We start from the raw sequence: 144,179 nt of genomic DNA, 5'->3' as shown, positions 1-144,179 counted from the left end.
TTTGAAACCACACAATATATTTCATCCCAATAGCCAGGAGGGGGAGCCATGTGAAGCACTGAACTACAGAAATTCAGCACGTGGTAATATATTCATTTTGACAATAGATATTCTGCCGTTCAAAACAACTGGTATATTATTCCATCTAGTGAGGTCATACTACATTTATTTGAGCATTCTGTTTCTGGCAATGGTTTTATCTACGGAAGGAAATATATTTACTCCCAAATATATAAAATGGGAAACGATTGGGATTCCATAAATCGAGATGTCCTTCATTGGGGTTTTGAGAGGCAGTAGGGCTGATTTGGTTGGTTTAATTCTATAGCTTGAGATTATGCTGAATTTATCTATGATCTTCAATGCATTTGAGAGCAATTGAGATACATTGTCTAGATATATAAAATATTGTCTGTGTATACTGAGATGAAGTGATCTGTAGATTTTAGGGAAATTGGTGTTATTTCCTTTGACTGACGAATTACGGGTTCCATAGATAATAAGAATAGCAAAGGCAAAATTGGATCACCTTGTCTGCTGCTTCTAGCGATTCTGAGCGGAGCAGAGAAGATATTCGCTGTAATAACTATGGCTGAGGTATTGGGATATAGTATTTTAATCATATTAATGAAATTGGACCAATTCCCCTATGTTCCAAGACTGACCAAGGATATGACCATTCTAGTCTATCAAAAGTTTTTTCTGCATCGAGAGATAATACAACCTAAGAAGATGCTGTTTCTGATGAAGCATCTAAGATATGTAATAGTCGACTGACGTTGTCTGAGTATAAATGCTTTATAACAAACCCAAATGGATGAATTTGTAAGTCTCGACGTGGGACGACAAGATTTCAGAAAACAGTTTCATACCTGTGTTTATCAAAGTTAGTGATAGGGCTGGCTCTACGGGGTGGCAAAGCTGGACGTGGACCCCCCAGATTAAATGTGTGCCCCTCCCCCTTCCCAGTTTTGTTTCCCCATAGACATAACAAATGGTATAAGAATTGCAATGCCCGGTTTTCACAATGTAGCACCACTGGGCCTGCCAGTAATGTAGACTTGGGCAGAGGCCATGTGTCGGGTGTGCACTCATGATCTGAGGAGGGGGGAGGGAGGGGGGGATGTTGACATTATTAGTAATGTTATTTTTAGCAGTTAACAAAAAATGCTTTCTGATTGGGCAGCTTGCCATGCAATGTCACAAGGTACCACCTTCATTACCTTGTTTAGGAAGCTCATTGGATCCCAGGGTGGGGTCAAAGAGAGAAAGAAGTAGTTAACTTTTCTAGACAGCTAATAATAGGCTAGCTAGTAGCTACTAACTTCGTTAAGTTTTGGTATGCTGAATAATAGTAGCTAGTTAGCTAAGCTTTGATCAGCATGGATATCCAAAAATGGCTGGCCATTGCCAAGAGCAAAAAACTGAGGACCACCATGTCGAGACTGAGCGATGCAAAGCTCACCGAGCAGCCTGCTGGTCCGACCACCGAGGTTGAGTGGCTTCCTTTGTTGAGAGAAGAGCAGTCCTTAGTTCTTTTAGAAGGACTTAGTCTGGCTTTGTGTGGATTTACAATCAGAGGTGTGCAGTTCTTTATTGAAGCGAGAGAATATTTGATTGATTAATTTGGGTTCTGATAGTAATTCCCTTGTTTCAGATTCAATAGTTGCTATATCAGCTAATTGACCATTACTGTGTAGCTTTTTGGCCAATAAATGACTGGGACGATTACCATGGAAGATGGAAAAAGGAAACCGCACACTGCTCTTGATAGTATCACTGATCTTTAATAAGCTTACCTATCGGCCTCACAGCCTTCGTCAGCGCTTTTGTGTTCAACTGTTGCCATGCACCTGCAAAAAAGATTGCTCAGATGTGTGAGTGCCTTTTGAATTACGATTACCATGGAAGTAATGGTTGAATCTTACACGATTGATGGCAAATTCTGCTCTCTGTCTTATCAATAAATTAAGTTCTGTCTTGACTTTGGAAAAAGTAATAGCTACCTGGTCTGAAAACGTTTGTTGAGAACGCCCTAAGACAGTTGACAACATTTCCAAATCTGATATCTTCTTGAATTGTCACACCCTGATCTGTCTTTGTGATTGTCTCCACCTCCCTCCAGGTGTTGCCCATCTTCCCCATTATCCCCTGTTTATTTATACCTGTCTTCTCTGTTTGTTTGTTCATCAAACCTACCAGCGTTTTCCCGCTTGCTCCTGTCTTGTCTATAGTTCCTTTTTTTCTAGTTTGCCTTTCTGCCTGCCCTGATCCTGAGCCTGTCTTCCGTCCTGTACCTTTGCCCCAATACTCTGGATTACCGACCTCTGCCTGACCTGAGCCTGTGCCTGGCCTGCCGTCCTGTACCTTTGCCTGCCCGTGTTCGATTTAATCAACTTTTGTTACTTCGATACTGTCTGCACCTGGGTCTTACCTTCAAATCTGATATTAATTGTGATTTATTCAACCCAGATGCAAATGCAGTTGCATTATTTTTAATAAAACATTTGGTAGAATCCCATATAATCCGGGGGTCACCGACTGAACTTTTATAGATCTTTATGAATGTAGGATTTTGTAGTAATGAAACTTTAAAACACCATATTGTGCGTCTTTTAGGAGTTGGCAGTAATAAGCTCATATGTCGAATTTCTATTTTCATAATGAAAGAAAATATAGGTGTAGATAATAGTATGAAATCAATTAGTGATAATGATTTATGCTTGTTTGAGTAGAAAGTATACTATTTTGCTTTAGGCTTACGTGCTCACCAGGCATAAATTAAGTTGTAGTCAGAGAGTATATGTTGGAGAGTATATGCTTGGTTGCATGTGGATTGGTCCCGTGTGGCTCCCGTGTGGCTCAGTTGGTAGAGCATGGCGCTTGCAACGCCAGGGTTGTGGGTTCAATTCCCACGGGGGGACCAGGATGAATATGTATGAACTTTCCAATTTGTAAGTCGCTCTGGATAAGAGCGTCTGCTAAATGACTTAAATGTAAATGATTGTAGTTAGTCTTATTAGATTTGTACCGCATGTCCAAAATGGCATTCGTCTTTCCCAATAACCAGATGGAATTCAGTTCATTCTAACAATATGCTGTTCAGAGAATACAAACATTTCAGATCATATAAATTTGGAGTGTCCACATTAACCTGTTTGGCGTGCAAGCCCGACGTCGGTACATTTATGACAACAGCCACTTCAAGTGCAGGGCGCGAAATTCAAAAGATATATTTTTTAAATATTTAACTTTCACACATTAACAAGTCCAATACAGCATATGAAAGGTACACATCTCGTGAATCCAGCCAACATGTCCGATTTTTTTAAATGTTTTACAGGGAAGACAAAATATGTAAATCTATTAGCTAACCACGTTAGCAAAAGACTCCACTTTTATTACTCCATCAGTTTTTGACTCCATCAGTAGCTATCACAAATTCGGCCAAATAAAGATATAAATAGCCACTAACCAAGAAACAACCTCATCAGATGACAGTCTGATAACATATTTATTGTATAGCATATGTTTTTTTCGAAAAATGTGCATATTTCAGGTATAAATCATAGTTTACATTGCAGCTACAGTCAGACATTGCACCGAAAGCAGACAGAAAAATTACAGACACCAACGCCAAATAACTAAATACTCATCATAACATTTCTGAAAAATACATAGTGTACAGCAATTGAAAGACAGGCATCTTGTGATTCCAGACAATATTTCAGATTTATCAAGTGTTTTACAGCGAAAACACAATATAGCGCTATATTAGCGTAGCCACAATAGCCAGAAACACTTGGGCGCCGACGACCAGTTCACATGCACGACAGATATTAGAAATAGCATCATAAAATGTTTCTTACTTTTGGTGATCTTCCGTCAGAATGTTGGACAAGGTGTCCTTTGTCCAGAACAGTCGTTGTTTGGATCTGGAACGGCAAATTTCCCTCTTGATTTAGCATGGGCACTTGCCAAGTGGCACGGATCTCTCCAACGTCAACAAAGTCAGAGAACGGAACACGGCAAAACTCCCGAAAAAATTTCAATAATCTGATTAAACTATATTGAAAAAACATACTTTACGATGATATGGTGACATGTATCAAATCAAATCTAAACCGGAGATGTTAGTCGTCCATAACGACAGCTAAACAGAAGGCAAATCCATGTCCTCTTTCGCGCGCTCCAGAAACAGGAAATGGACGGTCACGTCATACAAAGAGCTTTAATTCCACCTCAGACCAAGATAGACACGAAATTTCTTTTCTCACCGCCTCTTGACAACCAGGGGAAGGTGTATGAAGTGTACGTAGACTCTTACGTTCATTGCCCATGTATAGGCATGAAGTTGAACAGAGCATCGATTTCTGACATTCCACTTCCTGGTCAGGAAATGTGCTGCAGAAGGAGTTCTGTTTCACTCAGAGAAATAATTCAAACGGTTTTGGAAACTAGAGAGTGTTTTCTATCCAATAGTAATAATAATATGCATATTGTACGAGCAAGAATTGAGTACGAGGCCGTTTGAAATGGGCACGATTTAACTGGCTACTCAGTACTGCCCCTTGCAGCCATAAGAAGTTTTAATAAAGGCAATTTTCTTTCCGTTATGGATACATTTAACACTAGAACCGCTAAAGTAGTCATGATTATTTTATTTGTATTACTCTACCATTTTTTTAAATCATGCCTCCCTCTGTCCTTGACTTTTCCTAAATTCTATACTATACACTGTCGTTGTTAGAATCTTAACATGACAAACAGAACTGGAGTTATAATCAGTTTCAGGAGGGCATGTCATTTTTTGGTTTCCCCCCATTGCCCTTGACAGCTCCTTCTCCCGACATTTGAAAGAGCCGTACCCAGTTGATAATCACCCTGATAAATGCCTCAAAACTGAACCTAAACTATAACAAAACTACCTTCACACATATAACAACAGATTAAATAAATGAAGTAGTATGATTGGTGAGTTGATGAGCAAGGGGAAGCGAATGTTAATAATTATGTAATCACCAATTGTGAATGAGGAACAGCAGTCCAAGTAGTCTCATCAGTCTTCTCTGGCCTACTTGGAGTACACAGTGAGAGCGTGCGTAATTGACAAAATCTGAATAAAAACGACTCCGATGGTGGCGAAGAAATTGATGATTATTCTTCGGATTCTGAGCCTCAGCCTACACCTCTGAGGCCTATTGCACAAGAAAGCCGACCGGGCTACCACCAAATGACATGGTGAGACAGGAGCGAGGAAGAGACAGCACCATTTGGATAGAACAAGCCGGTGACAATGCTACGGGCCGATTATCAGCACAAAATGTATGGGACACCTTTCTTTGGAGAAACCATGTCACTGGATCGCTTCAGAGAGATCATGTGTTACCTCCATTTTGATGACAAAGAAACTAGAAGGTGACGCTTGGAAACAGACAAATTTGCCATGGTTCTGACATTTGGAACAAGTTTTTATAGATTAGCAAGCACTGACAATGATGGACTATGTTTGACTGCTGTCATATTGACACTTATATTCACTATAATGCCATTATTGCTTTTGTGCTGATTTTCATTATTTATCAAGCACAATTGGCGCTTATAATGATGTTTAGGCTACTGATGTTTTCATAATTTGACACACATATGCTTTCTGTTACATAGTTGTAAAGAATGTTTACATTCTGAATGTTGGTGTTTTTGTTTTTACATATAGATTACAGTAACATAAACTAATGGAAAGGCTATTGTGTTATAAAAAAAATACCTTCATAAACACAACCAAAATATTTTTTTTGCAATAGCATATATGAAATTACTGAATTACACCGTTAAGAATAGCTGCAGTCAGAATGAATGCTCATTAACTTGAACAGGGGGGTGGGGGTAGGGGGGGAAGGGGTCCCTTAAGGCCCAGCAGTTCTAGTGTTAAGGGAAGTGATTCTGCCTTCTTCGTCTTTGCCTTTACCCAAGATGGTAATTTTGAGTTTCTTATGTATCATTATGATTACACCTTTAGGTTTGTTTGGGGTTGATGAATCATCAGCCAGTTTGTACAAATGGTTCTATATTCTATGTGAGTTCTTTTGGAGCAGGTGTGTTTCTTGGAGCAGTGCTATATCAATATGGTTTCTTGCTAGGATATCAAGACAGCAGGAACTTTTAATAGGACAGTTAGGCCTTTCAATTCCAGAAGAGAATAGCTAGCATTGCCATTGTTTAAAAAAATTATGTACTATTAATAATGTAATTGTTATCTTTTGTGTCAATAAGCCCATGGATGTGAAACAAAAAGTAGGAACCACAGGGAAACCCACCCTTTTCTCGCCAGAAACCCACCCGTGACGCATTCCCCCTTCCCATTCCTCCTTCCGTCACCCCCTTCCCTAGCTCCCCCCTCCCTAGCTACCAACCCCCTTTTCTAAACCCTGCCCTCTCCCTAGCCCCCAGCCCTCCCTCCCTGGTCCCCCCCCCCCCCCCCCCCCCCCCGCCCCGCACCAACTTTACAGGGTATCAGACCTTTAAATGTACGTTTGCAGACTTGATGAATTAGGGTAGGAAATGAAGGAAAAAACAGTAGGCTAAATATAACAACAGAAATGCAAGCCTAAACAGTCAAACAGGATGTCTGTAGGAGCAAGAGCTCCTGGTCCATTATCATTAGCAAAATGGTATAAATGATCCTAAACATAATGTACCCTCAAGTTGTATTAGGCATGTATGTGCTCTATACTATGTACAAAAAAACTGAAAAAAATAAGAGGGTATGTGCAAGAAATGCAGTCTATAATCTAGATCTTCACAATAATCAATCATGACCTATAGGCCAAGTCTTCACTGGGATATAAATTCGGCAGCATAAACGAACGGGGACAGCCATCAACTGGAAGAAAAAACTAAAAGGAATTTGTGGTAGCCTATATGGGACTGGCCATCTATCCTAAACAGTTTAGCCAATACGGGTGCAATGTGCTGTAGCCCCACAAGGAAGCAACCCCAGTCTGTATGAGACTTCAATATATTGTCCATTGTCATTGAAGTCGTTGTCTAAATGTCCTGGACCATAGGCAATATAATATTCACGAAGTCCAATGGTCAGAAATAATAATAATAGTGTTCTTTTTACCCAATTGAGGGGGTGTCCTCATCATTGACTTATGCTGAGGGCGGCATCACAGCCATGACTGCGTTATTGTGCGTGGATAGCATACCTGAATATTAGGCTAGTCAAATTGGTGTTGGAGCCTAGATCTGTCGGCTCTTGCCTTGTCTGTTGGGCTTGAGGTGCTTCTCCAAGAAGTCTTGCGCCTCCTTGGCAGTGGAAAACGTGTGTGTTGTATTCTGGAAGCTCAAGATGAGTTTTGCCAAGTACATGAAGCCGCATCTCAGGTTTAGCTTGCGTAGCTGGGACCTCATCTCATTATATGACACCCTCTGTTTCAACAGTCCAGCACTCAGATCTGGGTAGATGTTGAACATCTTCTCTACGAGGCGAACAATTTGCTGTTTGACTTCAAAACTGTACACCAAGATTCATTCCGAAGAGGACCTGTGCTGTGTGCAATGTTTATCCCCGGCATGGGACGCAGCTTTTTCTGCTTAAAGAGTTCATAGAAAAGATTCCTCATGAAGGAAGCTGGGTTGCCCGCTTCCACACCAGTTTCAAGTCCTGTGATCCACACATTCAATTTACAGGAATGATTTTAGAGTGATTCTGTTTTCTTTTTTAGGAGATTGATTTCCTCTTCTAGTTTAGTTAACGCTGTTTCGAAGTCATGGAGTTGCCCCTCTGTCACATTAGCTGCTGTCTCCAAACTTTCCACTTTAGTTGAGTAGGTATTCACTTTAGAAGTGAGCAGTGCAAGAGATTCAGTTATTGGTTTTCATTTCAAGTCGAAGGTCCATTCCTCACGAACAATCACTTGGATAGTAGTGGCCGACTCTTTCTGTTGTCGGGTGTTGAGACACGCCATGTTCCCACAGGTGAATTGCGAACCAATTGAATATGCCAGCTGCTGGAGCAAAATAGACCTGCTATTGTTCCTTTTAATACAGTGGACGCCCCACACCTTAATGTGATGTTATCCTGTATGTTGACAATTATTTGAAATTAAGTTATTTTGCTAAAGAAAGCCATGAAAAAGCCACGTATCTCAATGTATGCCACCGGAACCGGAACACAATTAGCTGGGTTTCTAAAATAAATCTAAGACTTGATATGGTACAAATTGAATGGAATGCTAGGCTGGCAGAGAAATGACCTCAGTGTGGTGGTAGTGATGGTAAGGGTCACAGAGGTGGAGGTGCGGTTAGCTGTTTTTGCTTGGCTTTTTGTGGTGTCTGTGAGTTGATGAATGGCGATGGGTAGTGCCAGTAGCGTTATCTGTAGAAGTAGCTTATTCTGTGCTGCCATGCATGATTGATGATGAGGGGGTACTCTCTGACTTCACCATTTGCCATGGCCTCCCACTCCTTTCCATAGTGTCTAAGAAGGGTTGGGGGGAAAACCATTTGACAAAGCAACTGCACACATCTGGCTAGATGTAGATCTACCTACAGGAGTCTACCATCTAGACCATGGATGGGCAACTGGCAGCCCCCCTTTTATTTTAGGAACTCAGTTGGGATCTCAACTTACTGTTCAGAGTTAGAATAGTATAACACATAACATGCAATTTTGAAATTTGTATGTGCATCAGCAGTTTTTCTGTTATGTCAGTCACTGACAATTATTTCATAAATAGAAAATGAACAAAAAAAAAATTAACAACATTTTAAAACTTTAGTTTTAAATACATCACTGATACTAACTTGTGTTGTCCTCATTTGCTTGTCAAAAATCAAATCAAATCAAATCTTATTTTATTTGTCACATACACATGGTTAGCAGATGTTAATGCGAGTGTAGCGAAATGCTTGTGCTTCTAGTTCCGACAATGCAGTAATAACCAACAAGTAATCTAACCTAACAATTCCACAACTACTACCTTATACACACAAGTGTAAAGGGATAAAGAATATGTACATAAAGATATATGAATGAGTGATGGTACAGAACAGCATAGGCAAGATGCAGTAGATGGTATCGAGTACAGTATATACACATGAGATGAGAAATGTAGGGTATGTAAACATGAAAGTGGCATAGTTTAAAGTGGCTAGTGATACATGTATTACATAAAGATGGCAAGATGCAGTAGATGATATAGAGTACAGTATATACATATACATTATATTAAGTGGCATTGTTTAAAGTGGCTAGTGATACATTTTTGATCAATTTCCATCAATTTCCATTATTGAAGTGAGCTGGAGTTGAGTCAGTATGTTGGCAGCAGCCACTCAATGTTAGTGGTGGCTGTTTAACAGTCTGATGGCCTTGAGATAGAAGCTGTTTTTCAGTCTCTCGGTCCCTGCTTTGATACACCTGTACTGACCTCGCCTTCTGGATGATAGCGGGGTGAACAGGCAGTGGCTCGGGTGGTTGTTGTCCTTGGTGATCTTTATGGCCTTCCTGTGACATCGGGTGGTGTAGGTGTCCTGGAGGGCAGGTAGTTTGCCCCCAGTGATGCGTTGTGCAGACCTCACTACCCTCTGGAGAGCCTTACAGTTGTGGGCGGAGCAGTTGCCGTACCAGGCGGTGATACAGCCCGACAGGATGCTCTCGATTGTGCATCTGTAGAAGTTTGTGAGTGCTTTTGGTGACAAGCCGAATTTCTTCAGCCTCCTGAGGTTGAAGAGGCGCTGCTGCGCCTTCTTCACAACGCTGTCTTTGTGGGTGGACCAATTCAGTTTGTCCGTGATGTGTACGCCGAGGAACTTAAAACTTACTACCCTCTCCACTACTGTCCCGTCGATGTGGATAGGGGGGTGCTCCCTCTGCTGTTTCCTGAAGGCCACAATCATCTCCTTTGTTTTGTTGACACATAATATAAGTGTGATTTTCTCCACAACTTCTGAACTCTGTTAAAAAAAGGCCAGCCTGAGCCATCTCAACAGAAATTGCTTCTCACCTAAACCACCTGTAAATCACCTTCCACACCTTTGCCCTATTCCTAACCAATCAGGGTGCTTGGATGCATGGTAGTACCCCTCCTCCTTCCACTTCATGCAAAAATTACAGAAAGTGGGCGGGCGCAGCAAGCAGAGCGAAGCAGACAGAGAGAACGGGACTGGGAGCGGGGTGCAACCAACAGACATCATTGCAGATTCTATCTTGGCTGGATGTGTGCTTAGTAGCTAGCAATATTTTATAGGTCTCTGTAACTTCATATTAATTAATCCCGTCAGTTATATTTAGTATTTACATTCGTAATACCATCAATAGCAAGCTAGAGTGGTGTACTACGACACGAGATAGAGGACTTAGTGAGCTAACTTTGGTCAACTTTTGAGTTCCATCCGGGATAATCTTTGACAGGAAAGGTGCTTCCCTTTTGGCCAGGTACATTTCTATGGCAACAAATCCTTCAGAATTCCACTTTATCCTGTTTGAACTGCGAGTTGAGGACCAATCAAATCAGCTTCCCTCCGTCTCGTAAAGTGCGTCATCATCCCCTTATTTCTCTGGACCATATTTGAGGAAGATGAATGATTAAATATATATTTTTTAAATGTAATTTTCAAATACATATCACACCACACATTTAGTAAAGACAGAATGCATTTGAAACTTTACACGCAGTAAGCTTCTGTATGACTCAATACAAATATTTTCGTGGGAGGAAAAGGTGCTCATACATTGATAAGCACAACAAACCACACCAGAGACGGAATTAACGACACACATAATAAAAGAAAGATGGAGCACTTCTAGACTATTTTCCAACGTAGCCTGCTGAAATTGCAGGATAACTTTTCAAGAATGTCGATTTCGTCAACATTTTTATGTGGTGCCTACTCACCCATGGATGACGGTTTCAGCGTTGTCTCAATGAAGAATTTGGCGTTGGACTAGCCATGTGCAACATGCAAGCACAGTTAGAAACCTGCTTGAATTAGCGGAAGCTGCAGGATCAATTTCCACCTTTTGCAACATGGATGAAGCCTGAGCTGGAATGTTATGCTAACTGAAGCTGGCTAGCTTTAGAAAAATCCTGAGTAGATCTTGGTAGTGTCATAGTATAACACTCAGGTTTGCTGGCAACTTGGAAAACAACAATAACAGTTGAAGTTGGAAGTTTACATACACTTAGGTTGGAGTCATTAAAACTTGTTTTTCAACCACTCCACAAATTTCTTACTAACAAACTATAGTTTTGTCAAGTTTATATAAGTGTACTTTGTGCATGACAAAAGTAAATTTTCCAACAATTGTTTACAGACAGATTATTTCACTTATAATTCACTGTATCACAATTCCAGTTGGTCGGAAGTTTACATACACTAAGTTGACTGTGCCTTTAAACAGCTTGGAAAATTCCAGAAAATTATGTTATGGCTTTAGAAGCTTCTGATGGGCTAATTAACATCATTTGAGTCAGTTGGAGGTGTACCTGTGGATGTATTTCAAGGCCTACCTTCAAACTCAGTGCCTCTTTGCTTGACATCATGGGAAAATCAAAAGAAATCAGCCAAGACCTCAGAATAAAAATTGTAGACCTCCACAAGTGTGGTTCATCCTTGGGAGCAATTTCCAAACACCTGAAGGTTCCACGTTCATTTGTTCAAACAATAGTATGCAAGTATAAACACAATGGACCCACGCAGCCGTCACACTGCTCAGGAAGGAGACGCGTTCTGTCTCCTAGAGATGAACGTACTTTGGTGTGAAAAGTGCTAATCAATCCCAGAACAACAGCAAAGGACCTTGTGAAGATGCTGGAGGAAACAGGTACAAAAGTATCTATATCCACAGTGAAACGAGTCCTATATCGACATAACCTGAAAGGCCGCTCAGCAAGGAAGAAGCCACTGCTCCAAAACCGCCATAAAAAAAAGCCAGACTATGGTTTGCAACTGCACATGGAGATAAAGATCATACTTTTTGGAGAAATATCCTCTGGTCTGATGAAACAAAAATAGAACTGTTTGGCCATAATGACCATTATGGTTGCAGGAAAAAGGGGGAGGCTTGCAAGCCGAAGAACCCCATCCCAACCATGAAGCATGTGGGTGGCAGCATCATGTTGTGGGGGTGCTTTGCTACAGGAGGGACTGGTGCACTTCACAAAATAGATAGCATCATGAGGAGGAAATGATGTGGATATATTTAAGCAACATCTCAAGACATCTGTCACGCCCTGACCTTAGAGATCCTTTTTATGTCTCTATTTGGTTTGGTCAGGGTGTGATTTGGGGTGGGTATTCTATGTTCTATTATTTGTATTTCTATGTTTTGGCCGGGTAGGGTTCTCAATCAGGGACAGCTGTCTATCGTTGTCTCTGATTGAGAACCATACTTAAGTAGCCCTTTTTCCCACCTGTCTTTGTGGGAAGTTGAGGCTGTGGGAAGTTGAAGTGTTTATGGCACTTAGCCTTTAGCTTCACGGTTTGTTTTGTAGTGTTTATTGTTTTGTTCGGCGTCTTTTCAAATAAAAAGAAAATGTACGCTCACCACACTGCGCCTTGGTCCAGTTCATTCAACAGCCGTGACAACATCAGTCAGGAAGTTAAAGCTTGGTTGCAAATGGGTCTTCCAAATGGACAATGACCACAAGCATACTTCCAAAGTTGTGGCAAAATGGCTTAAGGACAACAAAGTCAAGGTATTGGAGTGGCCATCACAAAGCCCGGACCTCAATCCCATAGAACATTTGAGAGAAGAACTGAAAAGGCGTGTGCAAGCAAGGAGGCCTACAAACCTGACTCAGTTACACCAGCTCTGTCTGGAGGAATGGGCCAAAATTCACCCAACTTATTGTGGGAAGCTTGTGGAAGGCAACCCAAAACGTTTGACCCAAGTTAAAAATTTAAAGGCAAAGCTACTGTAAACTTCTGACCCACTGGGAATGTGATGAAATAAATAAAAGCTGAAATAAATAATTCTCTCTACTATTATTCTGACATTTCACATTCTTAAAATAAAGTGGTGATCCTTACTGACCTAGACAGGGATTTTAACTTGGACTAAATGTCAGGAATTGTGAAAAACTGAGTTTAAATCTATTTGGCTACATGTATGTAAACTTCCGACTTCAACTGTAAATGCACTTTTGTGCAACCTTGAATTTTTTTTTCTTCTACAACTTAGGCCATACAAATTGTATTAAATGTTTAAGGGATTTCATTTTTTTAAGTGAGAAAGTGAGGCGAGAGAGCTAATAAAATGTATTGATTAAATAAGTAGACCCTCTTGTTAAAATATCAAGAGATTATAATGGAAGCCCGTTCCCGCCATCATTATGTTTAAAATGTCGATCCCATCTGGAAATTTCGAGAGACATAAATATACATTTTAAAATACTATCTACAAATACGCAATTAGAGAGATGCAATTAATTGAGAAACGCAATTAAAAATGTTGACACACTAACTCGATAATTTGGAGACACAGAAAACAATCAGACAACAACTGTGATTGGACAATATAACTAACTGGGCTGAGCTTGCTTTATGCAGGGTTGCATCTTGTAGGCCTATACATCTGTAATTAAAAAGTTACTCACACAGTATGTCAACACTATTCTGTTGATTGATTTATTCCAGTCAATCATTTTGGATTGAAATGGTCTAGATAGCTTAGCCACCCAAAGTTTGAATATAAGGACTTACCTTGAAGTAAAACACACATTTTAATCTCCCTCTCCTTCAACATCGGCAACAACACCTCCAATGACAGTTGTGGCTTTTGCTTTGATTGTTTGCTAGCAGGATAATGCATATCGCCAATCATCTTTGCTGACAGTGTTGTTGTGTTTCCATAAGTAATACATTGGTCTAATTTAGCATGTATGGTAAAGCCTCACCCCTTTGCCACCTCTTTCAATTTATATGAATTCGGGAAAAAAACAGAGTGAGGACATTTTAATTATTTTGTGTGACTGCAATCTAATTGAGCTGAGTGTCAAAGCGGACTGTGCGTTCACTGCTGGCCTGCCCGGCTTCAGTTGGGTCGTTATCATTCAAAATGAGGCATTCTAAAATACACCGAACAAAAATATAAATGGAAAGTGTTGGTTCCATGTTTCATGAGCTGAAATATAAGCTCCCAGAAATGTTTCGTATGCGCAAAAAGCTTATTTCTCTCAATTATGTGCACAAATTTGTTTACATCCCTGTTGGTGAGCATTTCTCTTTTACTAAAGGTATTGTGACCAACAGATGCATATCTGTATTCCGAGTCATGTGAAATCCATAGATTAGTGCCTAATGAATTTATTTCAATTGACTGATTTCCTTATATGAACTGTAACTCAGTAAAATCTTAGAAATTGTTGCATGTTGTGTTTATATTTTTGTTCAGTGTAAATTACACGGGCGCCTTACATGCAAGCCCTTAGTGTGCCTTTCTCCATGTTTCGAGAAGACAAGTTGGGGTTGTCACTGGATAGGTATTAAATATATCAGCTAACCACATCATGATATGATATAGCAATCTGATGTTGATGCAATGCAACACCTGCACATCTAGTTGGGCAGGAACTCGAACCACTAACCACTATAATTCTATAATTTCTCTTCTTAAAATCTGTTTCCAAACCTAACCCTAACCTTAACCACACTGCCCAGTGAACAAATGAAAAAAATGTTGATTTTCAGTTTTATTTGAGATTTGAAAAGACGTCTTTTTGAGGTCGTTGTTTCAACGGTTCCATTTCAACCTAATTTCAACATGCGATTTTGACTGTATTCATGTCCTGTATCAGCCCCCACCCCCATCCCAACCAACTACATGTAGGTAACTGGTTCAACAATTATTTGATCTATACTGAACAAAAATAGAAACAGAACATATAAAGTGTTGGTCCTGTGTTTCATGAGCTATCCCAGAAATTGTCCAAACAGCACAAAAAACTTATTATGTCCATCACCCATTTCATATGATTTGTTACGAATTTCACTGTTGTTGATTCTACTATATGTGAGTGTGATATTATTCCATCCACTACTGTGTAAGAAATGTAATGTGATTGCAATGCATTCATTAGCATGCTTATGCCAGGTGTTAACACATCTATGGAGGTGACATTCATGTTTTCACTGAAGTAACTTGACCAGTGTTTTAGTACAAGTTTATAACAGAATGAAAGGTATGCATAGTGTCGTGACGTTGTATTAGTTAATGTGGCGACTGTTGCTCATCGACTGATTACAAGTTTCTAATTACGTGATTAACTAAATCAAGCAAGTATTAACTCATTAACCTGGGGCACCTTGGGAAAACAAGTTTTTATTGAGTTTCTATCTCCCAAATTAACTCAAAGAATATCAGAATATCGATTTTACCACAGCCGCTAATTAACCAGTTGCCTCTAACAGTCTAGTTCTGACCGTCGTATAGCCCGTGATTCTGCACGGACCCGGGTCTCACTAATGAATTCGCACCACACCAGTCTTAGTTGAATGTTTATTTACTAAAAAGCTAAAATGATGATAAAAGATACACATACACAAAAACACATTCTAGGCTATTGATTAGAACTTAGTATAACGGGCCAACACTAGGGCGCGTGTTACCCAAAATGGGGATTTAAAAGAGAGAGAAAGAGAGAAAGTACACAAGAGGAATATACATTTGGGTGAAATTGTCAGCTATGCTCATTCTAACCCTAGCCTTGCCCCAAACTGCCGCTGTTATGAGTCAGAATATAATGATGTAATTACTTGTGGAGGTTCTCCGTGGATTTTCCCGCGTGGACCGTTCAAGCTGCTCAATGACGCACTTCTCCTGCGCACCTCTCTAGGTGTCCTCACTACACGATGTCCGTGTCCTTTGGCTTTACTGGCCTGTTCCTTTGTCCTCGCTCTGGAAGGGGTCTTCGGAGGACAGATAGCTCTGTAGCTCAGAGCTCACAGCGTAAAGATGAAAGAGTGTAGACACAACGATTCGATGGGGAGTGGAGGCTAGGTGGTTCGGCTTGAATACACCCGCTTAGACATGCTACTCATCCGTAGCTTGGGTAGAAAAATATTTCTTTGTCTTCAACTTGTTGCGTTTTGGATTCGTTGACCTTTTAGACCTTTGGCTGCAGCTCGGGTCACCTGGTCTACTCTGTTAATTCTGCACTCACAGGTTTTATACCCTCGGGTCAGAAGTGGGCGTAACCACCTTCAGGGCAATTCTCTGGACGTACCAAGTTTGAGGGGCAAGGTATAGATTTTACTCAAATCCAATTTTAGACAACTAACTTCACATTTCATCTCTACCGAAACATTCTCTTTGATTTGGACATTTTCCACACAACGTACAATGTATAAACATCAAGCATATACGAGGAAAACAAATAAACGTAACGTTACAATGTTTTCATAATTACGTAATCTATTAACCTTTAATCACAAAACAAAAATGACATACATTTTCATATTCCATTTATCGTCATGACCACCATTGTAGTTGACGGAAACCATTGTTCCAAAGTCCCTTTATTGCATGTTTAAAGTTCTGAGGCTGGTTCTCCATAGTGAGAGGGAATGTTTTCTGTGGCCTCAGAATTACCATGGGTGTGAGGGGTCATAAACCCCCCACATCTTCAGACCCCTAGATCTCTCCTCATCTGTTGGGGTTGAGAGATAATCTGTAGGGTTGTGGTCTCCTGTAACCTGACCTGATCAGGACAGTCATGACAATAGGGATCTAAAGGGTTAACCCTATACACTATAGGGGTCTAAAAGGTTAATCCTATACGCTATAGGGGTCTAAAGGGTTAACCCTACACGCTAGGCACTTACATAAGTCTGACTTTGTAGTATCATACTCAAAATTAAAGAATCAAACTCTAAATACAAAGATGCATTTGCCGCCACAAGTGATCAACTTGGCAAGACTTGGTTTAAAGGTCATCACATCATGTCAAAAATAATATTATTTGAATTACTTGAAGCTGAATTGCAAAACCTCCTACTTCACATAATTGCCACGCGTCAGAGGTGTTGTCAGATCAATTGTTTCTTCTGCAAAAAAAATATCTAATAACGCTCAAAATATTGTCTTAGAGATAATACAAAAAACATGACTTCTGTGGTAATTATCAGGTTGGTGCTGTCAGAGAGTTGATTATCCCCCCCCCCCCCCCTTTAAGAAAACATGACCCAAAGCCCAACAAACATGGCCAGTCGTATTTAGAGCAAAACATTTTCATTTGTGGCTAATCTGTATTTTTGAAACATACAATAGTTGTTCAATATTTGCACCTTGCTCATTGACATAAAGGTCCCATTTATTGTGATCTTTAGGTAATACTAATTTAATATTTTACATTTTTTAATTTAACCTTTATTTAACTAGGCAAGTCAGTTTAAGAACAAATTCCTATTTACAATGATGGCCTAGTGGGTTAACTGCTTTGTTCAAGGGCAGAACAACAGATTTTTACCTTGTCAGCTTGGGGATTCAATCCAGCAACCTTTCGGTTACTGGCCCAACGCTCTAACCACTAGGCCACCTGTCGCCCCAGGTAGCCTAGTGGCCACAAATGATTATTTATTCAGTGCTGATAACCCATAACCCCAGGTTGTCCATGATCTGTGATGGCTTTAAGTGAGATGTTCTTATCTGTACAATGTTCTGACCCATCTGGAGATTGAAAGAAAATGGACATACAAAACTTGAACTGTATTTAATCGAAGCAGACAAGGTGTAGCTTGGAGTAAGTGGTTGCTGTCTGTGCTAATTCTGACAGGTAAGATGTTGTTTCCCTAATGAAGGAGAGTTGCTCATTAAGAGCAGCACACAGAGTTGTGGCATTGATGGCTGGCAGACACACGCCTGTATCAGGACAGACCTGGCAGGAAGCAGCTGCACACAGCCCAAATAACAAACAAAATAAATAAATCAACCAATAAGGCTCTCAGAGTGAAATCAAAAGTGTGTACTTCATTTGAAGATGTCACCTGTCCTTTCGGTGCCATAGGGTAATCTGCTTAATATAATGAGATTGAATGGCCTTTGTGGGACAGTTTTGTGCCTTTTGACCCCTGGCACAAAAAAAGAGTGACAAATAAAAAGGAGTGACACACTTACTGTAGTTTCTTTTTAACTCACACATGAAGTCCAGGCATCAAAAGCCCATTGAGTTCATAAATAATTCACTCCACAAGGTGATCTATAATGGTAATGCCAAATTCTATAGTAATGATACAGCATCAGTGCCAAATGAGCATTTTATTGTTCAGATGCACTTTCTCCTTAAATCGTATTCGTACAATAAAATCAATGTGGTTAACACATTTCAGGAACATTTCAACACCATAAGGATGAATTAAACATGCTGAAACTCTATTAATTTCAGCGGTACATGGTGTCATATTTAGATTTAATAGAACATTTTTAATGAAGCGGATTGGAAAAGGGATGCTCTCCTCCATTACCGGATGATGGATAACTGGGAAAGCTTAGCAGACACTCATTAACACTTTCTGAAAATACAAAAGTACTTCCAGCTTTTTTCTTTTCTTCCTTAAATAAGATAAAATAGTATTGAGAGGAGGGGTGTTGAATCTAGTCCAGGCATAATTAAATACACTGATGGGGTGAAAGTGTTCTCTAACAATGCTGGTCGGGAAGTGTTGCCGTGAATCAAAATTGGGTAGAACACTTATTATCTATCAAGCCATGTCAAAACCATGGAAAGATCAACACTATAGGAGAATATGTTTTGGAATTTTTTAGCTATGAACAGCATTAAAACATTTTTTTTCCTTTTTCATTCTTATTCAATATTTGATCAGACCAAGGATATTCTAACTGTATAAAATGGTTGGAGTTTAAAAACCACAAGAGTCTATTTATGCACCGAATCGAAGAAATTCCCATCAAAATCCGTCAGTTTAAGCTAGAGATATGTTTCTTTGCATGAGCTGCATCTCAATCCACCACATCCGCCGATGTCGCCCTTCCGCAACTGCGGTGGAAAGTGGTAGAGCTACAGCGCTGTTTGTCAGACCAAGAGACATCCTGAAAATCGGTCTTCTCACGAAGACGTCTATAGCATGCGAATGCTTTGACCTACCACTTTATATAAAGGGGAGACTCTCACGAACACAATGGTGTTCTTTGTTTTGCTCTATCCCCCCCCCCCCCCCCCCAAATATCACGGGGCTCGTCTAAAGGTAACACATACAAATGAATGGAAGTATGAAGGTTTTGTGCCAACAAAAATAAGGGGTTAAATATGTGTCCAAAAAATATATATATTTCCTGAGCTTTCTCATTTCTTATATCTCCTAGATATAGAAGAGACACTTTGTCTGGGAAGAATGAAAATGGCAGGGGGCCCTTTCCAAGTTAGCATGCATGCTAATCAAGACATTAGGATGTAGTAATGCACACTGTATGCATGCAAATACAGTCTATTTGCGGCCTTGTGTGTATATTTTTACAGGGGTGTTAAGAACTCAAAAAAGAAAAGGGAGACAGGAGGTAACAGAGCATCTGATAAAAATAGAGGTCATGGTAAGGTATTCTTCATTTTGCTGAGTGCTACAGAAATGTTCCCACTTGGGATGATTCTATATAGGACACATGCTGGTAAAACACTGCCATACAACCCAATGATTCTTCCTAAGTTGAAGGCTCATGCTTGTGGAAATCAACTTCCTGAGGCTAATACGCTCTACCTTAGGCTTAAAAGGTAATGGCATAAAATATAGATAGAGAGGAGCCAGATGTTTACGTAGTTAGCCAGCATTAAGACAACATGGTGCCCCCCTCCACTGCAGAGGAGCCCGATTAGTAGGGTTGGGTGGAGCGAGGGTGAAATAGGAGGGCCTCTGGCTGTGTCTGTGAATAGATCATTAGGACACCTCTTTAGCTTCCCCGCGTGACAATCTATTGCTCTCCTCTCCTGTCAGAGAATCATTATGGCTTGATCATTAGTGACATCGCCACATGCCCATCACTCAAAGTGGTGCCATATTGGCAGATGAACAGCCCCTGCCCCTGGACCACAAATCTGGAGGCTCCAGACTGAGAGTATGAAGGAATGTTCACGTGGAATCACAATGACAAAGGAGTGATGCTGCCTGCCTGCCTAGACCAGATCAGATGCACAGACTGCAGGTCTTATTTGACATGATTGGGGTGTGCTGCTCCCCACACTCAGCCAAAGGACATGTGGATTTATATCTTCTCAGAGATCAGGTTTAATTAAATATGAAGTGTGGAGGTAAATCTATGGAGAAACCATTCAACACATTAGTAGCTAGCACCTAATTGCTTGTTTTATGACCAGGAAGTGTAAGACAATAATGCTGCTACTGTACAGTCAAATCATGTTTTTATTTAAATTGTACAATTTAACCTTTATTTAACTAGGCAAGTCAGTTAAGAACAAATTCCTATGTATAATGACGGCCTAGGAACAGTGGGTTAACTGCCTTGTTCAGGGACAGAACGACAGATTTTTACCTTGTCAGCTCAGGGATTCGATCCAGCAACCTGGCCCAACGCTCTAACCACTAGGCCACCTGCCGCCCCCAGATCATGCATGCAAACTGTAGGTGTAGAACATTGACCTCAATGTAGAGGCAAATGACTTGTAGTAATTTGCATACCTCAAAGCGAAATACAAATCCTATACAGAATGTAATCCGTTTTGAAATTGCTGAACCAAACTACATACTGTAAGTTCCACTACCTTCCTCGCGATACAACTATTGTTGGAGTTTTGAGCATTATCTATAAGTACTGTTTTATTCTTTAGTGACTGGGAACAAAATTGTTGCCCCTTTTCAAGTGACCCATAAACAATGATAAACCAATTGTCTCATGTGACTGACACACCACATAATGAAGTAATGCAATTTTCTCAATTACATTTTGGTCTTAATTGTTGACTTCAATTAGTAGAAGTACCAGCACGGCAGAAAACCATGCCATTTTTCAATTAAAAGGTCCAGATGTTTTTGGAGGCTTCAGCAGACACAGGCAGTTATGAGAAATGCTTTATCTGCATTGTAATAATCACTACAACATCAGCTCCAGGCTGCATTTACATACTCATGTTTTATTCCAGCCCTCTTTCTAATATACCACTTAATTATACTGAGAGCATCACAATGCCAGACCCCCATAGACCAAAATGTATTACTTTACTGCTGTGTGGAGAGGCTACAATCAAGTCTACTGTTGAATCCACATGAAAACATAACACTCACCTACCACATGTGTTTGTACACTGAGTGCACAAAACATTAGGAAAACCTGTCCATGACATAGACTGACCAGGTGAATCCAGGTGAAAGCTATGATCCCTTATTGATGTCACTTGTTAAATCCACTTTAATCAGTGTAGATGAAGGGGAGGAGAGAGGTTATAGAAGGTTTTTAATCATTGAGGCAATTGAGACATGGATTGTGTATGTGTGCAATTCAGAGGGTGAATGAGCAAGACTAAATATTTAAGTGTCTTTGAATTGGGTATGGTAGTAGGGTGCCGGTTTAAGTGTGTGAAGAACTGCAAAGCTGCTGGGTTTTTCCACGCTTAACAGTTTCCTATGTGTATCAAGAATGGTCCATCACCCAAAGGACATCTAGCCAATTTGACACAACTGTGGGAAGCATTGGAGTCAACATGGACCAGCATCCCTATGGAATTTTTTCGACACCTTGTAGAGCCCATGCCCTGACGAATTGAGTCTGTTCTGAGGACAAAAGGAGGTGCAACTCAATATTAGGACGGTGTTCATAATGTTTTGTACACTCAGTGTATATTGCATGCATATAATATATTTATACACGCACAGTTGAAGTCGGAAGTTTACATACACTTAGGTTGGAGTCATTAAAACTCGTTTTTCAACCATTCCACAAATTACTTGTTAGTAAACTATAGTTTTGGCATCTACTTTGTGCATGACACAAGTAATTTATCCAACAATTGTTTACAGACAGATTATTTAACTTACAATTCACTTTGTCACAATTCCAGTGGGTCAGAAGTTTACATACACTAAGTTGACTGTGCCTTTAAACAGCTTGGAAAATTTCAGAAAATTATGTCATGGATTTATAAGCTTCTGATAGGCTAATTCAAATCAAATCAAATCAAATGTTATTTGTCACATACACATGGTTAGCAGATGTTAATGCGAGTGTAGCGAAATGCTTGTGCTTCTAGTTCCGACAATGCAGTAATAACCAACGAGTAATCTAACCTAACAATTCCACAACTACTACCTTATACACACAAGTGTAAAGGGATAAAGAATATGTACATAAAATATGAATGAGTGATGGTACAGAACAGCATAGGCAAGATGTAGTAGATGGTATAGAGTACAGTATATATATATGAGATGAGTAATGTAGGGTATATAAACATAAAGTGGCATAGTTTAAAGTGGCTAGTGATACATGTATTACATAAAGATGGCAAGATGTAGTAGATGATATAGAGTACAGTATATATATATGAGATGAGTAATGTAGGGTATGTAAACATTATATTAAGTGGCATTGTTTAAAGTGGCTAGTGATACATTTTTACATAAATTTCCATCAATTCCCATTATTAAAGTGGCTGGAGTTGAGTCAGTATGTTGGCAGCAGCCACTCAATGTTAGTGGTGGCTGTTTAACAGTCTGATGGCCTTGAGATAGAAGCTGTTTTTCAGTCTCTCGGTCCCTGCTTTGAGGCACCTGTACTGACCTCGCCTTCTGGATGATAGCTGGTTGTGGTTGTTGTCCTTGATGATCTTTATGGCCTTCCTGTGACATCAGGTGGTGTAGGTGTCCTGGAGGGCAGGTAGTTTGCCCCCGGTGATGCGTTGTGCAGACCTCACTACCCTCTGGAGAGCCTTACGGTTGTGGGCGGAGCAGTTGCCGTACCAGGCGGTGATACAGCCCGACAGGATGCTCTCGGTTGTGCATCTGTAGAAGTTTGTGAGTGCTTTTGGTGACAAGCCGAATTTCTTCAGCCTCCTGAAGTTGAAGAGGCGCTGCTGCGCCTTCTTCACAACGCTGTCTGTGTGGGTGGACCAATTCAGTTTGTGCATGATGTGTACACCGAGGAACTTAAAACTTACTACCCTCTCCACTACTGTCCCGTCGATGTGGATAGGGGGGTGCTCCCTCTGCTGTTTCCTGAAGTCCACAATCATCTCCTTTGTTTTGTTGACGTTGAGTGTGAGGTTATTTTCCTGACACCACACTCCGAGGGCCCTCACCTCCTCCCTGTAGGCCGTCTCGTCGTTGTTGTTCATTAAGTCTACTACTGTAGTGTCGTCCGCAAACTTGATGATTGAGTTGGAGGCGTGCATGGCCACGCAGTCGTGGTTGAACAGGGAGTACAGCTCAGAACGCACGCCTGTGGGGCCCCAGTGTTGAGGTTCAGCGGGGTGGAAATGTTGTTACCTACCCTCACCACCTGGGGGCGGCCCGTCAGAAAGTCCAGTACCCAGTTGTCCAGATGGGTTAGGGCAGTGTGGTTGCGATTGCGTTGTCTGTGGACCTTTTGGGTCGGTAAGCAAATTGGAGTGGGTCTAGGGTGTCAGGTAGGGTGGAGGTGATATGGTCCTTGACTAGTCTCTCAAAGCACTTCATGATGACGGAAGTGAGTGCTACGGGGCGGTAGTAATTGGCATCATTTGAGTCAATTGGAGGTGTACCTGTGGATGTATTTCAAGCCCTACCTTCAAACTCAGTGCCTCTTTGCTTGACATCATGGGAAAAAAAATAATCAGCCAAGTCCTCAGGAAAAAATTGTAGACCTCCACAAGTCTGGTTCATCCTTGGGAGCAATTTCCAAATGCCTGAAGGTACCACGTTCATCTGTACAAACAATAGTATGTAAGTATAAACACCATGAGACCACGCAGCCGTCATACCGCTCAGGAAGGAGACGCGTTCTGTCTCCTAGAGGTGAACGTACTTTGGTGCGAAAAGTGCAAAACAATCCTAGAACAACAGCAAAGGACCTTGTGAAGATAATGGAGGAAACAGGTACAAAAGTACCTATATCCACAGTAAAACTAGTCCTATATCGACATAACCTGAAAGGCAGCTCAGCAAGGATGAAGCCACTGCTCCAAAACCTCCATAAAAAAGCCAACCTATGTTTTGCAATTGCACATCGGGACAAAGATGATACTTTTTGGAGAAACGTCTTCTGGTCTGATGAAACAAAATAGAACTGTTTGGCCATTATGAACATCGTTCTGTTTGGAGGAAAAAGGGGGAGTCTTGCAAGCCGAAGAACACCATCCCAAACATGAAGCACGCGGGTGGCAGCATCATGTTGTGGGGGTGCTCTGCTGCAGGAAGGACTGGTGCACTTCACAAAAAAGATGGCATCACGAGGATGGAAAATTATGTGGATATATTGAAGCAACATCTCAAGACATCAGTCAGGAAGTTAAAGCTTGGTCACAAATGCGTCTTCCAAATGGACAATGACCCCAAGCATAATTCCAAAATTGTAGCAAAATGGCTTAAGGACAACAAAGTCAAGGTATTGGAGTGGCCATCACAAAGCCCTGATCTCAATCCTTCTGTGTGGGCAGAACTGAAAAAGTGTGTGCGAGCAAGGAGGCCTACAAACCTGACTCAGTTACACCAGCTCTGTCAGGTGGAATGGGCCAAAATTCACCCAACTTATTGTGGGAAGCTTGTGGAAGGCAACCCGAAATGTCTGACCCAAGCTAAACAATTTAAAGGCAATGCTACCAAATACTAATTGAGTGTATGTAAACTTCTGACCCACTGGGAATGTGATGAAAGAAATAATAGCTGATATAAATCATTCTCTCTATTATTATTCTGACATTTCACATTCTTAAAATAAAGTGGTGATCCTAACTGACCTTAGACAGGGGATTTTTACTAGGATTAAATGTCAGGAATTGTTAAAAACTGAGGTTAAATATATTTGGCTAAGGTGTATGTAAACTTCCGTCTTCAACTGTACATACATCAATATACACTATGCATGACTATAGTAATAGTGGCAGCCAGCTATAAGTTTTGCAACTAGCTATACTATCTGATATTACGGTGGCTACCCCATTTACTGTATATTAAGTTCAAAGAACACTGCCATTAAGAGTGCACAATGAATACACGGACAAACACTTTGCATACAAATAAGCAGACTATCTATCGTTTTGTAAAGGTCACAAGTTCTGTTACGATGAGCAGGCAAGAGTGAATACCTCTGTGCAAGGCAAACAACCGGAACCAATCCAGTGTGCGTTCTGTTTCGTCCTCCGAAACAGCCAAGCATGAAAGAACCATCCCCATTCAGACGGAGGGTCTGTTAGAGGTATATACTATATAGATACAGTGAGTGGTGTGGCATGCATTGAGGTCTAATCCAAACACACTCTTCTCTACAGAAGCCAATCAAATCTGGAACTCATGTGTAAACACTTATCTGCTTGGGGAGTATTTCAACATCATATTTTCCAAGGGAAGTGAGTACCTGTACTGACAGCAGTTAGCCACCGTTTTATTTTTGATTTTATTTAACTAGACAAGTCAGTTAAGAACAAAATTCTTATTTACAATGACGGCCTGCAAAAAGGCAAAAGGACTCCTGCGAGGACTTGGGATGGTATTAAAAATAAAATGTAAATAAAGGACAAAACACACATCACAAGAAGAGAGACACCACAACACTACATAAATTGAGACCGAAGACAACAACACAGCATGGCAGTAACACATGACAACACAGCATGGTAGCAACACATGGCAACAACACGGTAGCAACACAACATGGCGGCAGCACAACATGGTAACAGCACAAAACATGGCACAAACATTATTGGGCACAGACAACAGCACAAAGGGCAAGAAGGTAGAGACAACCGTGACACATTCATCTCTATAGAAATACCACCTAGGAAAGAAGAAAAAACGGTGACATTTTCTGAATGAGAGGTCAACCCTGCAATCACAAATAAAACTAACATTTGCTTCTTAGTATTCAATTGATCGATTTATTGACGTCACGGTGGAAGAGATTTTAGGGAGATAAAGATACAGATTTTAATCAGTAAATCTCATCTCGCAGGCACGCTGTTACCCTACTTTCCATGTTCGCTGCAGGCATGTTTTATCATTTGTTTGAAAACAATTTTGCTCTATCATCGCCAGGCAAGTAATATATGGCACATTACACTGCTTGAAGGAAGCTAGACTTAATGCGTTTCTAAATTCAAAAAACAAATAGCTCACTTTTGATATTGTTGTTCAGATGGGTTATATTTCTGTTAGCTCATGCCATGCACCCCAAACGTACCTATTTAGTCAACTTCAATAAATCCTCTAATGTAGCTTTCATTGCAGCATGACAACACTCCTGCTAAAGACAGAGACTGATGTTAACAAAATAACTATAATATCACAGATACCTGCAAGTGTGGAATGACTTTCCCAACCACAAGTGAAATGAGTTCCTGTTTTTGAGAGGGGTGAAAATCACATTTTCCCACTCTTACTTTATAGCATTAGTTCATTGTCATGGCTAATGGAAACTCCCCCATAGATTGTCGCTCCTCTGTAAATTAGTGCACAAGTCTTCTTCCAAAACAATGACTAATACTGCACTTAATCATAAAATGCTCAACTCCCATGAAAAATCTTATAGAAGGGGCTAGAGTGACAATGATGCATCGGGGCATTGCCTGCTATTGCATTCATCATGTTCCTGACTTAAGTAATCTTGAAAGGCTAGAGACCAAATTACTTTAGTTCACACACATTGTTCCCCAAAAGTGCTGAACAAATGTTTATTGTTAATTTCTGGTACCTAGTGTAATTATAGATATGTGATAAGACATGTTACATAAAAATGAAATGACAGTTGAGAGTCGCTAATAGTTTTTACATTTCACACAGACACAGCAGAGACCATTGCTGTGCATTGTACACAATGAGTTCAAGCTCCTTATTCCATTGACTGGTAGCTCGGTAGACACATCACAGTAATGAACATCAATAACAGTAATTCTCTTTCTCTCTACATACTCCCTGATTGTAGACACTCCCCATGTGTCGTCTCCATATTCAAATACAGCATGTGCATGTTTTATTTCAATTCTTAACTGTCAGATGGTAGACAGTAGTTCACTATGAGGAAACCAATCAGTTAACCATATTAATAAACGTTTTACAGTCCTGTGTCAGCTGATATTTTCCTGGTATTTACGAAGGAAGTGTGTGGTAACGATGGGTAACTTACTTGGTACCAAATGGTAGGTAATGGTGGTTGTTTGAATTAAGTTTTAGGTCATTACTAAATTATTACATTTGTAAATACTAGGTAAATAACAGACTGTAAAATAAAGCGTAAATGAAACTTCATGAGGTATATGCAAATCATTTTATCAATAATTTTCCTGAAAGAGCCCATGCTGAGATGTACATATCTTTAGCTTTGCCATCTAAAAAACAAACATGCAGAGCTCCTGTTACTTATCTTCCAAATGAACTCATTTTTTTATGACTAATTAATATGTTGAGGGGAAGAAGAACATTGAAGGAGGAAAGCATTGTTTGTAAATTGCAAATTCATACATTTTTCTGTAACTTATAGAGAAACAAAAAGTGATGTAACGCAGAGGACGCTGTCGTCACCAGTAGGAAGAGCAAAGCATTTGTATTATGTCGCTAAATGCTGACACACCAAACGGCTTGACAGGGCCTTCAAATATTGGGAAGTTTGCCAGTCTTTTCAGGTGCCCACATTTTAAAATACATCATCATGTCACTTCTTTAATGTACCATGATCTATTAGGCACATGGCAAACTAACAAGTATATTTTTAAATGATGGGTTTTATGGCTTTGTGTTGGTGATTAATTAAATAAAAGGTTGGCGTTTCACAAATCATCCCTTTAATAAGTCTGTGAACGTCACAGTGGCAATGCTACCTATGTCTAAGGCTGGTAGGCGGGGGGTGCCAGCCAGAGCTCCAGCAGGCATAGGGGAGCTGTAGGGGGGCTGTGGAGTGTGAGGGAGGCCAGCCCCAGGCAGCCTGATCTGCACACCCAGGTGCTGGTGTCAGCTGGAATCCAGCTCCAGCTGCTCACACAATAATTATTTCCCTTCTTTCTGTTGGTAATTCTTTGTCTACTTTCTTTCGGTCTATTGTTTGTCTACCTACATATTTCCCCGGGTCTTCAAAACACCTATATCAAAAGCATTGCAATGTTTGCATAGCTACGGAATGTTGTGCATGTTGTAGAACTGTAGTAATTACAGTGTTATAGCACAGGTATAGAGAAACTTAATGTACATCTTAAACAAACAGTCAGCATGTCAGTCCATACTGCATGTCTTTTCTTTATCATAATGTACTTAAAGTGTGTATGCCTATACCGTTACACACTTTACATTCGCTAAGTAGGCAGTATTACAATAATGTTGTGCAATTTTCTTCATTGTTCAATCCACATTTCTATAAATGGTTTATAGAATTAACCATGCACATTGTCTGTATAGATTTTGTGTAGAAGAAATCATAGCAGCAAATGGCATATGTATGATAGCCAATATCCAATTCACCTTCCTTTAAACTATAATGTTAAACCCTTTGACCAACTATCTTAATCCACTTCCCTTTATCTAGAACCTATTTAAAATAATGAACAAGGTTCATTTTATAATGATACCATTTACATAAGTACTGTATTGTGACAGTCCATATAACTGCTGAAAGAGATTTTTGTTACACTCTACTAGTTCTAGGTCATGTGAGTTGTGTTATCAGTCCTCGGCAATTGAAATTACCAGGGTTATTTTTTATTTTATCTGATTCTCTAAAGAGCATAGAAAAATCCCCTCTTTTCACGGAGATCCATCCTCAATCACGGTTAATGTTAACTTCATGTACGCATGAGAGAGCTGATAAAGAATCATTAGTCTATTTAATGCAATCATGGGTCCTATCCCTCCATCCTTTTCTATTGAAAACTGCTGTTCATTTCAAAGTTGTTCTGCTTTATTAAAGCTCATTACCATTTGTCTTTTAATAAGCATTTTTTAAAGTCATTACCTGCAGTGGAGTTAAAGGCTCAGCTATTAAAAGGTTACTTTGATGTGAATAATGGCCTCCTGATATACTCAAGTTAATTACTATTGGAAACTGGTTCTACTTTAATTTAATGCTGAACGCCTAATGAAGGATATGCCAGAGTAACAAAATTTACAAAAATTATTCATGGTCAACAGACCTATTTATGCTATCTCTTTTCACAATGATAATGTCCTCCTCTAACACTAAAGAAACCCATCTTGAAGGAATTCAGGACCTTACATTAACCCCCCGCTTCCTCAATACAAAAAAATGGGATACGAGGAACGTTATTTTTAAACAATTGAATTGAGTCTCAGATGTTCTGTCTGAATCAGTCACAGCCTACTGATGACACTCCCCATTAAATGAGTAAGAGAAAACATTTAAATAATTTCACAAATTTTCTTGCTTCCTATTCAACTTCTCTTTGAAAACCTCAATGTCAAATACATAGACAACATTTGAATTCAATAGCATTCATTGTTCTATCTTTCAACAAAGTTGGGGGGCAACTTTAAATAGAAAATAGCTAAATTGATTTCCTAAAGTTAAGTTAGATGTTATAGTAAGTCTTCCACAACCCTTCTCCTACAGAGCTACAATCATTCCTAAAGTACAGTTATGGCCTGTGCCCCAGTTCACCTATCCACATATGCAGCACATGATTTAGTACACTATATATACAAAGGTATGTGGACACCCCTTCAAATGAATGGATTTGGCTATTTCAGCCACACCCGTTGCTGTCCAGGTGTATAAAATTGTGCACAAAGCCATGCAATCGTCATAGACAAACATTGGCAATAAAACAGCCTTACTGAAGAGCTCAGGGCCTTTTTTTAATTTTTTTTTATCCCCTTTTCTCCCCAATTTTCGTGGTATCCAATCGCTAGTAATTACTATCTTGTCTCATCGCTACAACTCCCGTACGGGCTCGGGAGAGACGAAGGTCGAAAGCCATGCGTCCTCCGAAGCACAACCCAACCAAGCCGCACTGCTTCTTTAACACAGCGCGCCTCCAACCCGAAAGCCAGCCGCACCAATGTGTCGGAGGAAACACCGTGCACCTGGCCCCCCTTGGTTAGCGCGCACTGCGCCCAGCCCGCCACAGGAGTCGCTGGAGCGCGATGAGACAAGGAAATCCCTACCGGCCAAACCCTCCCTAACCCGGACGACGCTAGCCCAATTGTGCGTCGCCCCACGGACCTCCCGGTCGCGGCCGGCTGCGACAGAGCCTGGGGGCGAACCCAGAGACTCTGGTGGCGCAGTTAGCACTGCGATGCAGTGCCCTAGACCACTGCGCCACCTGGGAGGCCCAGCTCAGGGACTTTTAAAGTGGCACCATCATAGGATGCCACCTTTCCAACAAGTCAGTTCGTCAAATTTCTGCTCTGCCAGAGCTGCCCCGGTCAACTGTAAGTGCTGTTATTGTGAAGTGGAAACGTCTCGGAGCAACAACGGCTCAGCCGCGAAGTGGTAGGCCACACAAGCTAACAGAATGAGAACGGTGAGTGCTGAAGCGAGTAGTGGGTAAAAAAACGACTGTCCTCGGTTGCAACACTCACTACCGAGTTCCAAACTGCCTCTGAAAGCAACGTCAGCACAATAACTGTTCGTCGGGAGCTTCATGAAATGGGTTTCCATGGCCGAGCAACCGCACAAGCCTTAGATCACTATGCGCAATGCCAAGCGTCGGCTGGAGTGGGGTAGAGCTCGCCGCCATTGGACTCTGGAGCAGTGGAAACGCATTCTCTGGAGTGATGAATCACGCTTCACCATTTGGCAGTCTGACGGACTAATCTGTGTTTGACGGATGCCAGGAGAACACTACCTGCCACAATGCATGGTGCCAACTGTAAAGTTTGGAGGAGGAGGAATAATGGTCTGTGGCTGTTTTTCATGGTTCTGGCTAGGCCCCTTAGTTCAAGTGAAAGGAAATCTTAACGTTACAGTATACAATGACATTCTAGATGATTTTGTGCTTCCAACTTTGTGGCAACAGTTTGGGGAAGGCCCTTTTCTGTTTCAGCATGACAGTGTCCCTGTGCACAAAGCGAGATCCATACAGAAATGGTTTGTCGAGATCGATGTGGAAGAACTTGACTGGCCTGCACATAGCCCTTACCTCAACTTCCGTCGAACAGCTATCGGATGAATTGGAACACCGACTGCGAGCCAGGCCTAATGGCCCAACATCAGTGCCTGACCTCACTAATGCTCTTGTGGCTGAATGGAAGCAAGTCCCAGCAGCAATGTTCCAACATCTAGTGGAAAGCCTTCCACCAGAGTGGAGGCTGTTATAGCAGCAAAGGGGCGACCAACTCCATATTAATGCCCATGATTTTAGAATAAGATGTTCAACGAACAGATGTCCACATACCTTTGGTCATGTAGTGTATGTGGAGCAGTCAAATTACAGGGGGGACCCATCCAATTGTTATCAGCCTTCTTGATTCAACTCTCCAATGACCATTATTGTAATCATCATACGTATTATATTTCTGTTGAACTCTATGTTATCTGCTTCTCACAGACTTTAAGAGCTCATGTTTAAAGCTGTCCCTTTAATCTCAGCACTACCATTTAAATTGTTAAAAAATGCCTAATTACAAGAATTGCTGCAGAAAGGGCTAGTGCAAGGGCTCCTACATCACATTAATATTCATGGGTTTCTTGACAAAATATTTTTGGGTGTTTTTGTGATTTTTAACACCAAGCTGCAGAACACTACATTTTCTTATATAATGTGTTATGGATTACTCTGACTTTAGGGACAGAGAGGCTACAAACGCCCACTAGAATGGATAGTGAAACTAGGAGGTGACCAAGAGTCACTTCCGGGTTTGAGAGAAATGGGGTTGAAACCCAAATCACCCACTTCCCTCGCCCCTTGGTCATCCATTTGAGCATTCAAGCGCTCCTCCACCATTTGCACAAGTGTCACAAAGCTGAGGGAGTGAAAATGATCTAGGGTTTAAGGGCTAATTCCACCGAGCTGAAGCGCTATCCTGACACGCACTGCAATGTTTACACAATTTTATACCAAAGAATAGATAATTATGCCATAAAGGGATTTGTTCATTTGAATTTCATGCTAATTTTATTATTTAAAAGTGGAACATGAATTGCATCAGTCAAGTCAGAAGTGTGTCCCGAAGTTGATGAGTTATTGATCTCATCACCACTCTCTGATAGTCACCCTCTGAGTTTCTTCAGCAGCATGTGACAACGGAGGGCCCTCTGAGTGAGTTGTTAGAGGTGAGGGGATGGTTTGGGATTCACAGAAAGAGTGAGTGTGACAGAAAGGGGAGAAGCTTTTTGGGGACTTCGATTAAGCTGGTCCGGGCACCTGGGCGGACGTACTTTGAACCGGGTTAAAAGTGATTGAATTCGTTATGGAACAGGACTGCCTCCCGGGCGTAAGCCTGGTGTCGACAAAAGAAAAAGTGATTCAGGTTAATCACAGCAAGTAATGAGTAGGATTTTGTGTTTTTCCATGCAAAAGTGTTTGCTTTTGATAAAAATGCTTTATTTGAATTCTCAATGGACAACTGGATTACACAATATTTGCCCATTATAACTTTTTTTATCCAAGTTGATTGTTGATCATTGCTAGACAGCTATCGTCAAGTCTTTCCATAGAGTTTGAAGACAATTTAAGTCAAAACTCCAACAAGGCCACTCAGGATCATTCAATGTTGTCATGGTAAGCAACTCCAGTGTAGATTTGGCTATGTGTTTTTGGTTATTGTCCTGCTGAAAGGTGAATTCGTCTCCCAGTGTCTGTTGGAAAGCCGTTTGAACCATGTTTTCCTCTAGGATTTTGCCTGTGCGTATAGCTGTATTCCGTTTCTTTTTATCCTAAGAAACTCCCTAGTCCTTGTCGATGACAAGGAAACCCATACATATGGCAGCCACCATCTGCCAGGTCGCAGTTGGAAATGAGAACTTGTTCTCAACCGGCATACCTGGTTAAATAAAGGTGAAATAAATAAAAATAAATGCTTGACAATATCAAGAGCGGTACTCAGTGATGTGATGTGTTGGATTTGCCCCAAACATAACGCTTTGTATTCAGGACAAAAAGTTATTTGCTTTACCCCCCAAAAAATCTGTATTACTTAAATGCCTTGTTGCAAACAGGATGAGTGTTTTGGAATATTTTTATTCTGTACAGGCTTCCTTCTTTTCACTCAGTCATTTAAGTTAGTATTGTGGGGTAACTACAATGTTGGTGATCCAACCTCAGTTTTCTCATATCACAACCATTAAACTCTGTAGCTATTTTAAAATCACCATTGGCGTCATGGTGAAATCCCTGAGCAGTTTCCTTCCTCCCCGGCAGCTGAGTTAGGAAGAACACTTGTATCTTTGTGGTGACGGGGTGTATTGATACACCTTTCAAGCCTAATTAATAACTTCACTATGTTCAAAGGGATATTCAGCGTCTGCTTTTTTAAATTTCATCTACTAATCAGTGGTCTTTGTGGTTGAATCTGTGTTTGATATTCACTACTCGACTGAGGGACCTTAAAGGTACTTGTATGTGTGGCGTACAAAGAATGGGGTAGTTATTCAAAAATTATGTTAACCACTATTATTGAACACGGAATGAGTCCATGCAACTTATTATGTGAATTTGTTAAGCATATTTTTACTGCTTGAACATATTTAGCCTTGCCATAACAAAGGGGTTGAATACTTGCATTCAAAAACTTTCGACAAACAAAATTCCACTTTGACATTATTGTTTAGATGCTTTGCATGAAGAACGATTTGCCTAATAAATCCTGTTTCTATCGACACATCTGAAAACAGGCTGACTGATTGGTAGAAAATCGGCAATCAAAATAAACATTCTACCGTGGTAAGCATATTTGATTCTGAGTTCTGAAATATAACGTTTGTGTGTGATAACAACTTCTAAGACAGATACATTCAGTTATTCCGAACTAAAGTCACTCGCGCTGAACAGGGAGGCTCGCTCGGCTAGTGTGAGCACATGCGCATATCAAATACAAACCTGTAACGCTGAATAAGGTGTTTACATGACGTAAAAATGTGAAAGATTGCTCAGAAAACCAGGTGTTTTTAATCGGTGTATGCTTACTTCAATTTTGATTCAACACCAATTAAGATAAGCAGAGTAAGGTGTTTACATGATTATTGCCTAATCTACCTACAGTTTAATATCCAATTATTATTGTGCATGTAAAGATACTAAATGACCATGGGGTTAAAGTGCACACTGATAGCTTTAATTTGAGGTGCTTCAGTACCCCCTGAAAAATCTAAATCTATATTTTTACAAAGTTTCACAAATGTAGTGCACTGGGCCTTGACAAGTCCTGTATTAGCTGACCGATGTAGCCGTCTACAGAGCGGGCACATTTATTTTTTCTATTTATGCCTCTGTAACTTTATCACTCATCATTATTCACAATTAAATTCATGTAGAAGTGTTTAGAAACATATTCTATTTCTATTTACAATGAAGGTGGCTCCAAAATGCCACATTACATTATTTACCATTTATTTCTATTGGGCACAAACTAATCTGTAACACAACCAAAACAAACAACAAATGCATCCAACAGTCACAAACTTGACACAATCATTGCGTGCTAGGAATGTGGGACCAAATTCTAAACTTTTGACTCCTTTAATACACTGCTCAAAAAAATAAAGGGAACACTTAAACAACACAATGTAACTCCAAGTCAATCACACTTCTGTGAAATCAAACTGTCCACTTAGGAAGCAACACTGATTGACAATAAATTTCGCATGCTGTTGTGCAAATGGAATAGACAAAAGGTGGAAATTATAGGCAATTAGCAAGACACCCCCCAAAACAGGAGTGATTCTGCAGGTGGTGACCACAGACCACTTCTCAGTTCCCATGCTTCCTGGCTGATGTTTTGGTCACTTTTGAATGCTGGCGGTGCTCTCACTCTAGTGGTAGCATGAGACGGAGTCTACAACCCACACAAGTGGCTCAGGTAGTGCAGTTCATCCAGGATGGCACATCAATGCGAGCTGTGGCAAAAAGGTTTGCTGTGTCTGTCAGCGTAGTGTCCAGAGCATGCAGGCGCTACCAGGAGACAGGCCAGTACATCAGGAGACGTGGAGGAGGCCGTAGGAGGGCAACAACCCAGCAGCAGGACCGCTACCTCCGCCTTAGTGCAAGGAGGTGCACTGCCAGAGCCCTGCAAAATGACCTCCAGCAGGCCACAAATGTGCATGTGTCAGCATATGGTCTCACAAGGGGTCTGAGGATCTCATCTCGGTACCTAATGGCAGTCAGGCTACCTCTGGCGAGCACATGGAGGGCTGTGCGGCCCCACAAAGAAATGCCACCCCACACCATGACTGACCCATCGCCAAACCGGTCATGCTGGAGGATGTTGCAGGCAGCAGAACGTTCTCCACGGCGTCTCCAGACTCTGTCACATTTGCTCATGTGCTCAGTGTGAACCTGCTTTCATCTGTGAAGAGCACAGGGCGCCAGTGGCGAATTTGCCAATCTTGGTGTTCTCTGGCAAATGCCAAACGTCCTGCACGGTGTTGGGCTGTAAGCACAACCCCCACCTGTGGACGCCGGGCCCTCATACCACCCTCATGGAGTCTGTTTCTGACCGTTTGAGCAGACACATGCACATTTGTGGCCTGCTGGAGGTCATTTTGCAGGGCGCTGGCAGTGCACCTCCTTGCACAAAGGCGGAGGTAGCGGTCCTGCTGCTGGGTTGTTGCCCTCCTACGGCCTCCTCCATGTCTCCTGATGTACTGGCCTGTCTCCTGGTAGCGCCTGCATGCTCTGGACACTACGCTGACAGACACAGCAAACCTTTTTGCCACAGTTCGCATTGATGTGCCATCCTGGATGAAATGCACTACCTGAGCCACTTGTGTGGGTTGTAGACTCCGTCTCATGCTACCACTAGAGTGAGAGCACCGCCAGCATTCAAAAGTGACCAAAACATCAGCCAGGAAGCATAGGAACTGAGAAGTGGTCTGTGGTCACCACCTGCAGAATCACTCCTGTTTTGGGGGGTGTCTTGCTAAATGTCTATAATTTCCACCTTTTGTCTATTCCATTTGCACAACAGTATGTGAAATTTATTGTCAATCAGTGTTGCTTCCTAAGTGGACAGTTTGATTTCACAGAAGTGTGATTGACTTGGAGTTACATTGTGTTGTTTAAGTGTTCCCTTTATTTTTTTGAGCAGTGTACATATAAGTGAATTTGGCCCAATGCTTTTGGTCCCGAAAATGGGGGGACTATGTACAAAAAGTGCTGTAATCTATAAACAGTTCACCTGATGTGGATGAAAATACCCTCAAATTAAATCTGACAGTCTGCACTTTAACCTCATAGTCATTGTGTCATTTCATATCCAAAGTGCTGGAGTACAGAGCCAAATCAACAACAAAATTGTGACTGTCCCAATACTTTGGGAGTTCACTTTATTTTATGGAAAAGAGTATGTTTGTTTCGGAACCATGCATCATACTGCCTTGTTGAGAACATGACCAAGGGGAACAGATTACTTCTAAATTTGAGCAGAGCGTGCCTCCCTCACCAGCTTTGCCCGGTCGCACGAGGGGCCATAGCCCGGTTCAACCCAGGCCACTTAGTCAAATCCCCTAATTTTGACTGCCATGTTGTTGTCAGAAATGTTTTGTAACTAGGAAACTGGGGTGCATTCTCTAGAAACCAAACGTAATCAAACGAAGCGGAACGTGGAGGGACCTATTGTTCAATATGAACTCTTATTTTCATTGCAAAACAAAACACTTTGCAACTGTTTGGACTAATGATTACACCCCTGTTTTTGGTTTAAAAGACTAGTTTTCTCAGTACAAGTGAGACCTTTCTAAATTACTTGTAAGGGATATTTTATCGATCAAGATAAGTCACCACAAGTAGATGCCTACCTGGCTCCTCATTGGGAAGGAAGAACATTGATGTCCCAGCTTCCAACCACACCCTCTCCAATCTCATCCCTCCCTCCCTCCACCACTCCGCCTCCGCCTCCCCCAGAGACTGACAGCTGGGCTTAATTGCAGCATTTAAAGATGCTCTCACTGGCAGACCACAAAGCTTTCAAATCAGCATGTTTCACTCATTTTACAGTAAGAAAAATAATAATAGCCATGATGATATCACCACCTAACAAATTACACATATTCCTCATAGCTGAAGTGAAGATGTTCTTAATGTTGAAGATATAGTGAAAGAACACATCATTCTTAAACATCCATTTTTATTTGTCTACTTAAAAAATGTATTGTAATTGCCTTTTTAATTAATCTAGGCTGAATGCACCACATTAACGTTTTTCGGGCAATCTGTTTCCCTCGCTCTCAAGGTTGTGTGACTTTACTCGAGGCCTAAGTAAGACTTATGAGTGTCAGTGTGAACCCTTTCATAAATCCCCTGGCCCTTTTTGCTGGATACTAATTAGTACAGGTCAGGATGTCATCTGATCACTTTTTCAAACAAGATTGCATTAAGACAATGGCAAAGAATAAAACAAGTTATGCTAGAACATGCAGGAGGAATAGGGAGAGGCCAGTCTAAAATGTAGTCATGATGAAAAAAGTTTTGCCAACATACTTTGAGTATTCATTAAAGGCATCATTGAGATGCTGTGGATAAATCGTGATCATTGACAGACTCCATGATAGACAGGTTATTTGCAGAACTTCAATGTCTCTTTGAAGTCCACAGGTCAGCCACTGTCAGCCGAGCAGATACTGAACATTATAAATGAGAGGGTGGACAGCCGACTTCCAGCAAAGACATGATGAAGAGACGTTATGTAGACATTGTTTCTTGATCAAGAAGATGCAACTGCTATTGAGCAATGGCATTATTTTAAGATGAAATATTTCATTGTTTAAAACTGACTATTGCGTGGGCTGAATGGCTTTAGAGTAGTACAGATATTGCTCACATTTTACTTAATGAGTAGCCAACAAAGAAGTGAGTCACAGTGATGATACTGACAGACATGCTCAACAAAAGGAGTTTGAAGTATTCTGTTGATAGGAACACAAAATACGGGGATTGCTTTTAACATGTATGATACTGTAAGTGTACCTGAATGCACAGACACTTCATTTGGACAAGGATTTTATTTTTCAGTCACTGTTACTTTCTCCATTGTAGCGTTCTGTTGCCTGCTTTTTTGCTTTTTATGTCTTTGAGCTTAAGACGAGGACACATGAAAGGAGGAATAGAGATGATGGAAATGATCACACACTGCTGTCCAATAATAATCAACTATTTTTCTCAGTTGTGAAATATAAAGTGTCCTTTTGTATCTCTGGCATTTGTCATGAAAGATGACTGCAGATACGGATCAAATGAAGTGAATCTGTCTACTGCTTAACAGTGCGAGTTCAGAGAGAGAAGCAGTCTTACAATAACAGCCAAGTCCAGGTCCTACTGTATAGTAAGAGTCCCGAAGAGTACTTTAAAAGTCATGATTCTCAACATAGCAGAATAAAAACAACAAAAGGGAAAAATAAGTCATAAAATATCTTGTGATACGCAGAAGTGGAGAGAGAGAGAGAAAAATTACACAAATATTCTCTGAACATTTTGCTGATCTCTCCAAGCAGATCGATATGTCCACTGGACAGGAAAGTTGTCTCTATCCCGCCCAAACGAGAGCTGACATTATACTGATGAATGGAGCGCCCTGCCAGATTACTTGATTTGATAAGCAGTCGGTAACATAATACATCACAAATTGTTTTGTCAACAATTTATGGCACTATTTATCAAATGACCATCGCAGTAGGCTGAGTTATGGTGTCATATCTGGCATGATGTCAACACCCAAGTTGAGTTGAGGGCAGCCTGGTTACAGTGATTTAGACACACTGTGCTATGACCTTTGCACAATGTTTAATTAATGTAGCAGGGAAAAGTGCTGTACCATTTAAAAATCATACGGAAGGATACCAAGAAACTGATGTGAATTGTGGGTGTGTCATTTAGGTAACACAATTGCTTTATTTATCATAGTCATTCTAATTTTCTAACCTTTACAATATCTGTCTGGGAGCATTTGAATAAGACGGTATACTGTATATTCAAAGTCTACGTTTCAAGTTGTTTACAGGGTATAATCAAATCAAATCAAATTTTATTGGTCACATACACATGTTTAGCAGATATTATTGCGGGTGTAGCGAAATGCTTATGTTTCTAGCTCTGACAGTACAGTAATATCTAACAAGTAATATCGAACAATTTCACAACATATACCCAATACACACAAATCTGAAGAAAGGAATGGAATTAAGAATAAATATATGGATGTCACGGTTTACTAGGAGTGGTGGGTAGGAGTCAGGCGCAGAGAGCAGAGGGTTCAGTGATTTGTCGATTTATTTCTCCGGCACAAAACGGTCACGCCAAATACAGGGAGCATAAAGACTGACCAGCCCAAACACAGGGAGCATAAACACTGACCAGCCCTAACACAGGGAGCATAAACACTGACCAGCCCAAACACAGGGAGCATAAACACTGACCAGCCCAAACACAGGGAGCATAAACACTGACCAGCCCAAACACAGGGAGCATAAACACTGACCAGCTCAAACACAGGGAGCATAAACACTGACCAGCCCAAACACAGGGAGCATAAACACTGACCAGCCCAAACACAGGGAGCATAAACACTGACCAGCCCAAACACAGGGAGCATAAAGACTGACCAGCCCAAACACAGGGAGCATAAACACTGACCAGCCCAAACACAGGGAGCATAAACACTGACCAGCCCTAACACAGGGAGCATAAACACTGACCAGCCCAAACACAGGGAGCATAAACACTGACCAGCCCAAACACAGGGAGCATAAACACTGACCAGCCCAAACACAGGGAGCATAAACACTGACCAGCCCAAACACAGGGCAAACGATCCGGAGAACACAAATAATCCCGCACAAACCTAAGCGGGCATAACAGGCTTAAATAGACCAAAAATCAAGAAACAAACAGGAACAGGTGCAACTAATAAGACTAAACTAACAGAAAAGGAAAAAGGAAGTGGTGGCAGCTAGTAGACCTGCTACGACGACCGCCGAGCACCGCCCGAACAGGCAGGGGTGCCACCTTCGGTGGGAGTCGTGACAATGGACAAGCAATGTCAGAGCGATATATTGAATGATACACTGTTATCAGGATGTTTCACATCATTATAGGCTACAGCACATCAATGATTACACAAACAACTTTTATCCTTGATGAGAACATACTCTAGGCTTAATCCAAATCTAACATATTTAATCCTAACATATTTTCCCAAAAATGTTAACAACTGAATAACTAGAACTCATGATTAGCGTTATTGCTAGTTAGCATCCTCAGTAGTTACAGCTTCTTCTATGATAAATGGATAACAATGATCTCACAGTACTTCGCTTTGCTTGTGTAACATATCTGGCATATTGATGACTCATTGATTTATAATGCATTGTTTGATGTGGCAAATACTATCATGTTGGGCTAATTCAATGCATAATTACTTAATCAACAACACAATTCAATTTCCGCCAATGTTTCATGATCTGTTTTACAATTCCAGATTTTTTTTGTTTGCTCTTCAGTGCAGCCTTGAAATGAAGGCCTGAGTCCAACGTAGTCATAAAATAATCAATGGAACTGCAGCAAACAGTCAGTGAGTGGCAATTAAAAGGGAAAGGCCTTAAATGCTTCCTCAAGTCAAACCTCGATCCTGTATTGGACGGGATATATGGCCCGTGTCCAACCCACCACTGGCCAATCTTAAAGGTTATTGCGACCACTACATGGACCCACATTAACAGGTCTTCTCACTCTCAGGGTTTATAGCCTGTGTAATCATTTTAAGCAAAGAGAACAGTGCATTCAGTGGAGACAGTGTAACAGCTGGAGTCTAGGAAGGACAAGTAGAGTATGATTGATCATGGGGAGCAGTATAGCTGTGTAGCTCTCACCTTCCCCTTGTGCTTACTGCCTGCTCCTGATCTCTCACATCTGTCTTGACTTCCCTAAGAAACAGTCCCCCAGAATACCTCTCACAGTTACATTTCTGACTCTCTTTTGACGGGTACTTTGGAGGAACTTTGGGATTAGGGACAAGACTTTCAAACCATAGTGTTGGGATTTCCAGTATTTTTAATTGTACATATTGTATTGATTTACATTTACATTTAAGTCATTTAGCAGACGCTCTTATCCAGAGCGACTTCCTTAAAGAGGTGGGGTTTCAGGTGTCTCCGGAAGGTGGTGATTGACTCCGCTGACCTGGCGTCGTGAGGGAGTTTGTTCCACCATTGGGGTGCCAGAGCAGCGAACAGTTTTGACTGGGCTGAGCAGGAACTGTACTTCCTCAGAGGTAGGGAGGCGAGCAGGCCAGAGGTGGATGAACGCAGTGCCCTTGTTTGGGTGTAGGGCCTGATCAGAGCCTGAAGGTACGGAGGTGCCGTTCCCCTCACAGCTCCGTAGGCAAGCACCATGGTCTTGTAGCGGATGCGAGCTTCAACTGGAAGCCAGTGGAGAGAGCGGAGGAGCGGGGAGACGTGAGAGAACTTGGGAAAGTTGAACACCAGACGGGCTGCGGCGTTCTGGATGAGTTGTAGGGGTTTGATGAGGGTTAGTTGTAGGATGACCGTAGGTTAAAGTTAAGGCAAGGGTAAGGAGTAAGGTCAGGGTTAGGTTTATGGTAAAGGGTTGGCAAACGTTTACCCAAAAATGTAAAACGTCAAATCGTGAGATCAGGCTGTGTTGAAACAATTGGGCAAAAGGTTCACTGTGCCGATTGTCATTGACCCTGCCAATGAGGGTCATATTCTCAAGCTTAATTTAGACTGAGTACATTTATCTTTCTGGCTTCATTTATTCAACCTCATAAACCACATATCACATCACAAACACCCTGGCACCCTCATCTTATTCTTTTCAAATTACAGTGGTGAGCTGCCAATGTACAGTATCATGGACTTTAGAGTTTATTCATCTACGGTGGAGCAATGTAAACAGCCATGGTCTACAAAGCAGAAACGGCCAAAGATAAAGAAGTGTGGGGTGAGAGGCACATGCTCTAACCCAGATATAGTGGTGGTTACTCATTTCTAATGACCCATTAAATCAGGGCCCATCTTGAGACCTCTTTTTCAGACAGACTTTAGACTATATTGTGTTAAAAAGGGTCTGCAAATTCCCTATAAAAATGACTGTTCATGAATATGTCATAGAAATGACAGCATGCTAATTGTGCATTTAAAACGTTCTTAATGGTTTGTTAATTTCCCTCCTACACTAAAATTGCACTTGAAATTAGTTGATGACGACAGTGGGAGTTAACAACATGCAATGGCAGATGCAGTATTTTAAACATATGTATTTACCTTTGCAAAGAGCACACACATGGACTTCTAAAGAATCAACATTAAAACTGAAATTAGTAATAGTGAAACTGCCACGTCTGTTTGCAATATTACAACAATAAAGAAATTACTTCAAACAACGAACAATGTTTTTTTCCCTCTGACAAAATAGCACATCATAGCACATCATTGCACATCATTTTACATCATTTTACATCATAGCACATCATTGCACATCATATCAAATAATTTGACATCATAACACATCATTGCACATCATTTTACATCATTTTACATCATAGCACATCATTGCACATCATTGCACATCATATCAAATAATTTGACATCATAACACATCATTGCACATCATAGAACATCATTTTACATCATAGCACATCATAGCACATCATTGCATATCATAGCACATCATTTTACATCATAGCACATCATAGCACACCATTTTACATCATTGCACATCATTGCACATCATAGCACATCATAGGACATCATTGCACATCATAGCACATAGCACATCATAGCATATCATTGCACATCATTGCACATCATAACACATCATTGCACATCATAGCACATAGCACATCATTGCACATCATTGCACATCATAGCAAATCATAACACATCATAGCACATTGTTGCACATCATTGCACATCATTTTACATCATAGCTCATCATGTTACGTCATAGCACATCATTTGACATCATAGCACATCATGGCATATCATAGCACATCATTGTACATCATTGCACATCATTGCACATCATTTTACATCATTTTATATCATAACACATCATTGCACATCATAGCACATAGCATAGCACATCATAGCACATAATTGCACATCATAGCAGATCAGTGCACATCATTGCATATCATTGCACATCATAGCACATCATTGCACATCATACACATCATTGAACATCATAGCACATCATTGCATATCATAGCACATCATAGCACATCATAGCACGCGCAATAGAACCACAGAGTACGTATTGCATTTTTACCACCATACTCAATGCTCCTCTCCGCCATTTCATAAACAGAACAAAATTAACAAATACGCTGGGGGCGAACAGTGGTGCTGTTTCCCCTAATGCAGATTCCAGCTTTAAAGTAGGCAGCATTGAAGATTTTTTGGACCAGTTATCCCTTTCCATGAATAAGACCATTTCATAGATTCATTTTGGAACAGTCGGTGCAGGCAATACACAATCACAAAACATCTATTGCATGTTGTATTTCATACAAATTTAGCATGGATTTAGAGCCTGAAGCAAATCATATATTTACCTCACATTGTCAATAAAAATGTCCATAGCTTGATATTTCTGAAACAGTATCATGCAAAATTATCGCAAACATGAGCAAAGATCCTAAAAGTCAAGCCAAAAGCAGGCAGCATGTATGTTTCTTCACCCCTCTACAGCCATAAACAGATGCAACAAACAGTCACAGTACCTCTCATCTTTCACATGTGCAGCAATAATGAAGACAAAGTACAAGCATGGAACAAATGCCGGGAAATAAATAAACAAAGTACACAAACCAAATGAAAGACTGTTCATAATTTGGTTAGTAATGTCTCTGGCACCGTCTGCTTGGTCATTTCCTCGAATCTCACTCAACAGAGGCGACACTCAGACCAGGATCCATCTCACCGCTCCTTTGTACCATTGGTCAGAGGTAGACCCTTTACCAGCAGCTCTAGTTCTATTGAACATACAAAATATGAGTCATAACAATAAGATACACATTGTTAATTCATATAATTTTGATATGTTAAAGCTGCAATCCTTAATGGTGAAATGGCCACGTCCGTTTGCAATGTTACAACAACAAAGAAGTTACAGCAAACAACAAACACCGCTTTTTTCCCTCTGACATCATAGCACGTGCGATAGAAGAGCACAATATGTACTGCAATTTTTTTTTCTTCCATGCTGGACGATGCTCCTCAGCTCGGCAACAAAAACAATAACAATGGTGGTGGGTCGGCCAGGGGGGCTGTTTTGGGGATCTCAGCTTTCAAGCACAAACATTTGGATTTTCAGTTAATTTGGAAATGTTGTTGATTTATTTGTTTTGTGTTCAACAGCACTGGGTGGTTTACAGAATTTTCGTGTTTATTTTTTTAATACTCTTTAGTATTCCGTTAACCCCTTGCAGACAACAGTTTTCTAAAATCACACACCCATAACTTCCTCACTTAAACTGTATCCCTCCCATCACAACAGAGCAAGCCACTCTCAGTAAATGCTAATCTCCTAATTAACAAGCTAATTAGGCAATTACAGCTTTGCAGAAGGATGCCTAAATGAAATATGACAACACAGTCACTGCTTTCTATGGCACCTGTGGGTCTTTTCAGATGTCACATTGAAAAGCATAATATACATTTGAACAGATGACAAAGTGTTGTCTCTGCACACTCATGTGTAGCTCAAACAGACGAGCATGCTCTGCTTTAAAAGTCCTCATTTCATTAGTAATGATGAGTTGATGAGGCTCAGTAATAAGTCCTCATGCATTAAACATATAATGTTATCCCATGCATCCTTTCCTCCAATACCATGTCCATTCTTGACAAAGTCCACAGAAGGTCAATCCTAAATGATCAGATTATCTCATATGCAATGTAATGTAATGTGATGCTTATGTTTTTTTCCCTTGATTCAAGTGGTGTTGCCATAACAGCAATAATTCATTTCAAGTGTTCAACTTTTCTTCATCGAAGTGGTGTTTGTTTCAATTAACCCAAATCAACTAAAATAAATACCAGGTATACAGTAAAATTGACTTTCGGTTATGTCTTACTCCTTTTTAGATCAACTGCAGTCGCAATATAAATGCAATAGAAGAGGCTTTTATTATGTATTTATTTTTGCAATTGTTTTCTAATGAAAATGATTAGGTAAATTAATAAAAGTAGAATAAATAATATATTTTAGATTAATAATATGGTTTCACAATTGAAAACATTGTTGTATGACAATAGTGCACGACTGGTTATGTAAACATAGGGTGGTGAATTTGCAATGGTACTGTGTCTTTTTGCAGGGGGCTGTCATAGGACGGAAATAAATTATGTTGACATATGACTGAAAACAATGGTGAAAAGGTATGGTATGCAATGCAATGAAGAATCATGCACTGCAACAGAGGAGAGGAGCTCGAGCTGTACCTTTGAGCCCTCCTTGACAGGTATGCAGTGTGACTTGACAGCTCCGGTATTTCAATGATAAATGCAGTAGTCCTGGGACTCCCATTCACTAAACTCAAGAGTGTGTTGAGCTGATACTTCAAGGTCAAGTGAATAAGAAAGGAGCGGAACCACACAGTTCACTTGTTAGAAGCTGCTTGCCGTGATCTCAACCATCAGACCTTTGAGGTTCTTGATTCAATCCAGAACCAAATCTCTCTTGAATGTATTTCATTCATTTTGTGAAGGTACACAGTACACAGGGTGGTGTATAGTATAGTGTAGTTCACTCAGTGGTATGACTTTTCCCAAAGGCTAGATTGTAATCTTGATTTTATTTTGTAACGCAAAACCTCTTGGTCTTCCTTTCTGATAAACAACACTAAACCACTTTTGTTGTTATATTTTATGATGACTGTATAATCCAATAACAGTTTTACATTTTTGTTGCAATTTATCTCAAGAGTTTTGACAGAATTAGAGAGGCTATATGGAACTTCATGCTCTGGGAATGCTGTTGAGCCAAAAGGGGTTCCCTTCAGTTTTCATTAGAGGCTGTACAGTACCTAAGTATATTTTGTAACTAATGAAACCACATAATCTTTTCTTTTAGGCTAACAGGGCTTTTGCTCATGGGCATGGATGAGCCCCTTTTTGTCTGATGAGTTAATTTCTGGAGAATATCTGTTCATTTAGGGGACCCCCGTTGGCTCAAAAGCACCCCCAGAGGCAAAGATTCTGTATAGCCTTTTTAATTTTGTCAATGTTATACTTACAATGAATGAAGATAACATTTAGTTATTATGTCGTGGTTCATATTGCACCACCAGTTTGTGTGACCTACCAACATGTGGAGCTCTCCGACAAGTTAGCACAGAGATACTCTTCACACACTTGCTATTCTGGGGTACTTGCATGATGGTGACATTTCATTAAAACCTGTCTTATATGAATGGTGGGTATGTAGATGATGATTAAATGTTGTTGCTCAAGATTTAGGAATTAGACTACTGGAATACTATTTAATAGGATCTCTATGGTTGCAGCCTTGCATCCAGCTCAACAACTTGTCTGCTGCCATAGCAACTGCAGGGGAGCGCTGAGCAGTGCTGCCTGCTTGTGCAATGGATGTCACCCGTAGCAACGACCAATCAGAAGTTTATATACTTTCAGAGATCTGTGTATAATGAAGAGATGCTCATGTCTCTGCCCTAACAATTGGAGTAATTGTCCCAAAGGCGACAAGCTTAGGTCCAAAATAAGCCCATAGAAACGCATAAGGCTTATTTTGGACAGATTTTGGGGAGAGTGAAACCTCTCGCTTCGCCTCTTCCTCTATGTCCTTTGTAGAAGTACATGAAGGGATGTGGTGGGTGGGCTTTCAGGACCATGCATCGGCTAGCAATAGGTCACCCTGGTCGTCAGTCGCATTCAAACACAGCGTTGATTGGTCGATGAGGTTTACTTCCAATATTATAAACATGTCTTCTGCTTGCCTACCCTATGAGGCAAGGCTTGGTAGGGACGACCATACATAGCATAGCCCTGAGAAGCGAAGAGTCAGTGCAATTCATTATCAGTTCTGTATCAAACTATATAAAACTCTGCTAAGCATTTTATTTTGTGTGTTACACTCCAATTTTTTATTATGTGTGGAGAATGACGGCATTTTGGTGCACGTGCACGGGTAAGGCATACGACAAGTGGGACTCCATCGTTATTTCATCATTATAATAACAATCTCAAGCACTGCTCTAGCATTTTATTTTCGGGGTTCCAGAGAGAAGTGACAAGAATATAGACCCCTCCTCTGAAGGGCGGAGCGTGCATTTTTATTCCGATTTAGTATTTTTTTGCTCTGACACGTCTGCACTGAGTGAGTGGCATTGGCACACTGTCAATCGCTCACTACCGCTGCCATCAAACAACATAAAGCACACAGGCAGAGGCTCGGGCTCATAAATTTCAGCAGGCAGATATTTTTGCGCATCGCTTTAAAGCGTGTAGCCTAATTAATTTCTCGCTGTTATTTTTTCTATAATTTTTCCACTAACGCTATTAACTTTTTTCTACATTTCATATTTTGTATTATTGCATTTGGCTACCAATGCCGCTCATGATTTATTTAATTGGCAGTTATCTTGGAAATAATTGCTATACATTTATTTGCAGGTAGAAGGTACTCATTTACTACCTAAGTGTTGTATTTTGTTTTTAATTGTTGTTGTATTTTCATTCACTTGCTCATTGCTTAATTTCACTTTGGATATTTTTCGCGCTCACAATAATGGGGATTTGAACATTTACAAGAGGAATTGCAAGAGGAAACATAATCAAAAGAAGACCGCTAATAAATGAGAGATCAGCAAGGATCAGCAATACCCAACACGTCAAATCTAAAGAGAAAGACGAATTGACAAGAGGACTCGTGCAGGATACGAGGGACAGCGGCTGTCATTTTGACAAAGAAGTTTTGAAGAATTATAGCTTATGCATTTTCAGACATAAACATTCATAACTACACACACTTCGGACCGTAAATAAACAAGATAGTAAGAAAGTGATTACATGGACACGCGATATTGATACCATCACTGGTACTCACCTATTTATTTTTTCTTATACGCGTAAGCGCAATATCACCAATATTCAGCTCCTTAACGCAACACATGTACTAGTAGTTTTTGTATGTGAGTTTTTCAAGCTAAATTTCCGTTTGTGTGGCTTAGTGCATTGATTCTGTTGCGGCTGACTATGGACGAACAAGCCCGGATCATGCAGGCTCTCGGCGGTGTCAGCTTGGCTGGCCACTCCGTACAAGGAGGCATGGGACTGCAGCCTCCACATGGACACGATGGGACAGATGATGGGCGAAAACAAGATATCGGTGACATTCTGCATCAAATAATGACCATTACTGACCAAAGTCTGGACGAGGCGCAAGCAAAGTTGGTTCATTTATATGTTTTCACTACAAAACAATTTACGCACCATTACGCACTATAGCTAATTAATGCCCATGTAATAACAGGTAGCTAGGCTATACAATGCTGCTCCATACCTGAAACCCACGGACAATTAGTTGCAGGGACCAATATATATAAAAAAGTTAACACCTGTCATCCAGTAATTCTAACAGTTTTGACACTTGCATCTTTGCCTAGTGTGGAGTCTACATAAACTTTTAGGGGAAAGTGCAGGCTATATATTTCATTTACATATAATGTTGCGTATTGGTAGGCTGGGCTACTGTAAACATTGATTGATGCGTATTTGTAGAATAATGTGTTTCACAGTAACTCATGATATTTTAAAATAACGTTGGGTAATGTCCTAATTTAATTCCATAGCAAGTTATTTTCCATTAGTAACACTTTTGAATGTACACTCTTGAGTAGTTTCAATTGTGAATTTTCAACAAATAAACTTTTTTTAAACTAACTTTGAAGTCATACAGAATAGTTAGTATTTCAACAAACAATACATCCATTGTCATTCGTGTTGACAAATAAGTCTTTATGTTAGAACTTTGAGATGCATTTCAACATTACCTACAGATCCTCCATGTGCAAAGTGAGCAAGACCTCGACGTTATTGTTAAGAGCAAGGACATTATTCAGTAATATCTTAAAAGTTTTAACAACTGTGGTGTTATAGTGACTATATTTCAATGTTGGTTCTTGTCTCAAACTGAAACAGGAAACATGGACTGAACTGCCACAGAATGAAACCTGCACTCTTCAGCGTCCTCTGCGAGATCAAAGAGAAAACTGGTAAGATTTCACATGCATTAAAGTGTAGGATTAAACAACACGAGGACTGTAATAATAGGAAACGTTGCGGAGCCTCAACGCATTTGCACACCGCCATCTTTATTTTCCTCTAGGCAGCCTTATCCGATGTTATCAAGCGGGAGACAGAATCAGCTCCGCAACGGAGGAAATTTGTAACGGGGAAATGTAGGCTATGGTTTCACCCGTTGAGAAGCATCCATACCCCACAAAAATGTATTATGTGCTCTCACGTACAAATTGATAGAGGGTTGTTATTCGATGGTTCCATTGCCGTGGCATGGACAAGCCGGCAACCTGCACATGTTTACGCTGTGCGTCACATTCTTTCTCCCGTTTCCCACAAATAAAGGACATTCACCGGCTTTGGTGTTTTTAGGCAACACCACACAGCGCCCATTATGTGAGCTGCATCTCAACTATGCGTCGTTGTGTTTTATTAACATTGAAAGTATAGCCTACAGTGATTATCCCTGTTTTCACTATTTAAATTAATCCCAAAATGTGTCAGTTACACTGTAATCTCCTGCATAATGAGGGTTTCTGACCACAGGATCACTATTGACATTATTAGCGCCAGTCTATCTGACCGTTGTTGCCATCTGTAACGCACATACAGCATTCATTGGATCAATAAAGTCAGACGTTTCTAACGTGACAAGCTAAGTGCAATGAAACGGTGTAAAGTGTATATATAACAGCATTGTGTAGCCTAATAGAAAACAACACAACAAAAATATTTGCCAGGCATTCGTGGACAGTCTTTAGAACCCGTCTCTGCACATCATTTAACTTTCCTAATACAAATGGGTAGCATACAAATTAGTAATTGTATTAGGGTTAACACATTGTTAGAAAGTAGGACATGATTTAAGATTTTAATTATTATGTATAATTAATTTTAAGTATATATTTTTTTATATTACATTTGTTTGGTCATCTTAGTAGCCTTCTGTAAGATGATGTGTAAAACACGAAAGGGGAAACAAGCTCCCCTAAACAACAACATAGTGTGTGTGTCCACTGTGTGAGTGCATGTGCAAGCGAGTGAGTGACAATTGTGGCACCATGCGACTTTAGGATCACCTTTTTCAAATTCTAACCATAATAAATCCACAAACTAATAGGTTGCTAATAGTGGGTTAACCTGTCTTGTGCACCTTTCTTGTGCGTTGCGATGCCATGCAATGCTGACGTCACAGCAAATGCAGCAAATGAAATATGATACACTGATAGCACAGTATTTTATCATAATGCGCCTTTTAATTTCTGTTGTTTACCCAAGGTTGAGTGGGCCTGTAGGTTTTGGTGAAAGGAGAATGCTCATAAGAAGCCACAAACACCACAGCCAATGATGTGATGCTTTTGTTAGGACAGGTAGCCAGTCATTCCAAGACCAGACGGATATCGTATGGACCTAATACACATAATATAACATTTGGATATGACAAAAAATACTAAGGATTTTATGCCCACATTATTGGAGAAGGTCTTTTTCATGGATAGGATTCCTCTCACAATTTTTATGAGCCAAAAGGAGGTTACTGCTAGTCAACTTCTCACATATAAACCTATTACAAAAATGTGTTTGCACTGCAATGTAAAACACAAATACAAGTTTTCAGTATTGACGGTGTATATGAAACATGTACAAAATATTGCAATTCATTATTATTGTTAAAGTGTTTGTGGCTTATTTTTTTGGCCAATACCCTATACAGTCTAATAGGCAGAGGTTCTTATTATTGCCCAAAATATTTAACTTTATTAAATACATTTAAAATAAAATGTCCTTTTAATTTTAAAGATTTCAAGTTGTGGAAAGTTTTTTTTCAATCTGTTGCCAGGAGCATTATACTTACTCTTGCTAGTGAATATTTGGTATATTTGATACCAATGGCAAAGTTGCATCAGTTAATGACTACAAGAGACAATACATCAGATTACAAGAGTGATGTAAGCATTTGGTATTTTCCCCTACATGCCGGTCAGGTCTAGGTTTTGTATATTGGTGTCTGTAGAGAGAGAGAGAGGGATGACAGCTGTCAAATACCGGTACACTCTTAAACCCATTTTAAAACATAGGAAAGTGGCCTATCATACAAAAAAACTTAAATGACATTCACTTGCTACTGCTTCAAAATAGTGATGGCTTGCCAGATTTGTGACCTTTGTGGGGCTAATAATAAGCAGAAGTGACTTGGGGAAGACCATAAAACTTAATGAACTTCTTGGCCACAGGAGGTGTCCACAGGGGCAGGAGAAGGGCCCGCTTGGCTGCCTTGCCTACTTGAGGCATTCTTTATGCCTGTCGAAAAGGAAGAGGGAAAGCGAGCATGCGATCGTGTAAGAAAAAGGGACAATGTGATCAATGGATGGTTTAGCTCGATGTAATAGTGTGTGAGCGACTGTGCATACAGTATTGTGTATGCTTCTGCGTGTGCATCATAGATGAATCCATGCATCAATATAAACACACTCAGGATATGTATGTTTCCCTATACGCTTTCAGATCTAAACCCCACCTGTAGAACTCAAATCTCCATGGGCACATATTGGATTACTTTTTACATATTTATATTTCATATTACATTAAAGATCTAATTAAATATGCATGAGGAATAGAGTTTCCAAGTATGCAAATTATTTAAATGAGCTTGTTTACCAGCTCAGTTGTTGTAATCTTCTTTAATCCCTTTGATGGCCTTTGTTTCAATGTATTTTTCCACTAAACAATATTATTCTGTACTACATTGTTTGAGCACTCAATTTAGAAATGGCTGTGTAATAATGCTTCTTCTGGTTGTACATTTTCTCTATCCCAGTCCCTCTGATCAGTGTCTGTTTTGTGTGCCGTTTGGCATTTGGAAATAGCTGTAAAGTTATTGTTTTTACTTTTATGAATTTAAATCCACTTTCTGTTTTGAATTGAGACGTGCCTCAAAATTCAGCGGTGTGTGTGTGTGTGTGTGTGTGTGTGTGTGTGTGTGTGTTTTGCTTGTTTGCAGTTTTGTCTACATCTTATATGTATGAAAACATTTGACAGGTGGACATTATTGATCTGATTGTAACCAGATACTCCAGTGCCTTCATGTGATTATACTTTATCAATAGATACATAATGCAATTCAATGCAATTAGTTTGATAAGATATTTTGTCGTAAATCAAAGGAGAGAGCAATGTTCGGAAATATAAAATGCTCATTATTATTCTTGGTTCACACTGTATCAAGCATAAATAAAAACAGGCTAAATCAAACCAGAAGTGTTTGTATTGTAGCCATGTAAACAATGACAGCAAACATACGTATTTACATCTGTTTAAAGAGTGAATGGATGATGTGTGTATGTGTCTTGAGTGTGTGTGTATCTGTGTGTCTGTGTGTGTGTGTGTGTGTGTGTGTGTGTGTGTGTGTGTGTGTGTGTGTGTGTGTGTGTGTGTATCTGTGTCTGTGAGTGTGCGTGTATCTGTGTGAGTGTGCGTGTGGTTAACATGTGGTTTGGAGTCACAGCCTCCCCCCTCTTAGCCATTGACAGAGCTCAGCTGGTCTGGTGGCCTTCTTGACCGGGCTGTTTTTCTTTCCCACTGTGGGCCATTCACATGCCCCTGTGAATCTTTGCCCCTTTCATGTCTGTTCAAGTGGCACACAATCCCAATGTCATTTAACCATGCAATGATCCCATCCGGTGAAAATCATTTCCAACCATGAATTTGACAGCAGTGCAACAAACAAACACAGCTTTAATTATTTTATGTTTAAAGTATGTGCTTCAAAACTGCGCAGAAAATGTATTTTTGGGAGAAGAGTAGAGTAGTTGTATCAAGGCTCTCTTAAACTGCTCCAGGGGAACAATGTGGAACAATACCTGATATATATCTAGAATCTTTACATTAATATGCATGTTAGAAATACGACGGACATTTCAACCTGTGTGGAGAATTAATGTATGTATGCCTCCCACTTAGAATCTCAGAAACTCACCAGGGACCTCGGTGCATGGCGTCAAGGGCGGGGGGTTAAGTTAAATCTATTTTTCCGCTTGGGTCAGTAGCCCGTGTTGTGTGGTTGGGAAAGAGAGAGGGATGCACTTGACTGGTAAACAGACAGATGGGTTTTGCAATGCAAGGCTGTTTGTAGTGTTCGGAGGATTTTTGGCACTCTTATTGTAGACCTAGAGCAGATTTCCTCATTGCTAAGACCCTAGAAGTATTAATTCACTTTGATATGCTAATTAGAGGGCATTATGGAAGAAATGAGATTAAGTGGCAGCATGAAGTCATTTGCTTGTCAGTAAATTGAGTGTTTTTAGCAGGAGGGGTTTGTTTTTTCACTTTCTCTTGGTTTTTGCATTTCAATGAGCTGAATGTGAGATATTGCTAAAACTGCTAGAATTCTGTGCCCTTTTTGTTTTTTCTCTCTCATCATGTTTGACACTAGCAATCTGCAAAAGATCACACAGGTTTGTTCTTCGACATTACCATTTTTCCACACCTCTTCTGAATTGTGCCCAGCATGTCAGGGGCAGATAAAGAAAAGTAAACTCTAAAAAGATAAGTATGCTGTCATTTCTTTCTGCCATAGCTTGAGGAAGAACTACAGTGCATTGTGGAGGGAGATCTCAGTGCTAATCAGATGTGCTGGGTTTGTTTTCTCTTGCTCTTCTTTCCCCTCTCTCTCACCCTGGAAGAGAGGCTTTCAGCAGCAGCGGGAGCAGCAAGAATAACAATGGTGAAAGATTACCTCCATATGGTATTTCTGACCAGGAAAAGAGAGGTTCTGCTGCAGGACTCCTCTTTGATGTGAGGTTTAATCAATAGAAAGAGATTACAGAAAACTATTACAATCTAAATCACAGCGCGCCACTGAGAGGCTTAGTCCTCTTCACAGCTCTCTCAGCTGCACTGCACTCCTCCTGGCTGCTTATTGACCTGTTGTTTTCTTGACCTTTGACTCATCAAGTTCAGAAACGGGAGGTCTGCAGAGGTAAGAGAGTGCAGGAGACTCAGGCTGATCAATGCCCACATCCAGTGTGTAGAGCAAAGGATTAGAGAGACTAGCTACACTAACAGACTAGGGGAATGTCAGCATTGTGTTGGACAGCATTATGTTAGCCTCCTCACACTACTGAACACACTGCTGAACATGCTACAAAATGTGTCTGTTTGTTCATCTATGTGCACGCTGTGGTTATGAACACTGGACTGGCTGAATTAATTTCAGAGTGAGGTTGTAATTAACCACATGCAAGGCTGAGTAAAAACATTACCTTGCGTAAATATTGTTAGGTTTTAGGGGTAAGCATTTCTCAAACCTTTCGGGAACATTAATTTCAAGGCTCTCTGACAGAGTTAATGAGCCACCTTAATCTAGTTTGTTGTTAATTTGACATCCCATTATTATTATTATTATTATTATTATTATTATTATTATTATTATTATTATTATTATCATAGTAGTAGTAGTAGTAGTATTTTTATTAGTATTATTAGTATTTGTGTTAGTTTTCTCATTGTAATAATAATACTATCTAAGTTAATGATATCAGTATCCTTACCATGGCCCAAGATCACAAGTCAGTATTTGTGAAGTCTGCCTTGTTCTTTACCATTTGTTTTTTTTATAGTGTTGATTTGTGCACAATACCAGAGTCAATGTATGCCGGGGAACAGAAAGCTATTCAGCAGACAGACAATTGACTTTGGCTGCTTTTTGTTTGAGGGTGCCTCAGTGATGTGGCTGCAGTGACTAGATAGCGCTCGGCAGAATGGTTCTCTCACAGCTGGGTTCCTGGCCGTCTCAATGGCAGGGCCACTTGTGCTTCCTCTGCATCGGGCAGCGGGCAGGGGATTGGGAAGATGGGGCTGTTATCTAAGCAGCTCCCAAATTCACTCCTTTCACCTAACAACAGAGAAAAAAGAGCAAGCATATGACAAAGAGAGAATAGAGAAAAAGTAGGGTGCATATCAGTATCAATAGGGAGGGAAAATCTGTAATCTCATGCTTTCACATGCCCTGAGTATTTGTTGTATTTTGTTATCCTGACTCCTACAGTATATAGCAGCACCGGAATCTAATTCTGATCTGAACGAGGTGCTTTTGAACGATAATCCGCTGGTGCTGATGTCCCTCCATCTGTACTCATGCAGAACCTTGCACTTGCCTCTCTCTCTCCCATTTCTATAGCTGGAAGCGTTTTCTGTGGGCTCCTATGCGAACAACAGCCCATAATTGTTTTTTCCACATACGTTATGCAAATGAGTCTTTATGGCAACTGGCATAAGAATTAGCATCCTCCAACAATATTTTAGTAGGTTAATTGCGAAATTTCTAAATTGTACATCTGCGTTGTTAATTAGGCATGACAGAGGTGGTGAAATAGCTATCTTCAGGCGGTGGCAGCCAGGAGAGGCTGCTTGGGATGCAAAAGGGAAGGATTGATTGAAATTGAGGGGTTACAGCTGTAGGAGTGTGGCTGTCAAGGAATACTTCTTCGTGTCTGCCACACGTTTATTTCACATGTTTGACATCGGTAAAGCTTGGAGCAGCAAGGCCCTTGCTTGCTTTCTGTGCACTCGCCATTATCCTCAATGTTCTGGTGCCTCTCTCTGCTAACCAAACAGAGTATCCCACCTGAACCAACATGCTGCTGAAGCGTGATGAATAATAGAAAAGAAAATTAGAATAAATCTCTCAGATCCTCCTCAGCATTGTTCATCCTCCATCAGGAAGAAAGGCTCCTCCCACATTGACCCAGTCTGGGTATCAATGACATTGTCTTATATTTGCTAATCTCATTTAATAAATGTGGTCCCTGCTCCCCACACCCAACTCTGGAGATGAGCTCATGTTTCATTTAAATACCTTCTATCTCAGATCCCTCGGTTTGCTCCAATCTTTGTTATTCAAGAAAACACAGTGAATATGAACATATAGAATATTAACTCATAGCCAGAATTCTGGTATTGTAATTTCATTGGAGTTGATCAATTCAGTTGGCTTAATTATTCTTTTTTAAATCAATGGGAATATGTTTGTCTTACGTGTGAGTTACTCGAGATGTTCAATCCCTGCAGAATATATCATTTATTTTTCTACACTATATCCCTTGTGATCGTTGCGTAGCTAAGCCTTCCTCTCCAGGGGTCAGAGGTCATAATGTTTCCCCCTGTGGGCTACATGATGCCCTTATGTTGATGGAGGAACTGAAATGTTGTAGATGTTTTAGGGGTACAGCAACATGGAGGGGGTAGCTTGTTCTCTATCAGGGCCCCGGCATCTGTTAGCATGGCATCTCCTCTAATATATTGCCACGGCTGCGCGCTCTACAGACCAGAAAGAGACCGGCTGATGAATTCGATATCACCTTTGACTCGGCAGCTATTCTTTGCAGGTTAACCAAATTGTGCTCAGTATTGAAACATTACATTTTCATTTAAAGTGAATGTTCCACCAGCCACGCTGTTTTCAATATTTTATACTTTTCCCCTGACATGTGTATATGAAATAAGTACAATTTGTGATGTGTTGTCATCAATAATTTTGTCAGCAGGCGTAAAAGCTTAAAAAGCCATCCACCCACCACGGTGTTTATGTCTACAGCAAAATGTAAAATGACCATTTACCCATGCAGACCTCGCTGGATGGTTCCTTTCAGATATAGATTTGACAGCGAGTATGTCTGTTAAATCAATTCGTTTCATGTTTACTTAATGACATTTTCTCAATTATACATTGCTAGATTTGTGTCGGTAATATTCAGTTCAAGCCTATAAGGGACTAGTCTGAAAGTGTCTTATGGTGCGATAAGTGATATTGATTCAGTAAGAGCTGATCACAGATCAGGTCAGGTAACAGAGACACTGGACCATGGGGAAGACACAGTTATAACAATGATACAACTAAAGGTTTGGTTACCAGATGTTTCCTATAGAGTTTCTTTATCTGAGCCCAATCTTGGTCTTAATGTTTTAACGCAGCATCGTTAGATGGTGGAGCTATATTGCCATATAGCAGTTATTAGTGTAAAGAGGGTCAGATAGAGAGACTGGTCTGCTGTCAGTAATGATACTGCTATTTATAGGTCCCCATTTCATTAGCTCCAGTGTTTCAGGGAAGAGATTTTCTCATGGGGCAATAGATGCCTGATGTTAATTTACTCTCCATACACATTACATGTGGACAACCAACATGCCATAATGGTTTTTAGTACAGAGGTGCACCGCTGCTGTTCACAGGAAATATATTTTGATGATGTTATTTGTTTTGGGGTTTATCTATTTTATGATTGGTCGTTTGTTTTCTAGGTTATATGATTCATATAATATTATCCATCTAATAGAGTAACATGTATAGTGAATGGAACTCTTACAGGCGATCCGTTTTTCTCTCAGAGAAGTGTTGGCATTTTCAGATGTAGGCGATTAGATTTACAGATTTTATTTGAGCATTTATAACAGTACAACATTGCAAGGCTGCTACCGTGTTCAAATCATTATCAATGTCATCACACACATGCTATACCATGTCGAATAACAACGTGTGATTGTAGTCCGTTTTCTCCCTTGCTGTACCACATGTATCTTCACTAAAGGTGTTTTCTAAAGTTCTATCCTTATTTGTTTGGCTGAAATGAAGACTCTTTTCCATTGTTCCACATGTTTCACACATTAGAATGATATATTGAAGGCCGAAATGGGAAAAAGACTGCAATGCAATGAAAATTTAATCAGCGTCTTCTGCTGCTGCTTTAATAAGGCAAATAATTCTTATTGGCTGCTGTGTTAAGATTTCTAATATTTAATTCATAACAAACCTTGCATTATTCTGCTGCTGCCCTGACAAGCCCCACTCTGTTGCCTGCCAAACGGCAACCATAAAAACGTAAAAGCAGATGTAATGTCTAACGACAACTGGATGACCAGCTTCGAAGTCATCAATAAATACTGTACTGCCTTACATGATACTATTAAAATGGGACAGAGATTGTCTATTTTTACTCAACATTAAGATAATGATTAAAAAAAGTGAAAATATATATTGAAGGTCAGATGAAAACAATTCCATGATGGGGCTGTATTTGTTTTAAAGTCAACATATTGGTTCCTGGTGTTGAACACACAGAGAAACCTTCTATTATTGAGTGATCCAGATTTACTATCTCTACTCCTAGAACAATACACAAGGGACTGAAATCCCCTTCCTCTTCTCGCGTCATATTTACTCAAGCATGGGTTGGTGAATGTATAAGTCTACTCTAAATGTATCTTTCTTTTTCTTCACCTAAGCCCTTGAAGTTCATTTTTTGTGGGCTGAAGCAATGGAAAGATGGCAAGTGGCCAAAGACTAGGTTCTGGCTCATGTTACAGTGAAACGGCGGGTCCTGTTTTCGTCTCTTGGTGAAATGGCTTAATTGGTGTCAGAGCCCCAGGGATAAAGGCCTCTTGCTCTGAAACATAGCCACACCGGGCCTGTATTCCCTCAGCCAGGACGAACGGGTAACGCCTGGTGGTGAATGAGGACTGAGCCGTGCCATAACAATACGCAATGATGTTTGGGATGACAGAAATTAATACGCTCTTGCTCCCAGAAAGCCATGATTAATGACGGCGAGCAGGGGAACGCTGTCCCTCCTTTTACTCCACATTGACGGGCATTGAAAAGCGAAAAAGGCTGGCTTCTCTTCCCTTTAGAAAGTGGAGGTCACCCAGAGTACATTACTGCTATTTTTCTCTCCCTTTTTTCCGGTGGGAGATTGGATGGTTCCTCCTAATGAATTTAGGATGGGTCCGCTCCCCAGATTTGTGAGCTGGTATCCTGTCCACTAGCATGCTGTTGGGAGTACTCAGTCTTTCCTGGAGTTATGGCTGTTAGGAAGTACATGGGAAAGGAAAAGCACCTACTGATATATGGAATTACTGATATTACAACATAACAGGTATTGACTGATGTTTGCTTGATATGTTTAACAGATGTCCCTAATATCTCCACTACATGTCTATAGATATTATAACACAGTTAATGACATGTTGGCAACCTAGATGCCTATATCAATATGATTGATCATGTCTGTACACTTGGAAAAGGAACAGCAAACAAAAATAAGATATATTCGATGTTGTGAAGAAAGGATGATGACAATGTGCTTTTTCATAGTATGTGTGTTTTGGGATATTAGCAACAGTAATTTAATTTAACATCTTAAACATTGAGGATTTTCTGAAAGTGAAAGATTCAGGAGCCCATGTGTGAACACACTGAGCTGATGTGCAGTAGCCATGATATGAGTGTCTGTTGTGTCCTAGCAGCAGACACATTAATATTTAATCCTGTGTGCCACAGACATCCCCAGAGCATTCTGTTCAGGCCTTACTTTCACTAATGTCTTTTCCACCTTACCAGGTATTTCATTTCTACGTAATGGAGAATTAAAGCATGCATTAGGATGATACCAGGCACCTTCTAAGGTCATTTCTCTCTGCACATTGCAGTGAACATTCTAAAAGCAAGTTTTGCCAATGGACATTCTGCTGACACGGTGTATTTCCCTCACTTCTGCTTCTCAAATAAGCCCTAGCTTTGTCAGAATGATTGATACATATTTAGGTAGCACTTTCTTTCTCGTAGCACTGTGGAAGGTAGGAGTATATGCGAGCAGCAGAGAAGTCAAAGTTTTAAACAGTGAATCAGTAAGCCTCATAAGGGTTTCTCTCTGCTCTCAGACGGGTGCGTAGGAAGAGAATGTCAGCTTTGATTTGGCTTGTCAGTGATTTGAATAGTTACTATCTCACCATTCGTCATTTCAATTGTTTCCTGTGTGTGAAGGCTCAAAGCTCCCATCAACAAAATCTCACAAAGTCACTGAATCAGCATAGTTGCAAGGGTTCATTTACTATTTAAACCTCTACAGTTTTACTACATATAGTAAGTTGTGTTAGTCTGTACTGTATATGTAATGCCCTCAATTTGCTTTCGGTCTTTTAATACAATTATGCAAAGTGATAGGCCTCCCATGCAAATGTGCACATAGCTGGGTTAGAACAGAAGGCGTGGTTCCCCACATTCTCTAAATAATGAAAAATATCCCCTAATGTAGTGTGTGTGTGTGTGTGTGTGTTTTTGTGTGGGTCGGCCGACCCGTCAGGTCCTGGAGTGAAGGCTGGGTGCGAGGGCGCCTGGTACCTCTGTCTGTAAGTATGCCGAGCACGGCCTGGCCTCTCCCGGGTGCTGATGGAGAGCATGGAGTGGAAGAGTTAATTTATTTAATGACTGAGTGTCTTTTATCTCCAGAGCCCTGATTAGAATCCATGCTTGATGAGGGAAGGGATAGAGTGGTGTGCACCAGCCTCACGCACGTAGACCCACGGACTCCGATTCCTCCATCCTTTCTCCTCCCCACCCCCACTCTATCCGTCTCCTCCGCTTTCTCCAGTAAAGATCAGAAACTAGGGTTAAGGAAAAATCATGCTATAGAGTCAGATATTTTACAATTATTATCTGTACACCTTTGATAATTGTGTAGCCTACCTTGTATATGATTTAGCATGGTGAGCTAAAGGGAGCGATCCTGGGAAATCCAAGTGAGGAGTAACGTTACATTGTAATTGTGATTAGTTGTGTGTGGCGTGGGGCGTGATAAAGATGTGGCTGTGGAGCTAGCTGTATGAACGTGGGAAAGCCAAACAGTGTGTGTCACTTTGGCAGCAGTGGCTGTCAGCAGTGGGGAGCTGCTGTTGTAAAAACCATGACCTCGCTCTCTGCCAGCATGCCTCTTGTGGAGCCAAAGCACTGCCCTACAGATCTGGGCCAGTTGTGGGACGGAATGCAAAAAACACAGAGGACAGTGGAAATAAGTTCTAAAACCCTAATTGTGAACGGGTGGAAGTAATGACACACTTCTCTGAGCTATCATGACCAGAGAGGTGAGAGAGAGGGGGAGAGAGGTGAGAGAGAGGGGGGAGAGAAGTGGCGCAGAGGGAGAAAATACTCCCTGCTTCTAACATTTCCATAAGCCATCATCAGTAATGCAACAGCAACCTCACAAACCAGAAATGATTTCTTCAGGCATTTCTGTCAAGTCTTATTCAAATAACACCAGCCTCACATTTGAATAACAGGCGACATTTTGAATTAATTAATCAGACAAGATAGTCTAGGCCTCTTCTCATTAGTCTACGGGTCAGGCTGGGGAAGATATATGCGCTGGAGATGATATACTTCTCTTTAATAGTGATTTATGGAGATTTTGGATTGCGCTCGATTTGTCAAAGGGCCTGGTAGCAGAAGAAAATAGGACAGTACATATTTCATTACCTAATCTTTGATTGATTCCATGATGCTAAAAGATATAATGCTTTTGTTTAGATGCATGGAAATCTCTTGTTGAGGCTGCAACCCAACATCGAGAGCAGAAACACAAACACACGCGCACACACACGCACACACACACACACACACACACACACACACACACACACACACACACACACACACACACACACACACACACACACACACACACACACACACACACACACACACACACACACACACACACACACACACACACGCACACACACACACACACACACAGCATTTTAATCTCCTCATAGACCTTTCCCATTTTACTTTTCCTATGCAATTAAGCGAGGGCTGTAAATTATAACTGTGCAGTACTTTAATTATCACAGTGTAAAAATAGAGTTCCTATCTTTGAGAGGATTTCATTAACTTACTGATTATCCTGTGTGTGCTAAATTTGTTCTTCCAGAATAATGCGAGGAATTGTATTTACATTATGTAGTAGGTATGTAGTAGGTATGTACTGACGCAGCCAGCCTTGGGCTATTCTGGCTAGTGAAATATAAGTACCTCTTCTAAAATAGAGACAACATATTCATGTCAGTTCCCAAGTCAATAAGATTCTTGACATTTCCTGACAGCTTGGTGTTAAACTATTTTGGCTTTGAAGTTGTTTCCGTACTGTACTGTAATGTAATGTAAGTTTAATATTTAGTATAGGTGTGAATCCAATACATAAGAGTTTTATGACATGCTCTCTTTCTTGTTATTTCTTGGCCACAACAACTTGATGTATTTCTTTCATTCATGAAAATTATTGTTATCCACTGTGCAGCCAATTATAGTCAACCTACTCTGTTTATTGCTCTTAGAAACTAGTGTTTGTGGTTGCAGATTGAAGTACAGCAATGTTTTAGCTGTATGTATATGTCTGTGAGTGTGCGTGTGTGTTCCTGTTAGTTTGCTTTGGGCCGGTGGTATTAACACTGTGTGAGAGGATGAGGCTGTGGTAGGATCTATTCATAATTCTCTACTTGGGCATGACTTTGCAAGCGTGTAATTGGGCATGGGCCTAAACTTATCAGGGTAAAGGCTGTTTGTACAACCCGGAGGTGCAGAAAGACTGCTGATCTTCACCTGCTAGAACTCCCTAATAATACTGACTATTCAACAACGACTGAGGTTATAACACACAAGCATTGTTATTGATTATTGTCTGATTGCCTTACATTGGTGGAACGTTTCAGTGTGTCTTTGACTCAGTTCATTTTGCACAAATCTGTCATTTTGGTGGTTTCGATGGTTGAATATAAGACATATCCCGGGATCTGGGTTGTGGATAAGGAATTAAAAACGTGTCACCTCCTCACTGGCCATTTGGCTAATATGGCAGGACTTGTGACAGCACTATGTGTGTGTCAGAATGGTATGAGCTGTTGCCATTCTGGTGTGCGGGCAGCCAACACAATATGCACCACCGTTGTGACGAAACATTCAAATAAATTGCTGTCAGCCTGCTGAAACACCAAGTGCAGAGATTTCCATCTGACGTGTGGAAGACCCAGACATGCAGTCGTGACAAGTAACGCTGGAGCACCTGTGAGAGACTGACGATAAAAATCAGGATATGCCTGATCCTCGGCATAACAATACCTACCATTACTTGATATTATTACTCTTCCTTAAGAGAGAGCTCAAGATGGAGAGATATTTGAAACGTGGCAGCGTTTTTAAAGCCTGGGTAATGAATACACGCCTGCTTTTTTATTTTTTATTTTACTGCACAATTCATTATACAGTAAAATGCAGGACTGCTGATATTGAACTGTAATTTTTCTTTGCATTATAAATACATTTAATACATTTCAAATCCCCTTTCTGAAAGAAGAGTATTTTCTTTGAATTGCAAAATTGGGAACTATAGGTTTACTTTTTGCACAATTCTGATTGTGATTTCTAAACATGATGATGTTTCACCCATAGGCCTCCAGTGCTTTAACATTTACACTGCAACATTTGAGTCAACTTTAGAATGAGAAAACGCTCTGCAGAAAACCAGAGGACACGTTGTAAAATCTGCCATCCATTCTCCACTGCATTGTTATATTCTACCTTATAGATTGTTAATGAGGAATAGGCCCTCATTATGAGTTTAAGGATGAGAGAGGAAAGCTTTTAATTAATGATATGTAAATGGTTCTGAATTGATTATGTTACAATATCAAGAGAGATGGGTAGAAGCTGTGGTGTAATATATTTTAATTAAGAATTAATTAAAAATGATGGCAATTTTATAGAGCCTCACAGAAAATAGTGGAATTTACTCTCTGTCAGAAGTAAATTAGCCTTTGATTAAATAAACGAGCACATACTGTATTTATAGAAGGGTTATTTTTAAACTTTGCCAGGAAGAATTACACAGTTTTTCACAAATAATTAGCACCATGTCAGTGGTCGACCAATAACTGAGTTTGCCATGGGTTAATTGTGATTTATCCCAATTATAATGTATTAGATTTCCTTGATTTGTGTCAGCTGAAGTTTATGGATCAATAAAGCTGTATTTCATTTAATGTATTTAGTGTCTGAAATTAGATTGGACATAATGAAAGCAATTGAAGTGCATAGAACTGCATCACACAAAACATTGTATATTTATTACATACTGTATATGTATATACTTATCATATATGACAAGTCAATTATAAACCACAAAGATATCAATACATTTTTTTAAGTATCATACAATTTCTCAAAAAATATTAGTTGTGACTAGTGTGAGACCCTAGTTAACCTGTATAATAGTGATCTATTCTTTGGAGAAAATAAAAAAATATTGGAGACATTAGGTGCACTAATCGTGTGCAGTAGTTTATCAAGGCAGCACAGGCCTTTGTTCTCTGCAAATACTAGCATGCGTGCTCTTTGCAAAACTCTGCGATCAATGGCAGAGATGCTGGTATCACAGCACTCAGAGAAGGCATAGCTCGGGGGAGGGGAGGGGGATCCCTGGTGGTTCATTTTGATTGGAGCACAGAGTTTTGTGTTGAAAGGCCAGGGAGAGACAGGCTGTTGGAACCAAATCCCCCTGGATCAGTTAGAGCTTTGCAACAAAAACACCTTGATATTCCGAGGGAACATTTTGCTCTGGAAAATAATGAATTTAAATGAATGAGCTATTTAAAAACGGAAAAAATAAAGAATGAAATGGCTATAAACGACGCGTATGTTTGTGTGTTTACATTGTATGAATGTGTATTCTGTGTAGTCTATTGGGTGGATTCGTTAAATATACAATACTTATGTAGAACTGTACGTCAAAATGTTATAGTGTATAGTCTAGTATAAAGTATTGATTTGTTATTATCAGTTTTCTATTGAACGTATGTCAACAGTACTGTATTCAAAAGTCACATACATTATGGATGTTCAGATGAACCAGGCTGTTAGCTGAGTAGTGCTGTTAAGAAGCAGAGAGACAGAGAGAGAGCAGAGGAGAGAGGGGTTTGTGAGAAGAGAAGATGAGGGCTTTGATGGGGTAATGAACCAGTTGTGGGAGGCAGTGTGGACATGGTGGCTGAGAGGAGATGGGGTATCAGTCCTACTCCCCCCCCCAAACACACACACACACCAATGGCTGGCCAAGCCTCTCTCTTCTCTGACACCTGCAACCAGTTGCAATATATCACTGTCAGGATTGCTTTCCCCACCCATCTGCATTTGCACGTTAGTTACCCATGGAGGCCCTCATCAAAAAAGTTGAGCAGTCCTGACACAAGCTCCCTGGTGGGAACACGGAAGGTGAGGCGATGTTGGGAGGTGCCATGGCGGGTGTCACTGCTGGCTGCACTCTCTCCCAACACAAACCTGATTAATACTGAAGGCAAAAATGGATTGTTAGCTCATTGGCTGTAAATGCTCAGATATCACACCAATCACTTCCTAAGTTAAATATTGAACACATCACATGAAAATCTTGGCTTTGGTTCTTGATAGCTGATATAGGCACACATTAAGAAAAATATATTACATCACACTTCCATAGCATATTTCCATTGGAGGTTATCGTAAATGGAGTGTAACACTGAAATAGTCTGAGTCGGAGGTAATCTAGGTTGAAGTTCAGAGTCATTGATCGTCAATTAATGGCTCCTGTATCATCTGCAAGGTTGTCAATCAAATTGGTTGTGAGTCTGGTCATTGAGGAGGAAGTGAATGCATGGTGCCTCCAATGTGTGTGAGCTCACTGTGGCGTGGTGGGGGGGGGGGGGGGGGGCAGTAGTCATCTGACAGTGCCACTGTTAGCTAGCGGTCAGTGAGTGGAGCGGTGGCTCCGGCCACGATGGCGGGGGGTCAGCATCTGAACTCGCTGATGGGAGCCAGAACATGAAACAATGCCTGGGGAACGTCTGGTGGGCGAGCTGCACAGAATTACAAGCGAGGGAGCGGGCCTGCTGAGGCAATTACGGCTTAATGGGGTCATTTGGAAGGCAATTGCCAGGGGTTAATGTAGTATGGAGAGATGAGGTGAGATTGAAGTGAAATTTGGGGCTAGTAAATGTGTTCAAATGAAAAGGGAGCGAGCAGACATGTTGTGCATCGACGAGTTGGGAGGTTGGATGGGGGAACGAGAGCACAGGCACTCCCAGCAACACATATGGACACATGGCTCTATCTTTCACACTCATGCACACACACACACCATATGCCCTGGAAGCACTACCTCTCTCCCTACTGGAGGTCTTCTTCTCTTTCTCCTCTCTGTCTCTTCTGTCTGCCCCTCTGTTCTTTCCATGGCCTCTCCTTGTTGGCTGCTCTCTGAACAAGGGCTGCAGTGTTTCACCCCTGCTGATGACAAGGACGTCTACAAGAAAGTGTTATTTTACAGACGCTTACGTGTCAGCACTTGTGATATTATTTCCTGTGTCATAAGCAGGGATGTGAAGGGATGGTATATTACTGTAAACTTTTGAAGTTTACCAGTAATCTACCAGAATTTTGGTATCTTTCAAGGATTTTATGTAATCTATCACAAGACATCTAGTGGTCATTTTGGGTACTTCAGATTATCACAGGTGTCTGTAATAATCTCTGACCCTCTGTGTGTCTTTATCACATGTAAAATATATTAAATAATTAAATAAGATGATTTTAAAATTAAAATGAATATGAAAAATCTGTCAAAAATTATCCTAAATATAAACCATCAACCTAGTGAATAGCACTGGTGTTTAATGTGAGGGTTTCAGCATGAAATATGCTTTATATTTTTTTGTACACATTTGTATTTATTTTACTATGTCAGTATATATTTGTTGTCAATGTTTTGGCGTCGAACTGGTGCCAGTTAGAAGAGTCGCGGAGTTAATTGAAAATATTGCCATTGTTGATTAGATGCTTTTTTCATTAATGAGGCTATTTTCTCTTGAACCATTTCTACTAGAAACTCAGGGAAAATATGGAGACCAATATTTATATTGAAGTATAAATTACCCAAGTTACAATAGATTGCCATAGATTTTCTGTTAATTACCAAAATTACTGAAGATTCCGGTAACTTTGGTAAACTACCGGTAGCTTAGCAACCCTAGTCATAAGTGAGAATACTAACGGTTAGGATGACCATAACATATCAGTTTGATGAATTCTGGGTGATGTAGGATAGGGAAGTCCTCAGTTAGAGACAGGTCAAGCCCTCCTATCAGTTATGAAAGAGTGGTAAACATGTTAGAAAATGTAGGAGAGGCACCTCAATGGATGGGGATAAAGAAGGTAATTATGCGTTTTTACGTTGTCCAGTTCGTTACGTTAATTGCCAAACAGAATCCTTGTTTGGAAAGGTGCACTGGAGCTTTGGGAACAGATCTTTGCCAGGGCCCCTAGCCCAGGCTTTAGCCCCTGATCCCCTAGGCTGATCTGCAGCAGGCAGCCCAATCCTGCTAACGCTAAACTTTGATCAAAGCCAAACTTCCTTAAGGTCAGCCATGTGAATTCCCCTGGAGCCACTGTGTGCGCTGAAGCGGACTGCAGTATAGGAGGTTGTAGAGCACTGGGTGCCTTGCTGCTGCTGCCTGGGACCGTGCTGGATCACTGGCCAGCAATAGCATTATCATCAGCCCTTTCAAGTCTTCAGCGTTTTTACACGATTATGCTCAACACTGGAACTTAACATCATCCATGGGTGAAGATTCCTAGGGCAGTCTCTCTCCCTCTCTCTCTCTGCCTCCCCCTTTCTCTCTTGCTCTCGCTCTCCGTTCGCCCTTTCTCTCTCACACACTGTCCTGCCATCTCTGTGAAGTCAGCGCCTCCCCTCCCTTCCCCTTCCCCTCTACACATAGTTTTGGCCAGGAGCCGGCCACTTCACTGAGGCACATTTTCCCAGGCTCCCAGAAGGCTATTTTACTAGGATTCCCATTAGGTCTTAACCCAATACCAATGTTCCAAATAATTTACAGAATAATTTACTTTATATGCTAATAAATGTATTTCACATGGCTTGCTCAATGCTCATGAACATCAGAATTTCACATCCCATGTCTTACTCATTTCTTTTGTATAAACTTCATGATTTTCTGTTAAAGTTTTGTGACATTTGAAATACAGTACCAGTCAAAAGTTTGGACACACCTACTCATTCAAGGGTTTTTCTTTATTTTTACTATTTTCTACATTGTAGAATATTAGTGAAGACATCAATACTATGAAATAACACATGGAATCATGTAGTAACCAAAAAAGTGTTAAACAAATCTAAATATATTTTAGATTCTTCAAAGTAGCCACCTTTTGCCTTGATGACAGATTTGCACACTCTTGGCATTCTCTCAACTAACTTCACTTGGAATGCTTTTCCAACAGTCTTGAAGGAGTTCCCACATATGCTGAGCACTTGTTGGCTGCTTTTCCTTCACTCTGCGGTCCAACTCATCCCAAACCATCTCAATTGGGTTGAGGTCGGGTGATTGTGGAAGCCAGGTCATCTGATGCAGCACTCCATCACTCTCCTTCTTGGTCAAATAGCCCTTACACAGCCTGGAGGTGTGTTGGGTCATTGTCCGATTGGAAAACAAATGATAGTCCCACTAAGCGCAAACCAGATGGGATGGCATATCGCTGCAGAATGCTGTGGTAGCCATGCTGGTTAAGTGTGCCTTCAATTCAAAATATATCACAGACAGTGTCACCTGCAAAGCACCCCCACACCATCACACCTCTCGTCACCCGTGCTTCACGGTGGGAACCACACATGGGGAGATAATCAGTTCACCTACTCTGCATCTCACAAAGACACAGTGGTTGGAACCAAAAATCTCAAATTTGGACTCGTCAGAGCAAAGGACAGATTTCCACCTGTCTAATGTCCATTGCTCGGGTTTCTTGGCCCAAGCAAGTCTCTTCTTGTTATTAGTGTTCTTTAGTAATGGTTCTTCTGAACAGTTGATGTTGAGATGTGTCTGTTACTTGAACCCTGTGAAGCATTTATTTGGGCTGCAATTTCTGAGGCTGGTAACTCTAATAAACTTATCCTATGCAGCATGGCTTTTGCGACTGCACTTGAAGAAACTTTCAAAATTCTTGAAATTTTCCTGATTGACTGACCTTCATGCCATAAAGTAATAATTGACTATCGTTTCTCTTTGCTTATTTTAGCTGTTCTTGCCATAATATGGACTTGGTCTTTTACCGAATAGAGCTATCTTCTGTATTCCACCCGTACCTTGTCACAACACAACTGATTGACTCAAACGCATTAAGAAGGAAAGAAATTCCACAAATTAACTTTGAACTAGGCACACCTGTTAATTGAAATGCATTCCAGGTGACTACCTCATGAAGCTGGTTGAGATAATGCCAAGAGTGTGCAAAGCTGTCATCAAGGCAAATAATCTCAAATATAAAATATATTTTGGTTGGTTTAACATTTTTTGGGTTACGACATGATTGCATATGTGTTATTTCAACAAGGCAGAAAATAGTCAAAATAAAGAAAAACCCTTCAATGAGTAGGTGTGTCCAAACTTTTGACTGGCACCCTACATATTTACATGATTTTTCCAGTATGACAGAATTTGCACTCAAATGCCTGCAGCCTTTATTTGTGTATAGTTGAATTGTTATTGGAATACGGTACATAGCGCTCTGTTGTCTGGTCTGGTCAAACTGTATCCTCTCAACCATAGCACAGCCCCATGTGGAGTAAGGATTGTGTCAGTGCCATGGGGAATACTAGTATGATACAGCTACAGTATGTTGTCATTTCAGAGTGACAAATACACACTGGCAGAACATCAGAATGGGGGAATGGAATGGTGTCACTGACAAAGTGCCCTGACCTCTTGGGCCCCTGGCCTCCAGAGGACCCGGCACAGATTTACCTCCGGTCAGCAGTGGTGTGAATATGGTGCTCCCCCATCGCAGTTCAGAGAGGACAGGCGTCAAACCCTTCTGCCTATAGAGTGGGACGGAAATTGGGTTAAGATTTTGTTTGAGATTTTCAATGGTAAACATGTATACCCTTTTTGTATATATATTTTTTTCGCCATCTTGTTGCATTTTAAAATACCGTCCTTGGTCCCTATTACGTCTTTGTACCTAATTCGAGAACAGGCCATAAAGCAAAGCCTTTATAACGGCAACAGAAAAGAAGATGTAGAAAGCCTAAAGCTACCGAACGCCTCGCTTCACCTGCCTCCATTTCATGTCACCAAAGCATCCCATCACACCCAGCCTCCTTCCTGTTGTAAGGTAGGGGGAAAAATCAATGCTGCAATCTTTTTCTTTTTGACTTCTCCAATCCGTAATTGAAATGGAAAATCAAATGAACGGCAAGCAGATAATTGTTTTATCAATATTCCCTGCCTGCCCTACAAGGGTCAGCGCAGAATGATCATGAGTCGGGGATATGACGAGGACAAAATGTGAAATTGAACAGCTAGGAGGCAATAAATCATCAAGAGTGACCAGCATGTAGCTGGAGCAGGCAGCTCTCCCCTCGGAATTTGTCCTAAAGCTTTCCACGCTAAATAGGGAATATTCATCTCATTATGGCTACAGTTAATATTGTTATCAAATAGTACTCTTAGAATTCATGCCGAAAGTCAAGGTCAGTTTTGTTATTATTGTTGTCATTGTGACTCTGGTATCAAGACTATAATAGAGGGCGAAGCAGAATGGCATACGCTTGCTGAGATGAGAGAGAAAGTAGCAGAACAAATTAAACATAAAAAGAAAAAGAAATAAGATTAGAATTCCGATAATGTAAAGCATAAAATATAAGTGCATGCTGTTTGGTCATAATATGTCTTACCTTTTGCTAGTTTGTGAATGAGCTTTTAGGTACAAGTCTAGGAAGATTGTATTTTAAATTGTTGTCATTGTTTGCTAAATCAAGTATTGAGTTTTTTTGTGCTCCACAGACCTACATGATGTATCTCTTGTCTCACAGAATTGCAGTGTTTTATCACCTTTTTCCTTTAAACATTTGTTTAGAGAGGTGGTTAAGAGGACTGTTAGCTTGCAGTGATTGACAGCACATTTTTCTTCCTCTCTATGTCCTTACATTTTAAAGTCTTGTAAAAACTGCAGATAAAACTGTTGTAGAAAATCGACATCCTAAATCATGTATAGTCCCTTTCCATCAGGCTCATCCTCTTGCAAGGCATTGACAAAAATATGAAATTGATTTGGTTGAAGGGTGTTAAAGAGGCGACAGGAGAATGTCACAAACAATGAATGGTCGCAGCTTGGAGGAAAATCAATGGAGGAGGTTGAAGCCGGTCTCGAGAGCAACTTGGCAGGCGCACACAGTTCCAGGAACAAATCTGCCTTCTGGCCTTGGTTGCATGATCAAAGGGAAAACTTGATAGGTTTAATGAAGGGAGATACGATAGAACTGACAACAGAAATATAGATATTGCGGCGCAGTGAATTTCTACTTCAGAGCAAGCCCCAGCCATGCAATAGGCCTGATTGATAATACATTTGAATTTGCTGCTTAGGGGAAGTAGAGAGACTTCTTTTGCTCTGCATAAACACGCTGTACGCTACTGTAGCTAGTCCGTGCAGGTGCTCGCAATACAGCAGCCATCACTGCAATATTGAGGTATTATACTTTGATTTTATATCTATCCAGGATTTTTTGACTAATACCTTGTGACAAGTTGTTTAACATGGTAGCATGGCTAACATGGATACGTCCCCACTTGCCAGTTGTAAGCTATTAACCATATGGTGCCATGCTGCTTATGGTGCTTATGGTGCAGTAGTACACTCTTATGAAGTGTATTGGCATGATTCAAATCATGACAAAAATTAATTAATAAATAAATCCCATGAGTCAGGTTAATCTCTAACAGTGTCGATGATAACCTGTGAATGAAAAAAAAAGAAGACTTGGCTATCCAATATCCTTCAAGTGGACATAGTGTTAAAAATCCCCCCTACTTTGTTTGGATTGCAGTTGTAAGCTTGATGCCATATGCTACTTTCCTCTTTAACTGGGATTATGCCATCATTATTGCTGATAAAAGCTGTTTACTGCCTTGGCTCCAAATCGATGCTCAAGGCGCTCTGAAACTGGCATTCCCTCTACAGAAGAGTTCATTTCATGCCAGCTGCTCAGGATTCCACCCTTTTGTAAAACATTTCACAGGTTTTTCAAATGTTTATTTTCCGGTTAGAATAAAACAATTCACACAATAGGTGTGCTTTCTCTTCCAACTGACCATATGTTTTGACAATATTCCCTTAACATTTTCATTTGAGCTAGATTTAAGGGAATAAGGATATGTTTAGTTCTGGCAGTTTGCCACCAAACAGACTGCATAAACATTTGTTTTCAGTATTCCAAAAATCACTTTTGTGTTTTTGTTTTTAAAGCAAAATGTCTGGCATTTACATTTCAGAGATCACCAAAGAATATCCAGAACCACTACTCAGCCCAGTGTTATCAATCAGTGCCATATCAGTCAATGCAGATGCAGGTTGACTACTTTGTTAAGATAACAGCCAGTTCCCAGGACTTTCAGGCTCCAATGACCTTGTGTGTCTCAAATTAATAATGTAAAACCAACATCAGATCACTACTCACTGGTTCCCAGGCATTGATGCATACTCTTTACCTGACCAGCTAAAGCCCCTCCATTTAGCTAACCCACTTAGCTAACTCATCTGATTCAGGGGCTCTAACATTCCAGCCAAGAAAAACAGGCAATTCAGACAAAATAGCAATTATTGATTTCTAAAACATGATTACATGCTTTGATCTAGTGCAAATAATGGCAGATTCCGCTCCACAGTTTTGAAGTAAGAAGAAAAGAGCTTTTCCTACCATACCCATTAGAAAAGCCATTAGAATACCCATTAGATGAGCTAGAGCTTGTGTAGCCAACAGTCCCACCTTAAAGCAAATCCACCATTGTCAGCACAACACGTACAACACATGCAGCATGGGGAAATGATGCTTGTCATCTGTCAGCTTATTGGGATGTAGAAAACATCTGCAAAAAACATCCCCTCTACTTTTTGGCTCCATGTCCCTTAAAGAATGCCTGTCACTCTTTCTGCCTGGCTCTGGCTACCCAGGGAAATCACACTAATCAATATTCCCCATTTCAGAGGAATTGCAGCAAACATTAAAGGAGAGCAGGATTTACAGTAGCCTTCTACTAGGCTCTCTTCAAACTAGCTTTTAAATCAATTGAGCGAATGGCTAAAATTCAAATTCAAAGGTGATGTAAGACAAGTGCCTAGGAAGGCTGTTTTTAGTATTTCAGTCCGTTGCCAAAGGTTACTGGCCTTTCCTTCTCATGATATTCTAACTCATTAGTGTGGTATAGCAACGCTTTTGGAGCAAAGTGTGTTTGTTGGTGTTTGTATGTGTGCATAGGCATGTGTGTGCATAGGCATGTGTGTGCATGCATGTGTTCACAGGGCATAAATCAGAACACGCAATCCAAGCACTTCTTTGTATTGATCAAAGGCTATTGAGCAAAATGGCTTAATGCTCTCTTAACCATTTCAATGCAGGCAGCAACTGGAGGAAGTGCTGCTTACTGCTGGTTAGCTGGCACTTGAGCCGAGGAATAGTACACACACGGTGACTCTCAGTGTGTTTACTGTTCAATGTGATGTACAGTGTGCAATCTCAACAGCATTACAACTCTCCTTTGGGCTACTCATACTGCTCCCTCCCTTGCACAGGCCTCTGAGTTAGCTAGCTAGCTCGGGTTAGTAATAGAGGTGATTATCAGGAATGCGTGAAACGCCTCTTGCTGTGAAGTAATGTCATTAAGTATCAGTACATTTGACAATACTTTCTTATTTAACATCAGAAAATGGCTTCTGACTGTTTATACATATGTCTTTTTGAGTCATAGGGTTAAATGTCTTGCTATGGTGTCCTGGCTCACTGAAGGAAAAAATGCCTTAATTCTGCAATCTGTACATTTTTGGGCAACCCAGCCAAATTCACATAGAAGTGTGTGTTATTGGACCTCCCGAGTGGTGCAGTGGTCTAAGGCACTGCATCTCAGTGCTAGAGGCATCACTACAGACCTGGGTTCGATCCCAGGCTGTGTCACAACCGGCTGTGACTGGGAGTCCCATAGGGCAGTGCACAATTGGCCCAGTGTCGTCCAGGTTAGGAGAGGGTTTGGCCGGGGGGGGCTTTACTTGGCTCATTGCGCTCTAGTGACTCTTTGTGGTGGGCTTGGTGCCTGGAGGCTGATTTTGGTCGTCAGTTGAATGGTGTTTCCTCCGACACATTGGTCCAGCTGGCTTCTGAGTTAAGCGGGCGGGCGGGTGTTAAGGAGCGTGGTTTGACGGGTCATGTTTCGGAGGACGCATGACTCGACCTTCACCTCTCCTGAGCCTGTTGTGGAGTTATAATTGGATATGGAGAAAAAAGGGGGGTAAGGCTGTCATTCTTATATAGCTGTCATTCTCATTGAAAGCAAATCTAAGAAGTGGATTATATGCGCTATTTGTATGCTTCCCGTTCTTAAGTTTAGTGTTTTTGTCTTTTACTGGTTTTATACACCAGCTTCAAACAGCTGAAAATAGATGGTACAATGATTTAGATGGTAAATCATTGTTTAGATGGTACAATGATTTAGATGGTAAATCATTGTTTAGATGGTACAATGATTTAGATGGCAAATCATTGTTTAGATGGTACAATGATTCTCTACACTATACTTTCTTGTTTTGTAAACTGAAATTGGGAGAAATATTTGAATTTACCAACCAGGAAATGGTGGAGCAATTTCTGCATAGTGAACCATTACGATTGAGAAACACAGTAAACACCAAAAGTATTGGGACTATGACAATGTTGTTGTTTTGGCTCTGTACTCCAGCACTTTGGATTTGAAATGATACAATGACTATGAGGTTAAAGTGCAGACTGTCAGCTTTAATTTGATCCTACCATGATTACGAATAATCCTGAATGACTTGTGAATAATGATGAGTGAGCGTTACAGATGCACAAATATCATACCCCCAAGACATGCAAAGCTCTCACCATTACAATAACAGGGGAGGTTAGCATTTTTTGGGGGGTATTATATTTATAACTTCCTCACTCATCATTATTCACTCATCATTCAGGATTCATGGTAGCATGCAGCTTAATGTAGAAGTCTTTAGAAACATATTCTGTTCTTATTTAAAAGTGACTCCAAAATAACACAATACTTTTTTTACACACTTAGAAAAAAGGGTTCCAAATGGGTTCTTCGGCTGTTCGCTAAAGAGAACCCTTTTTGGTTCCAGGTAAAACCCTTTTTGGTTCCACCTAGAACCATTTTGTGTTCCATGTAGAACCCTCTATGTAAAGGGTTGCACATGGACCCAAAACGCCTCTACCTGGAACGAAAAAGGTTCTACATGGAATCAACCAGGGTTCTTCAAAGGGTTCTCCTATGGGGACAGCCAAATAACCCTTTTAGGTTCTATTCTTATTTACAATAAAAGTGACTCCAAAATGACACAATGCATTATTTACCATTCATTTCTATTCGGCACAAAATCATCAAAAACACAGCAAATGCATCCAACAAATTTGTAATGTCACAAGCTTGATGTAGTCATTCCATACTATGAATATGGGACCAAATACTAAACGTTTTACTACTTTAATAAGCATATAAGTGAATTTGTCACAATACTTTTGGTCTCCTAGAATGGGGTGGCTATGTACAAAAAGTGCTGTAATTTCTGAACGGTTCACCCGACATGGATGAAAATACCCTCAAATTAAAGCTGACAGTCTGCACTTTAACCTCATTGTATCATTTCAAATCCAAAGTGCTGGAGTACAGAGCCAAAAACAACAAAACCTGTGTCACTGTCTCAATTCTTTTGGGAGCTCACTGTATTTATCTAATCCCTTAATGTCAAGGTTTTGGCCGAGGATATTCTTTTCATAGCTCTTGGGTATTGTGTTGCACTTTCTCACTCATGCATGACTGTCTGCACACCAAATCAAGCTTTAACCCCATCCAGGAAACACTCAGAGCTCCCAAGGGGCCTGCAAGCTCCATCAGGATCTCTGTGAGTGAGTCATTGCCAGGGTGAAGGTATGCTAGTCACAACCATGCTCACTATGGCATTTGACATAACTTTGCCCCAGAGTTGTATTCTTGCTCAACTTTGAAGGCTAGTTTGCATACTCACATACTCGCACAGGACGGCTTGAGCTGCATTTGAGAAAGTTAGGGACAGGGGACACAGGACTGATGTTGAGAACTTTGGAGAGGGCCTGTAGGTTTGGTGTGGAGTAAGAGGGACCTAAGTCTACTTGGGACTCCATTATAGATGTTGAGAGTTGGGGCCGGGGCTGAGGCTGGGTGGCAGGACTTTGGTAGTATGGGGATTACAGCGTGCAATAAGCCAGCTCCATATTGCAGGTGGTGACAGGGCATGTGTGGTCTCCCTCACAGGTGTGTGCAATTAGCCTGACAGCTAATCCTGGACAGCCATGAAATAGGACCCCTTCCAAAATGCCTGTGTGTTTGTTTGTGTGTGTGTGTGTGTGTGTGTGTGTGTGTGTGTGTGTGTGTGCATGTGTGTGAAATAAACAGCTGGCTTTTTTATATACTGTATACAAATAATAGATAGTATTACGCGAGATGAATTTCATAAGAATAGCTACTTATTCTTAAGATGTAATGCACTTACTGTACAATTTCAGGAGGGTATTCATACCCTGTATCCTTCCACTATGTTGGAAAATGCACATGTCATTTATTCAGCTCGTAGTAATGGGGAATGGACTTGGAAGAGAAGAGAAGCTAATGTATTGGAAAATGTCCCTTTCAGCACCTCAACATTACTTGTCATAGGTCAGGCTTAAAATGCGGCTTGATACAGTTATTAACTATAATCTGGGCATAAACACAAATCCTCTAGCACCAGCCCAATTAATAATTTGCATAATTAACATGCATTTTAAACAGAGGCTGGCCCTGTGGTTGCCAAGGCAGGGCTGGGGGTAATTAGGGCTAACGGAGCAGTACCTTGGGCCCTTACCCGCGAACACACTGCACTCATTCTCAGTACAGGGATTGACAACTGCAAGACGAGCTCTCCCGGCTTAGAGCCGAAACCCCCTTTGACAGAATTAATAGTTGACAAACTGCTCCTAAAGCCCCGGCATTGTTTCTGTCAGTTGTTTGGTTTGATGTCACTGCTAGACATTATAAATCAATAGTGTCAGGATTTGGTAATGTTTATAGCAAGCTAAGGTTTATTATTTCATGTGACTGTCATGGACAAATAGCATTTATCATTGCTGTCTATAAATTACTGGAGACAGACTGTTGGTTTACCCAAACCCACACTGCTCTTGCATGGCCCATTCTGACGTTCACTTACATATTTAAAGTAATTTATTTTCTCAGCCGTGGGCCAAGGTTAACCCTTTACTTTCTCACTCTCCTGTGGGACTCTGTGTGTGTGTTGATTACCAGGGTAATGCTGCCACATTAACACCTCAAAAAGCTGATCAAAGCTAATTCAAAACAGACCCTGTCGAATGTATTTTAGACGCTCACTAACTATCTAGACTCCTTTAACAGTATGAATATGCTTTTGTGTATTTCATGATACTGTCTGTCTGAGAGATCTGAGAAAGGGAGTATAGACTTCTCAAGGGAATGCCAAACTGACTAAGTTCAGGGAGTGGTCATGGTCATGTCAAAACAAAGTGTAGTTTACCAGGTCAGACGCAGCGGAACGTCTACTCCCACTCCATCAGTACAGCACAGATTTATGTGTCAAATTCAGACATAGTGTAGCACATCGTCCACTCTGGGCTAAGCCCAAAGTAAGGGCCTTAACTTAACCTTTGTTTCAGAGCTGCACTAATCAAAGCAATTAGAGTCATCACTTTTAATAAGATGATAAATGAGTCATCTTTCACTACAAATGTGTCAATGCGGTACAGGTACATCAGTTGTTTCTGTATTCGGTGATTGATGTCTTGTGCTCTATTAGCCATACTTGCATTTGTAGGCACAGTATTTTATTAGCATTTTACATCCAACTTCTATGACAGTTATCTGACAAAGAAAATAGATTGGCCTGAATAGTGTGTATAGTTTTCTTGATCATACAACCCTGATCAGAAATCTTCACTTTCTCTCTCCACCTTGTTTCATACTTATGGCTCCCATGGTAACAAAGGGTCTCATGTTTGTATTGAAGATGTATCTATAGTGTGTTATGAGGCTGAAAAATCAACAAAAAGGGATACAGGAAAGGGAGAGCTGAGGCTTTGGTATTGATCAGCAGTGCCGTGGACTATCAGTTCTACCTTCAGTAGGAAGGTCATTAGTTTGCCCAGTGCGCTAATTCATCCCTGGATTGGAGTGCATCCGTTAGAAGGCTAATTCACTACTATGATCTGACAGGGAAAGGGGCAGAAATTTGAAGGCTGGGGCGGGGGATGGGAGTGGCGTGTAGTAGTTTGGTGTGGTTCTGGTGGAAGAGGAGGAATGCGGCACATGGGATGTGCCTGGGTAAGGGGTGCAGAAATGTTCCCTGCTGTCTTTGCCCTCTAGCAGTAATGATGCAAAAGAAAGATGACATTTGGTGTCCACATTTAACTTGCATTTGCAGTCCACTTGAGAGGGCCAGTATGCGTGACCTACCTTGATTAAGCCTGGGGCTGCCTAGGACAGTACCCTTTAGACTGAAACAAAAAGCGGGAGCGCAGAGGAGAAAGCTGAGCCTGTATAATTGGGCCAAGTAGAGCGGCGGGAGGCAGCCAGTCTCCGCTTCGCCTTTTGTATATTCATGACCCCCCCGACTTGATTGATGGAAGGATAGCATTTGGTGACACTGTCATTTGCAAGTTGAAAAGGTAGTGCAGTGGCTGGAGCGGCGCTGTGGCTGTGCCTTAGAGGGGGCAGTAAGAGGAGCCTCATTTCTATGCTGATGATATCCAGCCCCTTCTCATTTTCTTTGTCTCCGTTAGAAGGACATCTGCTGACACCACAGAGTTGAAAAAGAACCACATTGAAAATGAAAAGGGGGGAAAGGAAACATCCATCTGTGTGTTTGCATGTGAAAAGCACAGGCTTGGGGCACATTTGTAATCAGCTCAAAGTTGTGTAATTGGTCTGCATATTTTGTCTGATAATGTGTTTCTTTACATTTTTATTTATTTAATGGATAACATTTATTAATATTATTGTTTTGTGTTTAAGCTTATTATTTGCCATTTTCTTGTACACAAATACTCAAAACAGTAAATTACATTGAGAATATATGGTGATTTTATTAACAAGGTATAGTAGATATTAAACACGACTCACCATGTGTTCATACATACGGATTGTTAGAAGCACTTTGCTGCAATCACATCATAAAGTTTGTTGCTGCACTTGAAAGGAGAGGCTATAAAATCAGTTTCAGAAATCTCTCTGTTCCCTTGTAAACACTTTGCTGTCCCTCCAACACGGCAGCCCACACTTATCAGAGCCACAATTTATAGCTGGCAGTGTGAAATGTTCGCCTGCAACTCCCATCTTTGTATTTACACCAATTAACACATAAACTCTAATTACCCAGATCAAGGCAGTTGGGAGTCCATAAATGCAAAGCGACATGGAGAACCTAGCCAACTGACAGAGGGAAGGTGACGATAAATAGGGAAGTATCAATTAGGCAGAGGCAGTGGCGGTGATGCATGTGCTGGGAGGTGTCATGCAGGGGGTGGAGGTGAGAGTCGGGAGTGTGCTGTGTGGGGGCGGAGGGGTCTACAGATAGCTAGCTACAGACAGAAGCTGTGGGGTCTTGCAGCTCACACATTGACTCACTGTGGAGGGGTGATGACACACTGACTGTATCTCACGTGGCTGCTTTAACAGCACGTTACCCCAGACACTTTTTTTTTATGGATATAAGGTGTTGTTTTAGGTGATGGTGTCTACATGTGTAATGATTAGCACCTAGTCACATAGAGTAACACATTTAACCTACAAAGTTGAACTTTTTATGACACTTGGACTGGTTTTATTTTTTTCTGTAAGGAGTTGTTCAAAATGTACAGTAATAGCATTATGGGGAGACTTGCATAGTGGCTTGACAGACAACCTGCCAGTTTATGTTTGTACATAATAACTGAACTTTGCAGACTCAATCGTAGAGAGGAAAAAATAGTGGCTTCTTATAATGATTTGAAATGGATCACAGACCACGCTTTAACCGCATGTTAATCCCAATAAATTTCACTCGATCAAAGACCACAGCAGTAAAAAAGTATGGCTCTGCACATGAATCTAGTAAACGCATAAAACAGCCCTGGGTCGGCTCTATAAATTAAACACTGGCTGCAATAATGCTGATCTTATGAAATTCTGCAAGTGTTGGCTCCAGCTCAGTTAGGAGGTCTTGTAATCCACATTTCTCGATCTCAAATGATCTTCTATCTGCTCTCTTTTTTCTACAGTACTTGGGTTGAGCAGGATAGCAAGGAGAGGATGGCTAAATGATGGATCTGCTAAGAAGTTGTTTACAAGAGTGTATAAAGCATTAAAGAGCTGCCAGAAGGTCCATTAACATAAATGTTTAAATCAGACAAACAAACTTATGTACCCAAATGAAAATGTTCCCTGCATTAATCTGGCACAGACGGCCCCAGCCTAACAATTAGTGCCCCCTCTGCCACCGCTACTACCCGCACCCGCACCCCACCCCACCCCAGGTTCAATCAGTAGTACCAGTAGTGTTTATGTAGAAACTACCTGGGGCAGCAGATTTGGAGTTCCATGTCACTGCTGAAGCAGCATCTTTGCCAGACACCACTCCAGGAATCTGAAAATAATTGTCAGACTTGTATATTAGAACTGAGTTTGTTGGGTTGCTGTGAGGTTGTGCAGAGCCTCTGTAAAGGACTACATAGTTTATCTTGTTTTCTGTCTCTCAACACATAAATGGGCCAAACTGGAACGACTGATTGAAGGGCTAGTAAAAGTGTCTGATTTTAAATACTGTTTGCATGCTACCCCCTGGAAGACATTTCATATTCAGCAGATTTACATGGCCATTATTATGGTTTTATGAACCATGAGCTTTTTAAACTATTGCCTCAAAAGTGCATGTGGATTTCTCAGGCTTTGCACAGGCACATGTACATGTGTATCTATGTCTGTGTAGCTCTAAGAGAAGAGAGAGACAGAGGTTGTTGCTGCAGGACCCCGTCTATATCCCTCACTCCCTCCCCCCTGAAACCCCGTCTCTATCCCTCACTCCCTCCCCCCTGAAACCCCGTCTCTATCCCTCAGTTCCTCACTCCCTCCCCCCTGAATCGCCATCTCTATCCCTCACTCCCTCACTCCCTCCCCCCTGAAACCCTGTCTCTATCCCTCACTCCCTCCCCCTGAAACCCTGTCCCTATCCCTCACTCCCTCCTCCCTGAATCCCCGTCTCTATCCCTCACTCCCTCCTCCCTGAATCCCCGTCTCTATCCCTCACTCCCTCCTCCCTGAATCCCCGTCTCTATCCCTCACTCCCTCCTCCCTGAATCCCCGTCTCTATCCCTCACTCCCTCCTCCCTGAATCCCCGTCTCTATCCCTCACTCCCTCCTCCCTGAATCCCCATCTCTATCCCTCACTCCCTCCTCCCTGAATTCCCGTCTCTATCCCTCACTCCCTCCCCCCTGAAACCCTGTCTCTATCCCTCACTCCCTCCTCCCTGAATCCCCATCTCTATCCCTCACTCCCTCCTCCTTGAATCCCCGTCTCTATCCCTCACTCCCTCCCCCCTGAAACCCTGTCTCTATCCCTCACTCCCTCCTCCCTGAATCCCCGTCTCTATCCCTCACTCCCTCCTCCCTGAATCCCCGTCTCTATCCCTCCTCCCTGAATCCCCGTCTCTATCCCTCACTCCCTCACTCCCTCCCCCCTGAAACCCTGTCTCTATCCCTCACTCCCTCCTCCCTGAATCCCCATCTCTATCCCTCACTCTCTCCTCCCTGAATCCCCGTCTCTATCCCTCACTCCCTCACTCCCCCCCCCTGAAACCCTGTCTCTATCCCTCACTACCTCCTCCCTGAATCCCTGTCTCTATCCCTCACTCCCTCCTCCCTGAATCCCTGTCTCTATCCCTCACTCCCTCCTCCCTGAATCCCCATCTCTATCCCTCACTCCCTCCTCCCTGAAACCCCGTCTCTATCCCTCACTCCCTCCCCCCTGAAACCCCGTCTCCATCCCTCACTCCCTCCCCCCTGAAACCCTGTCTCTATCCCTCACTCCCTCCCCCTGAAACGCTGTCTCTATCCCTCACTCCCTCCTCCCTGAATCCCCGTCTCTATCCCTCACTCCCTCCTCCCTGAATCCCCGTCTCTATCCCTCACTCCCTCCTCCCTGAATCCCCGTCTCTATCCCTCACTCCCTCCTCCCTGAATCCCCGTCTCTATCCCTCACTCCCTCCCCCCTGAAACCTTGTCTCCCTCCCTTCCCCCTGAAACCCTGTCTCTATCTCTGAATCCCTCCCCCGTGAAACCCCGTCTCTATCCCTCACTCCCTCCCCCCAGAAACCTCCTGAAAATGTTTTAACTGATTTAATTCACCCCATGTGCCACACAAAGATAATTCCTGCCAGTTTTCAGGCATCTTTTCTGCTGTGATAGCAGTTTGAATAAACTATCCTCTCATGCAGTTGACCTGGAGGGATAGAATTAGAAGCAGAGTTTAAAGCTAAATTAGCCCTTTCATATGCTCATGTTTATGTTCCCACATTAACTTGATTTCCAACCTCTTGGTTTCTTTAGTCTGTGATGTCCTGTGTTTAGTACCAACATACATCATCTCTGACCACATGACTCACGGGTAAACCAAAACATTGCTACGGCAACGTTTACGGATGTGATTGAGTAACACTTTCAGGCACATATATCCGTTTGATGTTTTAGATGTTCGGATGCACCATTGGAAATAGATGAATTGAAACAGAGACAAAAAAAACATTTGGATTGATTCCTCCATTACCTGGCTAGACTGTTGATTTTGGGGAGAGTTATCGCTGTTTTCCTAAGTGTGGCGTGGAGATTTGCTGGAGGGCTGAGTGATCGATTCAGCAGCCTGGAGCATCCTAGTGTGTTTATACATGACTTGTATGGCAGCTTTCATAAGACATTTACCCCATGATTTGCGATGAGCTTATGTGTGAATAATTAATGGCAATTAATCCTTAATTACAGTAATTAGGCAAGTCACAGGAAATTAAGCTGCAGCTGGAGAAGCCTGTGCCTATGAAAAGGGAGGACTGGGGCTGAGAGAACGTGCCATTTAGTGACAGTGGAGCTGTGGCACAATGAGTGTGTGGCAAGCTTGCGCCAGTGTGCCTGTTTGGCAGCAGAGGCAGGGCGTGTGGAGAGACAGATGCTCCTGGGCAGTGGGCCTCTGTCACCAGGCAGCCAGTCCTACTCTGAAAACACAAGGACAGTGCTCATTGGCTGTATTTGTATGTGTGTTCACCACGCTCACTCCATAAAACCCACCTACCTATAAAACACCCTGGAAAATGGCCCATGACCCAAACACCACGTAGCTATTTCAGTTTTCACAAAATTACGTTGCCCTCTTTTAGACGGGAGGGATGCTGAGAGCATCAGACAGTCATTAGATTCATTTCCTCCCTTTTATCTTATTTTTAATGAAAACAGAATTTACAACTTGGCGGAGCACATGAGCTATAAAACTTTAATGCCACGTTTTGCTCTTAAGACCCAGTTTAAAATCTCAGCTGATTTGACTTGAAGGACCAAGGGTTCTGGAATAATTCCCCAATATTTGCAGCAAAACCATTAACTTTCCTAAGACTGTCCAGGGAAGGAAACAACTAATCAAGACCGGTTGTTTGGTTGCTGATTTAATTGTTTGGTAAGCATTGGCGATAGTAGGTGATTTTATTCCTGGCAAAGACTGGGAAGGGGAGTGGCGGAGCAGCTCTCTACTTTTCTTTCAGAACCCATTTGTGCTTTTCCATGGTTGCCTTGATGAATTTCCGCTTCTTTCTGCTCCTGTTGCTTCCAATTACACTCTTATTCAGAATCCTAATTGATATGCCAGTCCCACTAGATGAACCATGGGTTTTTTACACTCCATTTTTCCATAGGCTACTTAGTCTAACTTCCTCCTATGACCAAATTGGGTTTATGAATATCTCAGTTAGTTAAGAAACTCTGAATAAAGCTTAGTAATTATGATTATTTTCACCAACTGTAGCTGTTTTTTGAAATTATGTTCATATGCTGTTCATATTGCAATGGAAACAGCTTGTATTTTTTCTTCGTTATCTACTCCCTACATATCTACTCCCTGAAGTAGGTTAGACAATGCTCTTTGCTCTTTAAGTTACTGCAGACATTCATTTTTTTGTGCATAGAAGGACTGTTTTACTAATAGGGAGTTTAAGTGGCTTGGGGATGCATCCAACTGTGATATTACATTAACCCATAGTGCTTGACCGTGTCTGCCACTGACTGCAGAATAAAGAGAACATGCTCTGCTCTACTCTCTAGCCTTCAAAAATGCTATTTGAAATAATAAGGATTTATAGGGAGCTAAAAGATGCTCTCCTTGCTCCTGATTTACAGCCACTCCTCCCCCTTTATCCTTAAAGTAACTGCCCAGTGAAAATTTCACTTTTAAATGTTCATATCCAAATAATGTTGTTGACTCACCCTATACTCATATTTGTGGCCAAAGCACAAATTGGAGACACAACCCCACCTCAAACTTGTATCTCAGACTGTTTAAAAAATGCTTGCTTTTTCCCCATAGAACATGAAATAATCTCTGTGAGGAGCTGGCCAATTAGTGGTCTAGAGAACGATGAGCTGCCCAATCAGCTGTCTACTTGCATGAACATTTTTAATGACCTGTATACACACCATTCTGTTGTCGGGGTATGCCCACACCATTCCAATACAGAAAAGCTGTTTTTAACATAGCATTTTTTAGAAGGAAAACTATTTGACTCATATTGTAATTATACAATATTTATAGGTCGTATTTCATAGAAGATAGGAAACACTGGGCAGTTACTTTAAGGCTCATTGGTGTCATTTTAAACCATATTTAAGACTATTGCAATGAATGCTTAGGTTCTCTTATACTCAGAATATGTATAAGGCAGGGCTCTCCAACCCTGGTCCTGGAGAGCTACCCTCCTTTCGCTCCAACCCCAGTTGTAACTAACCGGATTCAGTTTATTAACCAGCTAATTATTAAAATCAGGTGTGCTAGATTAAGGTTGTAGCGAAAACCTACAGGACGGTAGCTCTCCAGGAACAGGGTTGGAGTTAAAACCTACAGGAGGGTAGCTCTCCAGGAACAGGGTTGGAGTTAAAACCTACAGGAGGGTAGCTCTCCAGGAACAGGGTTGGAGTTAAAACCTACTGGAGGGTAGCTATCCAGGAACAGGGTTGGAGTTAAAACCTACAGGAGGGTAGCTCTCCAGGAACAGGGTTGGAGTTAAAACCTACAGGAGGGTAGCTCTCCAGGAACAGGGTTGGAGTTCAAACCTACAGGACGGTAGCTCTCCAGGAACAGGTTTGGAGTTAAAACCTACAGGACGGTAGCTCTCCAGGAACAGGGTTGGAGTTAAAACCTACAGGACGGTAGCTCTCCAGGAACAGGGTTGGAGTTCAAATCTACAGGACGGTAGCTCTCCAGGAACAGGGTTGGAGTTAAAACCTACAGGACAGTAGCTCTCCAGGAACAGGGTTGGAGTTAAAACCTACAGGACAGTAGCTCTCCAAGAACAGGGTTGGAGAGCCCTGGTATAAGGAAATATGTATTTTCCTGCAAAACCCATTACCCCATTTATGTCCTATTCATCTGATATAATGTACTACATTTAATAAAATCCCACAGGCTGGTCTCAGTAATAAGACCAACATGTTACTGTATCTTACTTTACAACAAGGTTAGTTATGCCTAACCCTACAGCAGACACCTGATCTGTTGTCACACATAAAAATCTCCTTTCTGTTGTGTTGTAATGGGCCAGAGGGTGGATGGGTAACAGTACTTTAGCACCAACAAGCTCCTGCTCCTGCAGCCCAGGGGGATAGCCAGCCTACCCCTCAGAATGACAAGGTCAGCATGTTCTACAGAACCTGCCCATGATGGGCCTCTCTATAAGTCAAATAAATGAGTCTGTGTTAGCTGTAAACTCACATTGCGTTGCCAGTAAGCTACAGGAGCTCCTTCTGAGCAGGTCACACTATGCAGGGGTCCTGGCTCCTGAGAAAGGCTTTGTGAGGGAGAGATGGACACCACTGCCTTAACAGAATTTCTTTATGCTGGCATGTTTTCACCCCATATGCTTTACCACATAAAGCCAATCACAATCAAAGTAAATGCCATAAAACAAGCAAGCTAAATAGCGTACCTAAATTGCTTACCACAATATACTCTGAGTGTACAAAACATTAGGCACACCTGCTCTTTCTGTGACAGACGAACCAGGTGAGTCCAGGTGAAAGCTATGATCCGTTATTGATGTCACCTGTTAAATCCATTTCAATCAGTGTATATGAAGGGGAGGAGACATGTTAAAGAAGGATTTTTAAGCCTTGAGACAATTTAGACATGGATTGTGTACACTAAGTGTACAAGACATTAGGAACACCTTCCTAATATTGAGTTGTACCCCTTTTGCCCTCAGAACAGCCTCAATTTGTCGGGGCATGGACTCTACAAGGTTTTGAAAGCGTTCCGCAGGGATGCTGGCCCACGTTGATCCCAATGCTTCCCACAGTTGTGTCAAGATGTCCTTTGGGTGGAGGACCATTCTTGATACACACGGGAAACTGTTGAGCGTGAAAAACCCAGCAGCTTTGCAGTTCTGGCCACACTCAAACCGGTGACACCTACGACCATACCCCGTTCAAAGACATTTAAATATTTTGTCTTGCCCATTCACCCTCTGAATGGCACAGAGGGTTGAACAGTCAACACAGTGAGAGCGTCAACAAATCCATCTGAAGCATTTGAGCCTCTCGGGGAGAAAGCTAATTACGGTTGAAATGTTTTTCCAGGAAGCCAGATATTCGTTATTGGCCAGAAATATGTTGTATTGTTTATTTGTGAAGTACCTACTTAGAACCAGTCAGCAGGCTAGTGAGATTGAGTTGTGCAGTTCACAAATAAGTGAAAAAGACAACAACAACAAAAAATTACTGCTCAATATATCATTGTGCACTTTTCAAAACTATGTCATCGCAATTACTAACTAAAGTCTTATCTCCAAAGGTATGCTTCTTTAGTACAACACATAAAGCAAGACACGTGCTACCGAAGAAACAACTATTGTGTTGTACTAATTCATTTCCTCTTTAATCTCTGTGGTCATGTGTGTGAGCAGGCTGAGGTTATGGTTGTAATGAAAATGAGTGTTGTTGAATGGCAGCCTGTAAGATACCTTCTTCCTGTCCTGTCGGTAGAGCCGTGCTGGAGACACCTCTGCTGATCTGCTAATGGACCAGGACCTGTAAGGCTATCCCCTGGCCTCGCTCTGACCCCTATGTGGAACTGAATTCCTCAGATGTTTGCAGGATCAAGTCACTTATCTGTAGCACAGGCCTGGGCCAGAAACAGAGGACAAGGGAGTGAGAGAGAAAGAGAAAGAGAGAGAGGGGGAGAAAGGTGGAGGCAGGAGCAGACAAGCACAGCACTCTGCTGGAAGTCGGAGGGAGTAGCCGATGTGCATACTTGAGAACTGCAAATGTCTGCCTTTCAAGTATCTTTCCTAACCAATTTTAGAACGCTAAATGTTGGACCTACACATAAGAATATCCTGAATTTCCATACTTGTAATTGCATAAATTAAAACAATCTATACCCTTTTAGAAACAGGCTTAAATTGAATATTCCTCCAGCATTGTTCTGTTAGACGGAACTCGGTTTGTGTCTCTGACTGCATCCCTGTCGCTCACCAATCGTGAGAGACTTCCCATCAAGCCCCAACTGCTCCCACATGAAAGCAGCAATCCATAATTTCAGGTCTGTGTCACACACAAAAAGCAGGCTCTCTGTGCCTAATGGTTTGTCAAGCCTGATGCGAAAATGATATAGCTTAAATGGAATGAAACCTGGAGAAATATTTGAGAATCAGGCAATGATGTATTCTGAGGGGTGGAGAGGCTGGGCTGGGCCAGTATAAATAATGTATGTGCCGAGGCTCCTAAACATAAGCTGGAATTTGCTTCAGTACTTTTTTGTTCTCAATCACCTTGATGAAACAGTCCTGAAGTAGTCCCTTGAATGGCAGCTTGAATGAGACCCATGACAAGCATATTTCCCACCCCTGGCGCGAGGCTGCTTTCTCTAGTTAATGTTCCTCGATAAAGTGTTGCAGAGAAGTTAACCAGAAGAGCCTCCACTCCTGACGCAAGTGACAGCATTTGCATCAATTATGTAGTCTGTGGCGGCAGAGAGGGAGAGAAAGAGAGCGGAAGGGAGAAAGAGGGAGAGGAGAAGGGTTTGTGACAGAATGATGAGGCAAAATGAGCATTTCTACAAAAAAAGCGTTCTTTAAAAAATGTACATGAAAGCAATAGCGGCATTACATTTGGTAAAGGAGCGAGTGAGTCTATGCAGCATTTACTGTAGACATTAAACCCCAGGCAAAAGAAAGTGGAGCGGGTATTTCTTTGTCTGCTTTTCATTGACTGTAAGTTGAATATCTAGTGGCAGAAGCAGGACAATGGAGAGAGAGAGAGAGCGAGAGAGAGGGAGAGAGAGAATCCCTGCTCTGAGTGAACCTCCAGCCCCCTGATTGCTTTGTCAAACAGAGCAGGCATCAGCTGCTCCATAGACTCACCAAAGAGACCGGCTCTCACAGCCCAGCATAAGAAGCCAAATAAACTGCATTAATGAGGAGTGCACTGGAAAGGCTGTACTTTGTTCACAGGCTTACTGCAAGTGCTGGGGCACTCTGTGTAGGCATTCTCAGAAGAGTAACGTTGCCTTCTCCAAGGGATTTCTTATTATAAATGTGATCGTTTCAATTATATTACCATGTGTTTACACCATACACTTCCTTCACCGTTTGAGCAGTATTTTTAGTCCAGCATCATCAGGCTGTTTTGGCTTCCTAAGAGACGGTGCCAGTGTTGCCCGGGTCCTGCCACCTGTGTGGAGGGAGATGCCCAGCTGCTGTGGCTGTACTGAGCCAGTGGCGGTGGCGTGACCAAGCTGCACTGGCAGCACTGTGGCCACACTCCCTGGCAGAGGAGCTTATTTTAAACCATGTCCCAGATTTAATATACCCCAGCGCAGCACTTCTCTTCTGTGTGTCCATCCTCATCTCACGTGCCACTGAAATACACACTCAAAGCTGTTGTGCCATGGTCTCCACACACACGCACACACACACACACACACACACACACACACACACACACACACACACACACACACACACACACACACACACACACACACACACACACACACACACACACACACACACACACACACACACACACACACACAGAGCACCTGTCACTGCCTTTTATCCAACGTCAACCTTCAACTGTCTCGCTTATCCGTAGTGACACTATAGCAAAGTGCTTGACTGCTTTTTGCCAACAGACTGCAACACTTTAACTGTACTTAGTCATGCATCATTATGGCAGACTCAAAGCGGGGTGTCTGGGAATGCCTGCAGATGGTGGAGGCAGAGCCATTTGGAAGGGAAGGAACTGTGACAATGATGCTTATTGCATGAGTAAGTGTGTATGGACATGAGGAAGTGTGTATGGACATGAGGGCGTTTCTGAGTAACAGTTACTGAAAGGAAACGCTTGTGAAAGACAAAACAAACAAACAACAACAAAATGACCAAAGGTCAGAAAAAACTATATCGTTAGTGTTGAATAATAACAGCCAGAAGAGCAACAGTCTGTACAGCAAGTGCTATTTCAGCATGCTTGTCCAGAACTATCTGTTTCTGAGATATGATATTGTATATGAATTCTACATGCAGGTCTTTGTTTGGAAGAGGCTTGTATGTGTGTATTGATCAGACATTGTTCCTACAATCAATTACTTTGGCTGTGTAAAATAGCAACACCCTGCTGTCTTTAAGACTTAACCCTCTTGCATCCAGCACATTGGCTTTGTACGTTTACAAAAACTCATCTCGCAAAAACTGTCATACCATTACTGTCACTTGTCACTTTCTCTTTTGTTCAATTTATAAGAAAGCTGTTACATTACAGCCTATGTTCCACATGGGTATTTTCAACAGATCTGTGCTGCTATTGAAAAATAAAATGCTGTTAACCACTTTCAATAGAAGCTGATTCAAGGTTCATATAAAAGACTGGTTTCTTTATTCTTAAGGGGAATAATGAAACCATTAATGAAATACTAACTCATGGAGAATTTTTTAAAATCTTTATTCCACATGATCATACAGTGACATATTCCTTTTGACATCATTGTGTAAAAGCAATTTCTCGCCCATATTAACTCTACTCTGTGACATTACCACATCTATACACTCCCGGTTCCTTATTAGAAAGTAGGTGGCCTGGAGGAAAATATATGTATTCCTTCCCTATGGCATAACATGTGCATATAGGTTCCTCATTTCATCTCCAACCTGTGTTATTCCTTTAAAAATTCACAACTGCCTGCAGTCCTCTTAAATATCCAATTTGACAACTTTTTAATCTGTCATTACGCTGTTTTGAAAAAACCGCCAACTGTCGCAACAAAAAAATCGTAAATTATACTTGGAAATCGGAATTTAAATGATTCAAAGGGTGGGGGCTGTATATTTGTTTTTGCACAACTAATAATATGAGCTTGAGAGAAAAAAGGTTCTACTATGTTCAAATACTAATTTATTCATCATATTCACTCTGCCCACACATACAGTAGGCTGCTAAACCTAGTCTGCTAGTGTATTACCGTCATCCACTCTGGCTGTTCTCGGACTCTGTGTGCTCTGAGGACAGCCTGGTAGGGAGGGACACAGGAAAACAAAGTCATGGTTTTCATAGGACTACTGGACATCTATTAGCCCACTGCACTTCTGTCCTAACCTATTTCCACACATTCCTTACTGTTTCCTTTCTATTCTGTTCTCCACTTTGACACAAAGCCTATTTGCTATCACTTTTAAAATGGCATAAAAATGCTAGCTACTAATGGAAGCACATGGTACATAATCACTGATATGACATTTGTAGTATTTTCTACAGTGCCCCCTTTTGTTATAAAACAAGATTCCAAAAATTCCTATTGACCCTATACAACAATGGACCCCAAAATTATAACATATATCTGATTTATTTTTATTTTTAAATAGACCGCATCTGTTTTAAAGAGGCCTGTAAGATTACTACAGCAGTACATTCTGAGTTGTAGTCAACATGACAGATGCTGTGTCTCCAACAACGTATTTTAGTCGGGAAGACTTTGCCTTTGTTAGTGTGACCTTGTTGCCAGACTGGATCTGAAGATTTCTGTGTTCGTTTGCTTAAAAACAAGTTGCGCAGTTGACTTACGAGATGCTCAAAAGTCCTTCACCTATCAGGGAGAGTCACAGAGCAATGATAATTACGGGCTGTCTTTTCTTAGCTCTTTCTGATCTTTAGTGATCACAGATTATCCATCAAGCTAGAGAAATAATTACCCTGAATGTCTCGTGAACAGACTGGGAGCAGATGCTCATATACCACCACTGTCTCTACCAAGGTGAATGTTCTTGCAATTTCCCCCTGTATCCCTGCTTAGTGAGATGGCCAGACAAACCTCATTTGGACATCAAAGCAAAAATAATGAAACAACTCAAATGAATGTAGTACCACTGGTCCAGATGAATGGGTTTAGTGCCTCGGCCCTCATCTAGCCCCTACCTCCTCCGTGTTCAGCCCTTATACCACAAGGCCTCTCTACCAATCTGGCCATGTTGGGCCCCCACTGTGAAGCAGCATGGCACTGGGAGTTGTGGAACCCAGTCCCCCCATAGCCCCAGGCTGCCTCTACCTTTGGTATGCTGCTCAAGGTTAAAAGGATCCCAGTTGGGTGTTTAACAATGCGTACGGCTTGGACCCGGGCTAACACTAACATGAGCTACTGTATCTTGAACAGGAATAGCAATGCTGCAGTGCACTGGACCTTGAGGAATATCTCCCTCCTATTTCCAGGTGAACTCTTTGTCTTTGAGTGAATGAAGATGATCAGTTGTCTCAATTAGACGGTTTTGATCCAGATTTTTCATCCACCATCAATATGGATGCCAGAGCGTAATAATGATGAAACATCATTACTACCGTTCCAAGTGTCAGATCCGCAGGTTATACTGTACTAGATTCACAACCATTGGAATAGCTTACAATAGTTACCGTGTAACATGCTAGTAAGTCGAAGTTCCCTGAGAAACTCAACAACTCCTGGACCGAGAGACATTTTTTATTGGCTTCTTGCTGCTTTTGCTGGTGTTCAATTTTATAGCAGACAGAGCACTTGTGACTTTGAGTAACAGAGCTCAGGGAAACTGCATGCTGGGCTCTATAGTGACTCTACTTCTGACCCAGAGTGAGGGAGGCTAGATTTATGAAATCCATATGTTTAATACATTTCATTTTGTCCAGGGTATTTGTATCGCTTATCACAGGATTTTAGGCTTGCAACATTTGGTGTATAATCACCAGTGGTGGTATTGTCTGAGGGGAAAGAAACTGACTAATGTTTGTTCCTGTAGATTTGTCTCATGACACCTCCCACTCCACACATTATTGTGCAGATGTGTGCAGTACATGCCTCCATGATACTTCATATGGGTAATTCCATGTCATTTCAGCAAGTGATGACACCCACCATCTCAGATTGTTCTGAAATCATTTCTGTAGTTAGGAAACAGATAAGATTAGCATTCCTGAAACATTATTTTGGTGAAATTGTATTTGATCTCTGAGAAATTAAGCTAATTGATTGCACCCAAATGGACCATTTTCATTTATGGGATTCACATAATATTCAACAAAAATAGTAAGCAACATGTGATTTGGACCAAACGTCTTCCTACCATTGAGTACTTCCACCACACCCTATTATCCATTTTTCTGATCTCTTGTGTTTATTAAATGGATCACAACATTTTCTTTGCAACTTTGTGTAGAAAACGAATAGCTTCTCTGAACATGAAAAAAACTCCACCATATTCACAGGAAATACACTACAAAGGAGGAAGAAGCAATACTCCAAGCAGCAGCTCCATACTACTTGTCAGACATAGAGAACTGACACTGTGTCCTGGTTGTTGGGGTGGGATTGGCGTGGGGTGTGGGGGGTCCGTGGGTGGCTTTTGATCATTTATTGGATTCCTCGTGTCCTACTCATTGTTAAGAAGAATTATGTTCCAAATGGGATGTTGGGTACTATTTTTTTTGAATACTATGTGAATCCTGTCAATTAAAATGTGTGTGCAATCAATTTTGCTGACATCTAATTATATTCAACAAAATATGTTTTCAGCAACGATAACTACAGAAACTATTTCAGAACAATGTGAGATGGTGGGTGTCAAAATCCTCTATGTTGTGCTTTTTAAGGTGGAATGACTCATACATAATCCTCCCTAAAAACATGCAAAGGAAATGGAAAACGGATATCCACATACAGCGATTGAATATTAGGTGTGTTATTTAAAAGACTGAAAATGGCCTCAATGTGATATACGACCTGTGGTGATATATGACCTCTGAGTATTCATACATAAAGCCACAGATATAATACATACAGTACAGTACTGTAGCCTGTTTGCAGAGGAACTTTCCCCATTGGTCAACACAACCTGTTGGGATAACAGATATGGAGAAAAGGGAAAGAACACAAAATGGACTAGACCAAAGAGAGGCCAGTCAGTCAGTTTCTGACCTATTAGCTGTTCTGAAGTGTTGACATAATGTAAAAGGTAGAACGCCATGGCTTTGCTCTCACCTGTAATCAGGTAACAGTTTTTATAGTGTAGTGTTTGTCTTCGTAATGGTGTTTCCATTTAGGTAAGTCTGTGTCATCACCCTCCCATTTGGAGAGCAAACAGGAAAGGAACTCTACCTTCTGGGTGGTGTCTGTGGTGGGAGTCAGAGAGTGGTGCCATCTCCTGCTGCTGTTCTTTTTGAGATAAAACATTTTAAGGGAGAGAGAGACAGAGAGAGAGAGAGAGACAGAGAGAGAGAGAGAGAGAGAGACAGAGAGAGAGAGAGAGAGAGAGAGAGAGAGAGAGGTAGCCTTTGAGAGAGAGATCAGTAACTAGGCAGCATTTAATACACTGTGTCACTGCCCAACACAACCAGCTGTGGACTGACAGTTAGGCCTGGCACAATTACTGTATAACCGTGTAACTGACGGTTATGTATGTAGACTGTCATGAAAATAAAATAACCATCATAACCCCCCCCCCCCCCCCCCCCCCAAATATATATTTAAGAATATATAAGAAATTGCCATAGAAATTTAATGAATAGAATGGGCATCCCCATTCAAGGGAGGACTGGTGGCCATAGCGACTGTACCCATTGGAGATAAGCAGGAAGTAAAATATGTGCAAATGTCAGTTGAGTTGAATCATCAAATCACAACACATATTTTAGCACATACAGTATTTTACTTCCTACTTTGCTCCTATGTGTAGACTCGCTATGGCCACCAGTCCACCCACTATACCATCATTGTCTTGAATGGGGATTCATTCTATTTCTAGGGCAGCTCATGCAGTTAGGAGCAGAGGAGAGAAGAAAATGTGTATAAAAAAAAGTTGATATTTTTTTGCTACACGAACGGTTATTAAGGTGACCGCGGTCATTTGGCTGGCCAATTACCATCCTCCAAAATTCCATGACCATCACAGCTCTCTCTGTGGAGGTGGATGTTTTTTACATCTGGGATGTAGGCGAGTTTTATGTTGACAGATATACGTAGCTAGTGGCGAGTGATAGTCAGAATGTATGAGGGCTCATAATGCTGTTGTCATCTTGTGGTGCCATGTTGAAAATAAGCAGTTCACCTCTCTTTTCATTCAGGAGAGCCCGCAGCAGACAGCTCTGGCTTCTCGTCTGTATTTATTGACTTGTTTTACTAGCCTCAAACAGGGCGCTTTTATACAGGCCTGCTCAGTCTTAAGACTCTTCAGACATTTACATTATTCCTGGCTGAGTTACACACACATATAAAAGGGCACGTCCCCAGGCCAGAGCGGGTATGCGCACTTCACACACACACGTGGACGCCCAACAAATATGCTCAGAAAAACGTGATCATATCTCCATGCACTGTGCAGTATGTCACAGGCGGCTACACATTACCCATGCATAAAGGCTACACAGATACATATTCTATACTAGTATAGAGTTATTTTTTTAAATGATTTTCAATTAAATATTTTGTCCATGCATGAAATATGAAATATTTTTTTGGGGGGATTATACATTGTAGTTGAATATATTTTTTTTGCACATGCCTCTGTTAATAAAAGTAACGATTTGGAAAAGCTCTAAACATCATCTCTCCTTGGCTAATTTGCAGAACTAAGATGTCCAATATGTTGGGCTATAAATGATCATGAATATCAGCAGCAGAGTCACAGCAGAAGCGATGATCCCCAACCCAGCCCAAACCTTCAAACAGTATTTACATGATTTGTTTTTTCTGAATAAACCTCTTTTCTCTCCCACTGTGAGGATATTGAACCCTTTCACACAGATGTCATCTTAACCAAAGCTTATTAAAAAGATGGACATCAAAGTTGTGTGTGCCCATTTATCTTATACCACTCTAATTGGCCACCACAGACAAGAGAACAACATACTCCAAAATAAGAGGTGTGGAGCCGTTGGGCTGGAGGGCTGAGAAAGAGGATGTCTTAAGTTCTCTCTGTGGATTCATCGCCAGTAAATCCTATGGAATGAAAATGCAGTGCTTTTCAAAAGTGTATGGGATTTCACAAACACATTACGAACGGCGATACCGTGAATTAACACTTATGGCATGAGTACCCATTTTCTTTCTTCTTGTGTGTGTATGGGCATGCAATGTACTGTATTTGACCTGGAACCTCATGGTCTGCTTGATGTCTATGGGGATATTTTTTACGTAGGAAGCAGTGACATACGGCAATACAGTCTGAAAAGGTCAGCTAGTGGCTACACGGAAATTTAGACGTTTCCAAACGTTTGTTATAGAACTGCAAGTTGTCTGCAGGTATTCAACGTTAGCCATTTAAAAAAGGTTTATAGTTACGGCCCTTTGCCACTCCATCACTCCAACGCAGAGGCCAAGCTGAGTAATGGGCTATGTTTTCCATCCAAAAGCTAAATCATTAATTGCCCACATACAGTAACCAAATGCCATCAAGAGCCCATGCTCTCATTAACCTGGCACCTAATTATCTGCTTCCAGTTTGAGTCGTGACAAGCCCCGGCGTCTGAACCCAGTGCTTGTTGTGTCAGCAGTGGGCTGCAGCGCTACCGCAGCCCAGCCAGCCAGCTAGCAAGCCACTGCTCCATTAGGTGTGTACCACACAAAAGCCCCGTGCCGCAAAGGTTCTCTCCGCACACGCCGCCACAATGTTCCTCCCGTTAATGCCTTCCCTTCCAATTAAATCTGCAACTGTTAATTACTGTAATTATGGAGCAAGCCCCTCGCTCTGTCCCCCCCAACCCCCTCTCTCTCCCGGTACGCCGAGATGAGATGGCACGGGAGCTGTTGTCTTGCTTCGGTGAAGCCGTTGTAGAGAATTGAGTAGGGAGAGGGACTTGATTCACATGATGGGGGTGACGTGGGGGAGACTGGACGGTTCATCTTGGATAACTGGGGGAGGAAGTCACAGCCCATGGCCACTCCTCCAGACAAACTCATTAAATGTTGTGTAAAATACACTTTGAGAATAATTAGAAACAAATAACCTTTTTACCTTGTTCACTGGATACCAGACAACAAACAGTAGCACCATAAATACAGAACAGTTACTCATAAGATCAAATTAAACACAAAAAACAAAGGGGTTTTCCCTTTGGCAATTTGTTGTTGGAATTATTATAGAAATGTTTATTTTATTGTGAATCCCTATTATAAGAGTTTGTATTAAACCCCAATACCACTGTAGTAGTGTCACAGTTGTTCTTGCGATGGATATGATGTGATGCGTTGAGCAAAAGGAGAGCTGATTAAGAGTAGATTGGCAGCCTTCCTGGGAGTCTCTGTTCCTCCGTCCATCCTTTCTGGCCTGCTTCTGTCACATGCTGTTGTTGGGACTGGACATTGATTTGTCCAGCTCCTCCTCAAAGTCACACTGCAGACCACAGCAACCTGCAGCATCAGGCACAACAATACGCCAGCAGCTATGATGCTCCTGTTCAGGTACATGTGACTTTGGCTGACCTGAGCATTCTGTCTCTCCAAATCACATTCACTATTTACCTTAGGTCATAAACACTGTAAAAACAAATGTATGGTGCGCTTCTCAGCATTTCTCACCGCTCAGCAGTATGATATTCTTTTGTGTGTCAAAGACACCCATTTTCCACCGGTACAGCCTCTGCCTCCAAGTGTAATTGGGACTATATACGTTAGCTCGGCTGTGAAGGGAATGTTAATCTATAATTTGGAGTCATATTCTTCTCTATAAAATACATTCTTCAGAGGGAAACAGCTCCTTCTCCTTCAGGCAGTGCAGTCTCTACCGTGGATACACTGCAACAAAATCGAAATGATAGACTGTCAACTCTCGTGTAGAAATGCCACTGCAAAGAATAATTTGTCTGGCACTGGATCATGGTCTGCTGTATGTTCCCAATGCTGCTTTATGGTTTATGTGTGCATGAGTAACACACACACACACACACACACACACACACACACACACACACACACACACACACACACACACACACACACACACACACACACACACACACACACACACACACACACACACACACAATTCCTCAACCCGAAACCATTTCTTTAGAGGAATACAGTAAAAACATGGGATTAATAACACCCTTAGCCTGTAGAATAATGTATGCATGGCTTCATGCACATGATGTTTATGTAACGATCTTCATCTGAAGAACAGGAAAGATCGGACCAAAATGCAGCAAGGTACGTGTCCATGTTAAATTTATTATAACTGAACACAGAATACAAAATAACAAAAGGGAAACAACGAAAATCGAAACAGTCCTGAAAGGTGACACAACACAAAACAGGAAACTACCCACAAACACCAGGTGGGAAAAGGCTATCTAAGTATGGTTCTCAATCAGAGACAACAATAGACAGCTGCCTCTGATTGGGAACCATACCAGGCCAAACACATAGAAATATAAAACATAGAATGAAAAACATAGAATGCCCACCCCAACTCACACCCTGACCAAACCAAAATAGAGACATAAAAAAGGAACTAAGGTCAGGACGTGACAGTTTAGATGAAATGGTATCTGTATATATGCCTGGTTGTCTGTGTGTACAGGACCTGCTGTGTGACCTGGTTTCATACAATCTTCTAATTAGGAAGCTGCAGAGAAGGCTGGAACGAGAGGAGGAGAGATTAGTTGCCTTTGGGTATTTCATAAGTGGCTTTCAGTGCCACATTTGCATTATGTGCTTGGGGTCTGAATAAAAAATCTGGGTACCTTTGCAGTAAATTGAGGCTAGCAGCTAAAAACCAAAAGTACATAAGATATGAAATGAAGAGGGAAAAAGCAGCAAAGGATCTTAGTCATATTGAAATTGTACATGAATACTTTATTGTAAATCTCATTTATTTGTTACTAAAATAGAGCAAGATGCAATTTTTTTACGAGGTATATAAATATGTGATATTTTTCTACTAGGTTTATGTTAATATTGATGGTAAATGCTTTATTAGGTAAACAGGCAGAATTGAGTTGGTGATTGCTGCTGATCCCTGTATGTGTTCTGTAGGGTCAGTCAGTGTGCTGATCTGTAACGGAGGTCCTGTCCACTCATTTGGCCAGTCTCCCCGACCGCCGCGTGCGGCCGCCACAGCGAGGCCTGGTCAGCCATCACCGCGCCATTTGGCCGCCTGCCCACCACAGTCTGAGAGGGCAGCATTCAGAGTGGACACACACATACACACATACACACACGTACACACACACAGACACAGCAAGTGACACTAGGCCTTGTTTACCCAGTCTCCCTCCCTCAGTTTTCTCCCATCCTCTCTCCCTGGCCTGTCATGCCTTGTGTCACATTCCAGAAATGTCCGTGCCACAATGGGACAGTGATTCATTTTGGTGTACTCGGCAAAATGTCTACAAGATGTTTGTTCGGGTTATCTTTTCCCACCCCCTAACCCATCCCCCCTCCCATCTCTCTGATTTGGAGTACCCCCCCCCCCCCCCCCCCCCCCTGCCCCATTACCTTGTCAAAGCCTCCTTTGGGAGAGGAGAGCATCATCATCGAAGGACAAAGGCTACCTGAGCTGACAGGGATCTTCTTCTCTGACCGGAGCCACTTTTTGTCACGTCTTGTCCCTCCACCCTCCCATGCTGTCCGTTTAGAGTGTGCTGGTGGTGTATGATGGGAGAAGTCTTGACCCAGCACAAGGGGGCTGTACCACTTCACTGTCAACGGGCCTGATTAGCTTATCACTCACCATACTGGGAGGAAATACAGCATCATGCTGGACAGGGATTCCCCAGTTTAGGCTCCCTTTCTTATCCTCTATTACTCTGCATTTCATCGGCATGCTCACTTGTTCATCCCCACAGTTTCTCTTCCTTTAAAGTCAAACCCTCTGCGGTTTACATTGAATACAACGAGAACTTGCATGCTTTGAAGTCTCTTTTTATTGAGATGGAATAGTAATGTAATGTGTGTATCTTTTCCTATTGATGCAGTTTGAAAGAGAGAGTGTGAGCAGCATTGACAGACATGTGCAGAGAACTGTCAAAGCCACTGTTTCTGTCTATGGGGACATATAATGATTTAGCCCCCGAATTAGACAGGATTCATTTCAGCTCTTTCATGGTAAGAAAGAAATTGGAACAAAATGTGGCTAATGCGTGCTAGCTTTCCCTCAGTGTGATTGCCATTAACATTGGGAATAGCTAATGTGTATTAATGTGTTAATGGCATGTTAATTATGTACATGCTTGAGAGAGCCCGCAGGCATTCTCCCAGATTCTCTGTGCCATGTGGATGTAGGCCAAGCTTATAAAAGACTTTAAGGACATCAATGAAAGAGAATCTTTATTTTTGATTTGCCAGAACAAAAGATTTCCAATGGTAATTTGATGCACTTCCCTGCTTCCAAAGAGGACAGCCACTGATCCAGGGGCTTTGAAAATTGAGATGATATTAAGTCAAAAGAGACATGGGAACAAGGCTGTAGTGACACGGTGCTCTTTGTGATAGCGTTCCTCTTAAGTCCTCTGTGGTCTCTGGTGTGTTGCATTGGCAGTGTGGTCTAATCACATGGTGGAAATCAGGGATCTTCACTAATACACACAACAGAGAGGGCTGAGAGGAGAGAGGAGAACCTCAGCCCGCCTTACTCTGTACTGCCTGGGATTGTCTCCTGGTTTAAGAGAGATGACCTTTGCAATTATTGACAGAAAATAAATTCTGTTTCGATTAGTTAGCTTTGGGAGACCTTTGTGGATCGATGCAATTAGATGCAGAGTGTGTAGATATGCGCTGGGCCCATTCGTTGGAAGCATTGAGCAGAAAAGGAACTGCAGAGGGTCAGGGTTAAGTGTATCGAACAGGATATTTTGAAAGCAGTGGAAGTAACAGAGATACAATGTGTTCTTTCAAATACAGCAAGGCACACAGTTTGCTAGCAATTTACGACACTATTCTACAGTTTATATTATTCCATATTCTTAGCCCTCTATCCAATCACATGCTATAGAGAGAAAAAAAATTAGGCTTCTGATTAAATCTGTGGAAGAAATATTAAAAGAAAGGAAAGGTAAAAAAAAAAAAAATCATCTCATTAGAAAAAATTATTCTCTCTGTTCTCTATGACAGTGCTGCAGTATGAACTGGTGGATAACCCTGCTCCAGCCCCTGATGCTGCTCCTCTCCTCAGAAGCTCACATTAACCCAGCAGGGCTCTACCTTTATGGCTCTCCAGCTCACACTTCAGTGATGAGAGTAAACAAGCACTGGCCAAAGGTCAGCTAAGCCAACGGAATAAAAGAGGGCACAGGGGGAAAGAGGTGGTAGGAAGGAGAGGCTGGAGGCACTGCTCAGATCACTGTCAGAACTTCAAGCAGGGGTGATGAACGAGACAACGGCCTGAAACCGGAAATTATCATAAACAGAGGAGGGGAGAGAGGCCTGCTTTGTCTTTATCTGTCGTATGTGTTATTGTCTCGGATCAGATACGACATTGAAACATGTACAAATAAAAAGTCAGACCAGACCTCGCTGATATGAATGTATTAATCACATTGTCGACTTCTATTCCTTTCAACCCTAGAGGAGAAATTAGGTATTAAGTAACATGAACAAAGATTTCAATGATGAGAGAAAACAAAAATACAAGGAGAGTGAGAAGGAGAGGGAGAGAAACACCCCGCTGGGCACAGGCGTCATTCCCACGTCTAGTTTTGATTTACATTTGGTTGAGTTGTCAACTAACGTGAATTCAACGAGAAATACCCCCCAAACTTAATCACTATGATATTGGATTTAGCTTAAAAGTTGGGTGAAAAAAAGACAATTCCCTTACAGTACAGTACGTTGATTACTTTTTGCAAATCCAATCAGTTTTCCACGATGATTTAACGCCATCACATATACTATATTGTTTTTGGTTGAAATGACGTGGAAACAACGGTGATTCAACCCGTTTTTACCCAGTGGGACAGTAGTAGATAGACCTGGTGAGGAAAATCACAGCACTCTCTTTTGAATGAGAGCTGCTCCCTACTGTATGTTGAGCCAGGTGGAGGGTGGCAGTGTTTCCAAACGTGTTTGTTATGGATGGGGCTCGATAGCTGCTCTGGCACAAACACACCCTAGTGGGCTGCTGGAGGGGCGGCACAATCTCAGACCAGTAGAGTAATCATTTTTATCCTGCTGATTTCCCAAATAGAAATGGACACTTATGATAAAAATGTCATGGCCACTCCACACGTCAGCTTCATAACAGGATTACATGTCACTTCCTAATATCTCGGTCTGTTTTCCCAAGCTCTGAATGGCCACATTATTGCTCAAAGGAACTTTGCGGTAATATATGGTAAGAGACAAGGAGCTCTTTATGGCCTGTGATTATTTGGTTGGAATGAAACCAGTGATTTATGTCCATTTAACTGAAAAGCCCTGTAAATTCCCCCAGCTGTATTTCCCCTGGATAAAGAGTGGAGTGAAAGTGACAACATGGGCTTGGTGTGGAAATGTGAACGGCTGCTCTCAGAGTTCTAGTTAATATACCTGACATGAAAAACGTGCCTACCTACTTACTAGCACCTCCAGCACAAAGGAAAGTGCAGACTTAAACAAGTGTCTGCAGCAAAAGGTAGACAAAAGTACTGCTCTGAGCAAACCTGTTTGGTAGATCAACCTCCAGCTATTGCCACCACCATAGATACGATTCTAATAGCTTAGCATCTTTGCAGGTATTATGGGGATGGGGTTAGAGTTAGTGGAGTTAATGGCATATTGTCCACATGGGTGATTTGGCTTGGCAGACCTGATGCTACAACTCTTCCAGCATCAGTGTCTCCAACACAAATGGCCACATTCATCCTCTATTTTCACACCATTACACCTACAAGACAAACATCCAGACAATCCATGAATAGACACACATTTGTCTTGCATTAGCATCTCCACATCTGAGCTACACACACCAAACACACCAATGTCAATGGGGAATGTGATAGGAGAAATGACATGTTCATTTAAAAGGACCATATAGTGTCACTGTTTTCAGCTCAATTTTGTGTTTATGTGTCTGAGCGAGAGAGAGAGTGGCTTACCACACTCCAATGCCTACTCACTAGGTGTGCAGGGTCAGTCGGTCAGTCAGTGCCTGGCTGGGTCAGTCGGTCAGTCAGTGCCTGGCTGGGTCAGTCGGTCAGTCAGTGCCTGGCTGGGTCAGTCGGTCAGTCAGTGCCAGGCACTTCCGGCGCCGTCGGAGATGGCCGCCTCGTTTCGCGTTCCTAGGAAACAATGTTTCCACATTTCTTACATTGTTACCCCAGGAAATCTTAGGTTTTATTACATACAGTTGGGAGGAACTATTGGATATAAGAGCAACGTCAACTCACCAACATTACGACCAGGAATACGACTTTCCCGAAGCAGATCCTCTGTTTGGCCCACCTCTCAGGACAATGGATCGGATCCCAGCCGGCGACCCTTCTAGGGGCAGACGGAGCGGTCTTCTGGTTAGGCTCCGTAGACGGGCACATAGCGCACCGCTCCCGAGCATACTACTTGCCAACGTCCAGTCTCTTGACAACAAGGTCGACGAAATCCGAGCAAGAGTTGCCTTCCAGAGAGACATCAGAGACTGTAACGTTGGCACACTCGAGACACGCTATCGGAGTCGGTACAGCCACCCGCGCCGGCAGAAACAAGCATCTCTCTGGTAAGAAGAAGGGCGGGGGTGTATGCCTTATGATTAACGAGACGTGGTGTGATCATAACAACATACAGGAACTCAAGTCCTTTTGTTCACCTGACTTAGAATTCCTCACAATCAAATGCCGACCGCATTATCTACCAAGAGAATTCTTTTCGATCATAATCACTGTTGTGTATACCCCCCCCCAAGCAGACACATCGACGGCCCTGAAAGAACTTCATTCAACTCTATGTAAACTGGAAACCACATATCCTGAGGCTGCATTTATTGCTGGGGATTTTAACAAGGCTAATCTGAAAACAAGGCTTCCTAAATTCTATCAGCACATCGATTGCGCAACACAGGCTGGCAAAACCATAGATCATTGTTATTCTAACTTATGCGACACATATAAGGCCCTCCCCCGCCCTCCTTTCGGAAAAGCTGACCACGACTCCATTTTGTTGCTCGCAGCCTATAGACTGAAACTTAAACAGGAAGCACTCACACTCAGGTCTGTTCAACGCTGGTCCGACCAATCTGATTCCACGCTTCAAGATTGCTTCGATCACGTGGACTGGGATATGTTCCGCATAGCGGCGGACAACAACATTGATGAATACGCTGATTCAGTGAGCGAGTTTATTAGCAAGTGCATCGGTGATGTTGTACCCACAGTGTCTATTAAAACATTCCCCAACCGGAAACCGTGGATTGATGGCAGCATTTGCGCAAAACTGAAAGCGCAAACCACTGCTTTTAATCAGGGCAAGGTGACCGGAAACATGACCGAATACAAACAGTGTAGCTATTCCCTCCACAAGGCAATCAAACAAGCTAAGCATCAGTATAGAGACAAAGTGGAGTCGCAATTCAACGGCACAGACATGAGAGGTATGTGACAGGGTCTACAGTCAATCACAGACTACAAAAGAAAAACCAGCCCCATCGCGGACCACAATGTCTTGCTCCCAGACAGACTAAACAACTTCTTTGCTCGCTTTGAGGACAATACAGTGCCACTGACACGGCCCGCTACCAAAACCTGCAGGCTCTCCTTCACTGCAGCCAACGTGAGTAAAACATTTAAACGTGTTAACTCTTGCAAGGCTGCAGGCCCAGATGGCATCCCCGGCCGCGTCCTCAGAGCATGCGCAGACCAGCTGGCTGGTGTGTTTACGGACATATTCAATCAATCCTTATCCCATTCTGCTGTTCCCACATGCTTCAAGAGGGACACCATTGTTCCTGTTCCCAAGAAAGCTAAGGTAACTGAGCTAAATGACTACCGCCCCATAGCACTCACTTCCATCATCATGAAGTGCTTTGAGAGACTAGTCAAGGACCATATCACCTCCACCCTACCTGACACCCTAGACCCACTCCAATTTGCTTACCGCCCCAATAGGTCTACAGACGACGCAATCACAATCACACTGCACACTGCCCTAACCCATCTGGACAAGAGGAATACCTATGTAAGAATGCTGTTCATCGATTACAGCTCAGCATTTAACACCATAGTACCCTCCAAACTCGTCATTAAGCTCGAGACCTGGGTCTCGACACCGCCCTGTGCAACTGGGTCCTGGACTTCCTGACGGGCCGCCTCCAGGTGGTGAGGGTAGGTAACCCTGCTGATCCACAACACTGGGTGTGTTCTCAGCCCTCTCCTGTACTTTCTGTTCACCCACGACTGTGTGGCCATGCACGCCTCCAACTCAATCATCAAGTTTGCAGACAACACTACAGTGGTAGGCTTGATTACCAACAACGACAAAACGGCCTACCGGGAGGAGGTGAAGGCCCTCGGAGTGTGGTGTCAGGAAAATAACCTCACACTCAATGTCAACAAAACAAAGGAGATGATCGTGGACTTCAGGAAACAGCAGAGGGAGCAGCCCCCTATCCACATTGACGGGACAGTAGTGGAGAGGGTGGAAAGTTTTAAGTTCCTTGGCGTACACATCACGGACAAACTGAAATAGTCCACCCACACAGACAGCGTGGTGAAGAAAGCGCAGCAGCGCCTCTTCAATCTCAGGAGGCTGAAGAAATTTGGCTTGTCACCAAAAACACTCACAAACTTTTACAGATTCACAATCGAGAGCATCCTGTCGGGCTGTATCACCGCCTGATACGGCATCTGCTCCGCCCACAACCGTAAGGCTCTCCAGAGGGTAGTGAGGTCTGCACAACGCATCACCAGGGGCAAACTACCTGACCTCCAGGACACCTACACCACCCGATGTCACAGGAAGGCCAAAATGATCATCAAGGACAACATCCACCCGAGCCACTGCCTGTTCACCTCACTATCATCCAGAAGGCGAGGTCAGTACAGGTGCATCAAAGCTGGGACCGAGAGACTGAAAAACAGCTTCTATCTCAAGGCCATCAGACTGTTAAACAGCCATCACTATCATTGAGTGGCTGCTGCCAACATACTGACTCAACTCTAGCCACTTTAATAATGGAAAAATTGATGTAATAAATGTATCACTAGCCACTTTAAACAATGCCACTAATGTTAACATACACTACATTACTCATCTCATATGTATATACTGTACTCTATACCATCTACTGCATCTTTCCATCTTGATGTGTATAAGGTAGTTGTTGGGAAATTCTTAGGTTAGATTACTTGTTAGATATTACTGCATGGTCGGAACTAGAAGCACATGCATTTCACTACACTCGCATTAACATCTGCTAACCTTGTGTATGTGACAAATAACATTTGATTTGATTTGAGAGGATCTCTCTGATTGCTAGGCTACTGCCTCACACAATAGAACCACTAATCTTCTTATTTAGAATTCAGAGGCTCACCATATCTTAATGAAGCCTTAATGAGCTGCTGGAAATCCCTGAATCGCAGGCAGATTATTGAATTGAGACAACTCTGGTAATCATAACGTCTGAGTGGGCACTCAGTGTTTACTGCAGATTGGGTGCAGTTTTTTTAATCCATTTATTGGACTGAATAATACAGGGCTATTTGGCTGGTAATTCTGACCTGCTGCAGTCTTTTTTCTTTGCAGCCATCATGGCAACATTCTCTATGCGTGCAGGTGTGCTCCGATGCTGACTGATGGCTAATCAGGATTTGTTGAAAGATAAGAAAGAAAGAAAAAAGAAAAAGAAAACAGCAGCAAAAGTCAGCACTCAACGATTTGTGGGTGTTTGCGTGCACGGGCGTGTGCCCTGAGGTTTCTTAGTTGCACAGTAAATAAGTGTACAATTAGCAGGGGCAAAAGTGAAATAGTGTAGTAGTACAGTAGTTCTCGCAGATTATTGTAAATGAAGTGGAATAATGCAAAATATGTGTTTAATCTCAGAAAACAAAGTGATAATTGTGATTTAAGGCTCTGCGTTATGCCGAAATGGCAGACACATGCTTGAGATATATTCATCCTTTCGGAGAATAGAAGCGCTACCTTGCAGTTGAGCTTTTGTCAGTTTCTGCATGTTGCTGTCATGTAAGGCACCATGTACACACAGTGAGCAGCACAGTGTGCAGATTAAAGAAGGTTTGGGCAACAGGAATACAGACCATACACAGGAAGTACCCAATCCATGCCCACAGGGGACTACCTGTCTCACACTGCGGCTTCACGATTCTGCTGAGGTAATGGCGTTAATTACCCCTGCAATGTTTGCACGTACCAGAATTCCGACATCCAGTGAATTTGGATTTTAGTGGCTCACTGCTCAGGATTCTGTACAAGACAATACTTGTGAGGCTGGTACTTTAGCTGCATAATTTGAGCTGTTGTGTGTTTTTCACCCTAATGGAAATCACCCAGTCAGCCATGGAGTTGTTTGAGAATATGTGTCTAGGTGTGGTTCTTGGTGAGCCCATCAAACTCACCCTCTGGTTTCAAAGGAACACTAAACAAATAATGGAGTGATATTACTTTTCAGTTACCATGGAGGTCCCTATCAAACAGCCCACTTATCAAAAAGCCCCCACCCCCTTCTCTCTCTCTCTCTCTCTCTCTCTCTCTCTCTCTCTCTCTCTCTCTCTCTCTCCTCTCTCTCTCTCTCTCTCTCTCTCTCTCTCTCTCTCTCTCTCTCTCTCTCTCTCTCTCTCTCTCTCTCTCTCTCTCTCTCTCTCTCTCTCTCTCTCTCTCTCTCTCTCTCTCTCTCTCTCTCTCTCTCTCTCTCTCTCTCTCGTCTCTCAGGCCTCAGCATCCGTGGTTCCCAGGAGGAGGACCCTCCTGACCCCCAGCTCATGCGCCTGGACAACATGCTGCTGGCGGAGGGCGTGTCAGGGCCAGAGAAAGGGGGCGGGTCTGCCGCTGCTGCCGCTGCAGCTGCAGCCTCGGGCGGGGCCTCAGACAACTCCATCGAACACTCAGACTACAGATCCAAACTCACCCAGATCAGACAGATCTACCACACAGAGCTGGAGAAATACGAACAGGTGGGTGTGAGTCACACCTTTAACCTCCTTCACATCACACCTTTAAGCTTCATAGGCTTGCATGATGTTTTTCATTCTCACTTTGCCCTGATGTTCTAGAAATATTGCCAGTAATATTAACCACCATGAGTACAAAACCGGGAACAAAATATTCTCCTTGTAATATTGTAAACATGTATATATTTTGTGGTTCGTTAACAAATTCTGAGGAGTGGTGCAGTCGTCTCAGTAAAATAAGAATATGATCAACTCATTAGGCTGCCATGTTGAGCTTCAGCAATAAAACAGAGGAGTATTATAGGAGAAAATGAAAGGTTGGAACACTGCCTCAGCAAGGCGGCGAGGTACATTACACAAATGTACTCTCTCATTCTGAGAGAGGAGGAGACGGCACATAGCATTGCCTGGAGTGAAGGCATCTTTCTTTGGGGTGTTTCCCTGTTTAATTATCTAAATGTAAATACTTAACGAATTCTACTCAGAGTAATGAGCTAAAGTGTGCACAACGTAAATTAGTTATTCTAATGAATCATGTATGAACTACTGGTTTAACAAAAAGCTGGTTAAATTCTCTCTGTGCTGGGCCAAAGCCAAATTGCAAATCGGCATTTGCATTCATAGATGACTTTACCTATTAAGTCATTGAAGCACTCAGCAGTAGTATAAATACAGGGCTGTGTTTTTCAATTGCACGTTCAGTGAAGATGCTTTTAACCAAGGGAGGCGGGTCAGCGACTGAGAGAGTTGTACCTAGCCAGAAGATACAGCCAGGAGGACACTAACAGCGCTGGGTTGTGCTCTGTGATTTCTCTGCAGGCGTGTAACGAGTTCACCACCCATGTGATGAACCTGCTGAGGGAGCAGTCCCGCACGCGACCCATCTCTCCCAAAGAGATCGAGCGCATGGTGGGCATCATCCACCGCAAGTTCAGCTCCATCCAGATGCAGCTCAAACAGAGCACCTGCGAGGCCGTCATGATCCTGCGCTCCAGATTCCTTGATGCCAGGTCAGTGTGTATATATGTGTGTGTGTGTGTTTTCCTGTGTGTTTCACTGTGATGCACAAAACCAATGTTTCTAGCCTGGAGCATCGGAAGGTACCCAGAGACAGAACTGTATGTAGACATATGATCGTAATAACAACATTAGAGAAATGCACTTCCTATCTGAGAAAAAACGAATCCACAACATACAGCGTCAAACAGCACACTGCAAATATTCACAGATGATCTTGCCATAAAGTGCATTCGCTATGTATTATAGCCGTCTTCTCAAAACAATCATCCGCTAGCACCTGAAAGCAGTTTAGATTAAATGAAGCAGGAACAAAGTCATATGTAATTGGTGGAGTGGAGGTCATGAGCAGGTGTTCTGGATTACTGTAATAACAAACAGTTTGTGGAGTGGAGCTCTGAGGAGAGCGGGAGGAAGTTTAGGGCTGAAGCAAACCAAGCAGAAGCACATTTGCTTCCTATTGCTCGCGTGAAGTGCAGTAAACAAGGCAAAATAAGTTAATGCTCAATAACATGGTAAGTAGTGCCCTGGGGGGAAGAAGGGGACCCGGATCTAGTTAGAGTTGCTTTGTTCCCACTGAAGTTCCCTGGGGCTGTGGCACTTCAGGAAGAATGCTCAGCTGGGCATGTTGTGATTTCTATAATGTACCGAGATGCACTCCGACTGGGCAATTGGGCCTAGCTCTCCATCACCACGCCTACCCATCCACTGCACTAAACACTAGACATTACACGCTTGAACTGGAGATCAGAGACCAACAGACCAAATTAAGCAATGTACTGTACGTGTTTGTGTTGTGTGTGTTTGTGGGTCTAGTGGTCGCCGGATGACTTGGTGTGTGTTGATGAGGATGGTGCTGAAAGCAGGACACAATATTCCGCTCTTGACGCCTGTCTCAGACCCAGATTCCTCATTATTTTCACCATTTATGTGTGAGATTGATTGTGCAATTTGTCTGTTCCAAATGGATGAGTTAATACTGGTCTTGCTAATGAGCTTGGCCTTTCTCTCATTTTGTTCACTTTTCAGGCGGAAAAGAAGAAACTTCAGCAAGCAGGCGACGGAAATCTTAAACGAGTATTTCTACTCGCACCTCAGCAACCCATATCCCAGTGAAGAAGCCAAAGAGGAGTTGGCCAAGAAGTGCAGCATCACAGTATCCCAGGTGGGTGCAGATTCCTTGTCTCAGACGCAGTGGCTGTTGGGTAATCAGGGGGGAAAAGGCAGTAAATGAGGCCCCCGGCTGCAATACCAGACCAGCCTGGAAGGACGGCTATGCCGCACTATCAGAGCCCAATGTCTTTATCTTACCTTGACATTGAGCCTAATGACACCTCAGTTAGGGCGTGTTCAGCCTATCACAGCAGTGGCCATGGGGAGGGGAGGTCAGTGTCCTCAATAGTGGCCTACAGTGGGTTAGCACTCCATAGCGATCCACTCTAGGCCTGTTAATCCTCCAAATATGTCAACTCTGGGCCTACAGTATGTTAGCCTTTCAATAGCTGTCAACTCTTGGCCTGTTAATCCTCCATATATATTTTTTAGATGTAATTGAACCTTTATTTAACTAGGCAAGTCAGTTAAGAACAAATTCTTATTTACAATGACAGCCTAGGAACAGTGGGTTAACTGCTTTGTTCAGGGGCAGAAAAACAGATGTTTACCTTGTCAGCTCGGGGATTCGATCTAGCAACCTTTCGGTTACTAGTCCAACGCTCTAACCACTAGGCTACCTGCCGCCCCCCTATATATCATCTCTGGGCCTACAGTATGTTAGCCTTTCAATAGCTGTCCACTCTGGGCCTACAGTATGTTAGCCTTTCAATAGCTGTCCACTCTGGGCCAATAGTATGTTAGCCTTTCAATAGCTGTCCACTCTGGGCCTACAGTATGTTAGCCTTTCAATAGCTGTCCACTCTGGGCCTACAGTATGTTAGCCTTTCAATAGCTGTCCACTCTGGGCCAATAGTATGTTAGCCTTTCAATAGCTGTCCACTCTGGACCTACAGTATGTTAGCCTTTCAATAGCTGTCCACTCTGGGCCTATAGTATGTTAGCCTTTCAATAGCTGTCCACTCTGGGCCTACAGTATGTTCGACTTTCAATAGCTGTCCACTCTGGGTCTCCTGCCATTTTCTTTCTCATTCCCATCTGCCATGCGTGTTCTCTGTCTGCCTGATCAGTCCAGGTGACTGGATGTCTACCAGTATAGGTTATCCAGTAAATAAATATGATTTTTAAGGTGTACGTGTGTGGTCACAGTGGCTTGTACATGGAGACGACACTGCTTCACCCACTAAACATTTTGTTTTTACAGACAACTTATGTGACTTTCCCACTTGACCTTTAGCCTAATAATTGGGTTAACCTGAAGGCAATATAATCTCTCACACCCAGCCCCCACACCCAAACCAATTTAGTATTGTTATCTTCCTGCACTCTGTTCTGCTACTATTGTTACAACTTGAACCATTTTGATTTTTGTATTCTAGTTCAGATGTTAATCCATGGTTGTTCCAATTTGAGAATAACCTATACAAGAAGCACTGATTTGCAATGTTCTCTCTTGTCTGTGGGGAGGGGGTGTGGAAGGGTATATTGAGTGTAGTCATGCAGTCAGATACTGTAAAAGCCCATTCTTTTTTGCCTTCAGGGGGTGGGAAGCACCATCACAGTATCACAGGTATGTCATGACTTCTCCTGATCCACTGTTGTTGTTTTCATTCTTTGTATATTTTCTTGGTTTCTGTATGTGCACCTTCACAGTCTACCACTGCACACAGCTCCCCTCCCTCACACAAATGGACTGATATCCTGGCATAAAAAAATGTATCCGATGCTATTTTAATGTAGGCGTACCATGCTTACAGCTTTACTGTAGGTTTGGCACCAAGCAAGTTCCACTGTGATACATAGAACGTGTTATTTTGCTGTTGAATCTCACACATCAGTGTGTGAGCAAATCATATGCAAAGACTAGGGATCATACAACATTTCCATTTGTATTTTCAGATCACTTTTAATCATTTTTTATGATTGTTAAATACCATTTCAAGATAACACCCATGTCACCACACTGTGTCTGTTTTGATGTCTCATGTCATATCATTTCACTTTTTTGTTATTTCTATAACACAAATCATTTGTTTTCTATACTGTATGCATTTTTTGTTAGTTGTAGATCATTTGTTAGTTATGTCCTTCTTGGTTTTAAAACATGCAGCGTGTGTCTAATGTTCTGCTTTCTACCTGTGTGCTTCATGTTAGTTGAAGGAGTGGACATTGACCCTCACAAGTGGAACGATTCTTTGTTCTGAGTGCTTCACTAAACAGGACACTGTAGGAGTTCCCAGGAGGACAAATCAGTCTATGCAGAAATAAGAGGTCTTTTACAAATTCACTTGAACTCATCTCAAGCCCCATTAGCAGGGTTCTCCTTGACAAGCCTAGGCCACTGCAGACACTCCTGCTGACTACTTTTGAGTTAGACTACGCCAAGTCCTCTTTGAGTTTGTCATCCTAAAATACTCAAGCATAAGAGGAGAGCCTGGTGAAGTCAGGAAAGTTACTCCAGAGAATGAGTGTTTGGGTATTTCCAAATAACCTCAAATTGAATGGTGAACTTCAATGACTGTAGTAGAACTATGTGAATCAATAAGCATTAAATATCAGCCTGAAGGTTATCACAGATGTCTAGGTGGAATGTACTGCTTTGATTTATGGATTGATTAAGTAGGTTTGGGTGGACATTATACAATGCCTATATTCTTCTCTGACGAGAAGGAACGGAGTGTGAGTTTCATTGCATGAACATAATTTTGAATAAAAGTAACCTAACTTAGATCTGTAAAACATGTGCACCAACACTTACAAGCATGAATTGGACTTCTCATCCAATAAAAGACATGGATGACTTATTTACTGGTGAAGTAAACAGCATATCCTCAGATTATACCATCCGAGGCCAAATGTGCTTGTTTGTAGCGACCATCAGTGACGCGAAAGGAGCTAATGGTGTTGTTTAAAAGTTGACCTCACTTCATGAGGCAATGGCCCTCTAAATGCAGGATGCAGTCGTATTATTTCACTCTGTCAGTTTGCATGTGTGACACTGGGCTCCTAAATGAAAGCATGTGATTGGACGGCAGTGGTTTGTGTCTTGGTTTATGGATGTGTCTGGGGCCATAATTGATATCTTCTCCAGACAGTGCTGCTGTGAGGGGTCACTCTGCTCCCAGGGCACGAACAGGGACAGGCAGCCCTCCAGACGGACAAACGAGAGAGCTCAGAACACATGGCCGACTCAGCACCGCAATCTGTGGTTGCCCAGTTCAGAGCCCACACTCTTCAATTGAGCGACACTTATCAATATTTCAGGTCGTTATAAATTTAGGCGAGGGCGCGAGGGATGCCTTGGGTTAATGTGTTAAGTATTAATGTCCTCTGTTCTATTATTGATAATATTAGTAGCAGCACGGCCACTGAAACCACCTTTGTCTGTATAATTAAGACCCAAGTGTGAGGCTTCATTAAGGAGTTCTCTAAGAAGTCCTTATAAATCCAGTTGTATTGAGATCTGGGAAAGATCATTTATTCTCTTTCGATGACGAGATCCGTGTATTGACCCGGAATGGGACAGAAATGTTAGTGGATTATTAACTACTGTTACATGCCCTCTCTAGTGGGTCGCTGAGAACAAACCCGGTGTCATGTTCTTGCGAGGAGTCTGCATGGCCATTATACAATCGCTCCCTTTGATGCAGCTGCTGAGGTCAGGTAATTCAGTCTTTCAACCTGGCTCCCACTAACATAGGGAAGTCAATTGAATGCACGGTCTGCCACAAGATAAAAGGGAATTAGTTCTGTGGATTGGGTTTTGGTCCTTACCTTACGGTGCCTGCATTTACACAATGTTTAGCGCAACCTGTGAATCACCAAAGCCAGAGTTCAGTGGGCAGGAGAAAAATGTGTGTATACCAGAGGAAGTGGCCCCTTAGTACCCAAGCTAGGTGATGCTAACACTGCTGAGGCTGTGCAATCTAACAACACCAAACCGTGGTTAAATACAGTCATAACAGCTTGTCCTGAATAATAGAATAATACTGACCAGGTCATCACAAACTGATATACTGATATATTAAATACCATTTCACCATTATACATCCTGTCAAAGCAATTCTGTTTTTGATGAATTGATTGCAATACTTTTCTATTTCAAGCATTCATGTAACACTGTTGAATACCAGATAGTGAATTATTATCAAGAATCAGAAGCAAATATCTCTGACAGAACTACTGTTTCTATAGCATAACCAAAACCAGTGATAGTCACAATGATGATCATTACTGGTATAAAAATGTTCAAAGGCCTCTCAGTGTCATAATCATTGTGTTTATTATGCACTATAATGCCATGTAGATGGGCTGCATAAAGTGTCTGGCTGTGGTGGGCTAGGTAGTTTTCATTATGTTGTGGCCCTTGTGTTAACACAACGCTGCTGATAAGTGACTTTTTTATGATGCGCTGTGAGGCCCATAGATGCCATTGAAGCAGACGGGTATACGGCATCAGCCTTGGTCCACCATGTGTTTTCATAAAGGATGGATTAAAGGCAGCTCCAGCCATTACCCAGAAGCACACACAGACAGGCAGCTCAGTTTGGCCTTTACTATTAGATGAAACAGGCCAGAGGCTTTAGAGAGATGGCTGGATGCTTGTTTTTACCTATGCTTTGTTTTTTCTCTCTTAAATGTTAGCCCAAGTACTATACCGCAGAATCATCACTGTTATTATATGCATTTTTTTAAATTAACTGTAATAATGATAATTGTATACTTAATTTAGTTCTGCATTTACTAAAATATAACAATGTCATTGCATTTGCCTTAAAGTGATTTCTCAAAGCAGGGTAATGTGTTTTTGTTTCCTGTTAAATATATACAGTAATATCCCAGTAATGATACCACTCAGAGAGAGGTTTTCTATGGTCTGCAATGCTGTTGGGGATCTGGCTCAAAGGGTGAGACTGCCTGCATCCTGCCTGCCCTTAAAAACCACTGTAAGCAGGTTAAGTAAAAAGGATGATGGCTAGGGCTTTCATTGCATCCAATTAAACCTTGCTTGTTAGTTTAACCTCTAGGTAAACCCATCAAACAATTGATGTCAAGGAAACCATGCCAACAGTGGCTTCGCCTGAATGGTCATTAATTTTAATTGCCTAGATATTAAAGATTTAGAAGCACAGAGACATGCAGGATAGAAACGATCTGATGTCATGCAAATCCAGTCAGTTTGCGCTTGCTGCAGTATTGGCGGGCTGCTGGAGATATTAAAATGTAAGCGCAGGGGTGGAAATTAAATAAAGCTTCATTAGGGGCAGATGCTCTTTGGCTGGTCCGGCAGCAGGCTGTAGGAGCTGAGAGGGGAGCCATAGCACGGCGACAGGCCACTCTAATTTATAGGACTATTAAAACACAAACCTAATCTCATTATTATTCCACTATTATTGCAGAGCCAGCATTCACACACTGGTTTTTACCCCATGCAAAGAAAATGTCAATCTTTCTTTCTACTATGAGAGACAGTTTTATTTCTATCACCGTGCGGTAATACTGAAGTAGTAGTCATAGTGATATATTATAAATATTGAAATGTAGAAATGTAAATATATAAACTGCACTTTAGAAATATAGAAGCTGAACCCTATACAGTTTTTAATGTTAGCATTTACTAGTATTGTTAAAGTGAGGTTTCAGGTTTCAATTTGAAGAGACACAGCAGACATTGTCCTGAGATTGTATTTCATATGGATGCAACAGCTCCTCATAAACCCCTTGACTTATTCCACTTTTTGTTGTGTTACAGCCTGAATTCATAACTATGTCTCACCCATCTACAACATAATACCGCATAATGACAAAATGAAAACATGTTTTTAGAAATGTTTGCTCATTTACTGAAAATGAAATATAGACATACTGTATCTCATTTACATAAGTATTAAGACCCCTGAGTCAATACATGTTAGAATCACCTTTGGCAGCGCTTACAGCTGTGAGTCTTTCTGAGTAAGTCTAAGAGCTTTGCACACCTGGATTGTACAATATTTGCACATTATTATTTCTTCAAGTTCTGTCAAGTTGGTTGTTGATAATTACTAGACAGCCATTTTCAAGTCTTGCCATAGATTTTCAAGCCAATTTAAATAAAAACTGTAACTAGGCCACTCAGAAACATTCAATGTCATCTTGATAAGCAACTCCAGTGTATATTTGGCTTTGTGTTTTAGGTTATTGCCCTGCTGAAAGGTGAATTGGTCTCCCAGTGTCAGTTGGAAAGCAGACTGAACCATGTTTTCCTCTAAGACTTTGCCTGTGCTTAGCTCCATTCCATTTATTTTTATCCTAAGAAACTCCCTAGTCTTTGCCGATGACAAACATATCCATAACATGATGCAGCCACCACCATGCTTGAAAATATGGAGTGGTACTCAGTGATGTGCGGTGTTGGATTTGCCCCAAACATAATGCTTTGCATTCAGGACATACATTGAATTTCTTTGCCACATTTTTTGCAGTTTTACTTTAGTGCCTTATTGCAAACAGGATGCATGTTTTAGAATAGTTTTTATTCGGTAAAGGCTTCCTCCTTTTCACTCTGTCATTTAGGTTAGTATTGTGGAGTAACTACAATTGTTGTTGATCCATCCTCAGTTTTTTCCTATCACAGCCATTGAACTCTGTAACTGTTTTAAAGTCACCATTGACCTCCTGGTGAAATCCCAGAGTGGTTTCCTTCCTTTCCGGCAACTGAGTTAGGAAAGTAATGACGCACCATCCAAAGTGTAATTAATAACTTAACCATGCTCAAAGGGATATTCAAAGTCTGATTTTTGCGAGGTATTGGAAAACCTCCCTGGTCTTTGTGGTTAAATGTGTGTTTAAAATTCACTGCTCGACTGAGGGACCTTACAAATAATGGTATGTGTGTTGTACAGAGATGAGGTAGTTGTTCAAAAATCATGTTAACCACTATTATTGCTACTAATTATGTGACTTGTTAAGCACATTTTTACACCTGAACTTGAGGCTTGCCATAACAAATGTCTTGAGTCAATAAGTATTCAACCTATTTCATCTTTTCATTTTTTCTTAATTTGCAAACATTTCTGAAAACATAATACCACTTTGACATTATGGGGGATTGTGTGTAGGCCAGTGACACAATCTCAATTTAATACATTTAAAATTCAGGCTGTAACACAACAAAATGTGGGAAAAGTCAAGGGGTGTAAATAGTTTGTGAAGGCACTTTAGGTCTCACTGTTACTCTTTGACATCACCATAGCACCACAATGCCTGTGTCCTGTGTTATGCAGCCCGGCTGACAGAATGTGCAGTGGCCAGCCATGGGTTTGATGCTCTGCACTGGTGTAGTACACAATATCCTTCATTAATATTAAACTGTGTATCTGTTAAAAACACAAGCAAGGTCTACTACCAAGGCAGAAGCAAACAAGTCTATACATTTCTTTGAGTGTAATGGCGGAACTTGTTTCCTTAGCAATAGGCCTGGCAATGTAATACAGTCAGGAGAACTTTTCAGTTTGTGTTGTGGGAGACGAGCAACCCCTGGTGTGTTGGTTTTGTCAAGAGACAAACAGAGAGCATGTCATGCTCACTTTTATGAAAACGCACAAGTGATTCCTGATTATTGCTTAATTAGCCTGCATACCCAGTGGACATTACTGCAGGGGCTGGGAATTGGGTACTTGATGGACCCAAACGTCTTGAAACAATCACACTGCTCAGTGCACAGTGCCTTGGCTGCTTGACGTCTGACACCTCGGCTCTCCCTCTGCTCTCTCCCCCAGGTATCCAACTGGTTCGGCAACAAGAGAATCCGGTACAAGAAGAACATAGGCAAGTTCCAGGAAGAAGCTAACCTGTACGCTGCTAAGACTGCAGTAACAGCAGCGCATGCAGTGGCCGCCGCAGTGCAGAACAGCCAGACCAACTCCCCTACCACACCCAACTCCGGTAGGCACCCCTGTGCAGGCCCTAACTCTGCCATCCACCCCCAGCCCTCAGCCCCCAGCCCCCCCATGCCTCACCCCCAGTCACGCACCATTCACACAGGCAGGAGTGACAGGCACTGCTCCCAGCCTGGGGATCACAGAGTCTCCTGTCTTTGAGACAGTCGATGCCAAATAAGACAAGCAAACTCATGCATAAAGAGTGCGTTCTTGGTTTGTGAACCGAGAACAGATGTATTTCTGGCAAAAAGACAATTCAAAATGATGTCACTGAGGTTTTGTTTTCCCTTGACTTTTCCTCAAACCCCCCTCTAATTTGTCAAACTGTAGCTCCACTGTATGGTAGTGCATTTTATTCTAAGAGAGATTGAAAATAATAGCTGGGAGCAGTTAGAGTAGACTGTATAGGTTACCAATGTGAAATAACAACAACAATGCACACAATTATTAATGAATAGGACTCACAAATGACAATACAAAGACATCCAACACAATGTATATATAGTCCAGGAGAATGACTGTGATTTTGGACTTGGCTGACCTGACAAAGGGATGTGATCTGGTAAGCGATAGCTATTTGAAGTGGTCCCCTTTTTCTTGCACCCAGGATTCCAGATGAAAGATGAAGAATTTCAGCTGGACTCTGCAGAGAGCAAAAACACTCTTTTAACCAACATGTTTACTGGTACTGCTCTTTTCATAAGCTTCTTACTGTCCTTGTCATTGGTATATGATATTTCCCCACTAACAGTAGATAAGGATTAAGGGATGTGGAACAAATTGGGAGCTTAAAGCCACCAGCCACATATTGAATCTCTGTTTGTGTCATGTGATTTTTATTCAGTTTGTTTTGCTTCCTTTTTGGGGAAAATCTGTATAGCCTCTCAGAGTTCTGACATGACCATAATCCTCTCCTCTATCTTGTATTTCCTTGCTTTCCGTCCTTTCCTTTTGTAGTTGCTTACTTTCTGGGAATCTAGTAACTGAGTGTAGTAGTGGGCGTTGTGTTCCTATGTACAGTAGATTGTATCTGCGTTTGTGTCTCTCTGTGCGCTTGTGTGTGTTAAGTTAGTGTGTACTCTTCCCTCGTAGCCCTCTATATAGTTATTCAGCTACTTACATCTTCCCTTTCCAGGTTCTTCAGGTTCTTTTAACCTCCCAAACTCTGGGGACATGTTCTTGAGCATGCAGTCTCTGAATGGGGATTCTTACCAAGGGGCACAAGTCGGAGTCAATGTGCAGTCACAGGTAGGAGCCAAAAACAGGGACAGGTCCTGTGTGCAAATGCACAGAGCCGTCCCAGTTTTGCCTGTGTGCTGAGCCATCCACAGTGCAGTCTGAAGTACAGTAACTAAGATATGCTGCCCACATTGGGCCAGCTCAAATTCCCACAGTCAGGTCTCCACTGCAAAAGTGAGCCACACTGTGAGCTCCATTTTCTTTTTTACTGACTCTAATTCGCTTTGGATGGAATATTCTGGCCTACCTAAAAATATCCCACCCCATTGCTATCAACAATTATTTATAAAAGCCTCCAGAAAATGGATTTATTTAATCTCTGTAACAGACTCGATTGAAGTTTCCATTTTGTGAATGCATTTGGCTTTGACTTGAGCTCTTGGGTTGGTGTTGGGTTTTATGGTCCCCTACATTCCTCTCTTGTATCCTTTCCTGTCTTTGTCTCATTTTGGTTGTGTTGCATATTGTTGTTGTCATCCATTATGTTATTTCTTCAGGTTCAGAGACACATAGAGGAGCATAATCATACGCATGTCAGATGAACCCCTTAGAACTAGAGACTTATGGCTTTAACACTTTAAAGAACATATGAATAATGTCCGTACAATACAACTGTATTGTCCATATGTTACAGCCAACATGTCCTCGTCATTATGTCCATTCGGATGTATTCCTCCCCTCTATTTGTTTGTGCATATGGTTTTGTTTTCAAAACACATTGTTGTATGTTTGAATACTTTATGTGTATAGTGTGGCCGTGCTTTTCCCAATGGTATGTCTCAATGTTAGAATTTAGACATTTTCCGCAATAACTTTCCACATAGCCATAGGTAGAGTAGACATTTAGATGACAGTGGATATACTCTACATACATTGGATAATGCAAACACCCACCATAATGTGTTGTCTGTGTCTCATAGTCCCTTTCCACATGGAGTAAGTCCTGTATGTTTTGAAATGTGGCATTGAGCATGTGTGTTCATGTAAACCCCCATGCCACAGTGAGTTGACAGCCATGCCCACCCTCTCTCTCCCCACAGGTGGATACCCTGCGCCATGTTATCAGTCAGACGGCAGGATACAGTGAAGCTCTGGGGGGGAACACTATGTACAGCCCAAATGGCTTGAATGTAAGTGATCTCGGTTTCCTCTTCCTGTAGGTACCATTCTGGAGACAGTGGTTATTTTTCATTACCTTGAGCAGACCTTGTCCAAACTGGATCCATTCTACTGTAAACATTATACACATAATGGTAGTAGTCTTAGCTCAGATAAAGAACACCCCGCATTGCTGCCAACTGTCTGATAAAAGTGCCATCTTAGACAAATTAATTGCACTAATTGATTTTATTTCTTGACCCGTTATACATTTACTTTTCTTAGAAAAAAGTTTTGAATGTTACTTAAAAGGTTTAATGGAAATCTAGGATGTCAGGAGAATAGATAGTAGCAGCTGGGAGCCAGGGAAGTGAGAAATTCCATTCAGCACTGCCACAGCAAGTGATTGAGCTTCTTAAAGGATAGAGCAAACATGACACTGGAGATTAGAGATTGTAGAAAAGTTGGCACATTTTCATTGCAGGAGGATAAAAGCAGAGTTTAATAAAACACACCTAGATCATAGTGCAGGTAGAATAAAAATACATTTAATTTAAAATCCCCCCGTTTTTGATTTTATAAACATCTTGTAATACCTTATGTGACTGAAAGCAAAATGACATAAGTAGGCTTTTAGTTGTATTCTATGTTTAGTTTAGCTGTTTTGAAATGCTTCAGAGACTTTGCCATATCCTTATCACCATGATAAAATATGAACGTGAGATCGCCTGCAGCCTTTTCCAGACGTGAATCCCATCTTCGTTGATGAGGGCTGATATGGTGTTTTTTTTGTAACACAGTGCATAATCTGAAGCCATCAGAGTAAAGATGAATTTGTTTGATGAGAAAGGATAGAGGCAGAGGGAGAGAGAGAAATGGTTACTGACATATTTCCCTTTGCAATATCAGAGAGAAACTATTACCATTTGTTGTCTTCATGTTGCCATGGTTGGGACAGTAGTGATGTGAAGGCTTGGTTATTTTAAGCTTCCCAACATGACAGCTATTGTTATTGAGAGGCATTTTAATATCATGAGCTAATATGTAAATTTTGCTAGAGTCATATAAAAGTTATACATTTTCAGTATTGCAAAGAGGTGAACCTAATACTTTCGACATTGCCAACCTTTGTCAATGAACCGCTTAGATGTTTTATTTTCCATACTTGACTATCACTTGACATTCACAAAGTGGGATACATATTTGGAAGTATATTATCTTTTTTGGGGGGTACCATGTAAACAAGCACACACACGATAACACAGGCCGTCATCAGTGTTCTCGGAAAGCGTTTGGTGTCATTTTGGTTTTGTTGAACACCTTTTAGCAGAAGTGTCAACCTCTAGCAGGCTCAACTCAAGTGTCTCTCACTTTCCTTCACTGTTTAGGCCAGAGCTCAATTAATCACCACACAAACATACTTGGAAATACAACATTACTGACATGTCAGCACATCCAATAATAGCACGTGAAAAGAGGAGAAACATCCAGGCAACAACAAAAACATTTGGATAATTCGTTTAAAGAGATGGAGAGGCCTTCTCATACAGCAATACTCTTATTTCAATGCAGTACCGACATTGTGACAAAGCAGACCAGATAAAGCTATTTATTGACCTATTCCAGGCGATCTAAATCATCAAAATACTAATTCCACCAATGAACCACGAGTGCTAGAGCCCCCAATGTACAGTAATGCAGATGGATTTTTTTGATAATGAAGTGCATCATAGATTAATTAGCATACGCTAACCTTTTGTTTTGTTGATGGTGAGGAAGGAGATCCAGCAAAGGCTAGTCCCTGCCGCGAGCCAAGCGGAGTCAAGCTGGCTCAGACTGGCTCTCTGGGAAAGGCCCTGCCCCGTCACTTCCACTCAGCATTCCCCACCTCACCCACCCCCAGCCTTCCTTCTTCCTGACTGACATAAGAATATGTAGCGACAAGCTGTCTGCCACTGCTGAAATCTGATTAGACATTGATTTCAGGGATCGCGCCCATTGGCTGAGGCATAAGGCACATTTGTTTCTAGGAGTCTTATGGCTGATGCTAGTATAATGCAGAGAATGGCCATTGGCTTTCCAGTTGTACTGCATACTACTGTATATCAAAGGAGATACCTCTTTTTATTTATTAATTAGTAAATGAGCATATGTACACAAACATACTCTACACAATAAGAATGACTCTTTTACCTGTATTTTGGTTATCTGTATTACTAAATATATTTTATTGTACAGAGTCATCTTATTCTCCCTCACATGAAAACATTTAATAACTGGTCTTGATTACAAATATAGGTTCCTTACGAAGCATTATGTTGTTAACATGGACTTCTTTTATTTGTAGTATTTCATTTTGATCCCTTCTCTTCTGCTTCTTTCCTAGGCTAATGGGGGATGGCACGATGCAATGACTCCATCTTCTGTAATCTCCCCGACAGAAGGACCTGGAAGTGTGCACTCTGATACCTCGAATTGATCTGTTATCGATGCATCTGATCCCCAAGCTGTAGAGCGGGAACTTTCACTGACTGACCAACCAGAGAGGATAAACAAAACTTTTTTTCAGAACTAATTGTCTGCTACATCTACCAGAGTCCTCAACCCCCCTCACAATGATGTTCTACAATATGGACACCTGATGTTTTCTTGGTAGTTCAGTGAAGTCTTCGCTCAAACTCCATCAGTCTCATGATTATATTTCACCATTTCTCTATTTTATGTCTGTCATTTGAAGGGGTAAGCACATACATGTACCAATCAAACAAGGCCCAGATGTTTATTGCGCAACATTCATTTCAATTGACAATTGATTTAAGAAGTGATGTTCCCCAAGCTGAATTTATTCCTCGGTGGATGGCATTTGGTGTTGTCATATGCATTCTAAAATGTTTTGGTTTTAAAATGCAATATATATCTTTTTCATATCATTTGTGTTTTGTTTTAGATCAGCTAATTCCCTTGGTATCTTACCTACTGTATATTGACTAACAAAGTAGCAGTTCCATCACTGAACGCAAGGAGTGGAGCAAATAAGAAATGCTATTGTTGTAAATTCACTTGCAGCTTGGAAGAGTTGCTTTCAATATTAGTTTTGCCTTACAACCACCAGGTTGACATGCAGTCCTTTCGTTGACAAGACTAATGGGATAACACTGTATTTTGGGACAAAATCTTCAAGCATAGAAAATGACAACTTTATATAGGTTAACATTCTGTGTGAGGTGAAAGTCATGTGATATTCAAATATGTTATTTTGGGCTATTGGTTGAAATAGTCATGGGTCTAACAGTAAATCCAACCAGTTATAGCACTTCCTTTTGGCATGTGACAAGATACCAGTCACACAAAATATGTTGTATATAATATAGCTTAAGAGTATTTATACATCCCACCAATCAATACACAGCTTTATTACCTCATTCAAACTCATAGAAACCAATAGATTTTCAACATTTCTATAGCTTAGAGTGCTCACTTACTACCTCTAAACAATATCACCACCATAGTTTTTGTCTTTTTATTTAACATTTTTATTTAGTGGTTTTGATTACATCTTGTAATAAACTCTTTGTTTTTGTTCATGTAATCTAATGTATATTTTAATCTTAAGAAAAGAATGTTGCTTTATTGCAACTTCAAAAAGACAAAAACAAGAAAATGTATGATGTTAACAATAATATTAATACTAAGAATAATGAGAGAAAAAAAGTCATTTTTAAAAATAAGAGGGAGAGGTGCAAAATTGTTAATTGGTGTATTTTGAGGGAGGGGCTAGGAGAATGTTGGTCATAAATTAACACCAAACAGTAAAACTGTTGTAAATACTGAAGAACATTTTGAATGTTGCTCATCTTGTTACTAATTCACACAAAAAATCATTATAAAAACTGTAATACATAGAGGTTTCAGTTTTCAGAACTGTACATTTCAAGCTCTGTTTGACAGGGTTCAAACTTTCTTTCTCTTTTTTGTATTGTATGTGATTCTGAAACTGATAAAGTCATGGAAAATGATTTGTGGCAGTGATTCTAACGTATTAAAAATGTTTAGTGTTTCTTTCTAACCCGACTACACCCTGGACTGAAAAGTCTTCCTTGTGGTAGTTCTGTGTAATTTCAAACATGAATAAACGTTTTGCTTTAAAAATTGAAATTTCTGTTCTTATTATTAATTTGTACATTACTACTAACAATCTTTCGCCATATATATATATATATATATATAATAATATAATATAATTTACATTTATTTGACTTTTACATTCAGTCATGATCAGAATGCATTACAGAAACTAGTAAAGCCAAAAGTAATAGCGTATCTATATATGGCTCATAAGACCCCTACAGTCATTGCATAAAGTATGACCAATCTAGGTAATTCATTCTGTTGTGGCATGCTAAATATCAAACTATCAACCCTTAAAGAAAGCATGGTTTATCCACAGGGCCAGACAAGGCTATAAGACTTCAGGGCCCATTTCAGGCATTTGCTTTTATATAAATAAGAGGAACAGCTTGCAAGATGCCATTACATGGGCTCCCAAGTGGTGCAGTGGTCTAAGGCACCTCATCTCAGTGCTAGAGGTGTCACTACAGACCCTGGTTCGATTCCAGGCTGTATCACATCCGGCCGTGATTGGGAGTCCAATAGGGCGGCACACAATTGTCCCAGCGTCGTTAGGGTTTACAATTATTATTGTAAGTAAGAATTTGTTCTTAACTGACTTGCCTACAAAAATGACGTGCTAGACTGTCATCTGACGAGATTATATTAATAGTTATATTTGTTGCCTGAGTCCTCTGACAAATGCAACTAAATTAATTGGGATGTTTGCAGATTTGTAATTAATCCAAATCCTGGATTATCCTAAACAGACAACATGTAAAAACCATTGGACAGTGAAGTAAGCTTCTCATGGATGTCTGCATGGAAATGCATTTAGATGCGAAGAGCTGAGTATTGAAGAGCCTGCCAATTATGAAGATTAGAGTGAAGATGAGGAAATATGTCTAATTGAAAAAATAAATTGATCAGAGACAGAACTCAGTGTACAAAATATAATTACCCAATGTGACTTTCCAATAGGAACTTGTCTCAAAAGACTGCTACAAACTATCATGCCTCTCCTGTTTCATAGCACTGTTTAAGTGGTCTTTGCTCTCATTTGAAACTGTGGCTGGAAGGTGAAGACTTAATTGAACCTGGTTTGGAGGTTATTGCGAAGGTGACATGCTTGGTGCAATTAACTGAAATGTCAGGCTGTTCTAATTCCAGTTATTCTATCTGTCTGTGGTAGAAAGGCTGTCTCAATGGGTCATTGGTTACCAAATTAAAATGGAAATTGACATCCATTTATTCCCATTTTCGTAGCAGACTCCTTGGAAAGGAACTGTGCATTTACTGCGACTGAAAAGGGAAACATGCAGCTATGTAAGGGCAAAATAAAAAACAGAAATACCTTGTTTACTTAAGTATTACACTCTTTGCTATGAGACTCGAAATAAAGTTCAGGTGCATCCTGTTTCCATTGATCGTCCTTGAGATGAATTACATCTTGATTGGAGTCCACCTGTGGTAAATTCAATTGATTGGACATGATTTGGAAAGGCAAACACCTGTCTACATATGGTCCCACAGTTGACAGTGCATGTCAGAGCAAAACCCAAGCCATGAGGTCAAAGGAATTGTCCGTAGAGCTCCGAGACAGCATTGTGTCGAGGCACAGATCTGGCGAAGGGTACCAAAACATTTCTGCACCATTGAAGGTCCCCAAGAACACAGTGGCCTCCTTCATTCTTAAATGGAAGAAGTTTGTAACCACGAAGACTCTTCCTAGCAATCGTGGGAGAAGGGCCTTGGTCATGAAGGTGACCAAGAACCCGATGGTCACTCTGACAGAGCTCCAGAGTTCCTCTGGAGAGAAGGACAATCATCTCTGCAGCAATCCACCAATTTCTCAGTAATAGGCAAATGACAGCCCGCTTGGAGTTTGCCAAGAGGCACCTAAAGACTCTTAGACCATAAGAAACAAGATTCTCTGGTCTGATAAAAAAAACAAGATTGAACTGAATGCCAAGCGTCACACCTGGAGGAAACCAGGCACCACTCATTACCAGGCCCATACCATCCCTACTGTGAAGCATGGTGGTGGCAGCATCATGCTGTGGGGATGTTTTTCAGTGGCAGGGACTGGCAGACAAGTCAGGATCGAGGGTAAGATGAACGGAGCAAAGTACAGAGAGATCCTTGATGAAAACCTGCTCCAGAGACTGGGGCGAAGGTTCACCTTCCACAGTCAAGACAACGCAAGGGTGACTTTGGGACAAGTCTCTGAATGTCCTTAAGTGGCCCAGCGAGAACCCGATCGAACATCTCTGGAGAGACCTGAAAATAGCTGTGCAGCAACGCTCCCCATCCAACCTGATAGAGCTTGAAAGGATCTGCTGAGAAGAATGGGAAAAACTTCCCCAATACAGGTGCCAAGCTTGTAGCATCATACCCAAGAAGACTCAATACTGTTATCGCTGCCAAAGGGGCTTCAACAAAATACTGAGAAAAGGGTCTGAATACTAATGCAAATGTGATATTAAAATGTTTGTTTTTATACATTTACAAATATGCCTAAAAACCTTTTTTTGCTTTGTCATTGTGGGGTATTGTGTATAGATTGATGAGAGAAATGTTTTTATCCATTTTAGAATAAGAGTGTGATGTAACAAAATGTGTAAAAAGTCAAGGAGTCTGAATACTTTTTGAATGCATTGTATATTTGATGAAACATCGAATTTGGCCTTAGTGTTATTAGGCCTTAGTGCTATTAGCTCGTAGAAACGCATTGAATAACACATTCATCCAAAAATAAATCTAAATGAAGTATGGTTTGAGGTGTCTGAGATGCATCTGAGAGATATAGGAAATCATTGCAATAATTTAAAAAAAGGTTACATGTGTAACACTGGTTCCAAAAAAAATCCTATTCATTTTAATTCATGTTCTACCGGTCTGTATCGCGTTGTCTTCAGATGTGAAGCTTGTAGGCGTCGTAAAAAACGGAGAAGATGTTAATGTTCGTGAGAGTCCCTTTTTTCGATGGTTGGGTCATAGTCTATAGCTCAAACTGTTCGCATTTGACAGACGTTTTTGTGAGAAGACCTGCTCGGAGTTGGAACGCCAGCGTTAGCGAGTTGACACGAGGCCGGTGAAGCTTGTGGGTGTTGTAGAATAAAACGTAGAACACGTTCGTGAGAGTTACAGATAGTTTCTTGTTTAAACAGGGGGATTTTGATGGCAATGTTTTTATTATGTGGGCGCGGGCATCTACTCTACGTAACACTAGCTAAGAGCATGGTATACACCAAAAAATCTATTCGCTATGAAAGCTCAGTTTCAACTGTAAATGATGGATTAAATACCACAAATTTAAACCAGACCAGCATTGTAATTCATGTGGCATTATTTAATTTAGGCTAGCACCTGGCAAACTGGCTACTGTAGCTATACCTACATCAGGCAGTATGAACCAAGAGTGTGAATAGATCATTTGTTACTGTTGTATTGATATTGTATAGCTCAACAATACTGTAACAAACCTCCGAATGAGTACTGCACATACTGTAGTGATGTGCAGTTAGAAAATTATTTTTTAACAACTCTTTTTACTGACTCGAGAGGCATGATTCGTTTCAATGACTTTGTAATTTGTTTGACCTGCTGGCCGCAATGAGCAGGATTGATATACGCTCCTCCCGCTCAGGAGCTCTAGTCCAGAAACGTGTTCCGACCATGAACTGTCTGTCATAAATGCGCGCAGGAAAATAGATTATGCTGTAGGAAGCATAGAGAAGAAAAATACATGTACCAAGAAGTAATCATATTTTTATAACTAGCACTCAATACATTTAGATTGTTTAAAGCACACTTTTACAAGTCTCAGTCAGAAATTAAAGCTCCAATAAGCCCCCTAAAGTGAACGACATTTAAATGAGAGGCTTGTAGAATCATAACACTTTCGAGTCCTCAGTTCATCGTTCGCCGGTAGGGGGTCCTGCGTGCTCTGCGCATTACAGACTCAAATGAACGAAATTAGTCGAAAGATTCGTTTTTTTGACTGAACGAGTCGAAAAGATCAGTCAGTAAAAATAGTCAAACTTTCCATCACTAACATTCAGTAGGACCCCTATGCGGTGTGTAACATTAATAAATACACAAGACCCATTTAAGTAAAAAAAAAACATTGAAGTATTTCTTTATTGTTCAAATATGATCCGTTAGGCTTTTTATAATCAAATAAGAAAAATGACCAAAAGACCTTTAAAAATAAAGAAGTTACATTTATCAAATAAGAATCCTACTAGAGCTTTCTCTAAGGTTCATTGAAGACAACATTTTCCAAGTAAAGTTTACCATGAAAATCATGCATCATTAAATATGGAAATCTTGAATTATATTAGCATTCTGCAAGATCTGAGCTGACGCCAATTAAATTAAAGAAAGATGTAATTGATTTTATTAAGGTAGAGTTCATATTCTGTTAAATGCAAATTTGACATGCAATTTTCTACTCTTGTTGATTTATTGCTGCTAGTACATTGTTCAAAGACCCATGTTACATTTCAATAGGGAAACAATGTTTATACATTAAAATTTAAACTGCTCTTATTGCCTGGCTCTACTCACACCAGATGAAATTGGTATGATTTAAAATATAAATTAATAGACACATTTGTAATTCTGCAGCGAAAGGCAATCTTCCTATTTTTCATTAGGATCCTTTAATATTTCATTGAAGCACCACACACCCATTACAGCACAGGGCCTTTACAGCACACACCCATTACAGCACAGGGCCTTTACTGCACAGGGCCTTTACACCACAGGCCCTTTACTGCACAGGGCCTTTACTGCACAGGGCCTTTACTGCACAGGGCCTTTACTGCACAGGGCCTTTACAGCACAGGGCCTTTACTGCACAGGGCCTTTACAGCACAGGGCCTTTACAGCACAGGGCCTTTACTACACAGGGCCTTTACTGCACACACCCATTACAGCACAGGGCCTTTACTGCACAGGGCCTTTACTGCACAGGGCCTGCCTGGCTCTCCCTGCTTGGTGGGTGATGTATAGACAAATACATTGCTTTTCCACAACACAACACAACAATGTGCACAGACATCTCCACTGCAGGAAAATTGCAATGGAGATGGAAGATGATTGCTGTTTTTGGTTTGATTCTGTATCTATGTAAATTACTGAGTATGTTAGCATTATGTAGGCTTATTCTGCTGTTTAAAATTGCCATCTGTCACCAAATAAACTACACTAACGTTAGGCTACCAGCACAACCTTAATAGCGGGAAAAGACTTCTGAAAGAAGTAGCATAATATTATTTGAAAAGCATGGACATGTATTTTGCATGCCCTCTTGCATTTTGACAATGTGATAGTTGTAGGGAATTCAGCAAATATAAGCTGTCTGGATGTAGTCAACACTCATTACACAAAAACTTCAGTTTGCCTTCAGTGGATATGGTTATTTTATAATGCACTCCTTTTACTTAATCAGAACTTGCTTCATCACGTGCATATAGCACACGACTCAAGCTGTAGACTAGTTTGATTTATTGAGTATGAGCATTATGGGGCATAGACTCACTATACTGAGTTAATCTGGAGTGCTGATTTCTATAAAGACATGAGTCCTAAGTGGCCTTTGAGCTATAAACAGTACAGTTAATTAACATTTGATCCCACCTATCCTTGCATCTCTGGAGTTCATTCTCAATTTCATTTCAAAGCACACTGAAACCATTCCACCATCTTTCCCTCCCCTTAGCTAGTACAATGTACGTTCTTATATGAGGATAGCAACAAGGCTTCAAGTAGCCTCCTCACCAAACTGATGGTGGCTTATCTTACCCTTGTTGGGTAATGGCAGGCCTGTGAAGGCTTGTGACAGGAGACAGATGTTCTCTTTACCTCTCAGCAGAGGCATGTCAGCAAGCACAGGATTCCTTTGTGCTGGTAAAGTACACTGACATCAAGTCCACCCCCCAAAAAAGAGAAAAGAGAAAAAGGCATATCAGTGAAATCAGACCTCTCTCTCTCTCCTTCTCTCTCCTTCTCTCTCTCCTTTTCTCTCCTTTTCTCTCCTTCTCTCTCCTCTCTCCTTCTCTCTCTCCTTCTCTCTCTTCTCTCTCCTTTTCTCTCCTTTTCTCTCCTTTTCTCTCCTTCTTTCTCTCCTCTATCCTTCTCTCTCTCCTTCTCTCTCTCCTTTTCTCTCATTCTCTCTCTCTCTCCTTCTCTCTCATTTTCTCTCCTTTTCTCTCTACTCTCTCTCTCCTTCTCTCTCTCCTTCTCTCTCCTTCTCTCTCTCCTTCTCCCTCCTTCTCCCTCCTTCTCTCTCTCCTTCTCTCCTTCTCTCTCTCCTTCTCTCTCCTCTCTCCTCTCTCCTTCTCTCTCTCATTTCTCTCTCATTCTCTCTCATTCTCTCTCTCCTCTCTCTCCTTCTCTCTCTCCTCTCTCCTTCTTTCTCCTTCTCTCTCTCCTTCTCTCTCATTTTCTCTCTCCTTCTCTCTCTTTTCTCCCACCCTTATGAGCAAGTCATAGATTGTTCTCTTTAAATGCTCTATGTACCTAGAGCACAGTCAGATCAGTAGGTTATATTCTGTAATGGGAAGTCATTTGCTTTTGGTCTGGTGCTGTGTGTTCTCAATCCCTTGCTGCTACATTTATATTTTATAGCTCATGTTTCACTCTATATTAACAGCTGTGGCTTGTTTTCACCATCTGCAGACAATTACTTTGAGTTTACTTGGCTTTGTTATAATAGCATGTTTTCTTCTAGCATCTCTCTCAATAGGCACCGTACCACAATCTCTGGCAGGTGCTGAGGCATTTGCTCAGGAGACACAGAGAGTTGAATTATTATTGCATTATTTAGTCTTGAAATAAACAAACAAGTTCCATACAAGCATCATGTGCTACCAAGTCTCCATTGAGTAGCCATTACATATCACGTGTTCAATTGTTCTGTGCAGCCTATTGTCATTCACATCAACTAGCAAGCACCCCCAATGCACCTTTCCAGCTCCAACAGGCCATCGTTAATGTGTAATACTTCCCAGGCCGTACCCTCTCATTTGCTCCTCACTATCTCTTTGTTCTGTGACCTTTCTACATTCACCTTGCCTTGTTTCACCTATTTCCTATCACCAGACTAGTTCGGGTTCTGCTCCACAGTCTAGTTTCAGTATAATAACTTGACACTTCACATTGCATTAGTCTTAGTCCCGACAACAAGGTTATGTGACCTATAGTGTCAGAGAGCATACTCCATGCTTGCCTGGAGTAGCTATTTATCAAGACAGCTTTGGGCCACCTATGATTCAGAGCAGAACAAATACTGATGTGAGGCTGTGGCTAGTCTGCTGAGGCGATGTTTGTGTGGCAACCAGATCTTTAGCGACCATCATAAAGGCTGTACAGTAGCTCTCTCTAGGAATAGTAACCATGTTACAGGACTTGTAAGCATACTTAATGCAAGCATACTTTTAGTCCATGAGTTTTTCGTAACCTGACCAGTTAAAGCTCATGAATATATACTGTACATTATACCCACTAGTATGAGGTAGCAGGAAAGATGTTATGCTATCACGAATGAAGATTCACAGTATCAACATCAATAGATACATAGCAACACCACTGTATGTGTACAGAAAAGATTCTATCAACAAAAGGGCAAGGAGATTCGAAATTAATTACTACTTAATACCCCAAACTCTTGATTAAAGACAATGAGCGCAGAGGCTAGCCAAGCGTTGAGCTGGCCAGGGTGGGTTGGAGAGGGGGAGACCTACAGTAGGGCCGAAGAGAAGGCGGCTGCTGCTGTGAACCCTGAGGAGGTCATTAGGAGACCAGTGACCTCAATGGTACACCGCTCTTACAAGCCACCCACTGGCATGATGTCATACTTCACATGTCATCAATCATCCCAGCACCCATGGCCACTAAAAATGACGAGTATATAGATACTGAACATTCAAGAATACTATCATGACAAACAAACGTGTTAATGTGAAATTCAATGGAACTGATAACAGCAGGTTTAAATTGACTCAATGGTCAGTTATAGTTGTTTTTAACACAAAAATACATTGCCTCCTCGATCAACAATATTTGGGCACACAGCACAACATTGATTGGTTTATGTTGTTTAAGTGTTAGTTGTGTATAAATGTAATGATATTGGGGCATTCACCAAAGCCAAAACATTAAGGTATAACTAAAGCGTGAAGACTAGGTATCAGTTCCGGCTAACACAAGTCTTCAGGTCTTGCATCAGCGAACCTCCTTAGCCACATAAACATGGTATTCAGGTGACTTTCACTCCCCCTAGCTACGTATTTTTGAAATACTCCTGTATGTGATCTGATACAAATTTCTGCATGCGGCCGCTGGCTCCCTGGTGTAATGGAGTCTGGGCAAGGGCCGCCAGCCTGGAATCCAATATTAAACCTAATTTGTAGTCAATGTCACCTATGTGCAGCAGTGCTTGCCATGTAACCTGCCTCTGACCAAGGGTCCTCACTTTATTATGTAGGCCTCTGGATAGAATGGCGAGTAGAGTCCACTGGGGAGCCAGGCTCCAGGCAATGACCATGCAAAATAAAGGATTATTTTAAATACATGAGCTAAAAGTAAAATACAGCAAAGGGGCAAAGTAATTTTCGCAATTAGTATGCTTTTATTTTTTGCATCCGTTGTTTCACTTGTCAAAGTACCAAAGTACTAAAGTCAGTGCTTTGTATATGTTGTATGAAAAGTAATACTGGAATTTCCCTCAAGTATAATTGCAAAAATGTGTATCTTAGATCTCAGATTATTCATTGTATGTAGGTATGCTTTTCTGTGCCAACTATGTTTCTCTCTGTGTGTGTGTGTGTGTGTGTGTGTGTGTGTGTGTGTGTGTGTTTGTGTGTGTGTGTGTGTGTGTGTGTGTGTGTGTGTGTGTGTGTGTGTGTGTGTGTGTGTGTGTGTGTGTGTGTCCACTGGGTCTTGGAGGTCTGCCCAGCCTTGTGTCTGCTTCCTGGTGGTGTCTGGGAGCTCAGGTCTTCAAGGCACCAGGATCAGTTTCCCTCTGTAGCTGTTGTCACTAGCATGGACCCAACTAATTCATCTTGCTAATGGCAGGCGGCTCAGTTGAGCGCTATTATTGTGGTTTTCTCTTTTCATTTTATGATGCTGGCTGCAGTTCCTCTTTTTTCCTTGAGATAATACAATTAGCAAAAGTACACTTAAGAGATAACAGCTCTGTCTGTCCTCAGTTCCCTCAACACAGTTTATTTGGATTCATTTTGTACAAAAATACAAAATACATAATTGAAATACAGGAGTGAAGATACTATTATTCAGTCACAGAATAAGACAATTACTCAAGTAAAAGGCATCTAATATTTTTTTCTATTAATATGATTTGTACTTTAAAAAAACAACACATATTTATTTTACTAATTGTCTAGATATGAATAATGTAAAACATTTTAATAGCCGGGCACACATTTCAACAAATGAACACCTGTTTCAAATAAATGTCAGGTCTTAATGAATGGTTTACAATGTTACCATGTACACAGCTCTGATATTCCCATGGTCAAGTGCATAAAAATGTTCTGTCACCGTTGCTCGCCATGGCACCACCAAAAAGAAAACACAACATCAAATTCATGGTGCTGAAGCACGAAATCAGAGGTGTATTACAGGAAGCCTTTGCACGTCTGATCGAGATGGATTTGTTATTATTACATTTAGCATACTCTTTCATTGAGTGCCTTGTTGAAAGGCACATCTACAGATTGTTCACCTAGTCGGCTCGGGGATTCAAACCAGCAACCTTTCAGTTATTGGCACAATGCTCTTAACTGCTAGGCTATCTGCCACCCATTGTAATGTTTATGCTGGTCATACTGGTCACAATAAACAGTGTAGTGTTTGCAACATTTTACTGAGCAAAAGCTACGTGCATTAAGGAAATAGACGCTTGGCTCTAGTAGAAGCCCATCTCTAATAAGCACCGGTTGCCTAGTGATTAAAGCAAATAAATGACCAGGCTATTAATTGAAGTTACACAGTATATATTTTTTCACTGGGTAACAATGTGAAGTAAAATGGAGGGAATGTAGTCAGTAGGTTGGAGAGTCATTGGGGTATGACTCTCAGGAGACCGGTAGACATGGAACGACCCCAGCCTGATTTCAGTCAGGAGGAAGGTTGTCGCCATACAAATGAAGAACATGAGAAGTGGTTGGAGGTCTAATCAAGTCCTCAGACTGCACTCACTGGGAGCAATTAAGTCTCCCTCTTCCTCCGATCCAGCATAGGTAACCAGATCTCCTCATTGACATTCTCAATAAAATGGTTATTTACAGGATGGATAAAATACTCTGGCCCAAAGCTTTATAGACCTCAGAGACTCTGTTACTACATGGAGAATCACATGAATTTGCACTTTGAGTTTTTAAGCCATGGTTCAAAAGATATTGCTTGTTTTGTGCAAAAATTGGTCTCATCCACATGTATGGATATAAGGAGAATACATGCAGGAAGTGATGCAACTAGAAATGACATCATGGCCTGTCCAGAATCTGTGTCTTGTGTCTTCATGGCATGGATATCAAAACCTGGCACAGTGTCCAGCCCACCACAGGAATGACTTACCATCATTGCTAGTCTGACACAAATGAAGTCCTGGCACTTGCAGTCTACCCTCTTGGACCACAATACTTCATCATAAGCCATCTTTAATTTGTTTGGTTGTCAGACTACTGTAGTCAAGTCTGTAGAGGGTGGCAGCCTGTTTGTTTACAGCTCCGTTTGTCACAGTATGTCATGGCAGTAGGGGCTGGTTGGAAGTGATCCTTTGCTTGACTTTTTCAACCCCAAATGCCTCCATTACAGTTCTCTCATTAGCCTCTACAGCTATGAATTAAATGTACAATCCTACTAGAAGAACTGTCACCCTTCACCTTTGCAGTCCCTCTGGGACACATGACCACATTGAGAGGTAGGCATACAGACTGAGGCACATCAAACCAAATTAGCACAAACAGGTTTTCGTCCAATGAGAATTCCCAGCTCAGAGAGGAGTTGGGGCAATGGAGGGTTTTGCATTCAAACTCCATTTTCAATTGTGTCTAGCTAGAGGTATGGAACACATTTTCCCTTTTTCCTCTCGCTCCCCCTAGAGAAATCAGCCTGTCTCTGTGTCCTCTCAGAGCATCTGCTTAACACATCTACGCATCCCTGTTCACTCTCCATCCTCCTATTGATTCCTTATGAGAAAATAACCTGCATGTCTGAATGAGAGTGAGTCAGGATGATGTTTCAGAATGGCATTGTTCAGGTTTGCTTTATTTAGTGTGCAACGGGCTGTAAAAAAAAAACACACACAAAGGAATGTTTGTGGATTTTCAGTGGATTAGCCGAAAATACTTGTCGCAATAAAGGTAATGATCAAAGACCCCATAATATCTCTTCAAATCTAACATATAGAAGCTGAGCAATATGGATGACAGCATTTGTCGCAGCACCAGACCCTCATTAATGGAAAAGAGGCAACTGCTCTGGAGGGTTAATGGCCTTATGTCCCCAGGCAAGCACAATGAATGGAAATGGGATGAGAGGGTGGGGAATATGAGCCGTTCTCCATCCCCACCACAGAGGGAGTTGGTACAAGGATAAAGCGACACCAGAGCTATCCATCCAACCTGAGAAAACATTCACAATTTAAATATGGTGAGTTCTTTCAAAAATAATGTCACATTTAATGCATTGCAGCTGAAAGATGCACACTATTTCTACAGGTTATTGGAGTGAAGGTAATATCCTGCATTGTTTAATGTACCCCCGCACACTGACTCGGTACCATTACCCCTTGTACATAGCCTCATTATTGTTATTTTATTGTGCTACTTTTCATTTATTGTTTTACTTTAGTTTATTTAGTAAATATTTTCTTAACTTTTAACTTTTAAGCACAAATTGCTCCTCTGATCAGTTGACACTTTATGCTAAAGGCAAGGGCATCTCTGTGAGTGTTTCCAGCAATAGTATCTTATACAGAAATAAATGTTGCATCTTGGATGGGGTTATCACTTAGAGAGGGAGATAGGCCATCATTTAGTGTGAACTCCCACAGTTGTTTCCTGCCACTCCTTCATGTCTCTTAATTACCCCCACTAGGACACACAAACTCCCCTGGGCTCTTTACCAAAAAGCAATAAACCCTGTATCACACTGATTTACCAACTGGCAAATTACTGCAAGAGAGGAACACGAAAAAGTCAACCAATTAAACAGAGAGTACAATTGTTGCTGTAACAGATTGGACAGTGAAGTAGTGGATTCTCCTCACATGGGGCACCATTTATTTAGGGGGTTATTCTCACATAAGATTCACTATTTACTTCAAGGTTATAGTATCTGATCGTAGCCTGATAGGTATGCCAGTATATAAATAACATGCAGCAATTATTACTTTGGAATAAAGCAAACCAAAAGAGATTTTATGTGTACATTTCGACAGGTAAGAGCAAACTTGTCCTTCGTTAGTTACAAATTACTCTTTTGAAACACACACATTTCAGCAGAGGTGTCCAAACAATATATGTTTGTGGGGTAATACTGCCAACTCGCAAATTGCCATCCTTATTCATGTCTGTCATGGGTATATTGCAATCAGAATGCCCACATAGCCTTCATAACGAGTGAGTACAGCTCTGAGTTGCTGCCATGAGAGTGGGAGAGTGAAGGGGATCTGTGAATGTGTTGACATATCATAGCCATCAAAATCTAGTAAACCTCAACAGTAAGACATTGTCCACCATCTCAAAAGTGATGGTCTAGTTTTTCTGCTAATCAGCATTGTTACAAAGGTTGCACAATATAGCTGTCTGCATGTTACACTTCAAGGCTTGGTATGTGTGGAAAAGTGCATGTGTCAGGAACTTAACTTGGCTTGTTTGTTTATCTTAAATGTAAATTGTAATAACAGTACCTTTAAAGGCATAACTCATAATTGTCTAATATTTGAAGAGCCGTTCTACCTTTTATGCAAGCTTTGTGGCTTTCTCTACCCCACTGAACATTTGTGGTATGAAAACTTTTTGAGGCAATGAAGGTCAAATAACTTTATTTAGTCAACAGTAATATAAGAATCATGTTTTATTTACCTGAAAAGTTTAGCCGGGCAATGAAATACAGTAAGTTGTGGCTGTGTTGTTTTGAGGCACTTCTGAAAAATGTGTTTCGCACTTGTACGTGAGGAGAAATAAATGAAGGGGAGTGGAGAGACTCTGCAAGAGAGGAAAATAAGTGAAATGTAACTCATAGGTAGCGATATTTTGATAAAGTAATCATGGTTCCAGGAACAAGCTTTAGACCCCGATATCAGCCTTTGGTGATTCTGCGGAGCACTTCAGAACATGGCAGCATCAGATTTACAAATTGAAAATCATTAATAATTCTAACCAGGATGTGATAAATCTGAAATCACTCTCGATGAACCTGGACACACTTTCATAAATCAAAAAGATTACTTGCAGATTTAAAAAAATCTGACATCATGGTGTCAGGCTTTCTAACGGTTTTTGTAGATCCCTTACCGTGATATATCATTAATCTGAGATACATTTGAAGTATGTCAGCAGGGAAATATGTGATCTCTTTAATATTAGGAAACAGGGAAGGAGCAAAGGACTAAGTTATTGTGTCTTACACTGATGAGGGTAGTTATTCTGTTGTTTTAGTGTCCACATATACGTAGATCAGGGGCCAAACTTAACAATGTACAGGAGGTCACCAAATATGTGGATTTACGACTACTCATGAGATGCAATGTGATGATGACAGTGATAACGACAAATAAGATGATAATGATGATGAGGAAGATGATGATCATTATTATGATGATGACAAAGAAGATGGCATTCTCTACCTAACGCAAGTGTTGTTCAAATATCCCATAAACCCACCCTAAAGCTGATGCAATACAAAATTGTACAGTACAGTACATGACCAATTAATGTTTTAAATGATCAAATATAACATGTTTTGCTAAACTACCATGAAAGTGAGTGCACTAGATTGGATATAGATAACAAAGCAATCAAAGATTCCACTGAAATGAATGTTCGTCTGATTCATTCTAAGTCCTGAGCATGTCCATATTTAAATGATTACAGGCTTAAAAAATGATTGCTTATAAAATATGTTTGCTTTTTTCTGAGAATGGTGTTGCTGAGTCTTAGGAACTCCGTTGTGGAGAGGGTGGTATTGACCGTGATGTCAGCAGGGGTGCCTCTGTAATCTAAATGTCATTCACTGAAAGGCATCTCCCACAAATCCCACAGCTTTCATACAAATGTCGGTCCAAAAGATTAAATTACTCTTTCTCTCTTTCTATCTCCCTCACCCCCTCAGTCCCTCCCCCTTTCCCATGCACCAGTTGCTTATCTGCTGTGATTATAGTCATTATGTACCAGCCGTGTCTGAACCAGACATGCTCAGCCAGCTGCCTCTGCACCAGCCCTCCTCAATTTAGGCCCAGAAAAGCCACACAGACTGATGGCCAGGACCTTATTTAAATCACAAACCTACACTCAAAGGACTTCCCACACAATAAGTACAAGTGTAACTGTTATTTTACAAATCTGTAAAACAACTCTTGCTTCACATTAGGAATATCTACAATAGCCCTTTCACAAACACCTATTAAGTGTGATGCTGTCCACTATAATGATGGTTAGGCTTATATTATCCTATGGCAACAATGTTAGAAGTGATGTACAGTATTTGTATGATTGCCTCTGGATGGCAATCATACAACACAGACGCTCTTTTCATGTTCAAAATCTGTTATGATCGTCTTTCACTACGGTACCTATCGCTGAAATGCCTGTCAGATAGTAGAGTGAATAAGGATCTACAGTATTCACCTGCATACGCTCAGCTGAGGTCTAAGCCAAAACTAGTATAAGGTATATATATATGTTTTTAAGATTGGTGGATTAGGTCATTACCATCAGTATTCATATTTCCCCTCTTAGTAAAACAATATAATCATTAGTTATCCATTGAATGAAAGTGACAGGAAAGCGCCTCCAAACAAAAGTTACCGTGGTTACCACTGCTAACCAGTGCAAGCCAAAGAGATAACTCTTACAAAACTCTCTCTGCATATTCCATATCTAACAGTACCCTTCAAAATAAACTTCACTCACCGGTTGTGTTTCATGTTTTTGGGCCTATTATGTACCCATGTGCCCTTAATGGTTGCAGTACTTTTACGGAACAGAAGAGTTAACCGTTTCACCAATATGTACTGGAAGCTATAGATTTAGGTAGGCCTTTAAAACCCCCCTCCACTAACTATTATTGTACATGGGTTGGCAGTCTATAGTCGGGCCTGTAAAATCTTTCAGGGAGGGTCATTAAGGATATTTCATTATCTCCGTATTGCCAAGGTCAGGTTGTCCATATATCCACTTTACAGCTGCTAGGGGAATATGCTGTGACTGTAGTATAATAGACCAGAAAATGTCCACACTTGGAATGATGGGAAATCAATATTGGGCCCAGCTCATCAATACAAACCCCATTTTCACAAGCAGGAAGAAGGTACTCAACAAAAAAATTGAGGAAAATAGATTGAATCAAAAAAGGAAAATAAAATCAAACAATGCTTCAGTGTTCATAATATGTTTTGTTGTTGCACAGTATGCTGTGAGACTCCTTCACAAAGGGTGTTTAAACCAGTTTGGCTTGATTTTGTTTTAATCCACCACCACTGGATCAAGAAGTCCATAAATGTCCTAGTACAGTCATGTAACTACGTTAAAGAAGAGAGAAACATGAGCTGTGACAACGATTTCCCCCATTTATTACAGCTGGGGGCTCAGAGCCCTGCTTTGGTTTGTTATAGAGAATGTTGATACCTCCTGCTCATCTGAAGGCAATTGTGAAGTTTTAAAATCAAAGAGAACCAATCAAATGCAGGTAACTATGTTGTCACGTTCCTGACCTATTTCTGTTAGTTTGTTATGTGTATTAGTTGGTCAGGACGTGAGGTTGGGTGGGCATTCTATGTTTTCTGTTTCTGTGTTGGTTTTGGGTTGCCTGGTATGGCTCTTAATTAGAGGCAGGTGTTTGGCGTTCCTCTAATTAAGAGTCATATTTAGGTAGGCGTTGTCACAGTGTTCGTTGTGGGTGATTGTCTTCCGTGTCTGTGTCTGTACACCACGCCAAGTGGGACTGTTTACGGTTTGTTCGGTTTGTGTAGCCTATGTTCCTATTCGTGCGTTTTTCTTGTTTTATGTAAGTATGTCGTCTAGGTCTGTCTACACCGTTTGTTGTTTTTTGTTAGTTTAATCAAGTTCGTGTTTCGTTAATAAAATATGTCTTTTCACTACGCTGCGCCTTGGTTCCCTCAATACTCCTCCTCTTCAGATGAAGAGGAGGAGGACTGCCGTTACAGAATCACCCACCAAATCTCCAGAACCAAGCAGCGGAGTAAACGGAGTAAGGGACAGGAAAAGAAGGAGGAATGGACTTGGGACGATATATTGGACGGGAAAGGTTGCTACACATGGGAGGAGATCTTGGCTGGTAGGGATCGCCTCCCATGGGAACAGCTGGAGGCACTGAGGAGAGCAGAGGCTACCGGAGAGAGGAACCGGAGTTATGAGGGAACGAGTCTTGCACGGAAGCCCAAAAAGCCCGTGAGTAACACCCAAAAATTTCTTGGGGGGGGGGCTAAGAGGTAGTGGGCCAAGGGCAGGTAGGAGACCTGCGCCCACTTCCCAGGCTAACCGTGGAGAGCGGGAGTAGGGGCAGACGCCGTGTTACGCAGTAGCGCGCACGGTGTCTCCTGTACGAGTGCATAGCCCAGTGCGGGTTATTCCACCTCCCCGCACTGGTAGGGCTAGATTGGGTATTGAGCCAGGTGTCATGAGGCCGGCTCAACGCGTCTGGTCTCCAGTGCGTCTCCTCGGGCCGGCATACATGGCACCTGCCTTACGCATGGTTTCCCGGTTCGCCTACATAGGCCGGTGCGGGTTATTCCACCTCCCCGCACTGGTCGGGCGACCGGGAGCATTCAACCAGGTAAGGTTAGGCCGGCTCAATGCTCAAGAGTGCCAGTACGCCTCCACGGTCCGGTATTTCCGGCGCCACCTCCCCGCCCCAGCCTAGTTCCTACAGTGCCTACACTACGCACTAGGCTACCAGTGCGTCTCTTGAGCCCTGTTCCTCCTCCACGCACTCTCCCTGTAGTGCGTGTATCCAGTTCGGTGCCTCCAGTTCCGGCACCACGCACTAAGCCTCCTGTGCGTCTCCAGAGCCCTGTACACACTGTTTCTTCTCCCCCTACTAATCCTGATGTGCTTGTCCTCAGCCCGGTGTCACCAGTGCCGGTACCACGCACCAGGTATAGAGTGGGCTTTGAGAGTACAGTGTGCCCTGTCCCTGCTCCCCGCACTAGTATGAAGGTGCGTGTCCTTAGCCCGGTGCCTCCAGTTCCGGCACCACGCACCAGGTCTACAGTGCGCCTTATCCGGCCAGAGCCATCCGTCTCCCCAGCGCCATCTGAGCCATCCGTCTCCCCAGCGCCATCTGAGCCATCCGTCTCCCCAGCGCCATCTGAGCCATCCGTCTCCCCAGCGCCGTCTGAGCCATCCGTCTGCAATGAGCCTGCAAAGCCGCCCGTCTGCCATGAGCCTGCAAAGCCGCCCGTCTGCCATGAGCCTACAGAGCCGTCCGCCAGACAGGAGCCGCTAGAGCCGCCCGCCAGACAGGAGCCGCTAGAGCCGTCCGTCAGACAGGATCTGCCAGAGCCGCCAACCAGACAGGATCTGCCAGAGCCGCCAACCAGACAGGATCTGCCAGAGCCGCCAACCAGACAGGATCTGCCAGAGCCGCCAACCAGACAGGATCTGCCAGAGCCGCCAACCAGACAGGATCTGCCAGAGCCGCCAGCGAGCCATGAGCGGCCAGAGCCGCCAGCGAGCCATGAGCGGCCAGAGCCGTCAGAGAGCCATGAGCGTCCAGAGCCGTCAGCCAGCCATGAGCGTCGAGAGCCGTCAGCCTGCCATGAGCGTCGAGAGCCGTCAGCCAGCCATGAGCGTCGAGAGCCGTCAGCCAGCCATGAGCGTCGAGAGCCGTCAGCCAGCCATGAGCGTAGAGAGCCGTCAGCCAGCCATGAGCGTCGAGAGCCGTCAGCCAGCCATGAGCGTCGAGAGCCGTCAGCCTGCCATGAGCGTCCAGATTCGTCAGTCAGCCATGAGCTGCCCTTCAGCCAGAAACGGCTATATACCCAGAACTGCCCCTCAGTCCAGAGCTGTCTATCTGTCCGGAGCTGCCTTTCAGTCCACAGTTGCCCCTCTATCATGATCTCCCCCTCTATCTTGATCTACCTCTATATTCTGATCTATCCTTCTGTCTGGTGCTATCCCTCTGTCTTGATTTATCCCTCTGTCCCGGTGCTGTCCCTGTCATGGATGTTACTAAGAGTATTTTGTGGGGGTAAAATGAGGGTGGACATTCTTAGGGGGAGATGGAGGCTAGGATGGATTATGGTGGGGTGGGGACCTCGCCCGGAGCCTGAGCCACCACCGTGGTCAGATGCCCACCCAGACCCTCCCCTAGACTTTGTGCTGGTGCGCCCGGAGTTCGCACCTTATGGGGGGGGTTATGTCACGTTCCTGACCTATTTCTGTTAGTTTGTTATGTGTGTTAGTTGGTCAGGACGTGAGGTTGGGTGGGCATTCTATGTTTTCTGTTTCTGTGTTGGTTTTGGGTTGCCTGGTATGGCTCTTAATTAGAGGCAGGTGTTTGGCGTTCCTCTAATTAAGAGTCATATTTAGGTAGGCGTTGTCACAGTGTTCGTTGTGGGTGATTGTCTTCCGTGTCTGTGTCTGTACACCACGCGGGACTGTTTACGGTTTGTTCGGTTTGTGTAGCCTATGTTCCTATTCGTGCGTTTTTCTTGTTTTATGTAAGTAAGTCGTCTAGGTCTGTCTACACCGTTTGTTGTTTTTTGTTAGTTTAATCAAGTTCGTGTTTCGTTAATAAAATATGTCTTTTCACTACGCTGCGCCTTGGTTCCCTCAATACTCCTCCTCTTCAGATGAAGAGGAGGAGGACTGCCGTTACATATGTTCAGAGCTATTAATCCTTCAGAGTCTATTGAAGCATGTCAATCTAAGTAACATAATTTAAAAAAAACATCCAAATCTGTCAGTCTAAGCTAGAGATATAATTTCTTTGCATGGACTGGAAGGTTGCCGAGCGACAGCGATGTTTGTCAGAACATGAGACATCCCGAAAACCGGTCTTCTTACGAAAACATCTGTTGTGTCCAAACGGTTTGGACTAATATGACCACTCTA

The 144,179-nt window shown here is 41.6% G+C and overlaps 1 protein-coding gene across 13 annotated transcripts; it reads left to right on the top strand.

Moving 5' to 3' along the window:
• Positions 1-47,249: 47,249 nt before the first annotated feature.
• LOC129826244 (pre-B-cell leukemia transcription factor 3-like) lies at positions 47,250-124,893 on the top strand. Of its 13 annotated transcripts, XM_055886749.1 has the most exons (12): positions 47,250-48,333; positions 48,466-48,684; positions 49,430-49,509; positions 108,111-108,352; positions 109,169-109,359; positions 110,396-110,531; positions 112,020-112,049; positions 118,240-118,405; positions 119,009-119,086; positions 119,537-119,649; positions 120,681-120,770; positions 123,125-124,893. In XM_055886749.1, the coding sequence occupies exons 2-12, from the start codon at positions 48,491-48,493 to the stop codon at positions 123,215-123,217; spliced, it is 1,413 nt and encodes a 470-aa protein (XP_055742724.1). In that variant the 5' UTR covers positions 47,250-48,333; positions 48,466-48,490; the 3' UTR covers positions 123,218-124,893. The 13 variants fall into 13 exon arrangements, with proteins under 13 accessions (XP_055742724.1, XP_055742726.1, XP_055742729.1 ...); XM_055886751.1 differs by having other exon boundaries at positions 47,250-48,684; positions 49,436-49,509; XM_055886754.1 differs by having other exon boundaries at positions 47,250-48,684; positions 118,240-118,288.
• The last annotated feature ends 19,286 nt before the right edge of the window (positions 124,894-144,179 follow it).

Source organism: Salvelinus fontinalis, chromosome 28 (assembly GCF_029448725.1).
Source record: "Salvelinus fontinalis isolate EN_2023a chromosome 28, ASM2944872v1, whole genome shotgun sequence".
Classification (NCBI taxonomy): domain Eukaryota; kingdom Metazoa; phylum Chordata; class Actinopteri; order Salmoniformes; family Salmonidae; genus Salvelinus; species Salvelinus fontinalis.
Note: the sequence above shows the minus strand (reverse complement) of the source record. Positions and strands in the feature narration are given on the sequence as shown.

What these genes read in the sequence shown, in the direction of transcription:
- LOC129826244 (XM_055886749.1), top strand. Translation starts at nt 48,491, where the DNA reads ATGGACGAACAAGCCCGGATCATGCAGGCTCTCGGCGGTGTCAGCTTG. An exon ending in CTGGACGAGGCGCAAGCAAA is followed by an intron (nt 48,685 to 49,429) that starts GTTGGTTCATTT and finishes TGTCTCAAACTG; the next exon opens with AAACAGGAAACATGGACTGA. An exon ending in GCACCATCACAGTATCACAG is followed by an intron (nt 112,050 to 118,239) that starts GTATGTCATGAC and finishes TCTCTCCCCCAG; the next exon opens with GTATCCAACTGGTTCGGCAA.